This window comes from Triturus cristatus, chromosome 7 (genome assembly GCF_964204655.1).
Source record: "Triturus cristatus chromosome 7, aTriCri1.1, whole genome shotgun sequence".
NCBI classification, from domain to species: Eukaryota; Metazoa; Chordata; class Amphibia; order Caudata; family Salamandridae; genus Triturus; species Triturus cristatus.
In genome coordinates this window covers 976,370,798-976,514,976 of record NC_140590.1, presented here as the reverse complement: position 1 = coordinate 976,514,976, position 144,179 = coordinate 976,370,798, and the positions used below count along the sequence as shown (strand labels likewise).

At 45.3% G+C, this 144,179-nt stretch overlaps 1 long non-coding RNA gene across 1 annotated transcript; it reads right to left on the bottom strand.

Annotated features, from left to right (window-relative positions):
* Window positions 1-23,258: 23,258 nt before the first annotated feature.
* LOC146810942 (uncharacterized) lies at window positions 23,259-121,889 on the bottom strand. Its single transcript, XR_014965755.1, has 3 exons — window positions 121,535-121,889; window positions 102,286-102,337; window positions 23,259-23,520 (listed from the first exon to the last, which is right to left on the bottom strand). It is a non-coding gene; the product is annotated as an uncharacterized LOC146810942 (long non-coding RNA).
* Between the last annotated feature and the right edge of the window lie 22,290 nt (window positions 121,890-144,179).

Sequence of the window (144,179 nt, the reverse complement as noted above, 5' to 3'; positions counted from 1 at the left end):
GAAAGGCATGCCGTTTAATAGGCTGCGAGCACTAGGACGCTAACCGCCTGGCTCATCACCCAACAAGCCAGAAACTGAATCTCAGGATCGCTCACACCTTCCAGAGCAATCGGGAAGCCCATGGTGGACCGGAGTGCGAGTGAGAGACACCGCCATGAGAAGGAAAAGTGCAAAAGTAGCAGGTACAATAGTCAGCAACCAATTTTTAGAACAGTATGTTTTAAAATAATGCAATAAAATCAATGCAGGACTTCAATAGATTACCCAGACTTATTTAATTTCAGCGAGGTACTCGTGTCTGCGCGCATCCGCTGCGTGACGGGAAAGGCATGCCGTTTAAATAGGCTGCGAGCACTAGGATGCTAACTGCCCGGCTCCGCCCCCAACAAGCCAGAAACTGAGTCTCAGGATCGCTCGCACCCTCCACAGCATTCGGGAAACCCGTGGTGGACCGGGGCGCGAGCGAGAGACACCTCCAAGAGAAGTAAAAGTGAAAAAGTGCCAGGTACAATAGTCAGCAACCAATGTTTAAAAACAGTACGTTTTAAAATAATGCAATAAAATCAATGCAGAGCTTCAATAGATTACCCAGACTTATTTAATTTCAGCGAGGTACTCGTGTCTGCGCGTGTCCACTGATGTGGTGGGGCAGTTCATTTCAGTGTTGGCGGCGAGGAATGAGAAGGTGCGTCCTATTGTCTTGCTTCTGCGAATGTGGGGGATTCAAATGAGGGAGAGAGATTGAGCGTAGCTGTCTGGAAGTTTGGTAGAGTTGGAGTCAGTTGTTGAGGTACACTGGTCCTGTGTTGTGGAGGGCTTTGTAGGTGTCGTTGAGCAGCTTGAATTTACAACATTTCTGGATGGGTAGCAAGTGTAGCTCATTGAGATAGTGAGTGATGTGAGCACCTCTTGGGATGTCTGGGATGAGTCTGGTAGTGGTGTTTTGGATGGTCTGGAGTCTTTGCATGAGTTGGTTGAAGATGCTGGCATAGAGTGTGTTGATGTAGACTAGTTTGCTGGTGATGAAGGCCTGGGTAATCATGTATCTTGCATGCATTGGGAGCCATTCAAATATCTTGCAAAGCATCCTGAGGATGTGGCAGAAGGATGCGATCACTGCATTCCTTCAAATGCTGTGCTGACATGTAACAGATGGAGGGAGCAAAGGATTTTTTAAAATTACAAACCTAATCCAGAGAGATGGACGGCTAAGAAGCCCATTTAGAAGCAGAGAATTTAAGATCCAATGAGGAGCAGGGCAACAGATGCAATCTGCATCCAGTCTACAAATCAAAAACATTCCAAGAAAACCACGCCAATTCAGCAAAAGCATTTTGATTCCCTATTTGTGAAGTATGAAATGACAAAATAAAATAAAGGAAAACCCTGACTATGTATACAATTCATAGGCTATGTGTTGGAAAATGGCCGTGTCTGCAGGGTCCCCCCAGAACCTTTGCCTTCCTCCTCCTCCTTTTTTCTGAATTTGTTTTTTGGGACTTTAGGAATCTGTGCACTTTACCACTGTTAACCAGTACAAAAGTGCTTGTGCCAGTGGACCTGCAGCACTTATTGTGCTACCCACCTAAGTAACACTCTAAAACTTGTCTCAGGCCTGCCATTACAGTCTGAATGCAGTGTTACATTGCCAAGCCTTAACCTTCTCTTTTATTATATATACGTCACTCACAAGGTAGTCCATAAGTAGCCCATAGGGCAGGGTGCTATATAAATAAAAGGTAGAACATGTGCTTTTAAGATTTGCATGTCCTGATAGTGACAAACTCCCAAATCTGTTTTTCACTACTATGAGGCTTGCTCCTCTCCTAGATTAACATTGGGGATTCCTTATTACATTTAATAAGCTATAACTCCTAATTGAGAGGGAGTTGATCGGTCATGTTTGGTACCTATGGACTTGTAATGATAAATCCTCTTTAATGGCAAAGTGGGATTTATTATTACAATTCTGAAAATGCCACTTTTAGAAAGTTGGCATTTTCCTGCTCTTAGCCCTGTATGCCTGCAGCCAATATGATTGTGTGTCTGCGTTGGGTGGTTGCTGGGCTTTGTGTATTCCCGTTAGACAGCCACACACAAAGGGGCCTAAAGGTGACTTAATGGGCCATCCTGGGAGGATGGGAGGATGGGAGGAAGGAGCTGGGCACAGTCTTACAATTACACCAGAATAGTGTGTGTCCTGTCCACACGCAAAGGGTTGCATACCCCCCTGTAGTGACTCTGGAGCCACGGCAGCAAGGGAGGATGTCTGTGCCCTTTGAAGACCCTTCTTTGAAGTTTGCCCACTTCAAAGGCACCACTGGGTGTACAAATTGGACCTCAGACCCTACCACTTCAGTACCCTTTTGGACCTGTGGATACTCTGCCAGGAAAATGGACTGATGTACTGCCTGGAGCCTGCCTTGCACCTCAGAGGTCAGCCCTGCTGTTGAGCCCTGCTTCTACACCTGCACCCACAACTGCTAGAAGTGACTCCAAGGGCTAGTTTGCTGATCTTCTGTTCAGAGCCACAGGGACATAACAGGCTCTCACCATCTTGAACCTGTACCTAGACTCAGCCTGAGTGAGTCCTAAACCCACAAGAGGTCTCCACCCACTCATGAACCATTGGTTGGGGTACTAAAGGTGCCCAAATGGCCATTTTCCAAAACTGAGGACTTAAACAAACTATAGCCAAAAAGTACTTTGTGAACCAGGACGAGACTGGAAACAGCCTGCTTGCCTATCCGCCCGAGGTGCATCACCTGTCAGACTGACTTCAGGGCTTCTCCTGCTACGTTCTTCTCCGCAGCAACAAATCCATTTCAGCTGTCCTTCACCAAAGGGGTATCTAACCTCATAGACCTGCCTTTGGCTTTAGCTTCTTGCTTGGTTCCGCTGGAGGTTTTCGACATCCAGCTCGACGACTAGGTCCGAAGGTAAAATTAATCACCGTGGCTTTGCTCTAAGGCTATCTGTGAATGACGCTCCTTCATCAGACACTTCTGCAGCCTTCTCCCACTGAAATTCTACCTTCTCAGACACTTTTTCTTCAAAACGTTTTGTAATCAGAAGGTAAGTGATGACCGGGCCCAATCCACTTCTTGTATCTGACCCCCGCTCCATTGAGGTCGGCCTTAACTTTTGACTTTGACCAGGCCTTGTGCAACCAAATGTCAGCTATTGGCGCTTTTATCTCTTAGGTCTGATTTTACAGTATATTCTTTACAATTTAATAACTCCAGTTCTACTGATTGTTTTTTTTGTCATTTTGGAGTCAAATAATCTAATTAAAATGTTCTCTATTGTTCTAAATTGGTTTGGGATTTTTGTTGTGTTTTCAGCTTAATACTATTTGTGTGCTATGCAAATATTTTACACTTCACCTCTAAGATAAGCCTGGCTGCTTTTTGTGCCAAGCTACCTTAGATTAAGCACATATTAATTTAGGGACTTTTTGTAAATCACCCTGCAAGAACTTGTGGTTGTTGCTTGACCAGGGCTCACACTCCAGTCAATCAACACCCCAATTTCCCACACAATGTAAATACATGCAAAGGAGATTTTAACAGCAGAGAAAAATAGTTGCATTTTAAGCCAGCATTTTGGGCACATATGTCTAAAGACCTTGCACATATTCATCAGAAAACAATATCTGTAGTTACACCCAAGCTTGCATAAATGCAAAAAACATATAAGGAGAACAACTAGTGAGGAAGAAAAAGATGAAGTCTAAACGGGGAAGAGAGACAGTGAGAGAGAGGAAAAGGGAGGTAGAAATAGGGAGAGAAAAGGGGAGTGAATAAAGCAAAAGGAAAAGAGAGAGAAAAGGGAGGGAGGATGAAGAGAAAAAGAGGGGATAGAACTAGACAGAAGGGATGCAAGGGTGAGATTGAAGAAGAGGGAGAATGGCTAATTTATGGGGAAAACATTTTAAACACATGAAGTGATTGGAAACTCAGGGGCATATTCTCAAGAACGTGTGATAACTACTGCAAAATTAACTTAACGCAACTCTTCACATCGCAGTCTATCATGACAAATTAACACAGTGTTAACGTTGTATTCCCAACCCGGCGGCACCATGCGATAGTAGCAGGATAACGCGCCAAATGACCACCTAAAAATTAACGCCATGCAAATAAAATGCGAAACACGAATGAGAAATAACCCTCGATGCCCCAAATCACGATATAAAAATCAGCGACAACCAGCTACAGGCCTGCAATTCCCACGTGTCATGCGGGAAAATGCACTATAAAAGCAACCAAAAAAACCACCAAAACCAAATCAAACTGCGTAGCACCATGAATGCACCCAGACCGAGTGTAGAGGACAACCCAAATCCCACAAGTCCCACAGAGGACCAGCCAAGAACCTCGTGTTTGGTGAAGGGCAAGGAGAAGAGGAAGAGGAAGACGGGGTTCAGTCCACAGGAAGACCGGATCATCGTCACGGAGGTGATAGAAAACTACCAACAACTGTTCGTCACCTCCACTGCGTCATTGGCAACACAAACGGAAATATGGCAGTCTTTCATCAACAACGTGAATGCAGTGGGAGTGTCGAGGAGGTCAATGGAGGGGGTCAAGAGGTGTTGGCATGAAGTGCACAGCCAAACCAAACAGAAACTCGCTGCCAACAGGAAGGCAGCAAGGGCGACTGGAGGTGGAAGTCCTGCACCACAGGAGGAGCTGGATGAGCTGGAGGAAATGGTGGCCACAGTCATCAGTGTGGAGATGGTGGAAGGAGTTGGGGTTCTGGACACAGCTCGATATGACCTGACCCAACAGCCACATGCTGAGTCACAACCAGGGACTGGGGGGACGGGGGAAGATGGGCACAATGGGACACATGCACAATCATTTGCAGCACACTGCACACCTACAATGAGTGTGGAACATGTCCCTGATACCCTTGGCACACTGCAGCAACATAGAAACACCAAGTAGGCCCCCGTCCACAATGTGCACAAATGGGCCCCCCTCCATATCACCAATGCCACAACCTACCCATGCACATGTGCAGAATCCAGAAAAGCAGCGGCTCTGTGAGCCACACTGACAATGCAAGTGACACTGCAAGACAGATATCATGGCTGCAGTCACAATACATGAGATGGTGCATGAGACAAAATTGAGGTGGCTGAGTGTGGACCACATCCACGTGCACCTACAACCCATGACATCAAAAACACATCTGCAGACAAATGATGCACAAGAGTACAAAATTTGTCCAAGAGCACAAATGACCCAAGTCGCAAACATCCCAGCACCAGAAAAGCACACAAGTCAAAGGCACACCGACTCAAAGGGATAAGTGTCCACCAAATCTGAGCTGCAGGGGTACTTGCCAATAATGCAGCACACACACATAGCAATCACAGTACATCAACATTGACGACAATGTTGCACAAAGTGCAACCCTTACACCACAGGACAGAGCACACACTGGTGCTGCTTGTGCGTAGAAACTGGCCAATCATATCTGGCATTGCATGACACTGTGAGATGATAATGTACGAGTACAACCACACATACGTCATGTAGTCGAAATGTCCACTGTCTCCCATCAAATAGCCAGCTTCACCAAAACAGTCACAATGTACATTATCATGCAGTCTGAATGTAAACATCTACAATGCATCAACATACATGGAACACACTGTTAACCTGCATCTCCCCTTTGCATTACATGGGGACAATCAAAACCCCATGCAGAGCAGACCACACATCTCTTCAGTGACGATGAAGATGACACCCTGAACATTTGCCAGACACCCTCCAACATCTCGTGGACAGCCTCTGCACCACACCTTCAGGAGCAGGCAAACCCAGCTGCATCTCGGTGACCCCACACCCTGCACAGACCACACAGTAGGAAGCACACACCACCATGGCTGGCTCCCAGGACCCCCACGACCAACACATGGAATTCCAACGCCATGTGTTGGGTTGCCAGGAGCAGATGGCTGATCAGCTGCGGGTGGGATTCGACCTCATGGCAGCCAAACTAGATGCCATTCGTGGGGGACCACCTACAGTCCCTAACGGACACCCACTGTCCGCACCATGCTCACCAACAATCCTTGGCTGACATCGCTGGGGCCATTAAACAGATACAAGAACTGTCGAGTCATTCAGGCACCAGCGATTACAGGACAGAGTTGGCACAGATGCGGAGGACAATGGAGACCATGGAGGCGATGGAGCCTGGAAGTATGGCTGCAATGGTTGAATACCAGCGAGATGTAGCTGGGATCTTCGATGTCTTGCAGATCATCATCTTGCAATTGCTGCCACTGAGCCTGTACCAGATGACTGCTGAAGGAATCATGACACAGTTATCTCCACCCCCTGACATGTCAGTGGCACACAGTGATGCAGCCCTATCACCTTTGGACCCTGATGTGTCAGTGGTACACAGTGATGCAGCCCTATCACCTTCGCACCCTGATGTGTCAGTGGTACACAGTGATGCAGCCATAACATCACCACACACACCTGACACACCGAACACAGAAGACGTCTCAGAGGAGTAAGTTGTGGAGGGTAATGACTGTGTGAGGAAGGAGGTAGTAGCATCTGTCCCCGCCATCTGGCCTGTCCCTGCCTGGTTCAGCCCTCTGCATCATGCCCTGGAACAACCCCTCCCACTGTTCCCCGAAACACTCGACATTCACCTGGACCCCAAAATGGACTGCCATATCGGCTTTGGTACCAATGACACAGCAATCCGGCTGCAGACTGAACTCTTCCTCTTCAGATTAACTTTGCATTCCCCCAAGGACTCTGGTTGGACCACCACTGGGCAACCATGTTATGTGGGCTTGAAATGGCCATGTACTGCTCCAGCTCCAACACTCCCCAGAATGTGAATAAAACATTCCAAATCACACAGATGTGTCATGTCTATGTTCACTCACGTATAAAAGTTTGGATGAATGTAGGGACATTGATTGCACTAAAAGGTACACCCTGGTAAATGTCATCAATGCGCATGTTTGACTCTGACCCACATGGCCAATGAGATGACTGAAAACGTGTGAACTAGCTGTGGACTCATAGCACATGAGCAACAATCTCATTACCCCCCAACGTAGCCCCACGTCTATGTCTTAAATAGGGCTATGTGTAGAAATGTCAAAGTCGATAGCAGTCCTGAAGTGGTGTCCCCCATCACATGTGACAACAGAACGTCTCTTCGCATACCTACTCACACACATCGGTGTGGACACAGTCTGTTTTAATGGATAACCTTGATCTACAGGGCAAGAAGTTGGACACCATACTCACATTGCTGGAGACATGTAAGAGGCAGAGCACAGGTCTGCCAGCAACTATCCCAACCACAATGTCTGGTTCACAGAGGTGGAGCTGTCAATAGGGACTGACTCCCAATCTACAGGCATCAGTCAATCCCTCCCTGTGTACGGATAATGCACATGGAGGCACGCGATTTGGCATTGTAATCAACACTCATCGCAGTTGCACACTAGTGTAGTTGCGTAGACTTTATTGTCATGTGCGTGTCAGTACGGGCAAGGCAAGGGCCACATCATGCCGAACAATGTTTAAGACACTTACAGGCAGCTTAGAACATGTCGGGTGCAAGAAATGGGGTGGCAAAAATGAACACAAATCATGAGGATTGTCAATGCTCATTGCCCCATGTCAGGGGACACGACTCACAGCCCATGGAATCTGCATGGTGCTGTACCACCGGACTGTGCCGACTCTGTGCTCTGCTGACAGTGAGCAGGTGAAAGGGTCCTACAAGGTCACATGTCGTAGTACATTGCCATGTGTGTACTCTCCCCCAGCAGCTTCTCCGATTTTGGAACGTTGCTAAACGATGCTGGTCAGCTCCGCCCATGGGACTGCATCACCTTGCACAGGTGTGTGTACACATGCGTACGTCCACGCACATGCATTCTGAGTCCAGGCGAAGGCAGACATGTCTACTGTTGTGGTGGGATATGTGACCATTCCTTCAAGATGCTACAAGGTGTGGGGACCTGTGCTGTGGGTGACAATCAGTTGTGGCTGCAGGAACGTAGTCACTCATCCATGAATACGAGCGCAGCTTCATGGACAATCTGTTCCAAGAGTACATCATTGTCGAGTTTAAGGAACACAATTGGGAGCCAATCGATTGACTGGTCCGGGCAGCTGTGCTCCATCCACGCCATTTCACCAATGCGCAGCACAGCCTAATAGGGGAGTGCCTCGATGTGGTCATTGCACACGAGGAGTAGTGCAATCTCCCATGCCCAACTGCTTGCACATATGCCAAATATCAAGGCATCACATGCACAGGTGTCACGGTTACACTCCTGTTCTTGGGCCAACAGGGGGCGCACACATAAGTCATAATCCAGTTCAGCTACCATTATGTTGGATAGGCAGACATCCATGAGCTACTCAAATGTGCATGTTCGACAGTGGAACCAGGGCTGGACACAGGTGACGTATGCAAGACGGAAACTCAGACGGAAACTGATGCGAAACACTGCCGGTGGCAGTGATCCCAACAGATGCAGCATTTATGCATGGTACAGTTCCACGTAACAGGGGTTGTGCATGTGCCCGGGATTGCCAGCCATTGCCTTTGTTGGTCTCGTAGCACCGGCACTCTTCTGACAGGCGGCAGTAATGTGGATGATATGCCACTGCCCGGAGCAATGAGTCATATTTGTGTGCAACGTTTGGGCGTATGGGTTGTTTTTTACTTATGTGTCAAGGGCATCCCGTGCCGGTGTACCTCGAGCAGGGACAAGTGTGTGTGGGGTGTGGACACGTTGGTCTTTCATTCCTGCAGTTCGGGGTGTGGGAGTCATCAAGCTCTGGTATGGTATCTCTCGCAGGGAGTGCCAGCCACATTCAAGACCAAGGTTGGGGGTTCAGATCTCCTTCCACCTTGTGTATTGAGACAAAGGAGCTTTCATACCTAATGTTAGTCTGACTACTGCTTGCATTTTTGAAATGTGATGTGGCCTTCGCGTTGCAACTGATGCCAGGCCTTTGACTTAGTGTGCTCCAAAAGCGATGCACACACAACAGTTGTTGTGTATGAGCCAACAACCCGATTGCCCTTGTGCTCTTTGTACAATCTCTCTCTTCCTCTCTCTTCCTCTCTCTTTCTCTCTCGTTCTCTCTCTCTCCCTCTACCGCTCTGATGAGCGCATGACACACCTTCTTATCTGGATTTTTGTTTGGCAAGCTCTGACTTACAGATTGTCCTGAGAGGACCCGCCATGACTCTTCATAATGTTTGTTTTGTGTTTATTCTGAAAGAAACTAATTATTTGGAAAATCTGAGATGAATGTATGATTCACATTTTTCTGACCACACATGTATGTTAGGTGTTGTTATTGTGCGACATCAGGCACATTGTTTTGTTCATGATTTTGTAACGTTGATGTGACAAATCTTTGTCCGAGGGTGGGTTGGGAGTGCCCGGAGTGGGGCCCCGGGGGAGGGGGTTGGTGGGGTCCTGGGGCTGGTGGCGGTGGGTGTTGTTGCCGTCTTGGGGCTCCGGAATGCATGGTCAGTGGCTCCATGGCATCTATTGTTCTTCATGTGTGGCTCTGGGCTGGGCTCCCTTTGATGGTGCAGGTTGTTGTCCAACTTTACACCAGGTCAGTGCAGGTGTTAAAATCCTGCTGCTAACGTGCCTTATCGCATGTTTTGTGATCTTATCGCTGATGTGGCTGGTCGTTGGGAATGTTGTGGAGTGATGTTGTTGCGGCTTTTTGCATGGGAACGCTTACTCTGCATATCATTAGCGTTAATTGCCGGGGTCATCTGTGGCAATGTTTTTTGCAACTGCTATCGCATGTAAACTGGTGATATGGGCTGTTAGCACCAGCTTGTGAATGGGGCGATACATTTATCGCTACTTTGGCTGCGATAAAGTTCTGATAACTCGGTGATAGATCCTTGAGAATATGCCCCTGAGTAGTGTTGGCTACCTCGTTTTTATCTAATATTTGCCAATGGGAAGCTGAATAGACATTCACACACCTTTGTAGGGTCCCAGAAGATGGATTTCGTAGAGAGTAGATCACATTCGGTCATCATTAGACATGAAATCCCATGAGACTTAATGAGGAGCAAACATGCTTTAGTGGTATAATAGAGATCCATTGTTGCCAATAGCAGTGCGGGAAATATATTAGGATAATTGTATTTAATATTTAATTTCGAAAATGTCTCAGATAAGACAAGAAGGAGAATACACAGTCCTCAACCATTCAAATGTGTTGTGAAAGCGGCAAGCTCGGAATGCGCTCGGATCGCCCTCCATCTGGATTCAGCAATTCATTATAAACCTAGTCCTGGGCAATTTGCATATTTGCAAGGATGTACAAAAAGAACAATAATTGCTGCATTTTAGCGTCAATTTTGTCAGTCTCAAAAGTAACATCAAAAACAACAAGCGAAGCAGATGGTTTTACCATGTGACTGGCTTTCTCAGAACAACGGTGTCCTAATTTAGGTCTATAGCTGAGCGGGAATACATGCAGATTGGTGTCTTTAACTATTTTACATTAGGGACATGCCAGCAAGTGTTCCTTTCAGGCGTACAGTAGAGTCATTAAGGCAGAAAAAAATGTTCTTGGGTTCTATTAAATGTGATTAAAAAGGATTTTCATGCGTCCCCACTATACTGAATTCAATACGCTGACATCCTCATATAGAGAAGCCATTTACACGACATACCGAAAAGGCCAGCAGTACGAGAGTTGGAGGAATTTAGTAAATCCGATGTAGTGGGCATATGGCACATCGTGAGGCTTGAATTGCACAATGGGAAACTAGAAAACCTAGGACCAATCCCTGCTTCCCCACTTGACCAAATAGTGTGATAATTGACAATTGTTTTTTTTTCCACTTTGCCTCCTTTTTCTCTATTATCAAATATAAGTTATCCTCAAAATATAGGACTTCAGGATGTGTGCTTTACAAAACCTTCTCATTTTCCCATATTGCTACACGTTTTTTGCAAGATGTCTGTAAAAATGAAGATGTTTCTAAAGTTGAGTGGTGAAATACACCTTCTTTTCTTCTTACCCTTTACTTCAGTAAGTATAAATAAATGTTTTCCCATTATTTAGCATTTTTCTCGATGTTAGTGCTGAGTCAAGCAAGCAGCAGCCCAGTGCTTCTGCTGACCAGAGGGCTGCATGTAGAGGTCAGGAAGGCTGGCCATCTTTGAGTATAACTGAGTTAGAGGGAGGAAAGCCAGGCACTGAAGTAAGGAAGTGGAGATTGGGCTGCCTTTAGATATTCTATGAGGCTTTTGGTAAACAAGGAGCTCCTGGTTAGTCTACCTGAATACTGCCATTTGGTAGATAGTAGTAGTGAGTGGTAGAACTGCAGACCATTATGAAGTCGATAGGTGAGGTCTTACTCTTGCCTTTTCCAGATTAATCATCCAGTTGGGCTGATAATCACTAAGTGTATGCACTTCACATCTCTTTGTGTCTCTGTTGTAAGTTCTTCAGGATAGAGACAGCATGAGTGCTGCCTGCTGAAAGAAGCATCACCCTACACAAAGGCTGTGTCTGGACAACAGCCTAGGAAGAGGAACTAGAGGTGGGCAAGCAACTGAAAGCTCAGGTCAGATCAAGCATGAAGCCAGTCTGTCGGGCAGTCAAGGTCCTGTTGGAACCTCAAGCAATAATAAGTCAAGCTTTCAAATAGCCCAGGATGTGGTGTCATGGCCAGATCTGCAGAGTTTAGAACTGGGGAACTAGGTTTGAGCCTAGGCGTCGCCTCCCCATCCAGTGATTCAGCAAAAAACTGCAAAACAAATGTACTGAGGTAAAAGTAGAGCATTAACATAAAAATGGAAAAATTAATAGATACCTATTAAGTAGCTGATTTATAGAAACTGAAACCAGAAAACCTGAATAAGTCACAGTTTGCCCACCTGAATTGTGTGATAGTGGGCAAATATTTAATTTCACCGAAACTCCTTTTTCTTTATAATTGCGTATGAAAGTACATCAAAATATGTGAGTTAGAATCACCAGTTGTACAAAAACGTATCGTGTTTGATCAAATAGACTATAATGTTGCTCAATAACAATCCGGTTTGCATAACAACCATCTTGCCTCTTACTTCACTGATGGTTTATGTTTAAAAAATAAAACTTTTAATAAGTACTTCTCAGTGCAGTTCTTCCACGTGTTAAAGAAATACACTTTTTGAATCTGGAATATACTTTATTACATTTTACATGATGTTTAGTGTATAATTTACACAGCAAACATTTTTAGGGCTCGGCTTATGAATGGGCTCCAAGGGCCCGAGCCAGACCCTTCGCTTGGCACTTGGTCTGCTCTCCCTGTTAATTTGTTGACTCACCCACTTCTAAATATAACCACCCCAAACCAGTTCTCAAGTGTTAAACAGTGGATATGCATCCTCTGTCTAGAAGTTGTGTATAAAAGTGGAACCCAACGCCCCCCCCCCACTTTGCTCCAGTTTCAAGTCATCTATGACTAAGAAAGGGAGTGCTCAGAGGACAGCTGTTTAACCAGAGCTGAGGTCTGCCTTACAGCCAGTCTCTAGAGATGAGGGGACATCACCTGTTCTCTGGATAATCTGCAGGAGAAATTGTGTACCTGACCTAATGCAACTACACGACTTCCTGTCTATTGAAAGAGGTGAGGAGCCTGCCTGACACTGCAGGATTAGAGATTGTCCAGGAAGGAGTGGAGTCCAGTTCGTCCCCAGTGGCATGAAAAGAGAGACTGTACAAGAATGACCTGGAAGGGCCTCACTACTTGTGACCCCCAATACTCACTCCGAATTCGGTGTGTGAAAGGACTTGCGATATTAAATGCCCAATGGAGGCTACAAATGCTGATCTGCTAAGGCCCATCCACTGGAGGCACAGTCGGGGCATCAACTGAATAAATGCTGAATGCCCTCTTGGGATTATATGTGCCCAGATTCGGCTTGCATCTGGTGACTATGGAAGACTCCCAGGAGACTTCACCGACCTCCCTTTACAGCTGCCCATGTTTATTCTAAATAATATACATTGTTCAACATTACTGCTACACTTTATTAATGGATTGGTATTCGCTTATATAATGATTCAACAATAGTTGACAGTTTCTCTATGATCAACACAAGATGCATAGATTGATGTATGAAATTTTGCACATAACTTGGGTTAGTTTATGCAATTTTTTATATCATATTTGATAACAACTGCCAACAAACTCAAGGTGGTGACTGAATCCAACACAGCTCTCTAAGCAGCGGTGTAAAAGAATATATACTTTTATCGTGGCTCAAAACACCCAGTTCTGGGGCCAGATTGCATGCATTGGAAGGGTGAACTACACAAGTTTGCACCATGTTTTGCGCAGCATTACAAGTGCAAAACACCACTTTCATTTGGTTTAAACGTCAGTCTTGCACCTGTTAATCACATCAGATGCCATTTTGCACCGAACAACCTGTAGATGTTAGTAAAAAGCTGCCAATAAAGCAGATAAAAAATATACTTTGTATATGTAATGCATATAAACAGTATCTTATCCACAATGGTTGGATTTATGAAACCATCTTCCTAAATGCATATTCAATTCAGAGTACGTCTGAGAATAACCATTGTATTTACTAAAGGAGTGCATTATAAAATCCTCCTGATGTGTCTTAGCTCATGCTATCTTCACTGATCCTGTTACCAACTGTTTGAAATATGAATAAGAAAGACTTTAATTCCACAGATCGTTTATTTATGAATAACCATGTTATTTGTTCAAGGCATCCCAGTAGAAAGGTACCCAGATGAAGCCTGTATTCAATATCCCTTGGATCCAGCACGAATAACTGTTTAAATTGTGCAAGCTCCAAGTAAAATTGACATTGCAATGTAGCCTGCGGTAAACATAAGAGAGACCTTAATGTGTTACAATGTATGAGATCAATACAAGTCTTTTTACCTCTAAGGTTTAACGTACCGTACATCAACATTGGGCACAGTCTGGCACTTAATACTTTGAGAATGGGCTGCATTCATAGAGCAACTAAAGAAGTGCAGAATAACTTTAAGAAGTCCATAATCAGCAATGCTTTACCATTTGGCGAGTTGCTACGAGGATCTAGTCATATCATAGAAAGTTATAAGATAGTCATAAGACACAGCATTAGTTAATGATACACTTTCTAATTTCCATTGTAATTTCCATTTACTTCTATCAAACTAGGCCTGGGTGGTAAATTCTGTCCCGCTTGCGGAATTTGCGGAATTTGGGTAATTTTGCGTTCCGCGGAGAACGCGGAATTGCCCAAAATTCTGTGTCCCGCGGCTTTGCGGAACTTTTTGCTTGTTCGAGAGATATTTCCCCCAGATCAAGCAAACAGCGTTCATGAACAGGAAAATAGCATCGCAAACAAGCAATTCTGCGTGTTTGCGGAATTTCTGCGTGCTCGCAGAGATTTGTTATCGTTTTGCAGAGCTTTGCGTAGCAGGACTACGCTAATTCCACCCACCCCTATACCAAATACCAAAATCTTAGCCTTAGATAAATTAATTTCAAATTAGGAAGTCTCTTGTCATTTTCTAAAGACCTTAACACTCCTTGTAGAACAAGAGGGCTGTAAGACAGTAAAACTCTCTTATTAGTGTTTTGAAGCAGGGGTAAGTGAGGGCTCCACAGTGCCTGTTGGCTTAATATATTCAAGGGTATTATGTTGTTAATTGTCTCGGTCTGATATCACTTTTATGGAATGGAAGTAAATTATTGTCTTCCACCCATCTTCCAGATTGTTCAAGGACTGATTTTACTTATATTTTGGAATCACTGTTGAGGAGGGCAATAATTTCAAGGATTGCCACTCTTAAATAGTGGCTGTAGTATTGATCCTCTTCTACAGACTCGGTATAAACTCAAACTATAAACGAACCCTCAATACATACTGCATTTTTTCAGTGTACTATTTTTATTTACATTATTTAGTTGTGTATTTATTTATGCTATTTTTATACTTAAATATTTATTTATATTTATTTTTATTCAATGTCCTATTTTAAGATGTTTATTCTACACCATTAGATCCCTGAAGACCAGATGACTGACGGTGTTTATTGATTTCTGTAACTTTCTTTACTGGTGGTGCATCCAAAGAGAGAGAACAACAGAGATTTTGGAGCTCTGTCAATATATATAAATATATATGTGTGTGAATGTGTGTGTGTGTGTTTTAACTGAAAAAATTAAGATCTTAGCTAATGTTTGTAAAAAAAGGTTTTTTATTCACTGAAAAAACAAAGGTTGAAGTCAATGTAGGAAAAGGCTTTTTTTACATGATCCCCACTATTTTCTGGACTGATACAGCTGTTTTTTGACACTGTGCACTGGGATTCTGCTAACCAGGCTCCAAAACATGTGCACAGCCCCTAAAACATGCTGAAAATGGCTATACTCCCAATTGACATATTTAGCTTACCTGGAAGTCCCTAGTATATGGTACCTAGTGTACATAGGTACTGTAAGATAAATGTCACTAGTGGACTGCAACACCCATTGCACCACCCACTACAGTGACAATGCAAACTTATCTGAAGGCCTGCAACTGTAGTCAGTCTGGGAAGTTTTAAATTGTAAATTCAACATGTCAATTATAACCTCTGTTGACAGGCATACACCCTCCTTTTAAATATTAATAAGTCACCTCTAAGTAAGCCTTAACACCTGCATGGTAGGGTGCATGGTATTTAAAAGCATGACATGTAAAATGTTGTTATTAACCATGTCTTTAAAGTGACAAGGCCGCAAAAGCTTTCTTCACTGTAGCAGGGATAGCTGTACCATAATAAAGCATTAGCATACAATATTTCATTACAAATGTTATCTCCACCTGTAAGGGTTTGCTAGGTTATGTACCAGATTTGACTCTTCTGGTTCATAACCTAGCAAACTCTTACATTTAAAAAAGCACTAAAATACAAACGTTATTGATTGCTGAGCCAACTATAACTTGTGCCCCCACCATACATTGCTTATGACGTCACATATTACATTAGACATGACACATTAAATTACACTGCTAAACAGATGAACAATAAATTGCAAACCACACACTTTCTAAGTAAAATACTAACTTGCAGTCAAATGTATTGCAACTCTGTTTTTTTCAGTCTTTTGCAGATTTTTCAAATTGCCTCAAAGTTATTAGAGGAAAAATAAAAGCACTTCCTATTGAAACTTTCACCTGACTTGAACTACAAAGTAGTTACTTGTGGACAAGGTTCTGTGAGCCAAGAAGCATTGTGGGGTCCATGGAATAAAGGTTTTCTGAGTGATTGTGTCCCTCCATCTGAACGTCTGAGAGGTTTCCTAAATCTATGGTTAAAGTGAATGTATTGATAGGTGTTGGTATGTTACCCAAAACCATGGAAATATGCCAACTAAAGAGTTTATTGAATTAACTATAATTCCCCCCATCATGCACTGTTTTTGACCTCACATATTGACTTTATTCTCACAAGGCTGTGGAAGATAGTGTGAACTTATAGAAAATGTGCTCTCATTTTAGTTTCTGCAGCATCCATGAGAGAAAACAGTTTACTCTACTTTTCAATGGAGACCATGAACCTGAGTCCTGTAATGGCTGCCAAAACAGGAAGTCCTTGTTGTGGCTAGCTAATCAGGGGGGTCTCTTTGGGACTCTTCCTCACCCTTGCCAATTACGGTGTGCACAACCTGTCACCTTATATATTTTTTATTTCACTTTCAGGACACAAGAACCATAACCATGAGTCATCCAAGGGCAGCCACGAACATATTATTCATGTTGTGGCTAGCCAATCATGATTCACTAGTCCCCTTGCAGTGGCCAATCAGAGCATATCTACACACCAACACTACATATATACTGATGTTTTAAACCATTTCTGACCATGCTGAGAACCTCTTTATATGGAATTTCTAGCAAATGGATGAACAGTAAACAAAGCACAAAAAGAAAACTTTCTGGGTAAAGTTCTAACTTTTAATCAAAATTGGTGTAATCAAATTCAGATGTTTTTCTATATATGCGACAGGATGTTCCCAAGGAAATTAGCATGGGAAAACATTTTTGGGCCCCAGCTCTCTTTGTCTGGGGCTGTGCTTAATAATAAATCACACAAACTAAGTTTCCGGATAAGACTTTAGATGGAAGAACTTTCCTTCTGGATATATATATATATATATATATATATATATATATATATATATATGAGTGCAAAACGCCAGTGCTTCGCTCGAACACAGAAACGAGAAGCGGACCCAAACGATTAGTGCCAATCAAAAGTGCTTTATTGGTTGCCCAGCCTGTCCGCCATATATATATATGTATATATATATATATATATATATATATATATATATATATATATATATATATCGCACATCAGCCTCTATACTTTTAAGGAAGGACAACGCCATGTAGTGATTTAATTTGCTTTATTTGTCATTTACTCTACGCGTTTCGCCTGTGCCAGCAGTGTTGTTCACGAATAAAGTTTTCAACAAAATCCACCATTTTAAATCTTGTTCATGTGACGTAAATCACGTGAGAACTACAAATACATGGGAATAGAAGACAGACTTGTAGTTTTTAAGTCTCTCTATAACTAAACAGTGACTTTGAACATCGTTTTACTTCTCAAGTGATGTATTATTGATATATACATCGACTGGCATAGAAAAAAAGAATAGATAATTTCATTCTAAAATCTACTACTATTATAAATCACAGATCAAATTACAAATCAATGCCATTTCCTCGACTAATTTAATTCTAAGAAAATCATGCCCAAAGTGGGCTGAAGTGCCAAAGTTCATATTATATGTCACTTAAGTTATCGGTAGCCCAAGTGGGCAGTAGACAAATCTTCATGTGATATGTAGTATATAAACAAGTGCTCTTATATAGTGCTTAAAAACTTAGGAATTTGTAGATAGGGAACATTCAAAATTTCTACATTGAAAAATATTTTTACAATATATTATTTACACTTTTTATCATGACACTGCTTACGTAGCACAAGAAACAACTTATAAATGGGTGTACAAATCCTCTTCTATATTCAGACAAGCAGGGCTTCTTGTGTTCAATTCTACTATATAGCAAGATTTCAATTTTCGCAAGCTTTTTTGTCTATCACCTCCTCTTTTATTTGGAGGAATTGCATCAATGACAAAATAGACTAAACTTTGAACGTCCTTATTATAGAATCGTTCAAAGTGACGTGCCACTGGGTAAGATCTATCACCATTTTTAATCACTCTTAAATGTTGCAAAATGCATTTATGTACCGGTAAAATTGTACTTCCAACATATTGCAGATTGCATGCACATCTTAAAACATATACAGCATAGTCGGTTTCACAATTATACTGTCCTTTGATCTTTTTCACTCTCTTGGATAAACCAGGTTTATTCAACATCATATTTATCCCATGTGTGCATGCTTTACATTTTATGCATTTTACAAAACCATCTTTACGCTTTAGCCAAGAACCACTCGTGGAACTGCTTTTACTTGAAATCATATTGCTAACTAGCATTTTTTTTAAAGATCTAGCTCTGCGAAAAGTTATCAAAGGTCTTTTGGGTACTAATGGCCCAAGTACTGAATCATTTTTAATCACATGCCAATGTTTTGATACGATGTTCCTAATGGGGCCATGGAGTTTATTATAGTTCGTGATTAATCTACACTCATTGATATTTTTCTCTGTATCTTTCACTTTAAATAGTACATCCTCCCTTGTTTGTTTCTGTACCTTTTCTAGTGAAGTTTGAAGACAATACTCGGTATACCCCCTCTCTCTGAATCGATTTTTCAAATTCATCAACTCTTTCTCTTTCACTTCTGGTTCACTGCAATTTTGTACTACTCTCAGACATTCCCCATACGGGATACTGTTCACTAAGTTCGTCGGGTGAAAACTCGCTGCATGAAGCAGTGTATTCCCCGCTGTATCTTTCCTGTAAAGTTTCATCTGGAGTTTGAAATCCTTAATATAGATTGTTAAATCTAGAAAATTGATTGAAGTATCATTAATCGTACTAGTGAACTGCAAGTTCAAACTATTTTTTTTAAGCTTATTGATGAATTATTTCACAGATGATATTGTGCCCTTCCATACAATGAATAAATCGTCAATATAACGACTCCCGTGTAGGATATTGTTCTCCCACTTAATGTGGTACTGCTTCCGGACCACCTGCTCCTCCCACCAGCCCATATGCAAATTCGCATAGCTGGGGGCGAAGCAGGTGCCCATCGCAGTAACACAGATCTGATGGAACAATTCATCATCAAAGAAAAAATAGTTATTCTTTAAACAGGTTGATACTATGGCTAATAACATCTGGGTATGAGACCATAACTTGATTGGTCTATTGCCCAGGAAATATCTAACCGCATTCAATCCGTCTTCGTGTTTGATGCTCGTATACAACGTTGTCACATCAATGGTAACCAATAGAAGATCTTCTTCCCACGGTAGGTCATACACTGTTTTGAGAAAAGCCCCCGTATCTTGTATGTATGAGGGAAGTTGTTTAACTAGTGGATTTAAAAATGAACATACAAATTTTGAAGTATTTTCCAACCCACTGCCTATCGCTGATATGATCGGTCGACATGGAGGATTTTCGATATCTTTATGCACTTTTGGCAAAAGATAGAACACTGGTGTCACTGGGTTACTAATTTTTAAAATCTTAAATTCATCTTGTGAAAGCATACCATTATATTGATGATGACTTACTGACATAATTACTGCTGTTATTCTCACATAGCAGGATTTATTATTCAACTGTTTATAAGCCTCATTTAGATATTTCCTTCTGTCCCACAACACCACGTTCCCACCTTTGTCTGCATTACGTATTAAACAATTATAATTTTTTCTCAATTTAGAATTCAAAGCTGATTGTTGTTTCTCCTGCTTAGATAATTTTTTATTTTGAACACTCGTGCATTTCTCCAGATTTTTTAAATCGTTGATCACTAGTTCATTGAACACATCAATGGAGTCTCTAGCTGATGATGGAACAAATCGTGAGCTAGGTCTGAAAGGTGTCATATCACTCTCCCCGATCTCAATTCCTTCTTCTGCTGCTAACTTAATACCTTGATCATTTATTGTTGTTTCTCCTTGATTCTCACTGCTTTCTGTCTCTGTAGCAATTTGTGGCATTCCTACCATTAAATCCATATCATTGAGATGTAGTTCGCCCAAAATATTTTCATCCATTTTACTCTGCACTGGCCACCTTACAGAGTCATGTTGATGATTGATCGCAAAATGTTTTTTCAACTTAAGTAATCTTACATATTTTAAAATGTCTATTCTCGTTTGGACATAATTAAAGGCTGCTGTTGGACAATATGATAACCCCAAATTTAGGTCTTTTTCTTCTTCAGGCGATAGTTGGATATTTGTTAAATTAATGACTGATGTTTTATTGTCTCTTTCATCTTCCATGTCAGTATAATCTTGACTCTTGAGTTTTACTTCACGTTGTTTTGCCCCTTTCCGCCTTTGCTGCCTCTGCCTCTTCCTCTTGGTGGTTTGGCATAATTTGTTTGTACTCTTGGTCGGAGATTGAATCTCCGTTCCTCTTGTAAAAAACCAAATTCATCAATTAATGAGGGTATTCTGTCCATGGTTGAACTACTTTGTCCTTCATCAGCTGAGGTTTCTATTTCTGAACTTTGCAAGCTGCTCAAGCCAGATTGTATTTCATTTGGTGGTTTGGCACTGCACTGCAGTATGTTGCCGTAAGTGGTACTGGTATGCCCAGATATGGGTCTCATGCACAATGTGGGACTTGAACCAAGCTACACCTAGCTGATGAGCCCATAACAAGGGACAAAATTGGTCCTAGGTTACCTATATTCTGGCTCAGTAGACCAGGTTTGGCAATTCGGACTGGATTCCTCCCATTGCAGCAGGGCCAAGACTGTTTTGCATGTAGCTGAGTCCAAACTGAGGTGGCATGGTGTGCAAAATAACAATTGACTGAGATGCAGCCCAATTAATTGCCAGTAAATTAGATTAATTCAAACATTCCATCCATCACTTATTGTACTTGTTGATTAGTGTGGAGGAGTCCGGGCTGTTCACCAGCACCCCTTCCCCCCTTGCAGAAGAAGATGTGGTGCACAACTTGAACCTTGTTAAAATATGTGGTTTACATTACTGGTGCCGTCAAAATTGTTGAATTTTTAAAATTATATTAAAATAAATAAAAGCAACATCAAATTGTAAACATTTGTTTTAGAATTTCAAAATATTTTTTTTATTTATTTGAATATTTTGCCCCTTAGGTGTTATTGGTTTTCTCCATGAAGTTCTACAAGAGCATATACTAGAACTGGTGACTAGCTACATGTGATTCTTGGCTTATTGAAAGGCTTGGCAGGAGTAGATGTGAGCCTATGTTTTCATTAGTACACTAATATATTAGATTCAGTTTCATCTTATGTGAATAGCAATTGTGATTTTTTTTTTATTTGCCTTTACCTTCCTAAACACCTCTATAAAATGTTGCTAACCCCCACCCATTTTGAAATAAATAAACCCCATTTTACATCCACTCCCATTTTTCCCTCCCACATTTACTAGAAAAACAGAGAACTCCGCACTTAAGGTGGAGATCTCTGCACATAGAATAGGCAGAGATCAACAGCTTGAGATATGTGAATAGCATTTATGATTATGGAAATAATTAGTCTGGAGTGCTACTTCCCATTCTCACAAATTCCCTTGTGAATGGGTCCCTATGAGAGCTACAGCTTTCTGTTCAGCCAGCAATTGCAAAACTCTTTTGAATTATATGCATGAAGGCATTTTTACTTTTTTGGAAACAATGCACAATGTTCTAAGGCAGCTCACTCTAACTCTGCAATACCCTTTCATTCTGTCAGCAGAAAGCACTGCCTGGTCTCTTTGATTGAATACTAGTTTAGTAAACATGCCACTCCTGTGTTTATTCATATACTTTCCTGATCATTTTTCGAACCATACCCATTCCTGATCCTGGTCCAGATTTTGGCTCCCCTACTGTTGCATACTTTTACTTCTATGCCTTCCAAAAGGCAGCAAGCTGGTGAGGAGCTCTTCACTGAACTTGATTCTACTTTGAGGATATGTCAGCACCCTCATCATGCCACTTTATTCTAATGCATATTTTCCAGCCAAGACGTGAAACCAGATGTGTTCCATTCCAGAGTTTATTTCTATTGATGTTAGCTACTTCATATATGTATGTGGTTTTCAGGCAGCTGATCCAAGCTGCAGCTTTCTCACACCTTTTCCTTGTCACAACCAGTCCCACCCTTTATGTGTGTGAACTGGAAGGAGATACTTTATGTGCTTCCTACCAGCATTTTGAATGATATGACTTCTTCAGCTGTGCCTTGATTTGTTTGTTGTCTCAACCTTTTTCACCATTCTGCTGTCTGACAGTATTTTTTCTTGTACCTCTGCCTTCCATTCCAACTTGTTTCTGCATTGTTGACTTGTCCCTGTTAGTCATCTGTTTCTGCATATTTGCTCAGTTGACTGTTTGGCTTCCTTGAGACTGAGTTTTGTTTTAATGTCTGTATCCTTGTTCTGTGCTTGCTTCTATGTACTACAGGGTATTAATTGTCCCAGTGCTTGTTGTGTATATTGTCCAGTTGCCTATCTTCTTTTGTTGTGCCAATAGAGCATTAGTTGTCCTAGTGCTTGTTAGGTGCCAGCCAGTGATGGTTCCTCCTCTGGGGCGTAAGAGTGTCACCCCCCCTTAATCCCGAAGCCCCCCTTCAGTCATCAGTGAGGCACCATTGAATAATTAAAAAAAAATACCAAAGGCTTCCAGTGTTCAGCATTGTCAATGCTGTTCACTACCCAGAGTGGCCTGCTGGGGCGACGTTAACTTTAAGGCAGGGCATGGCTAATCCTAGTGATTGGCAATGCACCCTCGTCTGAAGTCCAGTACGCTTGTCGGGTTGGACAGGTCTCAGACTGCGGCCAACCTGACATGCACACTTTAGGCCTTGAACATATGCTCTGTTAAGGAGCCAGAGGGGAATATAAAAGTTTCTAGCATCTGCAACAAGAATTTTAGATTCCTTTAAGTACACGTAGGTGAGGATTATGCTTTCGCCATCTTTACTACTCCAAATAGCAGCCAATCAAAAAAACTGTAAATACACACATATAAACAACATTTCCCAAGTGGCTTTGATCTATTCCTGCTCCACAGTCTACCTACAGTGCATAAACATAACCTAGATAACAGAGAGGCAAAATCTTGACTGTCTCTTTCTTTGTGTGAATAGCAGTCCAACTTATTGTTGAAATAAAAACAGGATAAAATCACAGGACCTGGAACCCCTTCAAGGAACGGCTTCAATGAAGATTCACAGAAGTCCAGAGAAGCACTGATACACAAAGGGAACTGTAGCTCATCGACACTTCAGCCTTGTTTCTGGTTGGAGCCTGAAATTAAAAGAAAGATATGAACTCAGTACCACACCCCTGAAATAATCACAAGGATGCGCAAAAAAGGACAGTAACAGTCATGATATAGAACATAGACGTTAATTCAGTGACCTAACACAGCTTACCTATCCCAATGGGTGGAATAATGTCTGCCTCCGTGGCCTTAAAAGAACCTAAAATTCTTGTCCCAATTGCTAGAAAACTTTTTCTTCTATGGCAAGATCAGAGCCGCCGATTACACTGGCTCAAAGTTGACAAACCACAACAGAAGAAGCATGCACAATGGGCTTGTGATAAACGATCTTAAATACAGAGCCAGGTGACCAATCAGTGGTTCAAAGAATATCGTTCAACCTGGATCCTAATACAAACGCCTAGGATGCCATAGCCCCTGGAGCAGAATGAGCCCCATAAACAGACACATCAATACCAGCCTGTGCCATGTTGCAACGGACCCAACAGGCCAGGGAGTTTGCAGCAGATACTCGTCTAAAGGGTTTTTGAATTGCCAATAAAAGAGGGCCAAGGGGATCAGCACTATGTGTCAAAGTGCGTTCTTCATAAACTTTCAAACATTTCACTACACATAGTTTTGCATTGTGAGGAAATGCCAGGTAATCTATGGCCCGGGACATAGTCTTCGTCCTTTTTGAATAAGAAATGAAATACCATCAGGAGAAAACAACCTACCTGCTATGTCAAGGGCCTTGACATCCGACACCCTTTGACATGAAACTAAACATAGAAACAGTGTGGGGTAATTTAGCAGAAATCTGTTTCAAGGACAAATCAGAATTATCTGGTTAGGAATCAAGGAGGGATAGCACACTGTTCAGATTCCACAAATGTGAATATCTAGGGTTTGAGGGGGGGTTCACCACCCTGATACCTTTCAACAATTTACACACCAGAGGATGCATATCTCCCGGTTTGACATCAATGAGCTTGTGCCAGCAGATAAAGCTGAACTGAAATTATTTACTGATCTGTAACATAATCCAGACTCAGCACACTCATACAATTGAGATCATACTTCAGCTCAGAACCCACAGGAACCACCTACCACTGAAAACACCAACCGACCCATCTCTTCCATGCAGGAGAATATAGGTTGTGGGTAAAGGAGCCCAAGCCTTTTGTATAAAATTGGCAGCTGCTGTTGAAATGCCCTCGACATGTCCTTGTCTCCCGATATCATCCAAGTCATAAGAGCTAAGAGGGCTTGGAGGAAAAGAGGATGGGGAGAGCCCGCCAGATCTAAGAGAAGATGTGGAAATACAGGAAGGAGAATAGGAAGGGACACCGATATCTCTAGAAGGTCTGGGAGCCATGGTTACATTTTCCAGACAGGAGTAATCAGGATTAAGGATGTCAACTGTTGCCTGGCCTAATCTGTGACTCTCGAAATCATAGCAAAGGAACATGTAGTTCACCTGGCAGGTCCAATTCTGAAAAAACATCCATTGGATCCAGTATACTGTCAAATTCCTTCAGTTGAGCATTCAGATGGGATGTAAAAAGGTCCACTTGACACGGAGCCAGGAAGCATAAAACCTTCTGGAAAATGTGGGAGTGGAGCTTCTGTCAAGACTTCCAGAACCATAGCCAGCATTAGATCAGTGCCAGCAAAAGCTCAAAGGTCATTCAAGCAGGGCTCCAAGTATCCATGTGGGCGAAGGCAGCATAGAGTCACCACGTTGTTCCTGCGGCGCTGTGTATTGAACCTGAAGAAGCGAGTACCCCAACATGGCCGCCGAAGGGGATTACAAACAGCGAGGAGTGAGCGCTCTAGTCTTCGAGAGCGCGCGAGCAGCTGTGGAGATGAAGCGCACAGCTGCTCAGGAATCTGCGCACTTCAACTGACCTCTTCACCGGAGTCACTGCGCAGCTCTGAGTGAAGTTCTTGTTCTGAGGGAATTCCTGTCAGCGCTTCTGTTTTGGTTGTTCTTATCGCATGCGCAACGTGGGATTCTGGCAAGTGACTTATTTGAAGAATTCGTAGTATGTATTTAGTTGGTGCCACTTCACGAAATTCTAGTTAATTATCTCAGGTTCCAGAATTGGGGTTAGTACTCCTTCACAGTTCAGTCAGTTCAATAGGACAATATTAGTTACTCATAGCTAGGGGTTTAGTCATAGTGTCTACTTCAAAGTTCATCCCTTGAGTCGGAACTTCTCCACTACTAATCCTCAAGAGTGTTGCCTGTCCATTCCCCATTGTTCCTTCGATAGACTCTTGTGAGGATAAGCAGTACATCGCCTGTCATCAATCATCTCCAGGGGCTCGTACAGATCATATTGTGGGTAAGAGACTTCGCCTGTATTTTCCAATTATTCACAGCAATTGTCCAGAGTGTACATTGAGTTCTTTTTCAGAGGTAGTGGGCATAGGTATCTGTGTCGACTCCAGTGTTACTGAAGATCCTGACAGATTGAAGTGCCCAAAAAAAAAAAAAAAAAACTTTCACTCGAGTCGACATGGCTGAGGGATTTGATATGAACTCCTTGGCGGGAATCCTAGAAGGGTTACAGACCCAACTTACACGTTCCACAGAAGAGAATAGAGTCCTGAGGGATGAGGTAAATAGGTCCCAACAAGAAACTCGTCACGTTCAACAGAAATTAGAGGAACTCTTAGCGGGGACAACTCCTTTACCTAGCTTCAACTCCTCTCAGAACTCTAGTGCAGAAGTGGCCACGCAAGTAATTCATTCAGTGGCACCTATTGTCCCCTTAGCCAACCCAGAACGCTTTAGCGGGGACCCCCATAAGGCCCAGATTTTCCTGACCCAATGTTCCCTACATTTCTTGTGCAGATCAGTGGTGTTCAAAGAGGATCAAGCCAAGGTCGCATTCATGTTGTCTTACTTGAGCGGCGACGCCGCAGCTTGGTCTATGCCGTTGGTCTCTCGAGACGACGCAGCTTTGTACGATTTCAACCGTTTCAAGAAGGAATTTCTACGAATATTCGACAGAAGAACGGCCAATCAAGCCACCGACAACGAACTTCTAGACCTTAAGCAAGGCAATCGAGAATTGGTGACATATATAGCTCAGTTCAACAAACTAATCGTCGAGACAGATTGGCCCGACAGTAAACGTGCGGCGATATTCTATCGTGGTCTCAAAGATGAAATAAAAGATGCATTGGCGCAGATCCCGAAACGTCCTCAGGAAATCTCAGAACTTATTGATTTAGTTCTTCAAATAGAGCATCGATTGTTTGAAAGAAGGTCGGAAAAGAAGCGAGACTACAAGTCGTTTGTGCCACGCCTAGACCGTATGAGACCCGAACCCTCAAAACCTGATACGGGTACCGGGGAGGAACCAATGCAAATAGGTTCCATCAGGGGCCCTCTCTCTCAAGAAGAAAAAGATAAAAGGCGAGCAAATCAGTTGTGTTTGTATTGTGGTACCTCGGGACATTTTGTGAGGGAGTGTCCGAAGAGAAACAAGAGTAATCAGGGGTTAAAAGATCGATCCCACCAGTAACAGGAGTTGCCCTGGTGGGATGTTCCAAACAGTCAACTCATGAGCCTCAGCAACAGATTAACACATTGCAGTCAGCGGCCCCCCATCTTACAGTATTTTTTACAGTCAAATTCGGAACCCAGAATTTGGAAGAAGTCTCAGTCATGATTGATTCGGGGGCCACTGGGAACTTCTGTGACCTGAGATTTGCGCAAGAAATGGGCATAAGGGCGATCAAGAAGAAGAATCTCGAAGTCGTAAAGGCAGTCGACGGCTCCAATTTAACTTCAGGACCCATAGTAGAAGAAACAGAGACCTTAGAATTGGAAGGATTGCAGGGTCATCGAGAATTTATTAGATTTAACCTCATAGACGCACCCCAGTTCCAGCTGATTTTAGGGTTACCATGGTTGACCACGCATAACCCGGTTATCGATTGGGAGAGGAGAACAGTCAAGATGAACTCGGAATTTTGTCAGAGGAATTGTTTTACTAAGAAGTCAGAAGAGTGCGAGGGACCGCCGGCTACAGGGTTGGCCAAGTTGTCGCCCCACATCTGCACTGTTAGCGCAGTGGAAATACCAAAAGAATACCAAGATTTGGCGAGTGTGTTCGACAAAAGGAATGCAGAGAAATTACCACCACACAGAAGCTATGATTGCAAGATCGAATTGGAAGCCGGTGCCAACCTGCCCTGCAGTCGAGTTTACGCACTCACCGAAAAAGAGAACATCTACCTCAAGGAGTATTTGGAAGAGTTTACCAGGATGGGTTTCATAAGGCCATCACAGTCTCCAGTTTCATCTCCGCTTTTCTTCCGGCCGAAGAAGGATGGGACTCTCCGCACGTGTATCGATTACAGAGCCTTGAACCAAGTTACAGTGAAAAATCGGTACCCATTGCCACTAATCAATCAACTATTGGATCAAGTCAAAGGAGCAAGGATTTACACCAAGCTTGACCAGCGTGGAGCTTACCATTTGGTGAGAGTAGCCGAGGGTGATGAATGGAAAACAGCCTTTCGGACCAAGTATGGGTTGTTTGAGTATCAAGTGATGCCTTATGGGTTGAGCAATGCCCCAGCAGCATTTCAAAACTTCGTTAATGATGTTCTGAGAGAATTCTTGGATCGAGTGGCTGTCGTCTATATTGATGACATATTGATTTTTTCCGACAACTTGGAAGATCATGTCAAGCATGTGCGAGCTATACTCCAGAAGCTTTTGGATAACCACTTGTACGTGAAATTGGAGAAGTGTTCTTTCCATGCCGAGAAGGTGGAGTTCTTGGGATTCATGTTGTCCGCAGCAGGGGTCGAGATGGATAATTCAAAGGTCCGTGCCATTCAGGAGTGGTCATCGCCAGGAAGTGTGAAGGAAATCCAAAGTTTTATTGGTTTTGCCAATTTTTACCGGAGGTTCATCCCTAATTTCTCGTCTAAAGTCACTCCCATCACACACCTGCTAAAGAAGGGACAAAAATTTGTGTGGACTGCAACGGCAGAACAAGCCTTCCAAGACTTGAAGACGGCCTTCATTAGCGCCCCCATTCTAATGCACCCTGATCCAGAACAAGCCTTTTTCGTCGAAACTGATGCATCAGACTTCGCCACCGGAGGAATTTTGTCACAGAGGAACAAAACGACGGGACAACTGCATCCGGTGGCCTACCGGTCCAGGAAGCTGTCGGACACGGAGCGCAATTACTCCATTGCCGACAAGGAACTACTGGCTGTTCGAGAAGCATTCCAAGATTGGCGACACTACTTACTGGGGGCCAAGCATACTGTCACTGTGTTTACAGACCATCGCAACCTCCAATTCCTAAAGTCTGCCAAAACACTTTCGCCACGTCAATTGAGATGGTCCTTGTACTTCTCAGAATTTGACTTCGTGATCACATACAAACCAGGTGCGAAAAACGGGAAGGCCGATGCACTTTCGCGCATGAACCCAACAGCCGAAGAGAAACCTTCAGTCGAAGAACCCATAGTCCCATTGAAACAAATAATCGGAGCCCTGCAAATGAAAGAATTCGATGAACAAATTCAGCAAGTCTGCTCAGAAGAGGATCTTCGTAAGTGGGCCGAGGCCGATGCTAAAAGGAACCTTGTCGAAGGACTCCCATATCATGAAGGCAAGCTATATCTTCCAACCAGAACACTCCAAGAAGAGGCTTTGAGAGGTTGTCACGATGATCGGATGGCAGGCCACAAGGGGGTCAAGAAGACCGAAGAACTGGTCCGGCGACACTTTTGGTGGCCGGGTCTGGCAGCCCAAGTAAGACAATATGTTTCGACCTGTGAAGTCTGCATCAAAGGGAAGCCCAGTCGTCAGGCCCCACAAGGGTTATTGCAACCCTTACCTAACGCACCCTACCCCTGGCACACCGTGACATTAGATTTAATAGTGGATCTGCCCTCTAGTCTAGGTAACACAGTGATTTTGGTGGTGGTGGACTCATTTTCTAAAATGGGACATTTCATTCCTTTCAAGGCTGTACCCACAGCTTCGCAATTAGTACAGACATTCAACCAACACATCATTCGGGCACACGGAATTCCACAAGTAATCATCTCAGATAGGGGATCACAGTTCATGTCGAAGTTTTGGAAGGCCTTTATGCACAACTTAGGCGTTGACGCACGTTATTCAACTAGTTACCACCCCGAGACAGACGGTCAGACCGAGAGGTTGAACCAGGAGCTAGAACAATATTTACGCCTCTATCTGTTAGAGCAGGATGTGGAATGGTCCGAATTACTGTGGACTGCAGAATTCGCATACAATAACGCAACTCATGATTCCACAGGATTCACTCCATTTTACTTGAACACAGGCAGACATCCAGCTATCACACTGGGGAGACAGATTGGGGAGGTCCCTGCCGTGGCTAGAGTAATGGGGGAGCTGCAGCGCGCTTACAAAAGAGCTTTGAGCAATTTAATCAAGGCCAAACAATCCTATAAAAAGCAGGCAGACAAAAAGAGAAGACAAGGCCCACAGTTTAAAAAAGGTGACCAGGTGTGGCTATCCACGAGACATTTGAGATTAAAGGGTAATCGGAAGTTTCAGCCTAGATTCATAGGGCCATTTAAAATTCAGAAGATCATAAATCCTGTAGTGGCGAAGTTACAATTACCAAAGTCACTGAAAATTCATCCGACCTTCCATGTTTCCCTTCTGAAGAAAAGTCCAGACAAGGTCAGATTAAAAAACTCTCCACCCGCCATAGTGGCAGAATCGAGCGAAGAATACGAAGTCAGCAGAATCTTAGATTCCAAGGTGACAAGAAACAAACTGTATTACTTGATAGAGTGGAAGGGGTACGGACCTGAGGAAAGGTCGTGGGAACCAGCAGTCCATGTAAATGCCCCACGACTAGTTAAGGCCTTTCATCAGGCACACCCAAACAAGCCCGCTGTGGAAGGAACATTCTTGAAAGGGGGTACTGTCAAGACTTCCAGAACCATAGCCAGCATTAGATCAGTGCCAGCAAAAGCTCAAAGGTCATTCAAGCAGGGCTCCAAGTATCCATGTGGGCGAAGGCAGCATAGAGTCACCACGTTGTTCCTGCGGCGCTGTGTATTGAACCTGAAGAAGCGAGTACCCCAACATGGCCGCCGAAGGGGATTACAAACAGCGAGGAGTGAGCGCTCTAGTCTTCGAGAGCGCGCGAGCAGCTGTGGAGATGAAGCGCACAGCTGCTCAGGAATCTGCGCACTTCAACTGACCTCTTCACCGGAGTCACTGCGCAGCTCTGAGTGAAGTTCTTGTTCTGAGGGAATTCCTGTCAGCGCTTCTGTTTTGGTTGTTCTTATCGCATGCGCAACGTGGGATTCTGGCAAGTGACTTATTTGAAGAATTCGTAGTATGTATTTAGTTGGTGCCACTTCACGAAATTCTAGTTAATTATCTCAGGTTCCAGAATTGGGGTTAGTACTCCTTCACAGTTCAGTCAGTTCAATAGGACAATATTAGTTACTCATAGCTAGGGGTTTAGTCATAGTGTCTACTTCAAAGTTCATCCCTTGAGTCGGAACTTCTCCACTACTAATCCTCAAGAGTGTTGCCTGTCCATTCCCCATTGTTCCTTCGATAGACTCTTGTGAGGATAAGCAGTACATCGCCTGTCATCAATCATCTCCAGGGGCTCGTACAGATCATATTGTGGGTAAGAGACTTCGCCTGTATTTTCCAATTATTCACAGCAATTGTCCAGAGTGTACATTGAGTTCTTTTTCAGAGGTAGTGGGCATAGGTATCTGTGTCGACTCCAGTGTTACTGAAGATCCTGACAGCTTCCTGTCACTGTAGTCCATTAGAAACCTGGAGTTCCAATCCCCTACAAGGATGTCTTTGCTGGGAGGATATTTCACAAGCACCGTAATCATCTGAGAGAGGCAGAAGTGCCAAATTCCCTGGCGATGTTCCCTAGAATGCGATACCTGGTACCCCCAATCGATTGATGTAGCGAACCGCTGACACATCGTACGTCAGAAGAAGAATGCAGCAGTTGCTTCATTGGTGAGAGGGACTTCTTGGTGAATGAGCCTGCCAAAAGCTTTAAGCAATTTATATGAAGTCTTAGCTCTTGTGATGACCATTGACCACTGGTAGAATAGTCCCAGCACCTTGCTCCCCAGCCCCAGTGGCTGGCATCAGATTCAATGATGACTCTGCCATTCCAAGTAAAGAAGCCACCAATGTAGTTCTTCCTGAGCTTCGAGAGATAAGTGAACCTGGTAATCGTAGCTTAAAGCCTTCTTGAGGTAGTGGATTTTCAAGTTTTGAAGGGCTCTGCAGTGTAACAGAACACTGCTTGAATAGAAGAAGATAACATTCCCACAATCCGATCCAAGGATCTCAAAGGTACCATCTGTTTGGACAGTGTTGACTTCAACTCCTGTTTGGTGGATTTCACCTTTGGAGGTGAAAGAAGTACTTGGGCCTTGATCGAGTCCACCTGAAACCCCAAGAATTAAATCTGTTGTGAAGGAATCATCATGGATTTTTTTTTATTGATTACGAACTGCAAGTCCTGAAGCAGGCACACTGCCCAAGATAGGTGCATCAGGATTTGATCCTTGTTTTGTGCCATCAAATTCATGTTAACTAGATAGACAATCATGTGAACACCCGTCTCTCTCAGAAATTCCACAACTGGTTTCATGAGTTTTCATCAATGCCTAAGGGGCTAATGAGAGGCAGAAGGGAAGGGAGAGGTACTCGTACCACTGATCTGACAACTGGAATTGAACATAACATCTTTGCGGAGGGAAAATTGGAAGGGAGAGGTAGGGGTCTTTCAGATCTAGATGCACCATCCAATCCTTCTTTTGGAGCAGATCCCGCAGAAGGTGAATACACTCCATCTTGAAATGGTGGTAAACCACACAGGGGTTGAGCTCTCTGAGGTTGAAAACCTGCCTCTGACCACCACCTTTTTTCTGAACTAAAAGCACATTGCTGCAGAAAATGTTTGGGTGGACAAAGGTTGGTGCAATAGATTGTTTTGACAACAGTTCCTGAATTTCAGAGTCTATGAAATTCATGTCTTGTTGGGAAAAAACTTAAAAAGGAGGGGGGTGGAGACTTGAACAGGCATCTGAGAAAGTTCTATACGGTAACCCTGAACTGTGTCCAATACCCAACAATCTGTCGAAATCCTGGCCCAATTGTGGGCAAAGTGACACGATCTGCCTACCAGAGGAAGATTTAAAGAGAAGAGGAGTCTTTACATGCACATTTATTGTTGGAGGCGATTACCCCTGTTGACGCCTCTTTTCTAATGGCCTTTGGAAGCACCTGGACCTTGAGGGGTAGAAGCCCTGGGCAGGTTCTTGTCCCTAGCCTCTGCGCTGATAGACAAATCCTCGTTGAGATCCTTGAGGGTTGAAACGGCTGGCCGACCGTCCTCTGCTGCAACCGGCATGGCCAAAAATTAGGTTGAATACCTTCTTCAGAGAAGACTGAGCCTTAATTTAGAGAAGTGATAAAATTGGGAATGTCCTTGACAAATCGGTCCCCAAACAGTTACCCCTCAGCCAAGGCGCCTGGTTTGGCCAATTCGGCTAACTGGGGATCAATCCTCAACAGCACATATTTGCGAGGTTCAGAAGCCAGGGTACAATTGGTGTTGCCCAGCAGACAGACTGAACACTGGGCCCACCCTGCAGGAGCCTTTGGATGAATGGGGGAGCCTCTGTATCAAGGGCCAGCTCTAGAATTTTCACCAAGGAGCCTGAAATATCAAACAATATATCCTGACAAGCACTGAGGGCTCTGTTTATACCCTTCTTGGAATCTTTGTTGAACGTCTTAAGGAAGGTAATCATTGTGGAGTCAATATCCGGAGTAAGTGCTGTTTTAAAAAAATGTATTTATTTATTTTGTATTCATACCCAGATAACGTCGTATACAAGAATAAATATCAATAGATCATATGAAATGATAACATTCTGATAGGTTAGTGCAAAATACAAATAGATCACTTAAAAAGCAAACATCACAGATGAGCTAATCCAGAATAAGAACAATTACAAAATGTAGTATAGGCATGTTTGGAGCTAGAGATTTAAAACCAAACCAAACTAAAAAAAAACAAACATTACAATTCATACTTATTGAAAGAAGACCCTTACATCCATACTTTATCCAGCAAACCAAAAACATAGAGGTGGGGAAGGCTACCATTATCACCCTTTATGCCCCATTATTAATGGCCCCTAGCTTCTCTGCTCCACTTTGAGACAAGTGACCAAGTTTTCTCCCCACGGATTCTGGTCTGTCTGCCCCTACATGCATACAATGCCGTCTCTTGATTCTATATCGCAAGAAGCCGAGCTAGCCTCATCTGGAAGGTAGGTGGCTCTGCATCCTTCCATCTAGCGGCTAGCATTATCCGAAATACTGCTGTTCCCACAAATATTCAGTATTCCTGTGCAGTATCAAGCTTCAGAGAGCTATCATATCCCAGGAGCAGCAGGGTAGGGGTAAGATTAACCCTAAAGACACACAGACATTCCCAGAAGCTGAGCAGCCCTTTCTTCAAGGGAGATAGTTTATCACACATAAAACATGTGGGTCAGTGTGGCTGGTCCGACCCCACATCTAGGGCAGTTATCATCTGCTCTTTTTCCCCAATCAAATAATTTAGCAGGTGTAAAATATAAATTAAATACAGTTTTATACAGTTTTGCCTTTAAACAAGTAGATAAACTTACTTGTCCAGCGTATCTCGGTCTTTTCTAAATCATCTGGCAGTCCATCTAACAGCAGGCTATAAATATTCTTAATTTTGCCAGTCTTCCTAGTAAATACTTCTAGCATTGGTATCCTATCTAGTTTGGATGCCGGTCTACATGTAGCGAGGATGCTCCGGATCTGCACATATTTAAAATAATGGTTGTTTGTAATCCTAAACTCCTGCTGAAGCCTGGAAAAGTGGGAGGCTTGCTCTCCCATATAGAGTTCTCCAACTGTAACCACGCATAGCTCTTCCAACTGCTTTCCCATAGCGTCGTAAAGGAGGGGTGGGAAGATCAAGGATTGCCACAGGGGAGTATATCGGCAATGCATGAATTTTAACTCTCTATTCCATGTCCTTCACACACCATATACTACCTTGAAGCAGACCTTTTCATATATAAGCAGTCCCTATGGCAAGCTCATATATTGTTGGTATTCTAGCCACACTTTCAGCCTCCTTGTCCCTATCCACTACAAATTAGGTAGTCATCTGATGAAGGAGAGCCGCCCAGTAGTATAGCATAATATTAGGAATTGAAAGCCCTTCTCTGTCTTGTGGGAGAGTTAAATATTTAAGTGACCTTCTCACTTTCCCGTATTGCCAAATTAAGTTAGAAAAAAATAGAATCCAAGGTCTTCAAAATCTGTTCATCTACTGAGAGCGGAATTGAATGTAATAGATACAAGATAATTTTTTGTTCCGGTCCGTGTTTTCGCGTTGACAAACCACCAGTGTGAGAGAAGGAGGACGCTGCCTCGCTGCCTCTCCGAATTGCTGCCTGGGAACTGCTGTCTGCGGCCCTTCGCACCCACCCCCTTGTTCCCGGTTCCTGCGGCCTCGCTGAGACTTGCCGCTCCACCCCTGTACGTGGGCTCCACGGTGAGTTGCAGACAGGCTGGGCACCCGGTGTTGTTGGGCGCGGCCGGACTCCTGCAGTGCTTCTCTATTGTGCTCCACAGTGTTCCGCTCGGTGCGCTGATCAATCTGATACTGGAGCTGAGGGCCGCAGGTAGTGGAGGGCAGCAGAGAACGTAGTGCAGAGAGTGGTGTGCTGTAGGCACTGTAGGCGGACTGCAAGTGTGGCGAAGCGGGCAGTAGAGGAGATGGTGAACTGGCCCAGCAGAACATGATTGAAATGAGGTTGAAATAGCTGACCCCTTGCTTGACTGCTGCTTTTGGTCCCTGACTCCCTGTCTTTGTCGCCCCCTTGGACGCAGGTGGACGCGGTTGGAACTGCAACTGGCTCCAAGATTGTATTAGAGGACAGGCGTAGCCACAGAGCAGAGCAGAGCAGTAGCGGAGCACAGCAGCAGCAGCGGCAGTGGAGGCAATCGGCTTCCCTCACTTCCCACTCACTTCAAACACCATCGCCACATCACCGAGCCGTCGAGCCAACGCTAACACTGCCTCCCGTGGACCAACATCTCGATAGAGAGAAAGTAAGGCAGCGATTGTGGATGGTGAGCGTGAGAACTCAAGAGGTACTGACGGCATTGGTGTGACGCCTCTGAGTTCCCAAGTCTCTGAGGCAAGCGGCAAGCAGCCGTAGCGAGTGCGTGTTCTTGGTAGAGCACGGGGGGACAAAAATACACCCGGGAAAGCCCGCGTCCCTTCCCTGCCTTGAGTGTCCTGTTTATCCTCCAGCCACCGGCCTCCCCGACCTCACTCTCAGATAGCTCACTCCCAGATACAATGATACAACGATAGAGCGGCTGCAGCAGTTGCGTCTGAAGCAGAAGAGGGAGCAGGAGCGGGAGCGGGTGACAAAGCCGGAGCCGGAGCTCCGCCAGATGGAAAAACAGGCCAAACTGGGGGGCGATCTAGGGTGCAAATTAGGTTTCCTCTTATGCCTATCATCATGCCTATCAACACCATGCGGGCACCAAGAAGGAGTTGAATAAGGCACCTAGAGGGGGCGAACATTACAGAGTACTGCGAAGAACTGCAGAGAGTTTTACTCAGAAATTCATATAGGAAGACCTGGAAAACCAGCCAAACATCATCCCAAACCAACTAATTAAATAAAAAAAAAACAGCACCAAAGAAATTAACCATTCGAGCAGGCTAGCAGGCTAGCAGGCTAGCAAGCAAGCAAGCAGACAATCTAGAACTAATCACCTGGTGGGGGTAGTTAACTACAACTGTAACCCCTTGAGAGCGCGATGAGGTCAGGGAAAGTCAGGAAAGCGACAAACAACGTTCCGACAAGAAGGCGCGGCAACAGCAAGCCCAAGGCACCAGACGAATAAAAAAACTTATTGGTGCAGGAGATATCTCCACCAGAAAACCTGATCTGTGAAGAGGAAGACTCAGAAACCCTGAGTAGACCAGCAAATAAGGGCCATCAACCAAAAATTTACACAATCATCTGATTTTTGAAAGATCCTGGCTCGCTCCTAAGTACTTCAATTAGCAACCTCTAGGGAATCCCTTCCCCCATGGAACCTGAGGGGACCGCCCAAAACACTGCCCCTGTAGGCAAAAAAATTGAAAACACTGAAATAATAATACAAGATACATTGAGATATGAGAGAGGCATAAGGGCCGGACGGGGTAAAGGTCAAGATCAAGGAAGTAGGATGGATGGCAAGGCTGAGGGTGAATTGAGAACACACACCCCCAAGGAAAGCCCCACCCAAGCCAAAACGACTGGCACTGGCAACGGCGGCTGCAGGGAAAATTACAAAGTCAATAATAGCATCGCTAACAAAAGGTGCTACCCGCTTGAGCCAAGGATAGCAATCCTGCCAACTTTGCAGCCATCGATTACAGTAACAGAGGCCGAGCGAAATAATCAAGAGCTCACTAACAACAGAAAATTAGATCCATCAAGAAATTCAGAGCCACAAACCCTAAGACAGCCATCAACCAAGGACTCTAACACGCTGGACCAAGTAAGAGCAAATCCAGGACCCAATACCAGCAACCTAGTGACAGTTATTGCCACAGGCCAGGCCCAAGTCCAGTCGACACAATTAGATTATGACCCAGCGGGTGACGGGCAAGAGCTAGGAAAAAAGCTAAAAAGAGAGTATACAGAAGAAACAGAAAAGATAGAAGAGACAGAAAAAATAGAAATAGAGTACGACCAAACGGATATTTCCAAACTAGAAAATACCCCTCACCTTACAACAGAGGACTGGGAGAGGCTAGAAGCATCATTCTCCCCAGTTATCCCACAGGAGGAAGACAGCAAACGAAAACCCGGCATAATCCCAAACACAGAAGAGCTTTCAAAAGGACCGGAAATACTATGGTCATCCTTGTTAAACACATTACAGCTTTCAATAAAGGTCATGCAGTACCTTTCGGACAAAATGGATATGCAATTATCCCTCCTAAATTTCCTAGCAATACATGTAGCCAATATCGATAACAAGCTGGCAGACATGAACAACATGATCAAGAGGGTCCAAGCAGAAACAAAAATAACGCAGCCAAGTTGCGCCTGCTATACAATTGTGGACAAACTCTCAACGATCCCACTATTACTGGGGGGTATCCTGACTGACTTAAAAAAGACAGCTGACAATGCAAAAGATGAAGGAAACCCAGTCATGGCGAACGTATCAACAAAGCCACATTTCAGCCAGCCAAGAGATCAGCTCGGGAGCTTAAATCAGCAGAACATTACGCACGATCTCCCCAGTAGCCTTAGCAGCAATAAAAGAGACACAGACGGCAAGGACGAAAGTCGACTTCAACAACCAGTTGGAAAAGGGCAGGAAAAAAAAGAGACACAGAACCTACCCAATACATTAAAGTATGGGCAGAAGGCCCGAAATCCAAGCTGGGGCGAGCCAAATAGCCCAAACATCTTGGAGAAAAATAAAGACGACATGTATGCCGCAGTTGCAGGGAAAGCCACAAAGATGCCTGCAGAAATACAACGAAAGGATCGCTCCGAGCAATTGAACACACAGCCCAGCTATACGCAGGGGCAACAGGGGAAGGTTTCAGAAATCATCAATCACCACAGCCCTCATGACAAGAGCTTGGGGAATGAAAGCCCAGTAAAACTCAGGGAACAAAATAAATGAGGACGAAAACAAAAAAGGAAAGGGAGAAAAAAGACCAGTAACATAAAAGCATTCTTCAAAGTGGCAAACTCGACTCCAGAAGAAGAAGACGAAGCAGAAATAGACAGGCCAACAGCAACCACAACAACATCCCCGGCCAAGGAGACTGTACAATCTACACAAAGTCAGAACTCCAACCACACAGGCAAAGGCACAAACAGCAAGCGCAAAACAGAAACCATTATCCGAAAAATTAAGCCCAACAATGGGACAGAGAGGGCAGACAGTACTGGTTCACCAAAATCCCAAAGGCTGGGAACGTCGATATTAAGCATCAAGGGAGCCTCCATGACACAGGGCCCAATGTCGGTAGAAGACACAGAGGAATCAGAAGCGCGAGTAGAAGAGCCACTACTCAGAAAGAGAGCCGACTGGAAACTAGTCAAACCAGCCACGGAAGAACCCAGACAACGGGGCCACAGGCAAGAGGGAGCCGAAAGTGGCTTAATCTTACTCATTCCGGAGTACAAGTCAAGAGGCAGAGGGGATAGTCTCAACCGAGGCAACATTTTACGCTTATTATCCACCATCAGCAACCTGACGGATAAAAGAACAAACAACCTAGAATCTGTGGAGTTTGCACATTATAACTACCTGTCAGACCAAGAGGTCACTAAAACAACATGAGCCACGCAGGAAATAGCCGAAAGAATCATGGAAATGGAACCGCGCTTTCAAGCATGGGGGATACGCCTAAAAAGACAGAAAAAACAGGGTATCCAGAACCACTATGTCAGGCACAAAAATAGAGAGACAACTGCAGCATCCAAAATAAACAAAAAACAGAGAAAACGAAAATTGTCCTGAAGGGGGCTCGAAGTTCATCAATCTCACAGATGGACGCCTACTCATTGAGCCCAAGGCAAGCCCAAGGATCACCTGGACAAAATGACTGGAATTGGATAGCAAGGACCATTAACATAAGGGCCTTGGAGACATGACAAAATTCGCAACTAAATATCGCAATAAATCACCAACTATGAATATGTTCTAGGAACATAAACGGTCTAGGGAACAAAGCAGACGATACTCAGCTTCTACTTTACCTCCAAAAATTTGATGTAATTTCCCTTCAAGAGACCTGGTCAGAACAACCGTACCAAATACAGGGCTTCAAAGCATATTATCTACCAGATATAAGAAATGCCAAATACGGCCACTTAAAAGGAGGCCAAACAATATACACCTCAATAAAGAGCATTAATGAAATAAAGAACAAAGATGCCAAACAACAGCATAAAAACAATAGAGCTGGATCTAGGGGGAACAGAACAAAACCAAAAGCTAATACTGCTACTTGTATATTTACACCCTCGAGAGAAAAAAGCTGGGATGAAACTACTGACTGCAGAAGTGACAAAAACATTGTCAGAGGAGCTAACATCTAACCTCATAGTAATAGGGAACTTCAATATGTATCTTGGAGGGCCCCAGACAAGCGATGCACTTCTGGAAGAGAAGTTTTGTGCATGGGGTATCCCACAACAGGAGGCAAGCAAATGGGGCAAAGAAAACAGGCTGGCAAGAGACAGCTTAAAGGATTTAGAACACCTTAATCTTGTAGCTCTAAACGGCTGTTTCACAAACGACAGACCCTCGGCAGCCACTTTTCATAACGCGACCGCAAGTTCAACTATAGACTTCACATTCTCATCACTACAATTCTTCGGCAAGGTCTTGGATTTCCGAATAGGAACAATGGCAGCCAGTGACCACTTACCGAAAGAGATTACCCTCAACATGTACGGGGTAGTGGTAACCTTGCTAGCAGAAAACATGGGATCTTCACATTCGGTCACACAAATAAGAATAAAATGCAAAACGCATAACCTGGTAGACTTTGAAAAGGAAGCGAAAAAACTGTGGGGAAAAAAGCATTGCGACTCAGACAGATAATTTAAGTCGATGGGAGCTATTCACAAGCAGCCTTGGGACTGCACAAACAAGAAAAAAAGGCCCACACAACAATGGAAGACCAAAACCAAACAAGCTCCACAAATTTAATAAAACAAAACATCAACCTAAAGAATCTTAAGAGAAATATTAACAAATTACTGCGGCAACTACACCGAGACGGTCCGGACAATGATGTGCAAAAGGAACTGCAAAAACTAAAAACCATCAAAAACAAACTCATTTGGAACTTAAAAAGGGAAGCAGAGGAAGAGCTATGGGCTAAGTTGCTCCTTGACGCAAAATGAATTAACACCAGCGGAAGATTCTGGAAAACGGTGAACAACCTCCAGAACCCAAGAAGACCCAGCATTAATTCTCACATTACAGAAGTAGCTTGGTCCGTCTACTTTATGTTTCATTTTAACATAATACCAAAGTACTCCGTTACGAGGATATTAGAACCTGACAGTAAAATCTTAGATTGTGTACAACTAACGGAGCATTGGCCTTCACAGAAAAACAAATTATAAGCAGGATAGCCAAAGAAAAGACAGAGGAGGCGCTAGGCCCCAATGGAATTCCCCCCATTTTGTATAAACGTAACCCCGAATACTGGGCAGCAGCACTATCACAACTGTACAAACAGATTTCTGAAACTAAAATAATCCCTGACTCATGGAAAGGCTCAATAATAGCTCCAATCCACAAGAAAGGCAGCAAAAACGATCCAAAAAATTACAGACTTGTTGCGTTAATCGACAATGTTTCCAAATATTATGCCGGCCTCTTATTAGAGGAGCTTACGGAATGGGCGAACGAAAATGCTGTGATCCCCATCACCCAGACAGGCTTTCGGAACAAATTGGGAACAACAACAAATATTCTGGCTTTAACACTCCTAATAGATGCTGTCAAACTCGCAAACCTGCCTCTTTATGTATGTTTCATCGATTTTACTTCAGCTTTCGACAACATCAACAGAAATCTACTATGGGAGAAGCTGGCCAACAGAAAAATACCATCAACCCTACTATCACAATTGATGTTACTACATACGGACACGTGGGTACAAATTAAGTTGAGCTCAGGCGACTGTCTGTCAAGGAAAATACAGACAACCAAGGGTCTTAAACAAGGGTGTGTGCTAGCTCTGACCCTTTTTAACATCTTTATGTCGGATCTCTCTTTGATGCTAGACAAAAGTAACCCTCATGCCCCGAATCTAGGAGGACTAAATCTTTCAAACTTGATGTATGCAGACGATATTGTGCTTATTAGCCGCACGCCGTTAGGGTTACAACACCTAATTGACACAACATATAATTATTCGGCTACGAACGGCCTCAGCATAAACCTCTCAAAAACAAAAGCCATGAGAATAAACGCGAAGATGTCTACACCCAAGTTTTGCTGGCAAATGGGAGGACTAACACTGGAAACTGTGGATGAATACAAATATCTGGGAGTAATTGTTGATAGAAAAGGGACATTCCGACCACAGAAAGAAACAATAATATGGAGAGGAATCACAATATCGGTCACACTGAGGAATCTTAAAACGAAAGCAGCTGGCCGTAGTTTTACCCCACTACTACAAGTAATCCAAGCAAAATTAATACTGGCCATCACCTACGGAAGCAAATGCCTACGAGGGAGGGATGCGCAGATACTGGATAACACAGCAGCCAGGGCTATGTGAATGATATTCAATCTGCCTAAGTACACCTCGCAGGCACAAATAAGGCTTGAATTCGGCCGGAGAGGAATCAAAGAATAGAAAGAATGGGCACCAATGCCAAAAGTTGGCATAAAATACAGGGAGCCGATGTCTCCAGCTTGGATCACCATCTCTGGAAGGAGTTAGAAAGGAAAAATAAGAGTGCAGCTGCAAACTATTTAAAGCATTCAATAGACTCCTTGGAACTACAAGATGTCTGGAAGAGCACTGGATCTCATCATACATTCAAACAACTAGTAAATAAATCTGTAAGGATTATTTCGCTAATAAAGGACAAAGCAACACTAGCCAACAGGGCTCACGGTTAGACCGTCATCCAAAATTATACCAGCAGCTCCTGCCAAAGCAACCTAGGAGTCGGTTACACACGGACTACAAAGGAGAAGTTTATACGATTACGGTTGGGTATTCTTCCATCACAAAACCATCTTCCCCCGTGGAAATGGCCACAAACGATAACAAAATGCCGTTTATGTGGGGACCCAAAAGAGGACATCCTTCACCTAATATGCATTTGCAAAGGACTGGAAAAGGAGCGCAGTTATCATTTAAAACCAACCCTAAAGAAATTGGGAATAAGAACATGCCGGCAGGTGGTCAAAGCATGCTTTGATGGCAAAAACATGCAATTAGCAAGCCATCTTGTCAAATTTCTGGAAAAAGCTGAAAAAAAGCAGAATGCCAGAAGGGAGAGACCGGACGAAACAAACTTACACGGCATTTAAGTCCAACTGCCCCACTCGGCAATGACCAGGAACAACCACCTCAACGCTAAAACCTTGCATATGCAAAAAACTTCGGACTCTTCTAAACTTTTACGCTGACATGAAGGGGGCTCAAGAAAACGGCACTCGTCATAAAACAATATAAGCTGTGCACCTAGACATTCTGGCTGCACCCACCTCAATTACAAAATATCAAATTCTTCCTTTTTAAACAAGCAAGAATACTTCCGCCACTATGGATTGGTCACAACGGCACAAAACCGCAGAAGCCGCTTGCAACCAATGGTCCACCTTTTAACTGTCACGTCTACCGGACAGCGCTGCTCAAAATTGCTCTAAGAACCTGTAGTCGCATGGATCTGAACATAGACTCTTTTGGGCCACATAACAACTCATCTTTTAGATTATGGAAAGCGCTAATGGTGCCTAATTATAAGAATGCACTTTTTAGCCTCATGAAATGTTTCTAATGTTTTAAAGCAATTTTAATCAAATTTATTGACAAAAAGGCAGAATGCCAGAAGGGAGAGACCGGACGAAACAAACTTACACGGCATTTAAGTCCAACTGCCCCACTCGGCAATGACAAGGAACAACCACCTCAACGCTAAAACCTTGCATATGCAAAAAACTTTGGACTCTTCTAAACTTTTACGCTGACATGAAGGGGGCTCAAGAAAACAGCACTCGTCATAAAACAATATAAGCTGTGCGCCTAGACATTCTGGCTGCACCCACCTCAATTACAAAATATCAAATTCTTCCTTTTTAAACAAGCACGAATACTTCCGCCACTATGGATTGGTCACAACGGCACAAAACCGCAGAAGCCGCTTGCAACCAATGGTCCACCTTTTAACTGTCACGTCCACCGGACAGCGCTGCTCAAAATTGCTCTAAGAACCTGTAGTCGCATGGATCTGAATATAGACTCTTTTGGGCCACATAACAACTCATCTTTTAGTTTATGGAAAGCGCTAATGATGCCTAATTATAAGAATGCACTTTTTAGCCTCATGAAATGTTTCTAATGTTTTAAAGCAATTTTAATCAAATTTATTGACAAAAAGGTTGTTCTAGATGAAATTGTATTTTAAGTTTGTTTACATGTATATATGCTGATTGCAATGGTTTTAATTAACTGAGCAATAAAGAATTACTTACTTACTTAAAAGATTTTAGGCATCATAGTCATTTAAAACAAATTCCCTCTTTCAATTTTAGATAGATGCAACCCATTTATTCTTTTTAGATCTGCAGATATGGATCTTACCAGGAGGTCAAAATTAATTTTCCTGATTTCATCCAACTTCGAGCTAATGCGGACCCCGAGATAAACTGCTGATTCTGCTAGCTGAGAGTCAATAAAAACAATATTCTCTGTGCAAATAACAACTGTCTTCCCTTCATTCAATGCATACCCTGATACACCCTCGATCTCCCTACTTGCCTCTGACGGACCAGTAGTTAACACAGCAACATCATCGGCGTAAGCTAACACCTTTGTCTCATATCCCCTACTTACCACCGGTTTAATCTCCTGGCTCTGCAGCTGCTTTACCATCAAGGGGTTTCTATACAAAGCGAATAAAATGCGGGCACAGGGCCCCCCTTGTTTAGTTCCCCTTGATATTAATATTTTTTCTGATTCTCCCCCCATCAATTGCCATTGGGCTCCTGGGTCGGAGTACATGGCTTTTATCGCCTTTATAATTTGCGGTCCGAAGCGTTTTAACTCCAGTACCCCCCACAACATCCCCCAGGATACCCAGTCAAATGCCTTTTCGGCATCAAGGAGGATCAAAGCCATCTTCTCCCGAGTCCCGACCATGATGTTAAATAGCGATATAGCCCTCTGGATATGATCCATGCTGCCAGGGGGAGACCAGATGTCCTATAACCCTCACTAGCCGGTTAGCCAATATATTCGAGTACATTTTTATATCCGAGTTTATTAAGGATATTGGCCTATATGAGTCAGGATTGTCTGTTGGTTTTCCTTTCTTTGGAAAGATAATGATATCCGCCTCTTTGCAGGATTCTGGAGGGCACCCACTATATTGTATACCCTTAAAGAGATCAAGTAGAAGGGGGGGCTATCAGATTTTGCATTATCTTGTACAATTCCAGGGGCATTTTATCGGGCCGGCAACCTTCCCTGATGCCAAATCTTGCAGTGCTACCAGAACCTCCTCTAGTCAGATATCCTTTTCTAAGTCGTCCTTAGCTGAACTGTCCAACACCTACCCAAGGTCTACATTGGTTACTATTTGGGATATATCCTGTGATGTTCCTGCTGTTCCCGTGTCATCCTTGTACAGCTGTTGTTATTAATCCTGAAACACCCCTAATATAAAATTTGTGTCGGTATACATTTGGCCTTCTTAATTGAAGATATTATATTCCCAGCTATTTTCTGGCGGGTTCATAGGGCTAGTCTCCTCCCCACTAGTTCACCATTTTCATAAGAGTTATTTCGCTGGGACTATAACTCTTCTGTCAATTTCTGTGTGAGCCAACTATTTATTGCCGCCTTAAGGGCGATTATTTGATGTTGAGTTTAAGCCACCTCCCGATCCTGTGCTATTAAAAGTACATGTTCTTCTTCTGCTTCAGCTAGGTTATACATTAGTTGTTCATTCTTTGCCTCACGGTGCTTCCTTGCCCTGGCAACAAAGCTAATCATTTCCCCCCTAAGGCCTGCCTTAAAAGAATCTCACACGACCCCCCCGGCAAGCACTATATCTATTTATCCAAAAATTCTTGGGACCATTTCTTAATGTGCTCAATGTAGACATTATTTACAAGGAGTTTCCTATTGAAGGTCCATTTATTTCGAGTTCTTTTGAACCTTTTAACTTCAAGTTCCAAAATTAATGGATTGTGATCAGAGATCACCTAGGGCGTTTCCTAATACCAACTCCATTAAGTAAGTCCCTCGTATCTAGGAAATAATCAATCTTGACATATTTCCTATGGAGACAGGAATAAAATGTGTACCCCAGGTTATTTGGGTTCTTAATAGCCCAGATATCGACAAGGCCATGGCTGCTCATGAGAGCTGATAGAGTCCTGTGCACTCTGCTTACGAGCTTGGTACGTCCCTTGATTTAGTTGCCCTCGATGAAGGTTCAAGGAGATAGTTAAATCCCCACACATCATTAATGGACATGGCCATGCCGTCAGCTCCAGCTCAAGGTCTTCAAAAATGTTTGAATCGTCTTCGTTTGACCCATATACCGCACAAACTGTAAGCGCTGCGTCTAGCTCTACCATTGCCCACCTTCCCAGTGTGTCTGAAGACTTGCATTTAGCCTGTCCTAGTGCAGTCTTTGCAAAGATTGCCACAACTCAAATATTTGAGCTCTGAGACGTACAAACCACCATATTATAACCCACAATACCCATAAGGCCCTTCTTCCTCCATGGGATGTGTGTCTCCTGTAGACACACTATATCAAAGGCACTCGTCCTCACAAACTCTGCCAACCATGACCTTTTCCCTCTATCTTTCAGTCTTCCCACATTCAGTGAGCATATTGTTACCATCCCCATCTGAACTTAACTCTGTACCCACCTCTATTAGTTTTTATCCATTCATAAAGTGATTCTTCTGTAGACACATTTCCTTCATGTCTCTGGGTATGTCTTTTCTTTATATTTCCATCCCCATACCCCCCCTGCAACAGCCCCTCCCCCAGCCCCCTCTCCTCCCATCCTCTCCCTTCACACCACCACCCTTGAGAAGAACTAATACTGTGGTCTGTGTGCGATGGATGCGACACGCAAGACGGAGAGCCCTATAATTCTCACCCTTGTGTTAAAAAATATATGCTTCCATAAGAGAAAAGACTCACTGGTTCAAACCACTACTTTCCCACCTGATTTTATGCTTCTATAAACACTCCCTATCTACTCATTTCTTATGATTAGCTTAGTCTAACCATTTCTACACTGTAAGGCTATCCAAATATTCTGTAGCTTTGATTTCTGATATAAAAAATTGTGTTTGGCCCCCCCAGATCACTTTTAGCTGAGCTGGATTGTTCAAGAACGCTTGTGCGTTTTAGTCCTGGAAAGGTTTGATCAGTTGTCGTAGCCGCCAGCGCCTTTCGACGGTAGTGTGGCAAAAGTCCGGTTGAACAAAAAATGAGACACCACCCATGGTCCTCCTTGCTTCGGGTCTGGCCTTTTCGAAGATTGCTTGACACAGTAAAACATTCCCGAAGTATACTAGAATGGCTCATGGCATTGCTCCTTACCTTACTTGCTGCTTTTGTACAAAAGTGACCCAATGTGTGCGGTGCAGCTCTTGGTCCCAGTTCCAGTCCGTGAACTCTTGGAATGCGTCTCTTAGTAACTCCACAACATACGAACAGGCATCTGCTCCCTCCACCCCCTCGGGAACCCAAGCACCAGCAAGTTATTGCACCTCTGGCGGTTCTCGTGCTTGTCCAGCTTCAATTGTATATCGATTAGATGGGACTCATGGGACTTAGTTAACGCTTGGGTGGCTGTGAGATCGGACTCTGTGGTAACAATACTTGACTCGAAATCCGTCATCCGCTCCCCAATGGCACTACAGGTTTTGGTCAGCTTCCTGACCACCCCTGTACTTTTCACATAGCTGATTGGGCTTTATGGGCATCTTGTCATTTCTCATCCTGATGCATTGATATTGCCTGAAAGATGGCTTCCAACGTTGGAGGGGTTGGTCCATTTAAATCCGAGACAGATGGCCCTCTAGATCAGTGACTAACAAATTGGTTTGTAGGGGTATAGTTCCCAGTTATCTTCCTCTCTTCTTTACGGTCTTGGCCTGGACTCCCTCAACCTCATCTAGATCACTATCAACTTTGCTGATATCAGTGGAGGCATCAGAGCCATCATCTGACCACTCAGTCCCATCTGACAAGGAGAAGAAATAGTCACTTGACTCCTTATCCTGATCTGCCAGAGTTAAACATGCGGGATGTATTGAACCACCCTGTCTGAAATCTCCCAGAGGTTGGGGTGGGGGAATTGAAATGGCCCAGGGGGAAACACCCATCTCCACTCCCGTATTTGCCCCCAATAGGCTTACTGCCAAGTTGTCAGGACCTGGTAAGTCAGTGCTGCCTTGCCGCCGTTACTGTCAGTGGGAGAGGGGAGTTATCCACTTTTGGCCTACATTCCTTTCAGGTTGAATCAGACTACTGATTGCCCCTCCGTGTCTCTGGGGAGCCATCTGCCTCTAGCGCCATCTCCTCACCTTGCTCGGGGCTGGCGTTTCACGGGACTGAATCCCAGTCAGTCTGACCCATCTTCGCTGCGGGACCTCGCAGAGGCTCAACCACTGTAGGGCCAGCCGGATGCTGTTTCCCTGCGGCCCCACCTCTTCCTCTCTTCTCCAGGGTTTGCTCACATTGATCAGTTTGTTGACTTTGGCGCCCCTGTTGAGGTGTCTGTGTGGTTGGAACAGCTGCGGCATCGATGCTGGTTTCTCCCGCCACCGGATGACCCTTGAGCATGGGATGAGCAGTCTTCGCTTTAGCAGCTCCGCTGACTGGTTTTGGCCCCATGCCGTCCACTGATACAGTAGCTGATGTACCGGTAAGGTAAGAGTCACAGAGAGGACGCTCCGGCACCAATCTGATCAGTTAGTTAAAGTGTCTCAGAACCACCAGTCCGATTACCGCACCGATCATCTGCATATAGCTCCCCAATACTCTCGGGGGACCACGTATCACTTTCCCTTACACTTCGAGGCTCATCCCCTCATGTCTGCATGTAGGTACTGATGGGGGTCTCTAGCGGTCTGCGCGCTGCTTTAGTCTCAGTCGACCGCTATCTTGCTTCCAGGGATACTTTTCTGTGAAATTCCTCTCATAGTAACTTCACTAAGTGCTGTTTTTTATGGGAACCCCCCCTCAGGCTTACTGACCTGGGGCTGAGCGAGCGCGAGACCAGCTCCCCAGTGTTGCTCCACTAGTGGTCTTGTGGCCTGGCACGGTGTGATTGGTTGTCCCCGAGACAGAATGCAAAGCAGGGCCAGGAGAAGCGCCCCAGACTGATTTCCGAAGAAGAAGGTTGTCGAGGGAGAGAAGGGGGGAGGCACTTGGCTTTCTGTGGGAGCTGCCTGACTGCCTACAGAAGCTGAGCTATTGATAGGCCACCAAGACTGCGACTAGAGTCCCGGGCCTAGAGGGTCAAGAATAAGCGCAGAGGACTAAGAAGAACACCCCTCCTCTTTTGCAGACCAGGATTCAAGCAACTGGGCCGAGCTGAGAACAGCCCCCTCCTTGGGATCCGCAGCTGGGTTGCACCCACAACCGATCGGGCCAAACAGCCTATAAAGTCCGCTTGGGTGGGGGTAGCCACGAGACCAGAGTTTAACTACGACATGGTGTACGATCTAAAAGACGGAACATCTGCTGTACAGACCCCGGCTGTGTTGATGCCAGCCCTGGGGGAGTGGGTGGCGGAGACCGGGCGGCCCACTAGCGTTTGAAGTCAGGTACAAGAATTTGAGGGGCCGGGGATCCCAGGAATGGAGTGGGACGGAAAGCACTACACCCAAAACTGGTGGGCCCTGAGAGAGTACCCCCCAAGATACAGCTGCGCTTCCCCTAAATAATCGAAAGCCACAACTCAATTTGGAAATGGCCTCAAACAAAAATAAGAAGGAAAGCTCCATCAAGGATTTCCTCCTTAAGACCAGCACTAGCAGTACGGACGTGATCCCTTCCCTGTCTGGAGGCCCCGTAGGCCAAGAGGTGGGAAGGCAGAGGGGCCAGTGACACGCGCCTTTCTTGAGACTCTGTTTGCCTCCATGAAAGATGACCTCCACACCATGAAGAAGGAGCTGGCCCAGGAGATTCGGAGGGACCTAGACTCGGTGGGCTACAGGGTGGACACGCTGGAGACACAGGCATCCATGAGAGATGAAAAGATAAACCAGCTCAAACAGGAGGTCCTCCGTTTACAGGACCAGCATCTAGATCTCCAGGCACATGCAGAGTACCTCAAAAACCGTCCTCAATGGAACAACATTCGAATCCGTACGGTTCCTCAAGGAGCAGAGGGATCAGATATCAAAGCCTATGTGGAGGACCTTTTTCGCTTAATTCTGGGTGCCCCACCAGAACAGCGGATCAAACTGGACAGAACGCACAGAGGAGGCACAGGGAGAGTGGCACTGCCACCCCACCAGACATACTCATGTGTGTACATGACTTTCAACTTAAGGAAAGGATCCTCCATGAGGCCTGAGATAAGCAACCCATTGAGTTACAGACCTCCCCGCTCCTCTTGTTTCAAGACCTAGCAGCATCCACATTGCAAAAGAGGAGGGAGTTCAGACTGATTACTGCCCATCCGTGATCCAATTATATCCCATTACTCTTGGGACCATCCCTTACGACTAATTTTTAAACGGGACGGTAAGAGACACCATATCAGATCATTGCAGGAGGCCAAACAGCTGTTGAACTTATTGGGGGACTCCAAAAATAGCCCCCATTAGAGCAGAGAGGTGGCAGAGGGTGGGCCGGACCCCACTCCGCCTCCAGCCAGACCCAGACACTATTGCCAAAGAGAAAAAGGTGATCATTGCCTCCCTGGAAGAAGACACTCTTAACGCAGATTGATATCTGCCTGATCATGCCGTAGGGGAGGGGCCTGGGGACCGGAGGGCCTAAATTATGAAGCCTCCTGTTCCTTTAAAGTGCTGGGGCCCGGGTGGGGTGGAGGGGCGGGATGGGTCCTGCTGACATTGGGAAACATCGTTTACATCGCATGCCATACATCGCATGCCATTACAACGCTGTTGTTACAACGACCACGTTGTTACATTGCAAACCATTACAAGACAAGTCGTTACAATGACTTGCTGTAGGGGGCAGAAGGTGTTGGATTTAAAATCCAACACCTTCTCTACTGTTGCATTGACTGGAGTTTCAATATTAAATTATGCTATTCCAACATCCAGTGACCCCAACAGCAAGTCATTGTAACGGCTTGCGTTGTAATGGTATGCGATGTAACAATGCGGTCGTTGTAACAACTGCGTTGTAATGGCATGCGATGAATCGCATGCATTGCAACGTGGTCTATTCGCTGACATCTCACGCCTACCCATTGGGTATTCCACCCAGGACTAATGTACTGTTCGTCAGTTATGCTTGTTTTTGTTAAATGTTATGGGACTCTTTAGTCCTCCTCCCCCACATATACATCCTAAAGCTCAAAGAGGCCAAGAGGGATTCCTTCGTGAGGTGGTGCTGGATCTAAATCCCCCAACAGATCTTCGGTTTTAGGGGAAGATTTTAACCTAGCTTTTGATAATGAAGTGGACAGATCAAGCCAGCGACATGGGCAGAACAGGTCACTTATCAAGGAGGGATGGCAGCTTCTGACTGAGGCAGGGCTCACTGACATTTGGAGGTCACATCATCCAACGGACAGGGAGTACACATTCTATTCATATTACCACAAGACCTACCCTAGGATTGACTATCTCCTAACCACCAGCAAAATGACCCAGCAGGCACAACAGGTAGAGATACTCCCTTGCAGAATATCGGACCACTCAGCAGTGTGTTTGTCATTGGCCTTCACTGGTCCTCGGCCTGCGTGCCACCTTTGGAGGCTCGAAAAGACAATGCCCCAATGCCCCACCGTAGTACAGCGGATCACAAAGGCAATAGTGGATGACATAAATGAGAATGACACTCCTGATACCCCTATTGCAACACTTGAAACTCTGAAGGCAGTAGTCAGGGGAGAGTTAATCACTATTACCGCATTTGACAACAAAATTAGACAGGAAAAGAGGGAGCAACTCCCCAGCAAGGTAAAAGAGCTAGAACGTATACACCAGTGGACGGGCGATCCTAGGGTTTGGAGGCAGCTTAAGACGGCACGAGCCCAATTGGCAGACCTGGACATCGACAGGGCAGAATATGCCGTGCTACGGCTTAGACATTCCTTCTACATTGAGGGGATAGAGGTGGGAGACTCCTGGCTAATAGGCTAAGGGCACAGCGGCAGGCCTCTAACATACCCACAGTTATTGACCACTCGGGAAAGAGCAGACATCCGATCAGGACATTGCAGAAACATCCTGGCAATAATACGCGACCCTATATGGGGAAGAGCAACTCCCCGACGATAGCCCTGCCCAAAACTTACATGCCGTGAAAACTGCCAAATTAAGGCCTAATCAGGCTGAGGACCTTGACTCACTGATCAAGCTAGAGGAGGTAATTTCGGATATTTCTAAACAAAATCTGCTTAAGTCCCCAGGCCCGGATGGGTTTTCTTCCCTTTTTTAGAAAACCATCTGCACCACATTAACCCCGATATTGGTGAGGGTGTACAATGCAATTGGGCTCTTCTCCCCCATACCATCCACGATGCTGGAGGCACTAGTTACAGTCATACCCAAACCGGGTAAGAATCAGGGGTGGGCGGAATTTGCGAAAGTGACTATCGCAAATTATCGCGAAAATGTTAAAAATCTCCGCAAACACGCGGAAATATCGCGAAGATGCGGTAGTTTTTTTCCCGCCCGTTCGCGGTATTTTCTGCGTGGTCGCGGCTCGCCAACTTACCCATGCGGGTGCTCGCGGGCGCGGCCATCTTGTTTTCACTCTTCTCGCGGTGCATGATCGCGAGAAGAAAGACGTGATCGCGCGACCAATGACATTACTGCGGGCCAGACAGCGCAAATGGCTACCAACAATCCAACATCTCGTGGAAAACTTGTCGGCGAACGCGGGGATTCAGGTAAGGCGATCGCGCGCGCGCGAGAATGTATTATTTTACAGCGCGAGCAAGAAACAAATTATCGCTAAACTGCGGAATGCGGAAATTTTGACATTTTCGCGCTTTCCGCGGAACGCAAAAATGTCAAATTATCGCAATTTCCGCGAGCGGAACGGAAATTTAGCCCAGGCCTAGTAAGAATAAGCAGCACTGTGCATCCTATCATCCTATCTCCCTTCTTAATGTGGACCTTAAACTGTTCACAGGGATTCTAGCACGGCGGCTCTCCCCACGTCTTCTGGGGTTGATAGGCCCAGACCAGTCGGGCCAGGCCACCAGTGCTCAGATAATACTAAACGCCTCTTGCACATTATAGACAAGGCCGAGCATTTTGATACAGAATGCATGATCCTTTCCATTGATGCCAAAAAGGCATTCGATAGAGTGCACTGTCCCTACCTCACAGCAAGCATGCACCATTTTTGCCTGCCAGAGAGATTTATAAGCTGGGTCCGAAGTAGTTACACCAACCCTACCACCTCTGTCCGTGTGAACGGCCTTACCTCGGACCCCTTTCCTATTCAACAAGGAACGAGACAGGGCTGCTACCTCTCACTACTCTTATTTTCCCTTTACATGGAGCCTATAGCACAAAAGGTGCGGCATGACTGTGAAGGTATGGACCTTGCTGCTTGTGTACCATGTACGAGAATGTGCATACCCATGTTTGGCGTGCTTAAGAGGGCTCGAATTTTAAGTATGGATGAGGTCCATTGGGTGGGGGCCCCCTTCTTTCTCATGATCAACACCCAGGAGGGTCCTCAGTGTCTTTTGGTGTCCCTCTGTCCCTAGGTTCAGACCTGGAGGTGTTTCGGCTGCTGGGAATGTCCCACGTGTAAACAAAACAGGAAGTTCCTCTGGTACATAGAAGAGATCAAGGGGGAGCAGAAAGTGAGTGTGGGAGGGTTAATCCTCCACTCACTCCCGGGAGTGGCCGGGGGAAGGCCAGGGGAATTCCCTTGGTGGAACTAGAGCTCTCACACACCCAGCAAGCTAGGTGTCATGCTTCATCATATGAGCTTTGCCCCTCGTCAAGCGGCGTTATTTAACTAATTCCAAACTTTCTCCGCAGGTCACGGACCTGAGGACGTGGTATGTAGAATGCACCCTACCACGTAGTGTAGATAGTTTTTCTGATCCTGAAGAAGTGCCCAGATCCTCCTGACACGCAAGGCATGAAACATGTTGATCTTTAGAGTAGAGCTACATGACTAGATACCTTATCTCTAGTACACAGCCACTCTACACGATTTTTAATCGGGTAGTTTACCTTCTGAATAAATACCGACTAGGACTAACTGACCCATTTTAACCCACTCCTATTCACATCTACACACACTAGGCCTCTCACCCCCATGCACCAACCGGCAGGAACAAAAGATCCCTGATAAAGAGCCCCGGTTCAGGAGCCCGTCGAGTATTGCAGCGCCGACTTGACGAGGGGCAAAGCTCATATGATGAAGCATGACACCTAGCTTGCTGGGTGTGTGAGAGCTCTAGTTCCACCAAGGGAATCCCCCTGGCCTTCACCCGCCACTCCAGGGAGTGAGTGGAGGATTAACCTTCCCACACTCACTTTCTGCTCCCCCTTGATCGCTTCTATGTACCAGAGGAACTTTGTACCCTGTTTTGTTTACAGTCTTTTGGGGCCTGTACACTGGACCTCATAAAACCAGCCCCCCCTTTTTTGTCCCCCCTTTTGTAATACAATGTCCCACGTGGCCATGCCAGCATCCGTTGTCCTAGCAGAGGCCGCCCCCAACGGGAACATTGAGGGCTGGCGCCATGACCAACACCGAGCCCCTGAACAGAACCAGTTTGTGGTGCCTAGAAGTGCACCCTGAGCGGAGAAAAACACACGCACCCCCCTCCCCCGCCGTGGACAACAGAGAGGCAACGGCCCCACCGGCCAATGGGGACCCAGGTGCCATACAAATCTCCCAATGAGGGAGCACTGTGAGCTAGGCGGGAAAGCACGGGGGGATATAAGGGCTCCTCCCCCAGGTATGCTCCTATATTCTGGAGTGGGGGAGCAGCGTCAGAGAGGAAATTCTTGTTGGAAGAAGTGAGCCATCCAGCGGAGAGGAACATCGCAGGAGCGGCCCCCTTCAAGCCGAGGGCTGAACGACACCCCCGATGACCAGGTGCCTCATGAAGGTGGAGCAGAGTCGTGACCCCAGCGGCAGGAGAAAGAGACGACCGGGTGCCTACCCTGGCCTCCAGCATAGTGCAGAGTGGAAGAAGATAGGAGGAAGGATGACCGGGTGCCCACCCTGGCCTCGAGCGTAGTCCAGGGTGGAAAAAGGACGACCCGGTTCCTACCCTGGCCTCCAGTGTCACCTGACCAGCCTGTGACTAAAGTGCCGGCAAGCCCAGAGAGAAAGGACAACCGGGTGCCTACCCCGGCCTCCAGCACCACCGGACCAGACTGCGAACATTTCCGGCGGGCAAGACCGGTAGCCGGCCCCCGCACTGCCCGAGAGTCACGGTTGGCGAGCCCAATCCCGCCAGACAGCAAAGCGCAGGAAGAGCAGGCAGGCGAGGAGCTTCAGGCGGCAGTCGGCCTCATCCCCGGTCTCAAAGAGCACGCGCAAGCACGCTTAAAGGGACAGGCGCCGGGAAATTGGAATCACAGGCGCACACATGGGGCCAGCTGTCGAGGCAACCATAAAGCACATGATCAAAGTCACCTCATGCCTCATTTTGTTTTTTTTTAACCACATCTAATAAAACCCAAAGAAAAGGAGAAAAATCCAAATAAGAGATATCAATTGTTTGAAAATACATGCAGCTAGTATGTAGAGTATCATTGGAGTGTGATCTTGACTAGGCCTGCGCATGGGTGGCGGGTGTGGGCTGCTGTTCCTGCTTTATATTCTGCTGTAGGGATACTAGAATATCGCATGGTAAGAGCCATGTCTATGTATTGTTCTGTAAGGAATGCGAGGTCTGAGGCTTAACCGACCTCCAGTATTGAGGTATCATGGGGTTGTGGCATATCTTCTACTCCTGGGTGACATGTCAGGTACTAGTTCCCATTCGTTGCATAGATGCTGTCTGCAATGCAGTATCAGAGCGTGTAAGGGTTTTGAGCATATCATCCCAGGTATGCACAATGGGATATTTTCGCAGCCCTGCCATTTCTTCCCTGTGTAGGGTGGTGCTCTCTGCCTGAGCCCAGACTTCTAAGGATTTCACCCAATGTGATGCTTCCGGTGGGTCCTTGCACTTCCACCTCTTAGTTATCAGCCGTTTTGCTGTTATGAGGCCTAGGTCACGGAATCTGGAACTTACTTTGTTGACTTTGGTGCATTTGTAAAATCCCAGGATACAAACCTCCCATGTGGCAGGCACTTCAACCTTAGTGCAATTCGTAAGTGTATCTAATATTATGCGCCAGTAGGGTAAGAGCAGGCAACAAGACCATAGCATGTGTAAGAAGCCAGCACCTAGAAGACAGCATCTCGGGCATTCGGATGTGTTGACGTTAAAATACCTATTAATCTTATCTGGTGAGAGATACGCCCTATGTAGTGTATAGGTCTGGATAAGTTTAAATCACAAATTGCGTGGTATGTGTGTGGCACTTGCTTGGACGCGTTCCCACTCCTTATCAGTCCAGGGACAGCCCCTATCCTCAGTCCAACACAAGCGAAGTCTCTGTAATGGTCGTAATATGTGGGTGCGCATGGCCTGCACTAACCAGTATATCACATGTGATCCCTCCCCCATTACATGTAAATATTGCAACAACTGATGTGTCGGTGGCTCATTAGTTAAGTCTCCCCATGCTAGTGTCAACGTCTGTGTGATAGTTGCATGCAGAAGGAACTGGCCCGCCGGTAAACCATTATCTGCCGTTAGTGCCGCAAAAGGTAATAGGGTACTATCTGCATATAAGTCTCCTAGCGTCTCCACTCCCGCTTCGGACCAGGGCATCAGTACTGTATCACTTATAGAGTCTCTGCCTCTGGGTGTCCCGACAATCAGCAGTATTGGGGCATAGGGGATCGTGTCTTTTGTGAGTTGAAGGCTTCTCTTATAGCATCTGTGAGCCAACTCAATATGCAGCTGCGTCGGGCGGTGGACTTTCGCCAGTGGATGAAACAATCCATAAATTTGGTTTTGCATCCATAGTGATGACTCGGTCGCCGTGTCTGCCAAGTTCTTTCCGCTTAACCACTTTGTGACCCATTGTAGCTGCGCAGCTAAGTGATATAGCTCCAGGTGAGGAACTGCTAAGCCTCCATTCTCTGGTGGCGCATACAGTTTCTGTAGTGCTATCCTGGGCCTCCCTGTATTCCAAATTAGACCTCAGGTTAATCCCTCCAGTTCCCTAAATAGTCGTACTGGGACATATACCGGAAGGTTTGCAAAATAATACAATAGACTTGGCAGTACTATCATCTTAGTTAAAGTGATACGGCTCATTACATTAAGCGGTAGAGTCTTCCAGAATTGCATCTGTGCCCTAATTGAGGAAATGGCACGCACCAAGTTACCCTCTAGTATGTCTGCTGGGGACCTATAGATATATATGCCCAGGTATCGGAACGTGGTCGATACCAAGCAAGCGCAGTTTCGTTTAAAATTATATCCATCATAGCCACGTCCCCGTTGAAGGAGTAGGCACCTGATTTAGCCCAATTCACCCTAAGGCCTGATACTTCCTCAAAGCTACGGAACAATGCAGATATCGCCGGCGGTATTGCATGCAAGTCTCTTATGTACAACAGCAGGTCGTCCGCGTATAGGGACACTGCATGAAGTCCGTCACTCAAGGGGATGCCCCAATCCACGCCACCCTCTTGGAGGAGAGCAGCTAAAGGCTCCATGGCAAGAGAGAAAAGCAACGGGGACAGAGGGCACCCTTGCCTGGTTCCGCGCCTAACCCTGATTGTATCAGAGAGGAGCTTACCCGTTCGAACCCGCATTGTAGGGCGTTGATACAGTAGCTGCACCAGTTGCAAATATCCATCACCTAACCCGTACTTACGCAGGACCGCCGCCAGATAGGGCCATTCCAGTGAATCAAAGGCCTTTTCCAGATCCAGTACTAAACAGCCAGACCAAGGCCAGTTCTCCGTTGCGTACTAATGAATTCAAAATAGCCTGCGGATATTTAGGGAAGTGCTCCTGGTCGGAACAAACCCGTTTTGGTCAGCGTGTATCAGAGTCAGCACAAACGGGGCTATTCGCTTGGCTAGGGTGGAAGCAAGGAATTTATAGTCCGTATTTAACAGAGCCAGCAGGCGATAAGAGCCCAGGAGTTCAGGACTTCTGCCCGGCTTTAAAAGAGAGATCAGCGTTGCCTCATTTTGCGTAGGTGTAAGCGTAGAGCGCTCTAGAGCCGCTTCATATACCCGTAGCAGCTCTGGTATTAATATATCTGAGTAGGCCTCGCAAAATTCAGCCGGCAGCCCATCTGGACCCGGCATTTTACCATTCGAGAGGGAATAGACGCTATCCCTTATTTCCTCCGACAACAGAGGAGCACCCAGTTCCTCTTGTTGGTGTTCTGTCAGTTGTGGCAGTGTTATGGCAGAAAGAAATCGCAATCTGCATCTGTAGCCGTCAGACAAGAGCTGTACATCGTGGAATAGTGTTCCACAAAAGTGCAATGTATTTCACTCTGGGTGTGTACCATGACTCCCTGTGTATTGTGTATTAATGTCACCTGTGCAATGGCGGCTTCCTGTCGTATCAGCCAGAACAACAACCTACCAGGTTTATCCCCCATATGATGGGTGCGTGCGGTGTGTGCTGCATTATTTATATTACGGAGTCGGTCCAGCAATCTGGAGGGTTCTTCTCTAACGTGCTCCAGAGGCCCAGCACTGCCCTCTAACGCTTCCCCTTCTCTTTGGAGCAGGTCAGTTTCAATGCGTGTTAGGTCTGTTTCCAACTGTTTCCGCATACCCGCCTGTGCGCCCAGGCAATCTCCCCTAATTACTACTTTAAACGCATCCAATTCCTCCTGAGGCATCGTGGCTGTATCAGTATTATCTTCAAAATATTGGGCAATGTTGGCAGCGAGTAAGTTGCGAAATGGTGCGTCAAATAGCAAATCTGGTTGCAATTGCCAGGTTGGAATTGGCGGGCGAGGGTGTTCCCATAACATCTCTAAGATATGTGGGTTGTGGTCAGAGTGCGTCCTGCCCAAATAGTAAATTGCTGATATATTGGGAAGCAGCATTTCCGATAGCATATATCGGTCTAGTCGCACATGCAAATCATGAGTGCCAGAATAATAGGAATATACCCTGTCATTGGGATTTCGGTGTCTCCAGGCATCTCTCAAATGCCACTGTGTTGCCCAGCTAGTCAGTGCCTTCATGGCATGATATGTGTTTGTACCTGGAAGTGGTGGGAAGGAACGGTCCAGTGATACGTCAAGTACACTATTGTAGTCTCCCCCCAGTAACATGGGAACATCGTGCCACGGCGCCAGGGTGTGTGACATAGTGTCGAGGAAGGTAGCCTGCTCTGTGTTGGGAGCATAGAGAGATGCAATCACGATATGTTGGCCATCCAGCGTGCCCTTAACTACAACATACCTGCCCTCCGCATCTATCAATGACTGTGTAATGGTATGCGGTACCCCTGGCCTTACGCATATCAGCGCTCCTCGTGCAAAAGCCGAATATCCTGTGGCATATAATTGACCATGCCAGCGGCGATGCCATCGTGGAATTTCTGCTTTGGCCGGGTGAGTCTCTTGCAGGAGAGCTATTTGTATATGATGCCGTTTGAGGTAGGACTATATCTGATACCTGCGTATCGGTGAATGCATGCCTCTCACATTCTACGTACCAATTTTAAAGGAAGACATAGGATCTACAGTGTGCCAAACATTTATGTATCTGTATCAACCCAGCAGTCATCTGCATTGTATATAACCTAACTTCACACAGCCTACCCAGCATGCTGACCTGTGGGGTGTTACATTGCATACATCGACACACAACAAATTATATCTCATAATAAAACCAAAATAAAAACTTAATCGTGAATGATTCCAAAAGGGCGAGGATGCAATTAGCAATCGCCCAAACTCTCAATGGAGATAACAGTCTAGACAATCTGGGGGGATGTGCTGTGTGTTACGCTTTGTTAGCCTGCAGTTCGTGTACCTAGCATCCTAGAGGCTCCCCGTCGGCAGGCAAAATACCATATAAATAAAGCAGTCTGTGTACATCTGCTCAGGAGCATTTATCTAGCAAGCGGTATATAAATGGGACCGTGTGTTAGCAGCAGAGTGTATGAGCAGGGCCCGCCTCCCCTTCACATGGTAGGATACTATCTTCGACCCCACTTGTGCAATTAGAGTCACAGTAACAGCTACTACAGATGGCTATATTGCTAGTGGCTACGCGCTCCCACACATACATCCCAATACCTCAAACCTTGGGTTATACAGAGATAGGATGTTGTAGTGTTCATATTATTGCGCCTGCAGTCTGTGGGGTGACATCTGGCTGTTCTGTTAAATCTTGCGAGTCCTGAAGGCCATATATTTGCTTATCATCACTAGATAGGCCTCTTTGACTGGAGTTGGATGCGTTTTCAGTCACCAGAGAGCCGCTTATCTCTGCTACCGCTTGTAGGGCTTCTCGTTGTCCGCTGATAATCAATTCTGAGTGTGGGCCTACAGTGGGTGAAGGTGGTGTCCGCATTCCCGCCGCTTTACGCTCTCTTCGGCGGAGGCGAAAGGGGCCTCTTAATTTCAGTAGTGTTGCCGTCGCTGCAGTGTCTCGAGGTCTCGCAACAAAGATGGTATCCAGCCAATCCTCTGCCTCTTCCGGTGTGTTAAAGAAGTGCATTTTGTCACTTGCAACCACCCGTAGATGTGCCGGGAATAACAGGGAATATTTTTGTTTTGACGGAGGCGTTTCTTTACTGCCATTAACGAGAACCTCTGATGCTGTACTTGGATAGTGTAGTCCGGAAAAAACATTATTCTATGATTGTCTATGTGGATATCTTGGAGTTTTCTGGTTTCCTGCAGAATGGCATCTCGGTCTCGATAGTTAAGGAGCCGGAGGAGCAAGGGCCTCGGGTTCGATCCAGTAGGAGGGGGTCTCGATGGGACTCTATGCGCATGCTCTATGACAAAGTGCGGTGAGAGGGATCCCTCAGGCAAGAGATCTCTAAGCCAGTTCTCCATATGCGTGGTGGGCTCCCTACCTTCCCATCGTTCCGGCACACCTACTATGCGTATATTGTTGCGTTGTGCTTGCCCTTCAGTATCCTCTGCTCTATCTTCCAGAAACTCTACACAGTGCAATAAATCTTGTACATGCTTATCTGTCCGAGTCACTTGCGGCTTGATGTCGTTAAGCGTGGCTTCCAGGACAGTAGTGCGGTCTGTTAATTTCCAGTGATCTGCATGCAGATGAGTAAGGTCAATGGCCACTTTATCAAATTTAGATTCTAGGGAGGTGCGAGTCTGATTGATAGTTGCTTCCAGCCGTTCCAATGCAGCAAGCACCGCATCTAGCTTGTGTGCAGCTTGATCTGTTAATCCCTGTTTCACCATCTTGTCCGACTTTGGCTTGGACAGCGGCGGTAGGGTCTGCGCTCCTCCAGCCAGGGTGGCACCCGACATTAGTCGCAGAGTCTGTATACCTGTGCCGCTCCACGTCGAACAAGTCCTCCACACAACGTCCCTGGGGCGCAGATATCAAAGTAAGTCCCCCTTCCACACCAACAAGCCGCGTTCAGCAGCCACCTCACAGCTTACAGCCCCAACAGTGGAGCCGCTTCACCACGTCCAGCGTCTCCTCCGCAGCGCAGTCACTAGCCAGGTCGCGCAGCCACTCAGATCATGTTGGGTAGGGGTGCATCAAGTCGTCCCTACAAGAGATCACGCTTTGGTGGTGTGAGCCTCCACGTATACCACCCGATCAACCCATAGACGAACCCGTGGCGGCTGTGCAGTGATCGCCAAAACAGTAGCCAGCGCCTCTTCGCCGCCCCAGGCTGTGATGGGCTGGACACCAAAATGCCTTAGTGTTTGTATGGCAATAGTTCTGGAGGAGCACCACCTTCATAAGCTTCAGGCAGCTAGTGGGACAAGCGTAGGTGTCGTCTGAGCGCTGTCTTGCAGCCCCCTATGAATGTGTCAACAGTCTGTTTCCCATCATTAGGCCTTTGGGAAATTTCAATACGTCACCACCGCCCATACATAGGAGAATATCATTTGCCGAAACCAGCTTTTGGTGGTGAACAGGTAGTTCCGCAGGGTTAGTGCTCTTCATGCAGCGTTTCATCGTGGGTTCAGGGGTAACGGCGTTTGCCCAAGCGGTACCGGCACAGTCGGTTTCTTCCTCTTCGTCACGAAAGCCAGCAACCAGGTCGGCGAAGCTTCACTCCGCCGCAGCCCGCCGGAAGCGCAACAGGGGCTCCAGCCGCATCTCGTCCCATATTAGCAGTCGCGTGCATGGGCGGCAGGGGTTAAACAATCGCAGATTACGTGATGGCCAGGGGGCCCCCCCACTGCAATTTCGCCGCGTGAGCAGCGGCAGCACAGATGGCCCAAGTCGCGTACTTCTTCATCGCACCTCCCCGGGTGGCAGCAGGGCCGAAGGAAAGTATACTCCAGCTCCTCGCGGTCAGTTACATAAGGGCTCCCACCGCCTCTCACCTCAGAGCAGTCGGCAGTTGCACCGCATCAGAGCCAACATCCGTAGCCCTCTTCCGTCGATGGCGAGAGCCCTCTGCTGTGATCGCGTCGCAACGGCTCAGTGGGCGGTTCGGGCGATGTCTTCGTTCACGGCCCACCGCTCACGTCGCAGCAGTTCATGGGCAGTGTAGGGCCTCACAATTGGGAGCGGGTGGATAACATAGCAAGGATCCCGACCACATCCCATCGCGGATTATCAATTATTTATTCAAATGAAGTCTCAATCTCATCCCGCTCCCATCAGTTCAGCATATCAGTGCCATCTTCTGCGGCCTTGTGGGTGGAGCCAAGCCCCAGGCTCGCGTAGCTGGAGGTGCACTCGCTAGGAGCATACGCACATTGCTCCCCTCGGTCGGAAGCCTTGCAGCAGGGTCCAGGCAAGCCACAACCAGCAGCGGTGCATCAGTATAGGGTCCCGCTTAAGCTGCACACAGCAAAAGCCTTCATATGCGCTGCATTCGGAGAACCGGGCCTGTTCGGGGGAGCCTCCGGCGGAGCTCTACCCAGACACGTCTGCCTCCATTGCGGCCGTAGCCACGCCCCGTCACCTCTTGCCGCATGCTCGGCAGAACAGTTGAGCGGGCTCGCGCCCATAAGAGCCTGGGTGTGTCTGGGTGTGTCTGAACGGCCATAGCAGCTGAACAAAGCATAGCAAACCATTTCTAGGCAAATAATAGTAATAGGGGTTTTTGGTGCATAAAAACGGTGGCAGCACCCCACCTCCAGCTTTCAGAATGTGGTATTGGTGCGTTAGTGGACGGCAGCACCCCGCTTCAGTGACATCAGCTCCACTTGGTGCATATATCGGGCGGCAGCACCCCGCTTTGGGCACTTCGGTGGCAACGCAAAGAATGGCGAAAAGAGGGAATGCACAGCAGCAGGAGGATCTCCGTGATCTGCTGAGAAGGATCTGGGCAGCATCGGAGGTCCATGGCAGCGACTGGTTGCAGCCCCACTTGTTGTGCAATGCCGACGAGGGGACAAGCAACCAACAGCAGAACCACACCAATGCGCTGGTGGCCGAGAGAAAAAGGCGGGCTCAAGCAAAATTGGCGGAAGCAGCAGCTCCCAAGAAGGCTCCCCAGAAGAGGGCCCAGCCACCTGTAGCCAACACGGCGGCAGCGGCGGCGGGACCAAGCAGGGGGAACATGGACTCAACAGCGAGTGGTGAGCATATCAGTGCGATAGTGCAAGAATGTTTTAAAACCATGGCGCCACTGTTACTGAAAGGTTTAGGCATGCAGAGTACGGTAGCGGTGGGGGCCCAAGCAGAAGTGAGACAGGGGCACGCAGGGAGCAGTAGCAACAGGGGCAGAGGAAGAGGTTTCCAGGCTGCCTGGCACCTTATAGACTCGGGGCAGGCAGGGCACAACCCATTAAGGGGCCTGGGTGCGCAAGAGGCCGGGGGAGTAACAGGGTCACTATTAGTGGCCTGGGGGACGTAGCCACACCAGGCAATGTGCCCGCCTTACCTCAGACACAGGGGGACCCCTACACGCAGCCATCAACCGGTCCAGCATCGCTGACCACCAGGGCTACAGGTCTGGCGAGCCTCATACCATTAGCGGTCAAGGTGAGAATTTGGAGAAAAGAGTTCATTGACATTTTCTCCCTGCTAAAAATACAATTTGAGGGGCTGGACCTGACAAAATGCGATAAGAAGGATGAGGATAAGAGGGAACGGCGAAGAGAGCGCAAGGAAAGGAGCTTTGACAACTGGAGAAATTCCCGCGCGGCGCAACCAACCTATGACTGTAAGAAGCCAACATTCATAACGCCCAGAGGCAATTCCCAGGCGACGCCTGGTTAGAATACGATAAGGGCTTCTGGCTAAAAATGCAGACACACCCAGAGGTGGAGTGGAACGAGGAAGACGCCTCTGGTTTTATTCATAAGATGATGGTAGCTAAGGAGGCCAGGTCTTGGGAGGGGAGGAGAGAGCAGTCCTTTCGAGGGTCCTTCTACAAGGGGAAAGGGAGGCCTTTCCAAATGTCCAAGCAGTCCGGTGCGTGGAAATCACTACATCATAATGGGGCACCAGCAATCTGCTGGAATTTTGAGGCAAACTAATGTACCCACGGGGCTTCATGTAAGTTCCAACATATCTGCTCCTCCTGTGGGGGGGCACCCGGCAGCAGGGTGCAAGCGCAGGAAGGAACACAAGGGAGACTAAAAAGAGGAAAAGAAGCAATGAGGGGCACGCAGATGCCACGAGGGGGCCAACAGGGTGTGGGAACTACAGGCTAGCATGGTCCCCTATCAACACTCACCAGTTGCGCAAGCTGGCCAAATGATACTATAATAAGATGGATGCTGAGATTCTAGTTCACGGTTTCGAGAAAGCTTTCCCCATCCCATTTTCAGGCCCCCTCCCCCTGGCCTGTACCAGTAACCTAAAATCAGCATTACAGCACCCAGGTGTAGTGGCAAAGAAAATAGAGGAGAGGGCTTTGGGTAGAGTAGAGGGACCCCTCCCCTCCCACATGAGCACAGACTTGGGGTTCTCCCCACTAGGTGTGGTCCCTAAGAAAGAGCAGGGACGTTACCAGCTAATCCACCAGCTGATTGTCATTCCCCAACAGCACCTCAGGGAACGACGGGATCAGTACGGAGATGTGCTCTGTGAGTTACGCCACAATAGACAATGCCATTGACCTAGTTAGAGCAACGGGCCGAGGGGCTCTCATGGCAAAAGCGGATATCGAGTCCGCCTTCCACCTGCTACCAGTCCATCCCTCGAGTTTTCACCTGTTAGGACGTACAGGCTTCCTCCAGAAAAGCTGGAGGATTTCAGGGCGGAAATTAAGAGCTTCTGTGGTCACGAGAAGGTGACACTAAGGGACCTCCAGCGGCTCATAGGCAAGCTGAACTTTGCAGCCAGGGTAATCCCAGCAGGCAGGGCATTCGCCAGACGCTTGATGCAGTTAAGGTGTGACCCCACCCATAGACATCATCACGTAAGGCTCGGGCAGAAATCAAAAAAGACCTACTAATCACAGATGCTTCAGGCAGCAATGGTTTCGCGGCAATCCTGGGAAATAAGTGGTGCACAGGGCAGTTACCTAGCAGCTGGCACAGGGTGGGCATAGCCAACAATATTACCTTTTTGGAGCTATTCCCCATCATAGTCGCACTCACAGTGTGGAGGCAGGAGTTACACAGCATGAAGCTGACACTTTGGTCTGACAACAAGGGGGTAGTGCAGGCGATCAATAGAGGAACAGCCAGGTGCCCAGATACATTACGATTAATGTGCCGGCTGGTTAAATTGCCACGTACCAGGGGTGGACAACAAAGTTGCAGATGCCCTGTCCAGAGGAAGGATGGAAAGGTTCAGGGAGCTGGCGCCCCGCGCAGAGTAGAACATGACCCCTTTGCTGGGTCAGCTTTGGGACCTGGTGGGGTAGACCTGTCAGAGCTTATCGGCCAGGCACTCGCCCCAGCAAAGCCTAGGAGATATAAGACATATGTGGGCACTGTAATGCAGGTAGGGGCATCCAGTCCCTGGGTAATGTGGGGGCCACGCGCAGGGCAACCGCACAATTCATACAGTGGGCTTTTAACTCCAAGAAATCCAGGTCATGGGCGCAGGCCCACCTGTCCGCTGTGGCATATTACACGAAGCTGGAGCCGGGTCAGGATCCCGCGGCCTCTTACTACATCAGAGCGGCAATGAAGGGGTGGAAAAATGCAGAGGGCACAAGGAGAGATAACAGGCGCCTGATTGACTACACAAGGCTAGGCGTACTGTTGAAAGCACTGTGGGTCACTATGAAGGACAGCTTTGAGCACCTCTTGCTAAAAGCTGTATTTTCCATCGCCTTTTTTGAGGCGTTCCGCCTTAGCGAATTAGTGGCACCGGAAATGACAGGACCAGCGAAAGGTTGCTTGCAAGCGAGTGATGTGGCACCCAAACCGGGGGGGAGTGGAGATCCTACTGAGGCGGTCAAAGACAGATCAAACCGGTAAAGGGGCGATAGTGATGCTGCGGTGCATCAAGGATCAAAACTGCTGCGCGGTATGCTACTTACTCGCCTTCATGGCAGTGCGACCAGCCGGCGGAGGGCCCCTGTTCAAGCAGAGAGACGGCGTACACACAAGTTTCAGTTCACTGCAATCAAGCGCCTCATAATCAGCAAAGCAGGACTGCCACCAACAAGTTTTGGGTCCCATCCATTTAGGATAGGGGCTGCAACAACGGCAGAGCGACACGGGATGAAGGAGGCCGGAATACAATCAGTAGGTAGATGGTGGTCACGGGCATACCTGTCCTACCTAAGGCCCCAGTTGCTATGACCCACAGCGGTGGTGGGGGAGTACTGGGGGCAGTTACCTCGCGGTCAAGCAGCGAAGGGACAATTTATCATTGCCTCTGCAGGAAGGAGAGCATGCTTGGTGTGAGTGGTGGTCCACTCGTTCATTACGCGGATGCAATCATCGTGGCGGCAGGGGGGCCACAAGCGGTAAGGAGGGCTAGTGGACACCTGCATACGGTGGTTCGGCCGATCAGGAATGAAGTGGGAACAGCTGTCGGCGACCCTCGTGGACCTACAGGAGGAAGTGGCTTGGCACCCGGATATTCTGATTATCCACCTGGGGGGGAACGATTTTCCAGGCGAGGGAGGAAAGCACTCCTCCACGACATACAGAGGGATCTCACAGAGGCAGCCGGGGCCTTCGGGAGCACCGCCATCATTTGGTCTGAGCTGATTAGCAGAAATGAATGGCGCGGGACCAATTCGCAGAAAGCGGTAGAGACCTCTCGGAAGAGACTGAACCTCACCGTAAGCGAATTCTGTAGAACCAATGGCTTGGAAACTGTTAGGCATGGGCTCATACACACGAGCCGCCCCGAGTTCTATGCAAAAGATGTGGCGCACCTATCTGAGGAAGGTATGAGAGTGCTTTGGAACAACCTGTGGGGCGCCATGGCTTTGGCAGGTTGCAGATGACAGGTCTTGAGGAGAAGGGGGAGCCGCGGTGAGACGGAAGCCTCCCTGACGGCGTGGCGAAGAACGACAGGGATAATGGTTGGTACGGAGGCACACCGGAGGGCGATGTGCCGAAATAGGACCACTCACCTTGGGATGCCTCACGGCTGGGTGACTGGGCCTAAGGGGGGTAGGAAGGACCACTCACTTTGGGATGCCTCACGGCTGGGTGAGTTGGCCTACCAAAGGGGGGTAGCAAACGGAGATGGCGCTCGCAGCCCAGCCCCCGCCGGTTGGCAGGGCACAACAAGAGTTGGACAAGGTAGCGAGTTGTGGCCTAACTCCGGGACAGAAGCTACACCCCCCTGTGCAAAGAGAGGGCAAACCCAACCGAACAAAGGAACAACCCAGAAGGACCAAGAGACAATACAAGCCTACAAATAAGCTATACAACGAACTGTCAGTATAATTTACAGGGACAAATTATTTATGGCAAATGTGATGTATAACGATACGCATATGAGGATGGCGCAAATATGACAGTTCACCAATGATGACTTATGGCATGTGATACCAAGTACGCAAAATATATGCATGTATTCCTAATAAAACTGCGGCCAACAAATGACCACCACAAGATGTGTGCACGTTGGCTTACTTATAATAAGGAATACAATGTGGGAGGATTGTGTGTATGTGGGAGTGGGCAGAGTGCGGGGGTTATATCCCAGGCAAAGTGCAAGTGAGACAGAGACACTTGGAAGTTTACATACCCCAGCGTGACCCCGCGAGACATCTGGCTGTCGCTCTGGCTGTCCATGGTAATATACAATGTGACACCCCCCAATCCACCCACTCAAACCTCAAGGGCAACATATCTCACTCAAGGGCTCTCCGATGAAGGATCGTATCTCATGGGAAGGGGTGCTGCTTTTCTGGGACTTTTTTTTCTATTTTCTATTTTTTTTTAACAGCTCCGACTTTATACCTTTCTTATTTATGCTTTTATGCTTTACAAAAATTGATGAAAATAATTTGTATATTATTAGATAATATGTTCCTGTACTGATAGAAAAGATTAATATGCTGCCGATCAGGACCAAGTGGCCTTGTGAGAGTTTTCTGGATCCAGGCAGAGCTTTAAGAGGGCCGGGTGTGAGCACCCGCAGTTTTTTAAAGTGGGCCTCTGAACGGGTCTCTGTCGGCTCTGTTTTGTCCCCTGGAACAGGCGGTCCATTTTTTTCTGAACTGCAGTGAGAGCAGGCTCATCGATGTGCGCATGCTCACACTGCTTACTTCTCACTAGTGGAGAATTTACGGCATGACGTCATGCCAGGTGAGCCTTGTAGGGGAAGGGAAATCCTTTAAAGAGAGTCATTTTCTCTCTGGAGTTTCCTTCTCTTTTGGAAACTCAGGAGCAGCAACATTGTCGTGGTGACTCCAGGGCTTTAAGTGGAAGCTTTTTAAATATTATATACAAGCCATAGTTGCTGCTTATTTGTCTTATGCCACTAACAACCATTGACAAAGCCAATAGTTCTGACTTGTTGTAGGTATGATGTTACTTGTTGTATCATATACCTGGATACAATGACAGAAACAGCAAAATAGAAGTCGGGCAGCACACTATGCTAAGCACAGATTTTTAGCTTATGTGTTTTTAAGCCATGCCCTTAATTACATTGGCCACGCCCCTTTGAGAGACCCTCCAGTCTTTTCATCCCACCTAAAGCCCTGGATCCAGGTATCAACACATTGAAACCAACCCTCAGGTGCCCTGGCAGAGCTGTGCCCAAAAGTCTGTACTGGAACAGGGGATGCTGAGGTCACTCTTGGATGTGCATGGCAGAGCTGTGAATGATGACCAATACAGGAGCAGTAGCTCTGAGGCACATCGGCAGAGCTCTTTGTAGATACCATCACAGTTACACCAGGGATTCTTCCAGTTCTGTATCGGGGAACTTTGGCAAACCTGTGTGTACAGCACAGCTATAACACTCTGCATTGAGGGGCATCAGCTGAGCCACATGTGGGTATCAGTCATGCAGGAATAGAAAGTGACGATGCTGCTCAGCATTGTGGTGCTCTGGCAGAGCTGTCAGTGGACTGTCAGTACAAGTGCAGCAGGGGCTGTTGCAGCGTAGCATTGATGTGCTACAGAGCTCTGTGTTCACCCTCCTGGAACAGAATATCGGAGGCTCTTGCATCTTGCATTAAGGTTTCTTGGCAGAGCTGAGGCCTGCACTGAAAGAGAAGCGATGCTGCGAGTCTGGAATTGCTGGTTACATAACACCCACTGAAATGGACTCTTCCATAGGCTCAGTAGGGCTAGTCTCTGCTCTAATATTTAAGAAATAACTTGCATCACTAGAGGCTGAGCAATAATCTATCTAGAGGGAAATAGGGATGTTTACAACAGGCAGGACAGTGGGCTCCATTCTACAGCTGCCGCAAGAATTTACACTACATGCATGATACAGACAGTGGTCTCAAGCCACCATGGAGCGGGCATAGTGCCAATATCGGCAACAGTTGTCACAAAACACATAAGTACATAAATAAACCACACAACACTATTGTAAGTGGAGAAATATTGCTGCAGGTTATATTAGCATAAACAATATGCAAACATGGTGGGTTATCTTACGGGCGATCCCAGGGCAGGCCAGCCCCTATGCCGCCTGCCCGTCTGATAAGCCTAGAGTCACCATGGCAACGCCAGATGGTGTATACCAACTATTGGGAGGGGCCACCCCTCCCATCCGTGGACCCCCAGTCCACGTGCTTCACACGCCCCTGCCCCGTGAGGGGTGGGCGGAGCATACATGGCAGCCCCCGGTTGCTCAGACCCACAACCGCCTGTCGGCTAACGGGGCGCCGTCGTTCTTCCAGGGGACAACGCTAAAACATCCCTGGGTATCCTGGCTTAGCACCCCGCGGTGCTGCTGCATGATGTACCCCTTGGTATGTGCAGACCCTGGATCGCCCTGTAACTCCTCCTGCAACACAAAGTAACATTGTTAGAGGACCTAACCCCCCCTTTGTACCTCGGGACGCTGGGTAAGCGGAGGGGCGGGCAAGGCGAACGAGAGGACAAGAGGGCGAGGAGGGGGCGGAGACAGTATAAATACCCCTGTCTCCTCCCCGCCCCCGGCGGAAGCAGCCATCTGCTGGGGTCTCCCCTGGTGTAACCCAGGGACTAGACCTCCCACCCCTGTGCCTTCCTGTGGCACTAAGGTGGCCGCCCTCTTAGGGGGGGGCCGCTGCGCAACCCCCCCCTGGGCAGCCTTACATAGTGCCAATATCGGCAACAGTTGTCTCAAAACACATAAGTACATAAATAAACCACACAACACTATTGTAAGTGGAGATATATTGCTGCAGGTTTATTAGCATAAACAATATGCAAACATGGTGGGTTATCTTACGGGCGATCCCAGGGCAGGCCAGCCCCTATGCCGCCTGCCCGTCTGATAAGCCTAGAGTCACCATGGCAACGCCAGATGGTGTATACCAACTATTGGGAGGGGCCACCCCTCCCATCCGTGGACCCCCAGTCCACGTGCTTCACACACCCCCGCCCCGTTAGGGGTGGGCAGAGGATACATGGCAGCCCCAGTTGCTCAGACCCACAACCGCCTGTCGGCTAATGGGGCGCGTCGTTCTTCCAGGGGACAACGCTAAAACATCCCTGGGTATCCTGGCTTAGCACCCCGCGGTGCTGCTGCATGATGTACCCCTTGGTATGTGCAGACCCTGGATCGCCCTGTAACTCCTCCACAGCCTTGGGAGTGGCCACCGTCACTACCAGGGCCCCCCACCAAGGTACACCTATTTACTTACAACCTGCTGCAGCCAAAGCTTCCCCTAGGTCCAGTAGGAAAAGATCCATGCCTAAACTAGAGAGGTGCACCCCATCTCCCTCCAGGCACCCTGTGGACTTGACGTGTAAAAGACCATGCATGATGAAGCCAAGACCTCTTTGCTCTGTGCAACTGCGCATGGCTCCCGGTAGGCCTTTTTGACTACAGCATGCTGATACCAGGCTTTTCCCAGGTCCAACCAAAACAAGTCTACGCCTAACCGGACCAGCGGCCAGCATGCACCATCAGGACAGGTTCCCCCATCCTTTCTAAACTCCCCGGGATTTTTGACTGAAATGACCTTAAACCTAAACTGGCGATGGTCCAAAGTTGCCTTTGCATGGCTGAAGAACAATCCCTTTGACAGGACACTCCTGCCTGGCCGTGCCAATGCGGGAGGGGGTAAGAGTTGACAAGCCCGCCTTACTTCCTCTTTCACTCCGTTGGAGTGCGTCCATCGCATTCCATCAGTCACCACCAAATGTGAAGCCTTGCCCTCCCAAAATTCTGCTAGTATACCAGGGAGGGACAGGACAGAGTGACCACAGAGGAGAACCAGCGTGTAAAATTCTTCTCTATTTTGAATACTGGGGAAGCCAATTGTTCTTCAGCTAGTTTCTAGCACAAAGTGTCACCCCAGGGAATCCCTTAATCATATGGACCATCTCGCCCCCGTTGGAAGGCCACTTCCACCACCTGCCTAGCTGCCAGCCAGTGCTGGAGGGTGAGAGAAGTTACCCGGTACCGGTACTCGCATCAATGGTGCCTGTTTCGTCGAACTCAAGGACGGGCTACTGAGTGACCAACCAGGCTCCGCCCTTGATCCAGGGTCAAAACCAAGCCCCTCCAAGTTCTGCTGCTTCACCTGCCTGTTAACACGAATCCCAGGGCAGACCACCGGCCTATGACCCATGTTTGGCCATGCCTGAGCTAAAACACCTCTGAACAGCATGACAACAGGCTAACCACCAGCATTGCATTCTGAATGTTCCTGACACAGCCAAGAAACATGCGCATAACTAAAGCAACTGGCACCATGCCATAAAAGTATCAATTCAGCCTTCTATGAATGCAAAATGTGCTCTGTGGCGATCCGTATTAGTGTTCCCTCCAAACCAGCCGCCCTAACCAGGCAACCCGCATCCTCTTGGCACTGGCACACTCCCGCCCCAGCTGCCCTAGAGTGCCTGGTCGTGTGTGGCCACAACCTACGTTTTATCACTGACGTTATATCGGGGTATGATGACACTCAACTAACTCTACTGCTGAGTGCCCCTTGCACCATCACAAGTATGTCTTTGCCTACTTAGTGGCTGGATGTAAAGTTAGATGACATTGGCAGCCCAGTCCCGGGTGAACATAGCAGCTTTACAGTTTCTGGTGCTGTAGACCGTACCTGTAGCTTGCGAACCGAATGCAATTCCCTTGCTCCTGTTGAGCACGAAACCCACAACAATTTCTCACCATGGTTCAATACCTTAATGCTGCTCATCATTTCCTAGCAGAATGTTGACAAATCTATGTTCTGCAATGGCACTACTTCGCAGCCTGCACCATTCTGCCAGTGCCGAAAAGACCTTTGTTCTGCTGCCTGGCCTAAGCAATCTTGCCCTGTTCTAGAAGCGCCCGCTTCAGCCCTGGAGCAAACAATTCGCCAGTAACCCCAAACTGGCCCTGATGTGAAACAAACCATGCCAAGGCACACAGGTGTGTGTAATAACTAATAGCAGGTCTAACAGCGTCAACAAGCATCCTCAGCTTACAATAGGCGTGAAGGAGTAGGGGTTTCCAGTGAGAATAAGATGACAGCAAATACAGCGGGAGGAGCGGCCAATGACCTGCCCAAAGACTCTTCGAAATCCTCCTACCAAATGATGTGGGAGCTCGCCACCAACCTCTGTCCAAGCCTGCCAACCCCACAAGTATTTGGACCCCTATTGCTCCAAGGATTGGAGGGGGGGAGGAGGGGCAGTCCGGTCTGAAGATGTGTGTAATGGAGGACATGCGTCCTAGAGTACCTATAGTTGGGTTCAAACGAGTACCTGATGTGTTAATACTAATAACAGTAGTAGCAACTCAATCAGCACAGGGCTAGTTGCCCCCCTGTCTTACAACCGTGTGAGACACACAGGGAGATTAACGGAAGGCTAACCCCAGTCCGACACAGAAAAACCCACCACGTGGCTGTGCCCAAAGAAAACACCATCCCACATCAAACCGACCCGATGAAAAGACAACAAGCGCCTAACGCTCTACACCCGCGGATGACCCCGGAAATAACCAATCGTATAACAATCGAGAAAATAACAACGGACATCCTTTCAGCATCTGAAGGCCTAGCCCTTCAGAAGTAACCTAGGAACCCAACACCAGGCATCAGAACCGGCCTCGGCACCTGTGGCGTGTGTGATCTTTGCCCACTACTGTGTGAGCCAGGGCCCCCGTTGCATACTTTTATTTTTGATTGCTGAAGCACACGTAAACCACCCTAGCTGTTCCTTGCCGCTAGGTCATCCTACCCTCAGAAGCCCCAAAAAACGACCAGGTAACATTAACACTCACGCAACCTAGGCGTAACTCTTTGCTTAGCCTAGGTGCTGGATGCAAAGTGACACCTCCCCCTGCTCCCGACCATAGTGATGAAGTGTCCCAGGATTGCTCAGCTAATAAAAAAGACCTCGACAGAACCGAGGGAGCCCTGCGCAGCTGCAAGTGTTTTCCAGAGTAAAACTGGTCTGCAGGGCTACCCAGCATGCTCCGGCACTGGCTATGGCATACAGACCGGCCACCAACACACCGCGCATTTAATAGGTATTCCAAGTCCACTCGGCCTAATTTGCCAATGAAACAAAGCATTGCAACCAAGCCCCCCAAAACCAGGCCCAGTCCCCCGCTGCGGCAGGAATACTATCAATCAACCTCCCATCTCTCATCATCAGTACTGGCTTGACTATGCCTCTTTGGTGCATAAGATAAATGAGTCATCATCGTGGCTAACAGGCATATCGTCTTGGAAAATGCCTCCGTTCAGGCATGGTAAGGCCGGGTCACCAACACTACTAGCCAAACTTACTAAAGTTTTACACTCCCAAGCCCTTGCAGTGTAAATATTATTTGAATCAGAAGGCACATGGGATACCTACGGGCCCCGAGCCCATCCCGAGAAGGATGTGCATTACCAACAGTGAGAGCCGTAGTCATTACTGGTGACCCAGGCAAAGTCAGGCAGATCATTGCTTCCCCAGGTCTATTTACAACATTCACTGCGATACCAAATACTTTAAGGGCATCTGCAATGCATAACCACCAGAATACGATGTTGGGCCGGTGGCGATGAACGACTTACACAAAAGGCTGGTAAAGCAGAACTCGCACAGTAGGTCAACCTGCCTGGCCCAACGCCGGCAATAACCGGGAAATCACACCTCCTTCCTGGACAAGGGACGTTGACGGACACAACAAAACGGGCCCCTCACCCTATGCCATTGACCGACTCGGGCCCACGAGGTAATCTACTGTGGCGGAGGACACCTACCCCCTGAAGGATGCTGTTAACACATTACCCCTTCAGGACATTGCCTCCAAGGTGGCCGACTCACCACGTGCACTCCTAAAGTTTTCAGCCTGGTAGAACTCAAGCAACGTCACCCAATCTCTAAGACAGGCAAGTGCCATGACATGACAATGCACGGGAGGAAGGCAAATCAACCACCACAAACCCAAACCGCAACCAGGGACATATGACCTGTCTATGAATGCACAGCACATGTGATAAAACAAGTTTTAAAGGCATATTTATTGTCCATTCACCACCAGCACAATAAATTAGAAGAGAGGCACCGTAGACTTAAACAGTTCCTTAATTAAAGGAAAGTGTTGAGACAAAGTCGACGTATAACCCCAAGAGCATCTGGCCATCTTCCACATGCAAGTAGAAGAAGCTGCGCATCAAGTTTGCCAAGCGGTCAGGTGCTTCACTAAAGGTCCCAAAAGAGAAGAGCGAGGCCATGTTTTGTATTTAATTAAGTTCAACTTATGGCTCTTAGCAGCTCTTGCAGCATATAGACAAAGTTCTTCCCCTACTCCTTTCTTCAATCGCCCAGTATTAAGGAATTTATGGAAGTTTGTACAAGGTTTCCTCTCCAAATATGTTGGATTCTCCCAGGGATCTTAACAATGAGCTATTTACACGAATGCCCGCCATATATCACATTTCACAAAAAAACAAGGTGCGCTGGTACAGGTGGGTCTTGCTACCCAACTCACTTGTACTCGATATATCAACCTCCCAGAGCTGGGGGCTGAGTTTACCCCCGGGATTGAAGCATGGGACCCAGAAGTCAGACACTGCTTCCCGATCGTCGGTGATAGTCCCCCACCACCAGACGTGCCAACCTAGTGCCGCCCCCCACAGTAGCAGGCCTCCAATGAATAACAATCAGCCGCCTCTGCTCTAACCAATGTGATGAATACAGACAAAATGGAGCAAACCCGCCCTGCAGATGTTGGAGCGCAATACGTGCGGACCAGATACCTTACCACAGGAAACGGACAATGAGGTGGCCACGGGGAGGATGCAGGATATGCCCAGAATTACAGGATTGTCTAGAGCGCATTCATGAGCACCGTATTTTCATAACACATTCAGGCACAGGAGCGTAAGGGATTTGCCCAAAATAATCGGAATTGAATGTGACCCCGAGGCTCGAACCCTGGACCGGCACCGAAGTCAGCAGTGCGAACTTGACAACAAAACAGGGATCGATTTCAGTCAAAGCCTACACATTGCCCAGCGGGTTCCGGGCTATCCCTCAAATCCCCACCTGTGTGCATGGCAGAGGCCGGTGGCGGTTCACTGTGCGGGGCATCGCAAACCCCCCAAATATCCACAGAAACTAACGGCTCGCTACAACGCCCGGGGACCGCGTCATCACGCCCCCCTCCTTCATTCCAAGGCCACCCCAGCATGCAAAAGCTGGAGCAGCGGACCGTATGTGCCAACGCACCCGTGCGTTTCTACCTCCACTCCGGGAGGCCTGGGGACCATGGGAAAACGAGTTAGGCGCCGCCTGCAGCCCACCGCAAAGCGGACCTCGCAGCGCCCGGCATTCCTACTGTGAAGAAACTTTTAAATGACTCCACAGTCGCAGGGAGCGGGCAACGTGGCGCAATCTAGCGCAAACTCGACCCGAAGGATAGGGGCGCTGTGCATGAGCACTGTATTCACATTACATATTCAGTCATGCCAGGCGCTCCACACACCCCCCTACCGCCGTGCACCGGGAGGCCCGGCGACCATGGAAAGCCGAAGTAGGCGCCGCCCAATACAACGTGGAGCTCTCGGCGCCCGGCATCCCCACTGTAAACACGCCCCCAAGTTCACTCAACATAGCCTGGAGCGGGCCACGCGGCGTACCCAGCGCAAACTGACCCGGGGACAGGAGCGCCGTGCATGGGAACAGCACAAACACTACACAATCAGTGATAGCGACAACAAGTGACTTGCCCAGAATATCGGGAAATGCAAACGCGACCTCGAGGCTCAATCCCCCGCCTCCCGCAACAAAGTCAGCAGCCCTACCTCAGAGCACGCGCAAGCCAGCTGCTCCACCCCCTCAGCTTCCGTGCAATGCCCAGCCATGGCATGGCAACCACGAAGCCGAGGTAAGCGCCGCCCCGCCGTCCACAGCACTGCGGACCGTTCGGCGCCCGGCATCCTCACAGAAATGACCAAACCTGGACGGCTCCACGGTCGAAGGGAGCGGCAACGTGGCGACCAATGCGCGAAACTAGGCCCGAAGTAAAGGAGCGCTGTACGTGAGCCCGCATCCACATTAAAATTCAGTCACGGGGATACTAGGCGACTTGCCCAAGGCTCACTGGGCGGACGCCAACACGAGGCTCGTTCTCCATCACCTGCCCCGAAGCCAGCCGAACGCGCACCTCCCCCACCCCGGATGCCCAGCGACCAAGGGAGGCCGAGGCAAGCGCCGAGTATACAGCGCCACTCCTACCAGTGTGGGGAGTCCGGACACTCCGCATCGCACACAACTTACGCAGAGCCCATCAATCATATGCGTGTGAATCAGTGTATAGGAAATGCTACCACAGCCCAAAGGACGCAAGGTGTAGGAGTCTCATGTCATCCCCACTGGTAGGCAGTATAGTTTAAGGTTGCTTGGTGTGAAGAATCACAAGCTCAGAGTCGATTTCTAGCCCATTAACCCTTTAGCAACATTAATCAATGTTCTAATAATGTATGCTTAGCGGTGTGCATGCAGTTCTAGATGAACGTTTGTAGCTCACTGTAGAATATCAGGACTCCAAGTTATAAATTGCAAGTAACAAAAGGATGCCTCTTTTGAAAACAGCAACTCGCTGACCCACTTACATCACACGCACTCTGTAATCTACTCTGCACACACTCATTGCAGCAGGCACATTAACCCTCTGCACGAACTCCACCGAAGTCAAAAGCTCAAATATACAAATCCCGCTCGCTCTCCAGGAAGACAATGAATTGCACTCACAAGCTCAGAGTCGAATTCTAGCCACATTAACCCTTTTTGCAACATTAATCAATGTTCTAATAATGTATGCTTTGCGGTGTGCATGCAGTTCTAGATGAACGTTTGTAGCTCACTGTAGAATATCAGGACTCCAAGTTATAAATTGCAAGTAACAAAAGGATGCCTCTTTTGAAAACAGCAACCCGCTGACCCACTTACATCACACACACTCTGTAATCTACTCGGCACACGCTCTTTGCAGCAGGCACATTAACCCTCTGCACGAACTCCACCGAAGTCAAAACCTCAAATATACAAATCCCGCTCGCTCTCCAGGAAGATAATGAATCACACGAGTTATCTTGACATTTATGTGAGGCCTGGTAGTTGCCGCGGAAACAATTCTCTCCCGCAGCACAAGCCGCATCACACAATATGCCCGAAATCGGACTCGACCAGCGGCACAACGCGATCCAGCCCCGGAGCCGACCAACACCCGTCACACCCGGGGACAGCGCGACAGAAAATTAAAGAAGAGGCTCCGTGCCTCGCAATACGGAACAAACCACGCCGCAACACACTGCCCCCCCACCCCCCTCCAAAGGCAGAGGCAGGACATGTCCAGAACCACATGACGAGCCGACAACGAGACCCGCTCTCGAACCCCACGACCAACACGGAAACACCCGGATCGCCACGCCGGGCCTGGCCAAAGTGGGAGAACCAAGAGTGAGGAAGGCAGAACTCGGCAATGGCCCGCACTCACCGCAAATAAAGCCGGACCCGACGACGACACACCGCAAGGCGAACGAGAGGACAAGAGGGCGAGGAGGGGCGGAGAAAGTATAAATACCCCTGTCTCCTCCCCGCCCCCGCCGGAAGCAGCCATCTGCTGGGGTCTCCCCTGGTGTAACCCAGGGACTAGACCTCCCACCCCTGTGCCTTCCTGTGGCACTAAGGCGGCTGCCCTCTTAGGGGGGGGCCGCTGCGCAACCCCCCCTTACACATGCTTGGCATGGCCCTCCTTCTCAAAATGACCCAAACTAACATTACATAACTCCATCTGCCAAGATGAAAAGGCTGGAGCCCATTGTAGATAGCAGTCTGAAATACACAGTTTTCAAATACATTTGGCGTCACAAATGACTTTACAGAGGCATTTAAACAAGATGTGGATGTTGCTGGAATTAAAGATGTATGCTTTTAACAAAGAACAGCTCTTTACAATTGCCTAAAATTGCCAGTATCTACTTAAACACGAGGAACGTGGCAGCTGAAGTGTGCAGTTCGTTAACACTGGCTTTGTATTTTCTGTTGCAGTTTTTTACAACACAAGGTATTGGAACGCTTCACATGTGTACCGGTTTCTGCTGTCTGTACTGTATTTGCCAGTGTGCGCGTGTGCACCAGAAAAGCGTACAACGCTGTTTGTGCTGTATCCTCCCACTGTCTTGGATGTAACTAAATAAAAAAATGCATGGCAGACAATAATAAGGTATTTAAAGTTTTACATTTTACGATGCGTGCACTGTGAAGGAACTTGAAGGAGGGGTGGTGGGTCCCTGCACCTCATGTGACGTATTGCATCGCTATATTGCTTTAACTATACTCACCCACCTCTACATTACACGTATACTTACCTCCCGGCCTAATAATAAATAGTGTCGAGAATAGTAATTATAGCATCTCTTGCAGTGTAGTCGCAGGTCGATGTAGGAGATGAGATAACATTTTAGGTTATGAACAACCTAAATATAGTGTGATACACCGAATGAGGCAGAATAAAAAAGTAACCCTACTAAACTAATAATGCACACATGTTTAGACCAATTTCGAGTGTATATTTTCCCAACTATTGCATGAGGAAATGCCTTGCTTTTATTAACAACATGGAGGCAAGGATAGTCATGGAACAATGAACTTGGATGCTCTGGAGTAATAGGATTCATGATAGATAAAGTCATAACGTACCCAAATCCACAAAAACTACCACCTTGGATCCTACTTAAGATGTCCCTGCATATATCAGGTCCCATTGCCTAATGATGAACATCAAGAAAGAAAATTAAGATGACTGCGATCAACACAAGGATCGATGAACCTCCAAAGGCAGATTAACATAGCTATCTGAACAGGCACTGGGGAATCTATAACCTGATAACACACAAAAAAGGGAATGGGGGGTCCAAGGGAATAGGTTTAATGACCTGCAAGAAGTTTTACCCCAATGAGTAATCACAAAACACACAAATACCCTCTTGGGTCTGAGCGACCTTAAAACATGAGCAAGGGAAAAAGAGAAGAGAATACTGTAATTAATCTGTGTCTAAAATGACAGTGCCCTAAACAAGGAAAGGAATCCCTTTAAAGTATGAATGCCCTCACTCACCAAAAGGTGACATGCTTCATCATTTGGGCTTTCTCCTCTCAGTGGGAAAACCTAGTCCCACTGAGGGCTACGACCACCGCACTAAGAGGTGGGAGCTCAGGGATGTTTTCAATAATGTGGAGAACTAGAATGCTAAAATCCCAAAGAAGAGCACTTATGTGATGTGAGGGTGCAGCGCAAAAATATAGAAGAAAGGTGAATGTGATCTAAAACTGGCTAGTGCTAGTGAAAAATGATTTTTATTGGCTCATTAGCCCTGCCAGAGATAAAAAACAGTGCAAGGCAGTAACTATTGTAAAACTGCTTGGTGACAAAGGTCGACATGTTTTAGCCAATAACCATCTCTAGAGTATGTGTGGCTTTCATCAGGACCAAAACAAAGCTGCTGCTAAGAAGTGTAACACATGTGCAAATAAAGTTTGAAAAAGACCAAACCAGTTAATGCTCTTGCAGATACAATCTCGCTGGAACTTGTCTAAAAGCAAAAACACAGAAACACAGAAAGAAATAGTGTAAGTATTCAAAACCCTTTTGTAATTACTGGTAATGTTTAAGGCAATAGTATATATGTCTCAAACATAGTTCATTGATGAGTCCTCTTAGAAGCTCAAAGAATAAAGACTCACCCCATTTGTAGGACAAGTAGGCCCACCTCAACCTGGTTACAATTCAGGAAAGGGAGCCCTGCTCTGAAAAGATAAGCAAACGTAGGCTAATCAGTTCATTTTGCTGTTTCATGGTGCAAGGAAATGTGAGTTATGTGAATATTCACCAACAGAACTGATCCAGAAAAGAGGCACAAAATCTGGCACAAATAACATAAATTGACCCCAAAAGATCATGGTTGAGAATTCACAATTGAGCAAACCACGATGTAAACTAATGGCGTAATGGTCAAAAGGAAAAACTGATAGTAATGAGCTGAACACTTCATAATTGTCCTCAACTGAGGTTTACCAATGTCAGTGCAAACAACTGAAGATTAAGGATGAAATTCATAAGGAATGTACACCCAGAGAGAAGCGTATTCTGAAACATACATCTCTTCAAACCGGGAAAAAGTGCCCACAGATGTGTATTGTAGAGCGCACACGACAGGCAGTCTTTAAAAGCAGTGTTGCATCGCGTTAGTACTCCTAAACTCACCTCTCTGTCGGTACTCCGTCGTAGTACAGAAGTTGCAACCGGAGGTGCCGACGGAGTGGTGGAAATGGTGTTAAATACCCAACTGTCATCGGCTCCGTGAGAGTGAATCAGGACCCCATGGGTATCAACCCGTAGTGCCTGTCTCGATTCTGACGCTAACTCGTGGGGGTAGTGTTCCGAGACAGCGCATGCGTATTCCAAAGGCATGTAGTTGTCAGGATGTAAAAACTGACAACCAATACCAAGCGGCAATAATGATAGGCCTGCATGAACGAATAATCATTGGATAAGACCAAAATACTCAGATGAAAGTGTCATTTTTTTAAGAAAAAGTCGGAACGCAAACTTTATTGATGTAGAGCTTTGACAGAGTCCCAAGGTGACAACAAGGGACTAATAACCTCTAGTGTTTAAGAAATGGAAAAGTTTGCAATGTTGACAGAAGTCAACATCAAATTAGAGAATCATTCAGAATACAGTGAACTCAATTGATGAGCAAAAGGAGGTCTCATATTATAAAAAAAAATATAATGTGTATGGAAATCAAGACCCTCTAATGTCATTTAGGATAAATTCCCAATTTGAGAGCAGAGGAATAGTTAACCCTCAGTTCTTTTGAATTATCAGATGATAAACTATCTGAAATGAAGGGCACACAACCTTATAGGGACAACCAGGGAATATCCTCATTTAACCCTAATGTGTCACTTTTTAAACGGAACACCCACCGCTGTTCTTTTCTAAACAAGAATTTGGAGATGTCTTTGATGTGTTGAGAAATAGGAGGTTGCTCCAAAATTGTCCAACGGAGGTCATCTGCTTGATGGTTAAAATCACAAAAATGATTTGTCATTTTAGTTGCTCTCCTTTTGCACCGAATGGTGCTCTTGTGTTCGAGGATTCTTGTTTTCACCTTTCGTGTAGTCATGCCCACATATCGCATGGGATAGGGGCACGTAATAAGATAAATAACATTGTCACTGTTACAGTTAGTGTGTTTTTTTAAAAACCATGGTTTAGCAGTACCAATGTCGACTTCTGTCATATGTGAGGTCTGTGGGCAGGCTGCACAGGAACCACAAGGGTAATGTCCTATCACAGGCGGCAACCCCCATAATGACTGTTGTTCTCTAACGCTGTGCGTAATTCTAGGTCTGGTGTGTACAATATGATCTTTAATATTCGCAGATCTTTTGAAAGCAAAGAGTGGAGGAGCTATGACCTCTGTGCCAATATTAATAATCTTCCAGTGTTTGAGAATACTACTCTTGATCTTATTAGAATGAGTATTGTAAGTGTTCACACAAGTAAGTCTATCTGAAGGTTCTTTAGGACTGGGTAAGTCAATCAAGGCTTCCCGATTGTTGTTGGCAGCTCTTTTTCGGGACATGCGGATAACTTTGTTAGGGTAATTCCGCTCTTTGAGTTGAATGCTCAAAAGTTTAGCATGTTCATTGTACTTGTCAATAGACGAACAATTCCTCCTTATTCTTAAAAATTGACCGAAGGGAAGATTCTCCCTAAGGGATTTGGGATGAAAACTTTCGAAAGACAATAACGAGTTCAGGGCTGTTGGTTTACGATAAAGTTCTGTACCGAGCCCTCCGTTCTCAGGAAAAATTCGAATATCCAAAAATGGTAAGGTGATATTTGAGTATTCAACTGTGAATCTCAAGAAATGGTTCTGTGTGTTCATCCAGGTATGAAAAGCCACGATGGTGTCTGGGGATCCCCTCCAAACAACAAACACATCGTCGATGTAACGTTTCCAGGTGCGTATATGGCTTCTGAAGGGATTGTCTTCTTTCAGCACACAAGACTGTACAAAGGCGTGTACATATAGATTTGCCAGAATCGGCGCGAAAATGCTGCCCATAGATGTTCCAGATGTTTGCAAGAACAGGTCCTTTTCAAATCTAAAGAAATTCTCCTTCATTGCCATTCGTGCACACATCATAATGAAGTGGACTGGGGTGATGCTATCTCTGGGTTTTGATTGTAACAGCTTCTCCACTGTTGCTAGCGTTTCATCTTGTGGTATAGAAGTATACAGAGCCTCTACATCGAAGGAGACCAAAAATTCTTGCTCAGGGTCAAAAGTAATCTCATTCAGGAGGCGCAATAGATGTTTGGTATCCTGAAGATACGTCGGCATCTCCAATACCAACGGTTGTAAAAAGAAGTCGACAAAGGTTGATAAGGGTTCTAACAAGGAACCTATCCCAGAGATGATGGGTCTCCCTGGAGGCGGTGATTGTCCTTTATGCACTTTGGGAAGCACATAAAAATAAGGTACAACCGGATGGGACACTGCTAAGAATGCTGCCTCATGATCTGTAATCCAGCCGTTGTTTTTGGCTTCATTTATCATCGCTTTGATTTCACTTGTTAGGCGTTTGGTGGGATCCAGTTTGAGAGGTCTATAGGCATCTCTGTTGTCGAGTTGTCGCATACACTCTGCTCTGTATGTGGTGCTATCCAAAATCACAATGGCACCCCCCTTATCCGCAGCTTTAATCACGATGGTTTCATCCTTAGCCAGCTCTTGTAATGCGTGTTGTTCAAGTTTAGGAAGATTATGATAATGCCTCATGTCATCTTGGAACAATTCCTCAACATCTTTAAGGACCGCCTTTTCAAACGTCGTGACCTGCACAGGTATCAGATGTGATGGAGGATTGAAAGTTGAACGTGGTCTCAGACCAGTGTTTGTTGCTGCTTCGGGTAAATCGATGATATCTTTTTTAGAGAAAAAGTGACGTAATCGTATCTTACGGAAGAAGCCAGCCAGCTCCTATCTAATCAGAAAGGCATCTCCGGTATTCGTGGGGACAAACCCCAAGCCTTTCTTCAATACAGACATTTCCGTGCGATTGAGATGACGCTTACTTAGATTCATAATCAAGTCGTTTCCTGCTGGTCCCTGGTTGTCGACTTCTTTTTACATTGCATTGGTATTGGAGATGCCGACGTATCTTCAGGATACCAAACATATATTGCGCCTCCTGAATGAGCTTACTTTTGACCCTGAGCAAGAATTTTTGGTCTCCTTCGGTGTAGAGGCTCTGTATACTTCTATACCACAAGATGAAACGCTAGCAACAGTGGAGAAGCTGTTACAATCAAAACCCAGAGATAGCATCACCCCAGTCCACTTCATTATGATGTGTGCACGAATGGCAATGAAGGAGAATTTCTTTAGATTTGAAAAGGACCTGTTCTTGCAAACATCTGGAACATCTATGGGCATCATTTTCGCGCCGATTCTGGCAAATCTATATGTACACGCCTTTGAACAGTCTTGTGTGCTGAAAGAAGACAATCCCTTCAGAAGCCATATACGCACCTGGAAACATTACATCGACGATGTGTTTGTTGTTTGGAGGGGATCCCCAGACACCATCGTGGCTTTTCATACCTGGATGAACACACAGAACCATTTCTTGAGATTCACAGTTGAATGCTCAAATATCACCTTACCGTCTATTGACAAGTACAATGAACATGCTAAACTTTTGAGTACTCAACTCAAAGAGCGGAATTACCCTAACAAAGTTATCCGCATGTCCCGAAAAAGAGCTGCCACACTAACTGTAACAGTGGCAATGTTATTTATCTTATTACGTGCCCCTATCCCATGCGATATGTGGGCATGACTACACGAAAGGTGAAAACAAGAATCCTCGAACACAAGAGCACCATTCGGTGCAAAAGGAGAGCAACTAAAATGACAAATCGTTTTTTGGATTTTAACCATCAAGCAGATGACCTCCGTTGGACAATTTTGGAGCAACCTCCTATTTCTCAACACATCACAGACATCTCCAAATTCTTGTTTAGAAAAGAACAGCGGTGGGTGTTCCGTTTAAAAAGAGACACATTAGGGTTAAATGAGGATATTCCCTGGTTGTCCCTATAAGGTTGTGTGCCTTTCATTTCAGATAGTTTATCATCTGATGAATCAAAAGAACTGAGGGTTAACTATTCCTCTGCTCTCAAATTGGGAATTTATCCTAAATGACATTAGAGGGTCTTGATTTCCATACACATTATATATTTTTTTATAATATGGGACCTCCTTTTGCTCATCAATTGAGTTCGCTGAATTCTGAATGATTCTCTAATTTGATGTTGACTTCTGTCAACATTGCAAACTTTTCCATTTCTTAAACACTAGAGGTTATTAGTCCCTTGTTGTCACCTTGGGACTCTGTCAAAGATCTACATTAATAAAGTTTGCGTTCCGACTTTTTCTTAAAAGAATGACACTTTCATCTGAGTATTTTGGTCTTATCCAATGATTATTCGTTCATGCAGGCCTATCATTATTGCCGCTTGGACTTGGTTGTCAGTTTTTACATCCTGACAACTACATGCCTTTGGAATACGCATGCGCTATCTCGGAACACTACCCCCACGAGTTAGCGTCAGAATCGAGACAGGCACTACGGGTTGATACCCATGGGGTCCTGATTCACTCTCATGGAGCCGATGACAGTTGTGTATTTAACACCATTTCCACCACTCCGTCGGCACCTCCGGTTGCAACTTCTGTACTACGACGGAGTACCGACGGAGAGGTGAGTTTAGGAGTACTAACGCGATGCAACACTGCTTTTAAAGACTGCCTGTCGTGTGCGCTCTACAATACACATCAGTGGGCACTTTTTCCCGGTTTGAAGAGATGTATGTTTCAGAATACGCTTCTCTCTGGGTGTACATTCCTTATGAATTTCATCCTTAATCTTCAGTTGTTTGCACTGACATTGGTAAACCTCAGTTGAGGACAATTATGAAGTGTTCAGCTCATTACTATCAGTTTTTCCTTTTGACCATTACACCATTAGTTTACATCATGGTTTGCTCAATTGTGAATTCTCAACCATGATCTTTTGGGGTCAATTTATGTTATTTGTGCCAGATTTTGTGCCTCTTTTCTGGATCAGTTCTGTTGGTGAATATTCACATAACTCACCTTTCCTTGCACCATGAAACAGCAAAACGTACTGATTAGCCTATGTTTGCTTATCTTTTCAGAGCGGGGCTCCCTTTCCTGAGTTGTAACCAGGTTAAGGTGGGCCTACTTGTCCTACAAATGGGGTGAGTCTTTATTCTTTGAGCTTCTAAGAGGACTCGTCAATTAACCATGTTTGAGACATCTATACTATTGCCTTAAACATTACCAGTAATTACAAAAGGGATTTGAAAACTTACACTATTTCTTTCTGTGTTTCTGTGTTTTTGCTTTTAGACAAGTTCCAGCGAGATTGTATCCGCTAGAGCATTAACTGGTTTGGTCTTTTTCAAACTTTATTTGCACATGTGTTACACTTCTTAGCAGCAGCTTTGTTTTGGTCCTGATGAAAGCCACACATACTCCAGAGATGGTTATTGGCTGAAACATGTCGACCTTTGTCACCAAGTAGTTTTCAATAGTTACTGCCTTGCACTGTTTTTTATCTCTGGCAGGGCTAATGAGCCAATAAAAATCATTTTTCACTAGCACTAGCCAGTTTTAGATCACATTCACCTTTCTTCTATATTTTTGCGCTGCACCCTCACATCACATAAGTGCTCTTCTTTGGGATTTTAGCATCCTAGTTCTCCACATTATTGAAAACATCCCTGAGCTCCCACCTCTTAGTGCGGTTGTCGTAGCCCTCAGTGGGACTAGGTTTTCCCACTGAGAGGAGAAAGCCCAAATGATGAAGCATGTCACCTTTTGGTGAGTGAGGGCATTCATCCTTTAAAGGGATTCCTTTCCTTGTTTAGGGCACTGTCATTTTACACACAGATTAATTACAGTATTCTCTTCTCTTTTTCCCTTGCTCATGTTTTAAGGTCGCTCAGACCCAAGAGGTTATTTGTGTGTTTTGGAATCGATAACCTGGCCAGGGATGAGACGGTAAGTCAGAGGAACAGAGGGTTAATACTCACCTTTAAGACTTTAATACAACTGAAAGTTCTGCCACCTCATAGTTTAAAAAATGTACATTTTATAGAAATATAGAAGGCTCATAGCATGCATGTGAAACTGAATTATAATGTTTTTTGATTCGTAGTCAACAATTTTTTCAAAAAAGCCCGCAATTTCTTCACTCACACCTAGCAGGAAATCACAAAAGGGGTCCTGACAGGCGTGTATGGGTTTTGTAGAAAGATGGGTTATTAGTTGGTGCAGGTAGGTGCCCATAGCTTGTAATAATACCACAATCACGAATAAGGTCCAGTGAACTCGCAATAGAGTAATCTTTGCTCAAACTTTGGTAGCTTGGCAGACGAGCAGTCAGGCTTAATTTAGGAGATAGGTATGTAAAGTAAACCACTTAATATTACCAAACCAGTAAATAAGTTTAAAGTGCCAACGTGGCTATCTAGTCATGCTTGACTGTTCAAAATGTAGGTCTGACTGCGATGGAGTGTAGGTCGGATACAATGAGCGGTTGGGCCCTGTAAAGTTTTTACCCTCTGACGTCACTTTTTTTGGAGCTTTTTCTCTTGATGTCGAACTATCAGGCCTTCGGATCTGGATTGTGAGTCGATGATGGCCTGTTGCAGCGTGATGCCTCAGTGAGCCCTGGAAGACTTTGTCTTCAACAGCGAGGGGCTCAGGAGTTTTCAGTGGGACAAACAAGTGCGGTAAGGCCATGTCGGAGTTTGACGTTCCCGGCTTGACTTTCGTAGTTGATGCTGGTCTTTTTCTGGAGCTTTATCAAAAAAGTTGCCAAAAAGTTCCCAAGTTTCAAGATCTTCTAGATCTTGTTCTACAAGGTACCTTGGTGATCAGGAAGGGTCCAACACCACAAGCCAAGGGTTCAGAAGCTCTGGTTTGCCTTTTGGGGTCTGGGACTCCAACTCCCCCAATGCACCTAGTCAGTCCAGGAAAATCAAGGTGAAACTTGTCAGCTAGAGTTGTCCTTGTAGTGGATGTAGCAGGTGGCTTCTTCCAACACTTTTCCACCTGTTCCTGCTCAGGGAGTCCACTCCTTATCCTTAAAGACAGGCAAAGTCCTTCTTCTGTGGAGCCTTTAGAGTGCAGCAGGTGCCGTCCTTCTGAGTGCACTCCTCTGTTGTGCAGCTGAGGGTCCAGCAGGGCAGTCCTTCTTCTCCAGATGTTTCAGGCAGATATCTGAGGGGCTCCTGCAGATTACCCATATTTATCCTCCATTCTGGGTTGGCAAGAGGGAGTACACCACAACCAATAGGGTTCAAGTTGCCATCCTCCGTTATGACTGCTTCCTGGGACATGTGGCATATATTTAATCCAGAATGCACAGTTCTCCACAAATCAAAATGGAGAAATTCTCTCTTTGGAGTGTAAGTCTGGCTAACCCAAACCAGCTAACTTTTCCCTACACTCTCCTAATCTAATTAAGGAAGTTGCACTCTGGCTGGGGATCAAGGAGGTGGATGCTGGCAATGTCAGTACTCAATCCTGGTTGACTTTATTGACAAATCTGTGAAGGCATTAGAGGGCTGATTGCAGTTTAGCAAGATAAGTACATATGAGGGGCATTCCAAATTGCTCATGAAGGAGCACATATTGACTAATTGTCTCTCAGAGATGTTACACCAGTATCTAATTGGCTCTAAACTGTCTAGTCCTAGGCAACTGGTTGAGACAGCAGTTGAGTGTGCTCACACCAGATTGGTGAAGAAGAACCAGGGAGGTGATCAGAAAAAAGGACAACAGATCGCCTCCCAAGGGAAAGCGCTGGGTAACTCAGATAAAAATTAAAAGGAGTGTTCTAAAGGTCTCCAAACAACTGCGCAAGGAGAGGGAGTCGCCGAGCCATTCCTCTTTCAAGTGGGAGGGGTTTCCCGGGAAGTTCTTTGAACTTCCAAGGCAGGGAAGTGTTTTGACTGCTTGCAGCCAAAACACAAAAACTGAGATTCAGTCTGCTTAAGAAAGCCCCCCACTGGTGGGCAGTCCCATGGGTTTTCTATTGTAGGAATGGGGTGTGGAAGATGGATCAGAGATTGGTAAGGGGTATATAGAGATTACCGTAGCATTCGTGCGTGGGGTGGAAGTTGAAGCCCTGTCAGCCTTACCTCCAACCATGGAGAAATATAGGTAAAGGCCTAAAATCAACGGGTCTGAGGTTGAGGCCCTGAGGGATAAAGGAGCCAGTGTTACCATTGTGTGGACAAACTGGTTTCCCCAGAGCAGATCCTACCTGGTGTATTTCACCAGGCTACCTATGCAGACAGCAGAGCTAAGCTCCATCCCATGGCAATGATAAGCTTGGAATGGGGAGGTGTGACTGGCACTAAGAAGGTAGTTGTGTCTCCTGCCCTCCTAGTAGAGTGTCTACTGGAAAATGATCTTGAAATTTGAAGCTTCTGAATGGTCAGGGGTGGAAATGAATGTCCATGCACAAATGCTGGACCTCTCTGAGTGGGTATGTGCTGTGACTAGGTCACAGAGAGCACATCAGGAGTGCTGGACACTTAGACCCTAGAACAATAGGCCGATCCTTCAGAACAAGAGAGAGGGCAAAGGCTTGGGGCCGCCAGCCCAAACAGCTCAAGAGGACCAGGAGGAATCCAATACTGAGGGTAAGGATCTGACCTCTGGGGTACGGACTCCACCCCTGCAAGATCTGCCCAACTTTGCAGAATTGCAAGGAGCTGGTTTACCAACCTGAGTGGAGCTGTGCCAAGGGCAAAGAGATTGTTCCTCTCTTGAGGGCCTGAGTCAGACTGACTTCAGTCAAGAGAAGGCTGATGTCAGTGGATTCCACAGAGTCTAATGGGAGGATGGAGACCTCTATACTGAGGCCAGGGACCCCAAACCAGGGGCAACCAGGAGAGCGGTGGTCCCCAAGACGTATAGAGAGATTCTCCTCACCTTGGGCCATGAAATCCCCTTAGCAGGGCATTTGGGTCAGACCAAGAACTGGGATAGGCTAGTCAACCATTTCTATTGACCCAACATGTCGGCAAAGTGAAGGAGTTCTGCAGCTCCTGTGTCACCTGTCAGGCCAGTGGCAAGACAGGGGGCAAGCCAAAGGCTCCCTTGATACCACTGCCAGTGGTTGGGATTCCCTTTGAATGGGAGGGGATTGCCATCGTTGGTCCCCCAGACCCACCTACTGATATATCTTGGTGGTAGTGGACCATGTCACCAGATATCCAGAGGCAATACCCCTCAGAATGGTCACTGCTCCCACAGTCGACAGAGCCATACTTGGTATCTTACCCAGAGTGACTTTCCAAAGGAGGTGGTCTGAGACAGGAGTACTGACTTTATGTCTGCCTAACTGAAGGTGATGTGGGATTAATGTGGTGTTACCTATAAGTTCACTACCTCATTGCATCCCCTGACCAATGAAGGGCCTGATTATGTGCTTACCTATTAGCTAAGGAGGAGATCGCCTCCCAAGACTGCTGTTTGCTTACAGAGAGGTGCCATAGACCGGGGTTGGTCTTAGCCCCTTTGAGTTACCGTTTGGCCACCCTGTAAGAGGGTCACTGTGTTTGGTGTGAGAAGCTTGGAAGAAGCCTATCACGGAACTCAGAGAGAATATGCTGGACTATGTGTTAGGCCTTTAGTCCCGCATGGCAGAGTACACGAGTAAAGCGAGCGGCACACTGAAGGCCAGCTAAGAGGTCATGAAGCTGTGGTATGACCAGAAGGCTACCCTATTCAATTCTGGAAAAAAAAAGTGTGGGGTCACCTACTTGGTGGACCTTGGCACCCCTAGAGAGACTGAAATCCCACCAAGACAGGGCAGACGTGACCATGCTGATGGTCAAAGAGGAAGGAGGGAAGGAGGAGAGTGAGCCTCTGCCAGACCTCGTCTCCACAAATCTCCAAAATGGGTCAGCGGAGGGAGTAGTACTTTCTCTCAAGTTGACAGACCAGCAGCAAAAAGAAGGCAGACAAGTGTTGAAGCAATTGGATGGGCTGTTCTTCCTGACCCCTGGAATCACCACTTGGTGGGTCCATGATGTTGACACTGGTGACAGCCAACCTGTTAAAAGCAAGCTGTACAGGTGGTGGAGTTGGGGGTAATTGAACCCTCTGACAGTCCCTGGGCCAGTCCAGTGGTACTTGTACCCAAAGCTAATCCCCAAGAGGGCAAAAAAGAATTGATGTTTTGTGTGGACCACAGAGGTTTAAATGCAGTAACCAAGACTGACACTTACCTCATACCCAGTGCTGATGAGCTCATTGACAAGTTGGGGGTTGCAAAGTACCTGAGTATATTTGATCTGACCTCAGGTTACTTTCAGATTGTCACAAGTCCAGGAGCAAAGGAGAGGTCAGCATTTTCCACTCCAGAGGGCTATGTCCTTTGGCTTGAAGAATGCCCCTGCCACCTTCCATATATTGGTGAACAGAGTCCTCTCTTGGATGGAAACTATCAGTGCAGCTAATCTTGATTATTTAGCTGTATTCAGTTCCACTAGCAGGAGCACCTGGTCCACCTGAAGGAAGTGTACATGCCCTGCAGCAGGCGGACATGAATATCAAAGCAAGCAAATGCTAGATAGGTCAGAGTTCAGTGGTGTAACTGGGCTATCTTGTTGGTGGAGACTAAATAACCTCTCCATCCCAAGATCTAGACCTTCCTGGATTGGGAAGACACAGGTCAGGGCCTTTCTTGGCCTGACGGGAACTATAGGAGGATTGTCAAGAACTATGGGACCATTGTGGATCCCCTGTCAGAACTCACCTCTAAAAAGTAGAGGTAGGCAAAGAATCCCACAATTCGTAATCTCCGTAATCTGAACAGAGGTCTGCAAAACTCCCCGAAGTGGAGTTTTTTTCTCATGAGCAGCTTGCTAACGTTCAGTTGGCGGCACTCATGAGACAAAATTACGTGCTCAACTTCCTCCGGGTGATATTTCTCAATGCGGGGGGTCGTGGAAGGTTGCGACCACTCGAGTCGAGAAATCTGCTGCTCAGGTTGAGGAAGCTGCCACTCGGGTAGGTTGTCTACAGGAGAAGCAGAAAACAGCCTAGTGCCATTCCCATTGATTTTAAAGTGTGGGACAATGTTCTGGCACTAAAAATGAGTGTGAGCAGCACAACTTAAAAGACTCCACTGCTGGATGTACACACTTAATGCATTAAATCCACTGGGGTCTCCAAACATACATGCCCTACCATATACTAGGGCTTACAGGTAGGTTGATTACACCAATTACCATATACCTTTTGAGGAGAGAGCAGTTTCCCTGGCCTGGTTAGCAGAGTCCAGGGCACCTTTGGGGAATTTAACCACCAGTATCAGTGAAATAATGGAGGTGATCATGGCAAAAAGGATGACTTTCCTGTAAGTTTGCTTCTGCATATTTCTATGCTAACTTGGCAGGGTATGCCAGATGTGGGTCCCTTGCTCACTTTGCTACTGGATTCAAGATAGCCTTGCTGATGGCGGGTGTAACCCAGAAACAGGTCCCAGGAAAGCCTGGCTTAGCAGTTTGGGCTGAACTATTCCCACGAGGAACAGGGTCAAGACTGATTCGCATATGGCTGGGTCTGAATGGGGGTGGCGAAGTGAGCTAAAGAACGAAGATGGATTCAACCCAGATCTGTGACTGGGGGTGAGTGTCTGAAAAGTTCCGTCCCTCATGTTTTTTTTATTTTTATGCCAGCACAAAGAAAAGCAGAATAGTAACACTCAGGAAAGGGGTGGGAAGAGGTTGCATCAAGGCTTTGCTAGCTTTATATTTATCTGAATCCCCTACAAACTTGTACATTTGAGGTTATTTTTTAAGGCTCCACCTCAAACATTTCGTACGGTGAAAATGGTTGGATATATTTCATATTCTAAAATGGAAAGGGAAAAGAGGCTCCTCCAAGCTTGGAGGAGGCAAAGGCAAAGGTGTTTCTCTAGAGATCACAAAATAGAAACGAACATGCATTTGCACATACGGCACCCCTTTCCTGTGTACCTAAGTCTATTGTTGATACAATTATTCACTGGGGAAATGGGAGCTGGACAATATGTCACATGGCATTCTCAACAGTACACTTGGAAACCTCCATCTGGCACAGCTTTCCATGTGTACTACTTGGGAGATGGGAGAATTATAAAAGTAGCAAATCTTTACTCATTTGTAGAAGTACTTTTGTGACAGCAGTTTTACTGTCTTTAGAATTGCTCTCATTGACTTAGCAAATCGCCTTTTTCTTCCCATCTCCTCATACCGTTAAAAATTGTACTTTTATTGCCTGTTTTTTTTCTAGCAACTTTAAATAGCACCCCAATTGGAAGTGCTGATGTGCTAGGAAGCAACATGTCCAAGTCCAAAGCCAGGAATTGATGCTCTTTTTGCACATGAAAATCCCAAATGGGGGCTCGAGTGACCGAACCTATGAAGCCTATTAAGCCAGAAGTCTATTCCCAGATAAGGGAGAGCAGTGCTCACTTCTTTCCATAGAGGTGGACCTGGTGGAGGACACAGAGGTTCAGATAAGGGATCAAAAGAGAAAGGCCTAAAAAAAGATGTTGGGTTTTGGTGTGCATTTGGTCAGGATTTCACGAATCACTTGATAGTGCAGAAGATGAAAATGCACCTCACTACCACCTCAACAGAGCATTTCTGGACCTGGATGAAGACCCAGAGAAGGAAGACTTTAGCATGAGTCCAGTGGAAAGAAACCTGAAGAATTCCTGACCTCCTTTGGCACACAGGGCTTGGAACTGCTGTCCAGGGGTCAACATGCTGGCCTCCTGTTCAGTGAGACTGGAACCCAAAATATTAGAATGGCTCCAGCTTGTGAAGAAGATCCATCTAGCCAGTTGTGAGTGAACCGCACTAGACTTTATGAGAGCTTTGGTTAGAGAGAGACCAGCCTCCCCTCAGCCAGCCATGAGGCCCTTGGGGCTCAAAGAGACGACAGGAATGACTAAAGCATTAACAAATTTGGGACTTCAATCAATCAATCAGTAGATTTTTGGAGCTCTACCTGTCACCTGTGAGGGTATACAGGTGCTGGCAGGGCCCAGTTGATTAGCCAAATAGCCAGGTCTTCAGGGACTTTTGGAACTCTGGAAGAGATGGGGTAGTCCCTAGATGAAATGGTACTTGGAGAAGGAGAGACCTCTGCATCTGCTACATTGAATGCAGGGGGGAGGGTTAGAGAAAGGACGAGGAGCGGAGGTGTCTGGTGGTGGTTCAAGTAGGCAGGTCTACAGACTTTGTCAACCATGGCCCCTACTGGAACTGGGACAAGGCATAAAACCTCTCAGGAAAGGTGCACCTTTTGCTGGCTAAGGGTTGGCAGTTTGGCCCACTCTGGACTTTTTCAAGAGAAAGTTGAGGCTACCATGGAGACACTGCAAAGAACCCAAGAAAGCATTTTCAACTTAAGCCTCCTACTTTTTTTATTAGTTTGTTTAGAGTTTGGCAGATGTGGTTTATTTCCCAAAATGAAGTGTCTATCCTATAAGCTCTATTTGGACTTCATAGAGCCCTATAGGGAACAGGGTGAGACACAAACAATACCTAAGTGGTGAAGCAACCTTAGCAGCTACATATATCAGCTTTGTCCTGCTTGGAGCTTTTTGTGCCAAAGCAGAGGGCTGCTGTTTGTGCCATAAGTGTGAGGGGTTGGGCAGTGTTTTCATAGTGAAAAAATATTGAGGCATATCAATGTTGTTTTTCCCTAAATTGGATACGTTGGTAGGACTAACACCTCCAGAATTATTAAACCACTCCCTTTCTCATGATGATGATGATCATCATCATCATCATGCTGTTGTTAGTAATTGATGATGGTGATGATGAAGATAGTGATGATGGCTTTTTGTTACTATATTGTAGGCTGATGTATTGAACATATATATTGTTTTCTAAATAGCATTTACAAAAATATTATTCTATTTGATTTAGACTTTCCATTATTAGCTCCAATGTGGCAGTATATTGTACATTATAATTAGGGCACAATGTTACTCAGATCACATTCCTGTAACCATATTCTAGTATCAAAATAGTTTAAGAAACAGAAATATGGAACTTTAGTTTGTTATACAGAAATACTAAACAATTAGCATTTATTATAGAAGGACTCAACTGATGATAAAAACTCAAACTATAGTAAACCAACTAATACAATTAAACTATAAACAACTGTAACCAATAAAATGAAACAAACAGATAAACAACACTATAAAGAAGCACACTAATCAGACCAACTAAGGGGCATGTTATCAAGAACCGGAGTTAAAATTATCGCCGCTTTAGTGGCAGAAAACTGCCGCTAAAGCGGCAATAATGGGCTTGATAATATGCCCTTGAGAATTCCCATAGAAGCCCATGTTCTGGTGTCAACATGGGCTTCTATTGGAATTCTCTGTGGCGTATTATCAAGCCCATTAACGCCGCTTTAGCGGCAGTTTCGCCGTGCTTGATAATATGCCCCTAAATACTTGAAACATTACAAACTCTGCATTTGTATGCTTAGCAAGCCTGAAAGCAGCATAGCTAGCAATGTAGCTGTTGGCTGGGTTCAATCAATCAATCAATCAATCAATCATAACATTTGTAAAGCGCTACTCACTCGGAGGGTGCCATTGGTTGCCCCTTAGCTACAGAGTTGGCGTGAGGGTTGGCACCACCGGATTATTTGGCTTCTGCTTTAATCGGAGGGGGCACTCCAGTATCGAAACTCAAGTGTACATCCTGTGATGGCATATGTCACAGTACTGGGGCGCTGCTCCCCAAGGGTGGGGCATCCCATCACACTTGGCTGATCTATTGGAGGTGGTGCAAGTATTATCTGCTGTTGAATTAGTGGGCCTGTGGTGTCTTCCTGCATACTCGAGATGTAGAATCTGTTCAGAAGTAATCAGCAAAGTCATTCTTTCTATTTCTGCCTTTCATTCTTTGCTTGTGACAGAATTGGGCATTGTTCCTCTGTTCTGTTCTGAAGGCAGCCCTTTTCAAATTTGGTACAGAGTTACTTTTTGATTCTGCCTGTTTGACTAAAAAAGAAGAGGACTATGAAATATTAGGAGAATGAATTAACTCAGTTATGCCCCTGTTCTCCATCCCTTGAGTCTCTGATTGACTTAATTGAGAGTGTTGAAGAGCTGGCTGGATAGCTTTTCCAGGCTTAGTGGTTTGTTTTAAGTCTGTTAATAGATCCCAGCGTAGTTGGTAGAGTAAACAGTTTTTCCAGAGTTGCGGTGTAGGTGCAGCCTATTTGTGGCAGTTGGGTGTGGGGTTGGGCTCGCTTGATTAAACCATTCAGTTTGGTGAGCTTCCTATCTATTCCAGAAATAAATACTGCTAAGGAATTGAGGAGTGATAGCTGAATGTCCATTTTATCAGACTGGTACTGTGTGGCATTCACTGAAAGCTACATGGTGTTTAAGAGAGATGACCAAATAGTATCTGTCTGTTATTCCTTCTCCTGCCTGAGGTGAGTTTTGGGAACTGCCTGACTGTCTTCCTAGGATGGAACTCTGTGAGTACGAGGCTACTAATTTCTCCCATTCCTGGGTTGCTATGAATGAGATGTCACAGTTAGAACCCTGAGGCTCTTATAATTGTGGTTATAGATTTTGAGAGTAGGGTAAGCCTCTGTAGACTTGGTATGACTAACAGAGTGGTTAATGGCACTTACCATTGGGATGGGCGATTCCGCTCTCCTTTGTTTGATCACAATAAAATGCTAGGTAGTAATGGTTTCAGTTATCGCACTTCTTGTATAAACATAGAGGATCAAAAATATTCTGGTGGTGCTATAGTTATTAAGAACACCATACTACCAAAGGTGCATAAACACACTGGGAGAAATCCAGAATGTTTAAATCATATCATATGAAAAACAAAGGCACTCAAAATTGTATTGGAACAGTAAGTACAATGTCCAAACAGTAAGAACTTGTTATTAAAGAGCACAGCTCTTTTTTATTGCAAAATGTATACAGTCAAATGATCTTCAGATACAGATGATTGACAAATGTATATTCTTCAGAGATGAACAGTCAACACGTGTTTTGTCACTACGTGACTTTTTCAGGGCTTGGAGAATATATATGTGGTTATTCACTCTATTGTGAGCAGCACAATCCAACAGTGACACATTGAGTAACTAGAACGTTCTACAGGGGGTAGCACCTCCATGGATTAAAGTGAGAAACTAGACCTGATCAGAAGCAGTAAAATATGTTTTCCAATAATGTAGATGAAATTGTATAATAGGATAAGTGCCACTGGTACTGGGTGACCCAAAAAGATTGCCAAGTAGGTATGAAAACACTAATAAGTTACAAGGTCCCAGTAAGAGAACTGTCAAGCAACCTACGCATTGTTCCAGACAAATAAAGTGTGAAGACTGGTCTGGTGTCAAAGTACAAGGTATTCTTATGGGCCAAGTAATACATAATAAGCTCCAATCTGTGAAGCGTCATGCGCCATGTGTCCTTACTGCCCAGCTCTTCTTCGGAACAGAAAACCTTTTTGTTTGATGGCTTGCTCTAGATGGCGTTCCCCCAGACTAGTCGTTTGGAGCTCTCAAAATTACTTGCTGGGGAGGCGCTGTGTCAGAAGGTTATTGCAGCTCGTCTCTTCCTGGATGCTCTGTGTGGTGGAAGAATGCAGATTTGGGGAACCCTCACTGTCCAGGACAGCTGCCACCCCTATGTCTCCTACAGTTGTGCCCTTGCTATAGGTTATGATGCCTTCCATTACTCCTCCTCTCTTTTGAAGTGCAATCCCCAAATTCCCCTCCATGGGGATACCGATGACTTCGGACAGAAGAGGTGATGGGAGTCCTGCAATCCCATTATTACTGGTAAGAGAACTCAGCCAGCATCCTTTAAAAAGGTCAATTTTGTATATATTTTTGGCTGGTAGTTGTGTGTCATTGCCCTTGAAGTGATCCCCTCAGCACTGGCTGAGGCTCCACTGTTTTGTACCCCTGGCTCCTGCGTGGCTATAATCAGGGGTTCTTCACCCTTGTGGGGACTTTTTGAGTTGGCAGTGATAATGTTTTGTCTATTTCTTTTCCTTTTATTAGATGCAGTGGAAATCTTTGCCCGACCTCCTTTTAGACAAGCTGTGCCTAAGTTCAGGACATTTCCCATCCCCTGCTTGACTTAGGGGGGAAGCACTAAGTAACTCTTTTAGCAGGGCTGAGAGACACACTGAGATTTTGCTGATGTTGATTTGCGTTTTAAGTTCGCGTTAGGGGTGCAATATGAAGTCCTTTGGTTTTTAACAGCATATGGTATTTGCTGGTGCAGCAATAGACCCTGCTTGCACCAGAACACATTCCACCCTCATCTTGAGTTAATCTCTGGTATAGAGATTGCTATTTAACAGCTTCAATCAGCCAAGGAGGTGCAGGAGTGCAAGCTGGATCACACCCTAGCTCAGCTCAACCTCCGCTAATGTCAGGGGCACTAATGGTCTCTGTGCCCCTCTACCAAGCTGAGAACCTGTGTTGCCTGTTGCACGATGGCCCAGTAACTGGATAACCTGGCTAAGTTCTGCTATGAAACTGTGTAAATACTGTGATACTACAGTGAAACTACTGTGGTAGGGATGTCCTTGCTCCCCTTTACTATTCGCTTTATATATAAACCCGTTTGTTGATATGTTATACAAGAGTCATTTGATTAGGCCTTTTGTTGTACATGAGGTCCCTTATTTAGTTTTTGCATATGCAGATGGCATAGCTGTGGTTTCTGAGGACTGCACTTCAAGCGATTGAGCGGTTAGCATTTGAATTTGGCCAGGTGTCTGGCTATAAGCTGAATGTTACCAAAACACAATTTGTATGTACTGATAACATTGTATTACAAGATCTTAGAGTGGTTAGTGAAGCTACATACTTGGGCATAGAAATTAGGACATCGATGACAGAATTAGTAGATGCTAACTGGGGAGCATTACTACGCAATATTAGTGACTCTTTGGAGAGATGGGGGCGATTATATTCTACCCTAATAGGTAGAGGGAATATTATAAAGATGAATGTCCTTCCCAGGGTAATATATTTATTTAGATCCATCCCACTTGAAATATCGGCAACTAAACTGCAAAATTTACAATCACTCTGGTTTAAATTCTTCTGGGCCCCCAGAAAACCCTGGCGTGCCAGTAGATTTATGACTCTTCCAATTGCAAGGGGAGGCCTGGCAATACCTGATTTTCTTTTTTATTACTATGTTTGTTTTTTGCAAAAAATGCTTGTACTACTGACTGGTGAGGATGCGGGCAATACATCAGAGGCCCCTTCGATTTTTCAGCTAACATTAGGATCAGAAGCCAAACAATGTTTATTTAAAGAAATTGACGGTAGTTATTATAAAAGTACCAGGTTAAAAGTTTTGGAAGCTGCTTTTAAAGTCTGGAGGAAAATACGCAAGCTAGTTGATCTAGAAGGACTAACATACTATACACCAACGAATGCGTCAAAGATCCTCCCAACAATATTTTGGGACAGGGTGGCCCTAGGGTGGAGAAATAAGGGTATTTTCCAGATTGGAGAATTGTATGTGGATGGGGGCCTTATAAAGTTGTATGAAGATCTTGCAAGGCAATATAGTCTGCCTAACTCTCAATTTTTTAAATTTCTTCAAATGCGGGATTTCTTCAATCGAAGAAACTTGAAATTGAATCCAAACCCACTTATGAAAGCTGTAAGGTCCCAGGGGAAAATGGGGGTGTTATATAAAATATTATTGTAATTTAGAACGGACGATTAGGGGAAATATATCGCGCAATGGGCCGCGACTTTGGGAAAAACTGATATATCTATAGACGATGCAATTGCTAGATCTAACAATGTCTATTTATCAGCAAATTTAAAAGTACAATTCTTCTAAACGGTATTTAATTTGTATTATACTCCTGTGCGTATGTATAAGTGGGGAGCTCGCTATGATGGTAAATGTTTTCGATGTGGGGGAGACAATGCAGACAGTATCCATATATTTTTTTAACTGTGTAAAACTGAGCAAATATTTCAAGGATATTTAAAAATTAATATCAAATATTCTTGGATATTATCTTAATATTACACCGGCCTTAATGCTTTTGGGGATTGGTCAGGCTTTAAAAAAGGGTAATTTTTCAATAACATCGGAATTTTTTATTTGTGGCAATGACTGTTGCACGACCATGTATAGCTTTCGACTGGCTACGACCTGACCCTCCCAGTTTTGAGGGTTTGCGGATCAAAATGTCCAATTTAGCTAACATAGAATTAGGTCTGTATTCCATAGAGGGAACAAAGAAATGAAAATTAGGATTGTATATATGGGGAGCCTTCTCTGATCATATGAATGCATGATTCAATGTGTATTTACTTTATTCTTTGGTCGTTTATGTATTTCATTTTTTGGCTATGTGGCCTATCTTGGTTGTTTCTCCTTGTGTTGACACTGTGGAATCTGAAATAAATAAAAAAAAATTGTATTTGTTGTTGCGGTGAAGGGAGAGCTAGGGTAAGCAGGTACCAAGATCCTGTAGGTCCTTTAGGCTCTCCCCCTCTGGCCTTCCAGTAAGATGTGCTGATCTATCAGCTACTTGGGTTCCGCCTCACCCCTCCCATAGAGATTTGGCTTTGATGCAGAAGGATGAGGGCACGAGCATGGGCATCATGAGGATAGAATGTTTCCCAGCCAGCGAGAGTGGGAGTGGCGGTTGAAAGTCCAGGGAGTGCAGGGGCTGCAGGCTGCTCCAAGTCCCAACTTCACCATCTCCACTGCTTCCTTACATACACCCCTAGAAGTGCCCCTCACCAAGTGATCCTTGCCATACAGACCAGCCTCCCACTTTGCATTTCTCTCTCACCTTGTGTTTCCTTGCGTTCTGCTACCCGCAGCCAGATCATCACATTGGCTGTTAGCAGGCAGATGTGGTGGCAGATAAGGCAGATAAGACAAACTGATGTGCTGGTTGGTAGCGATTCCTCAGGGGCTTGGGGCACAAAGCATGCCACCTGTGCCACACCCACTCCTCTGCAGGTACTCTCCGCTGGCAGGGAAGCAGGGATGTATCGAGCACCAGCACGGGCAGGGCAGGCCCCTACCGCAATGGCGGCTTGGAGGATCCCAATTCCTGGCCCTTTGGAGACAACTTTCACCTCTGCCTGGGCTCCCATTTTCCACCACACCCCGTGCAATCCACAACACTTCAGGCTCTGATTGGTTCATCGCCTCCTTCCACCAAGGTTAGAGTCTTACCGGAAAGCAATGAAAAAATAAATAAATCCAAAAATCCCTACAAAATTTTAAAACTATAACTATTCCAATCGAAATCCCTTGAAGTAATCCAAAGTATAAAGGTCCCATTAAAAAATCCGAAAACTATTTTTTAAAAAGAACCGCTCCATAAAAACCCAAAAAAAGGAAATCAAAATAAAAACAATTGGTTTATTATAAAATTGACCGATTTAAAAACAACTCCAAATGCCCATAGAATGCGTTAGTTGACAAAAACCTGTAAAAGAAATTGACAAAACCCACCCTCAAAACATATTACATTCCCAAAAGTACATATACATAACAGGTAAACATCAAAATATAACTAACACCACACAATTTGACATAACACAGTAATACATTATTAAAACTGTGTAAACAACTCAAATGGCAAATTAGTGTAAAACAGCAACAGCACTAGACCTAAGGGGCAGATTTATGATTCCTGGCGCATCCCTGCAAATCAGCAGGGATGCGCCAGGAAAGATGTGTCACACAAGTTTACCCTTGCGCCACCACAGATGCGCTGCATTTACAATGCAGTGCATCATGGCACAAGGATAAACAGATGTGTGACGCATCTGATGGCGTACGGGCGGCGCATTGCTGGAGCCGTGTCGCAAGCACGACGTAACTCCAGCAATGATCAGGGGCTGCCCATACCGAACATGCTGCGTCATGCCTTACGCCTGCTTCAAGCAGGCGCAGGGTTTTGACGCAGCAGCGTCGTAAAAGTGACTCAGTGAAATCTTGTAGATTTCACTGCGTCACTTTTCCCCGGCTTTTTCCGACGGAACGCCCACCCTGCATACATTAAAACTGATGCAGGTTTAATGTAGCGCAGGGCTTTACAACGTGACGCATCTCCCTAGATGCGTCACGTTGTAAATAAGGCGCAACATGGCGCATGGTTTACGCCACCGCTGCGTCACAGAAGTGACACAACGCCGGCGTAAATGTCTCGCAAGGGGCTTGTAAATCTGCCCATAAGTATACAAAATAAACAACAAACAGCACTATAACTAACTTTTAAACTTGACTCCTAAATCCCCCTCCCCTCAAAACCTTAAAAAAACTTTAAAAAGCAATTACCTGTTTCGACCAACAGCAGAACCTTTCTGCGACCTGGTTCCAGGAAAGGAGACTGAAAATAACACAAACAAACTATAAAATAGAAGGTAGTGGTAAAAAAGAATGCCTGCCAAATGGAAACTAAATCACCCCATAGAAATGATTGAGAAATATTGTAAAGAAAAGTTGAATAAATGTTAATAGTTGCTACACATAAAAAAGATATCAAACAATGTTATAAAGAATTATGAAAAAATTGTAAAGTATAAGTTAAATAATAGCATATAATATATACAATTATTTAAGATATACTAATCAACATGTGAAAGTAATGTTGAAAATATATATGTAAAAACGTTAATATGTAAAATGTTAAACAATTGTTAACAATAAAAAAGAGTTGAAAATGTATAACATACAAATGCATATAAAGATGCTTTCCCTGATTTTCTATTACTAGAAATACTGAATTTATTTTTTATTTGCGTACTTTTATTTACATTTTATTTTACTAGAAGTTTACATGATACAAATTGTATAACTATACAGTAATGAAAAATTGTAAGCACATAAAACAAAATATTCTGTGACATGTTTTTATTATACAAAAGTTGGGAAAGGCGTTGGACACTAAGGGGTAACATTTACTATTCCCACTCCAATCTAAACCAATTTGGGGATGGTGTTACACATTAAAGAGGGGAAATATACTATTCCCATTCCAATATCCACCAATTTTGGGGAATGTTTTGGACACTGAAGGGATGTCATTTACTATTTCCACTCCAATCTAAACCATATTGGGTAAGGTGCTGGACACTAAAGGGGGGATGCTTACTATTCTCACTACAATCTAAAACAATTTTGTGAAGGTATTGGATACTAAAGGGGTGACATTCACTATTCCACTTCCAATCTGACCATATTGGCAGTAGGTGTTTGACACTACATAGTTTAAAATTACAATATCCACTTCAAAATAAAACATTTTATATAACATATTACAAAATATAAATATCACAAGGACAATCAAAACTGAATATTCTCATATTTTTTGTGTAGTATACTATTTCGATTTTATACACTTTATTTTGGTATATTACCGTAAAAGAAATACATAAAACAGTATATAATGAGATTAAGAACAAAGATTTAAACAAAGATTAAACAAAGATTTAGATTTAAACATTAAAAACATTTCTGAAAGAAGAAAGTGAGTAGTCTACGAGCCTGGGGCCATGCTACTTCTAGGGCCTTAAGTAGGTAGCTCTACCGGATAAATAATTTAAAATGTGTCAAATATTAATAAAAGCTCAACTGTCAATGTCCTTTAAAACTGCTACATTGGTCTATCTTTTCCTTATCAGCCAAGCATGCAATACAAATCTGGAAACAGCAAAAACATATGGGGACTAAATCTGTTTGAAGAATTCTATACGCCTGTTCGTTTTTTCTGATGCCAAAGTTCCTACAGATAGGGATCAACCACTTTATTTTTGTCCTGCTATATGCTGGGCAAAAGAATAACAGATGGGGTACATTTTCTTTCTTATGAACACACATAGGGCATCCCTGATTCGCATTTGATAATCCTGTCCATCTTGACGTAAGTCATGCAACGGTAGTGTCCCATATCTGAAATGAACGCACAGTTTCTTGGCAAGGTTAGGCTCAATTTCATCAAGAAAAGTTTATAAAAAATAAGTCTCCTTAACATCTAAAAAGGTATTTGTTAAATAACCTTGTGCATGTATTAAATGATTATTAAACCTACGTATTTTAAATTGATTCTTTGATTCTTTTGCACTTATAAAAGAGCAATAGCCCTCAGGGTAAGCCAAAGATTGGCAAGACTCATCTTTTCAAATGAGTCTTTAACATATTTGATCCAGGGGGTTTTGGCAGCAAGGGGATTTTTAAGTATTTTCCCCAAACCACTACGATACTGCGATATTTCAGGAATAACCCATAAATGCCTCCAAAAGGCCAGCAGTTGACATACGATCTTTTCTGAGATCGGGCTGAGCGCTAAGTCCCATCATAACAGAATCAAGGGAGTGCTAGCTGGTAGACAAAGAAGACACCTCATGAACTTAATTTGACCATTACCAAAGATTTTGGATCTTTATGTCCCCAAATCTCGGCACCATAAAGGGCTACAACAAGGGCCTGATAGGCATACAAGTGGAGGACAGGGGAGACAGATCTACGTAGGGACACCTTATGTAACTTCTGCAACACCCCTATATGCTGTTCTAATTTAAGTTTCCGCTTTGCTATGTAGTATGCCCAATTCATCTTTTCATCTAGCGTAATGCCCAAGTAGTCAAAAACACAAACCTGTTCAAATGATATACCCTCGAAAATGTGGATGGGCCATGTGGTGTGACAGGGATTTCAAACCATATATTTTGTTTTATTTATATTTATTTCTTGTCCCCTCGACACTCAAAATTTGCTAAAGAGATCAAGTATTTTCTGTAGCCCCATCAGTGATTTTGCTAAAAGGAGAGTATCATCAGCAAACAGGAGGGTTGGAACCCCCATGCCTGGTAATATGGGAGCATCATTGTCACAACTATTGAGGAAAGCAACTAAGTCATTTAAAAACAAGATAAATAAGGTAGGGGCCAGCACACAACCCTGTATTATGCACCTTTTTACTGGGGAAGGTCTTGTTACTACACCCAGTTTTCCACACTGAACGTAGGCGTAGTTGTTTAGGTGTAATCTCTTAATTATTTCACACATGTAGGTTGAAACTTCCAACTCAGCTAACTTTTTCCACAGCAGATTTCTCTGAGGTCCACAAAAACAGCATATAGCCTTACCTTTTTTTAAGTTCACGTTTTTACAATAGATAATCTGTAACCGTAACACCTGATCAACAGTAGAAGTATTGGCGTGGAAACCCACTTGTAAGGGGCAAAGTATGCCATTCTCTTCTAACCATTGCTGTAGCCTGGTGAGAATGATCCTGCCAAAATTTTTGGGTGGTGTCAATCAAACTAATGGGCAACCCTTTTTATATATTGGAAACAAATAAGCCCCTGCCCATGATGTGGGAATGTTTAGCCCATTTAAGATGGCATTAAACACCACTGTGAGATGGGGGGTCCAGCTATCAATTTGCAGACAAGAACATGTCCCTGGGTACCTTATTGAGGCCTGGGTCTCTGAGGGGTGCAATCTTTCTAATTGCCTGTCCCACCTCTCTGTATGTTATCAGAGGAAAGCCCACTGAATGTGCAACCACATTATCACAAGAAGACATTTCTAGAACTTCAGATGGCATTCTCGCAATGAACATTAATTGATATAAATTAGAAAAAAAGTACAATCCAGGCCTCCTCAGTGATATTATTGTATTTCTTGATATTCCCTCCCTGTTTCCTGTGGGTCTTGATAGAATTAATTAAAGCGATCAACATCCAAAAAGGGGTTTGATTGTTGTACCTTCCAGCAGCTACTAAAAGGCCCCAAATTTGTCCCAGTCATTTTTTGCCTTAGCACGCATTGTTTTATATGCAGCTCTCCTAGCTTAAATCTCTCCCCTGCTCAAGGTCTTGATAGAATTATTAAAGGGGCCAGTCTATATTGTCGATTGAATCAGGATGGTACACTACTCCTTGGTTCATAGTTTCTCGCTTCTTTAAGAAATTAATTTTTTAAGCTTTCAAAGAGGAAATTATGTACATCTCCAACCTTTGCTAAATTGGTCTCCTGTGAGGAGGCCAGGTTAAGGCTGCAAAGCTCCCCCAGTGACTGTTCAACCTCATTATATGTAGATCACAAGGTTTTCTCAGATTCGGCCACTGCATGTCAGTGAATTCTGCTTTTGTTGTGGCTGGGTTTACACCTATCACCCAATGGTTGGACCAGGTCAATGAGACTAGGCATCATAGCCAGTTCTAAGTTTATCTCAAGAGGAATATATGGCGTTAAAATGCAAACAATTACAACGCATGGTTTTACAACACGGTTTTTACATCGCAACTACCATTACATCGCAAGACTTTACAACAAATGGCATTACAACACATTTTCAAAAACTACCATTACAACACATTTCATTACAATGCATACCGTTACAATGCATAATACTTTTGGGGCAACAGTAGGGTAAGTGTTGGATAGTGTAGGAGTAAAAATGCCTTTGATCCACTCCAGTGAGTGCAACAGTAGGGAAAGTGTTGGATAGTGTAGTGGTAAAAATTATTATTCCCATCAACCCCAAAACCCATACCCACCCCAAAACTAAAAAATCTCCATTACTTACCTTATAATACATTGTAATGGCATGCGTTGTAGTGACATGCGTTGTAATGGCATGCGTTGTAATGGCATGCGATGTAGAGGCAGTTGTGTTGTAACCGTTGTGTTGTCAAAGCAGTGCGATGTAATGAGTGTGTTATAATGGATGTTTCCCTCTCAAGAGCATTATGGTCACTATCATGCCTAAGCACTAAGGCTATGTCCATTAGGAATGGCCATAATTTGACATCTACTAAAATGTAATCAATTAGGCTAGTGCTGGCTATCCTACTAAAGGTATGCTTACCATCCCTATCCGATTTATTGCTCCCATTGCCCGCACAAATACTGTAGTTCAGAGTTATAGCTTTTAATTGGACAGCAAGAGGGGACCACTTTTTAATCTGGCGTATATTAAGGGCAGGAATTAATCCTGGCCGGTGTTTGCGTAGTAGCGCTACGCCTAGCTACGCGAAGTGCACTTCGCACTACACAAGCTACGCGTAGCTTCGCACTAATTGCACAGTGCCGAATGCTTGTCCGCACTGTGCAATCATTGCAAACGGCATCTTGCACAGTGCAAGCAGTCGTTCTCTGCCACTTGAGTAGATTAGTACTCGAGCAGCAATTTTCTCAACGTGGACTGGTAGTTTCTCATCGCGAGCGGTCGCGAGCATACGCAACCACTCGCAATGAGAAACCTGACCTCCCTGCGTTGAGAATCTCGCCAGGAGGTTTATTTTCCACGCTCGCGATTGGCAACTTGATGTTGCTGATCGCGAACGAGGAAAAAGTCTCGCTGGGATGTCATTTTGCTTGCTCGCAGTTGCCAACTTGACGTTGAGGGCCATGAGTAAGCAAAAAATGCCCGATACGCTCCGCGTTTTTGCACTGTGCTACGTGCAATTCACGTACCGTGTAGTTGCGCAAACTATGCGAGCGTAGCGTAGTCCTACTGTGGAAATATGGATTTTTATGATCAGTTATGTCCCCTATCTTGGACCCCAACGGTTTCATGTATAAATCACAAGTACATGTATGTTCCCTCCAGTTCCAGTTATGAAGACGCAAACACATGTGCGTCCACCGTCAACATGTCCTCTTTCAGATCCGCCATGAATGGGCCGGATATTCTATTCCTAAGTATGAAAGGCCACCGGCTTTATATGGTTCATTTATCCCATTTTACAGTCCAGGCGAGTAGGCCCTGATTCTGCCATTAAGCCTTTTCCTGCCTTCTGCCTCTGAAAGCTCCAGTCTGAGCCTGCATCTGTGACCATGAACTTTGTCCTACTCCCTGCGCGGCTAACGGTGCCTGACTCGGCCTGTCGGCCTATCTGCCTGCCAAAAACTGTATTTCACCTTCAAGATTATCTGCTCTGCTCCGCTCCTCATCCGATGCATTCCTGTCTAGTAGTTTAGGTAAACATTCTTCCAGCTTCCGTGCAAAGGGCCAGGCCTCGCTGCCCTCATGCAAGTAATTCATAGCCTGTTACCATGGAATATTCCTACCCCCTCGCATCTAGTGTAGACACTTAGACGCTTGTACACGCACTAACAGTCAGTATAGTCAGTATAGAATAAGATTCTATCATAAGAGACCTCTCCTTTTGGATAACATAGTTCTTTAAACATAGGATGTTAGATATGATTCGGGATTAGGTTGACATAACCCCAGACTTCTGTCTCCACATGTAGAGCTAAATGTCAAGTCCCCTTCACCCTCTAGTTACACGTCAATCACACGTCATGCTGCTGCGCGCGCATCTCTGCCAAGTATTTTTGCTGACATTGCGAAATTCTTTCATGGAACCACCCATTTATGACATCATACCTAATGACGTTCTTTAGTTACGCCTAGTTACACCCATTTTAGTTACGCATGTATGATTTTATCTCTGTTATCAACTGTTACGCCTCCTGCATCTGTTTCACTATAATGCCTCTTCTATAAATATGATTATCTGTCAATAAAGTATTGTCCTTCACTTCCTGAACCTTCGTGGTGACGGAATATGGAGTCCTCAATTCGAATTGATTTTGGAATAAAGCCCGTTCCGAACCTCTAATACCACGGATTCTGCCTCTTATTTTACTGAGCTATTATTATAGATTTTCCGCATCAAATTAAGTACCGGTAATTAAATTATTTACCACATGAATGGCGCCCGAATAGGGACACTTTCTCATCTCACGCGCCGGAGGTGCGTTGCAGGCCCGGTCTCCTGCCACAGCTGGACGGACAACAACGCGTACCCACAGGATTTCCTGTATCTCCCTCCTGCCGAGCGGGGGTAACTGAGGCTGCGATCAACACCCAGACGAGGCGGTGAGAAGTGCGAAGTATCCCGACCAGAGCCTAGCTGAGAGAGCAAGATCCGAGGTATACAGAGGCCCACCAGGTTCCGAAGTTCCGAAGTTTCGAGTCGAGTCCAGTCCGGTCTGAGTTCAGTTCAGTTCATTTCCGAGGCCTTCCGTTCCGAGCTACCCGGTGAGTACCATTGTCGGGGAGGCGTTCTGACGTGCACATAGGTTGTGCCGGTCAAGACGGGTTTGGGTACACAAATCCGGTCTGCACTGTTTCAGCAGTGTATCTGTACTGTTCAGCAGTATATCGAGTATGTCTAGTATATAATTCAGAATTACCTAGTTAGTGCCGAGTATTATGCTTAGTGACTAGTTCCCTAAATGGCCATCATTGTTGTTCATTAAATGTTAAATGTTAAAATGTTTTAAATACGTTCTGCATATTGTGGTGTGAATGACTGTTCATTATTGTGTTTTGTTGTATTAAAACGTGTTCAGAATTAGGTATCAGATCAGTTCTCAATATGCCGCTCTTTTCGAAATTAAGACAGATCAAAACTAGAAAAGGGGTACTCGAAGAAGCTGTTCCCATTCCTCCTAGGGACACTCCAGGGTACTTCATGTATCATAAACATGGCCTAGACGCCATATTATTTCTTGATTTATGGGTAGACTACACCAAGGAATTACCAGAAAGTCAGAGGTGGCCCGCAGCTGGGACCTGGGATGCAGATTGCATCATGAAAGTAGAGGAAGAATTATGGAAAAAGAAAGCTAGACAATCACAGAAAGATGCCATTGAATTATGGCGTAAAGAATCATATAGACGTACAGAAAAAGCACTCAGACAGGAAGAGAAAAGTAAGGAGAATTCAAATAAAGTCCGAGAAAATCTATTAATTGAAGAAGGTACTCGAGTAAAATCTGAACAAGTAGACAGACAAAGAAATGCCCTTATGAATGGTATGTATCCTCTTCTGGCCGAAGGGTTACCTAAGGCTACTCCGGAGATACCAAAAGACTTGCCACCCCCATTGTTTCCGATAAAAGCACATCCCAAAGGGCATCCCAGAACCGCAGAAGATGTTTTTCTTTCTTCTTATTTAGACGACGCAGCTCCCGAGTATGCTAATACCGCGCCACATAGACCGCCTGCCGAGGGGGTTCAACGCCAAGACCCTCCTCCGTCTGTACCTCCGCAACAACAAACTCCGACACAAGTTCCGGCAAGCACATCTGTTTCTACAGCTGTACCCACACCTATGGTTGCTATATCACGTTCAACGAATCCTTTCACACCCAGCACCCCAGGCGGTGCTACAGGAGGTACAACAAACATTTTTTCCACGCCACCCAGAGTAAATAAACTTTCCTTTCAAGAATTAGCCCACCAACGTACGCCCAAACTAGTAACTCCCGACACGCTTAAGGAACTTCTAGTAGATTGTAGATATGATCCTGTGCCCGGCAAAAAGGATGAAATGCTGCTGGCATCATTACGTATCCGACGAGCTGCAATATATTTAGGGAGGCTACCAGGAATGACTACACATTTAGAAAATATATATCACTTTGTCCAGTCAGGGCGAGATTCTGAGAGTATTAATAGAGCCATGGAGTACCAGAAAGTGGAAATACAGGGGGAACTGTTACGTTTCCTCATAAATTGTGTGGTCAGAAATCAAGACCGACCAGGAGTAAATCCGGAAGAAATGCAAATTCTTACCACATGGAGTCGGAATATATCAGAAGGGAGACATGATAAACGATTAAGTATAATAGCTATGTGCCGAAAAATACGCAAAGAAATAGAACGAATACACGAAGAAAGATTAGCAGTAGACCAGCCTGAACAAACCGAAGAGGAGGAAGAATTAGAACTGCCCACAGGACAGTTAGAAACAATGGCCTATGTAGGTAGAGGAAGATCTTGCAATAATACTAGATGCTTTACTGATCCGATACGTCCAATACGTCCAGAAAATAACAGAAATTTCCAAACCCCTATAATAAATATAAGGTCCCCCGAACAGTCGTTCCAAGCCGCTGACAAATTACTCCGAGAACGAAGGGGTTATCATATACTCGATTCTATGGACGAACAAGAATTAGCCAGGTCAGCCGTTCACTGGGTTGACAGTCCCGGAAAATATAGTGATGATACATTAGCGCACACGTTTTTGAACCTCACCCCAGATGAACAGCGTTTAGCTGGTATCTATATGATTCAACAACTCCTTATATTATATAAAAGCCAACACTCCGATCCTGGTCCCTTACCTGATATATTGACTGAACTACTCACGAATAAATGGAGAGGTTCAGGTACTGAGTTAATTAGAGAAATACTAGAATCCAGAAAGCAGTACATTCTTTTTGTATGCCCCGAACATGTCTCACTGCCCATCAAGGAAAGAACGACGTATTATATGGATAGACAGAATCCCTTACGCGAAGTGCATCCGATAAAAGGTGATGACAATCAGTTTAAACGTGTGTTTGTATACACACCCATATCTAAAATGGAACTATTAGAAATGAAGAAAGTGGTACCCAGTCATGACAAAGACCCAGCGGGTTTCCACCGTGAAATTAAAGACATGTTGCTCATGGGAGAGTATACCTATCCCGACATTATGAAAATATTAAAGGTATTAATGCCTGCGGGCATTTACGAAAAACTCAAAGAAAAGGATTGGGAGGTGGGAGACCAAAAGATAGATTGGACAGCATTAGAAAACGAAGAAACAGCTCGAGGTCCAGGTTTAGGGCTTGGGGAAAAGACCAAAATACTACCAGGTTTATTAGTACAGGTACTGCCACGTTTATTAACTACGAAAAAGGAAGACTGGGGTGCAATCTCAGCCTGTAAACAAAAGCAAGATGAAGACACTAGTGATTTTTATGCCCGATTCGAAAAATGTTTTGGTATAAATAGTGGAATAAAAGCAAGTAGCGAATCGTATCCACATCTGTTTGTGACAAAATTAGTTGAAAATTCCTTGCCCCAAGTTAAGAATAGAGTATTGAAATTCGAGAGTACCTGGCAAGGTAACACTCCGTCACAAATGTTACAAATGTTACAGTACCATCACAATAGAATTAGAGAAGAACAAGAACATGAACAAAGACGCATGAAAGACACAAAAATGAAAATGCTAGTTTCCCAGACAGTTCCAGCAGACGGTCATAAAAAGGGTATGACACAGTCCAGTGTTTCACCAGGTCCTGTAAAAGGGACATGCAACTATTGTAAACAGCCAGGTCATTACGTACACGATTGTCCAGTTTTAAAACATAATATCGCCATAGGTAATACAAAAGAAAGACCACGGCCACTTAGACAGGATCAGAACCAACAAGGAGCCCCGCAGCATGCACAGTCCATGCCAGCTCCGCAACAGTCTATGCCAGCTCCACCACCGCAGCCTATTGCTGCCACACAGACAACGACACAACAGATGTACCAGACCGCACAGTATGACTATCCTGATTATCAACGATACTCATGAAACAGCCTAGAGAGGGAAGTTGGCTTACCCCTTATTGAGGTCCCTGTAGATCAAGAAGGACCTTATGTACACAGTGAACTATTAGGCCAGGATAAAAATGTTTTACTTGATACAGGGGCAAGCTGAACAACCATAAAACGTAGTGAAGTTCCAGGGGCACCCCTCTCAGGCTCACAGAATATTTCCCTTGGTTTTTCAGGAAAACCTATCATTAATGAGGTATCACAGCCTCTTCCACTTACGATTGGTCCCTTGACACGAACTACAGATTTATTGCTTACTAAATCATGTCCAGAAAACCTGTTAGGTATAAAAACATTGAAAGCTCTAGGAGCTATAATATGTTGTTCTCCGGAAGGAGTAAGATTGTTTTTACGTGATTTCAAAGGGCACTATGTGTCCCGAGACATGGATCACCGACTGCAGACTTTACCCGCACATTTATGGGCACAAGGCCCTACAGATGTTGGTTGCATGAACATTACACCGTATCGAGTCACACTAAAGACAGGAGTGGTACTACCACGAATGCGACAATACAAGTTACCCCCAGATGCTGTAGTGGCTTTACTGCAAATCATTGACGAGCTTATTACCCAAGGAGTGGTTGTGGAAACTGACTCCAATGTATGTAATTCCCCGATAATTCCGATTCTTAAACGAACTGATCCAAAAGTCCCGCCAGTATATCGATTGGTTATTGATCTGCGCGAATTAAATAAATGTATTGTACCACAATACCCCGTAGTCCCAGACATTTCTTCATTACTGACAGCCATTGATTCCGAAGCAACATTCTTTACTGTAATTGATCTCAAGAATGCTTTTTTTAGCGTCCCAATAGATCCGGAAAGCCAATACTTGTTTGGATTTAGTTTAAATGGACGAAGCTTTAAATTCACACGCGCACCTCAAGGATTCACAGAAAGCCCCAGCATCTATAGCCAAGCACTGAAACGAGAACTTGACAGTATCCACATGCCAGTCAACACTGCCCTGCTTCAATATGTCGACGATCTGCTGATCACCGCTAGAAGCGAACCTGAATGTGAAAAAGCCTCACTGACGGTTTTAAAATTTTTGGCTGACAAGGGGCACAAGGTGTCCCCTTCTAAGCTGCAATTCTGTGTCCAGCGAGTTGTTTACCTTGGTCACTCGCTGTCCAAGGAGGGAAGGCAGCTTACACCAGATCGCATCCAGTTAATTGCTAACATGCCACCACCCAAGACACAAAAGGAGGTACGGGCTTTTATAGGCCTCACTTCATATTGTAGGCAGTGGATCCCTCAGTATGCATTTCTAGCAAAACCACTCATTCAGTTGACAACACAGGAGGCAGCCACATCGACTGTCCTCCCTTGGACTCAGGAACATACACAAGCTTTTGAAAGCCTAAAGAAAGCTTTATGTCAAGCACCTGTTTTAGCAACACCATGTTACAATAAACAGTTTACACTCTTTATTACAGAACGCGAAGGTACTGCCTTGTCAGTACTCACACAGGAACAAGCAGGATCACACAAACCATGTGCTTATTTTTCTAGTACATTAGATCCCGTAGCTCAGGCTCTGCCTGCGTGCCTAAAATCAGTGGCAGCGACAGCTTTAGCAATCAGACAAAGCGATGCCATAGTGTTAGGACATCCATTGACAGTACAAGTACCACACGCAGTAGAGGTTCTCTTGAACCGAACACAAACACAACACTTGACTATAGCAAGACTCACCGGTTACGAATTAACATTGTTCCAGCCACACATAGAAATCAGACGTTGTAGTACATTGAATCCTGCCACACTTTTGCCAGTAAATGGAACAGACCCACTAGCACATGATTGTATTGAAGTTATTACTATCACGACGAAACCCAGACAAGACTTGACAGACGTCCCATTGTCAGATCCAGACCTGACGTTGTATGTAGATGGTTCATGTATGAGAACAAGTACAGGAGAGCTAGTGGCCGCGTATGCAGTCACAACAGACACTGAAGTCATTGAAACAAATTGCATAAATACCCTGTCAGCTCAAGAAGCAGAGCTCATCGCTCTGACACAAGCCTGTATTCAAGCCACAAATAAGAAAGTCAACATATACACTGATTCACGTTATGCATTCGGAGTTGTACATGACTTCGGCGTGCTGTGGCGAGAGAGAGGTTATTTAACTTCTCACGGTGCCCACATTCAGCACGGACCCCTCATTCATGCCTTATTAGATGCAATACATCTACCCGCTGCAATATCAATTATGAAATGTAAAGCTCATACGAAAGTTACTGATATCATTTCCCAAGGCAATGATCTAGCTGACAGAACAGCTAAACAGACTGCTCAAACTCACACATCTAACATGACAAAGACAATAGTTCCGACACCAACACATTGCATGATGGTTAAGGATCCCGCTCTTAACGTAATTGACATACAGACACATGCTACCCCAGAAGAAATAAAGAAATGGACTGAATTAGGAGGGATCCAAACCGATCAGGGATGGATGACGAAGGAAAAATCTATATGGTTTCTTCCCGACTCAATGGTCCAAGTTATCATTAATACAATACATAGTCCAGCCCACCTAGGAGAAAAAGCTATGCTAGACAGCATTCAACACATTTGGTTCAACAAACATTTACGAGCAGCAGCTAAACAAAAAGTTCGTACCTGTATGATCTGTTGTCAGTTTAACCCAGGTAAAAGCATTCCCGTAGAACAGGGTGGATTTCAGCCTCCTGATCACCCTTTTGAAGTCCTCCAGATGGATTATATCCAGATGGAACGATGTCGAGGATTCAAATATGTTCTTGTAGTTGTTTGTGCTCTTTCCCGTTGGACAGAAGCATACCCGGTCTCAGATTACACTGCCCCGACTACTGCCAAACAGTTAGTTCGAGAATTCTTCCCACGGTACGGTTTACCACGTGTTGTCTACTCAGATAACGGCCAGCCGTTCTCATCCGAACTAATGAAACACGTTTCACTTCTGTTAGGCTATCAATGGAGATTTCACTGTGTCCGACACCCCGAGGCAGCAGGTCTCGTGGAACGACATAATCAAACTCTGAAAATTAGATTGTCCAAAATATGTAGAGAGAAAGGTGTCGACTGGGTAGTAGCCTTACCAGTTGCACTCTTTTACATGAGAATGGTAGCACACTCTCGAACAGGGCTATCCCCGTATGAGGTGATCTTCGGTAGACCACCAAATATGTGGGGGACGCCTATACCACGCAAAATCACTGACGTTGACTGTAATATGCTGACAGATTACCTGGCTTCCTTGATGTCTGCACTACAATCTTGTCGTTCACAGGTAGCTGCAGCCTTTCCCGACAACACCGAGGTGAAACCCCATGACGTAGTTCCCGGGGACTTGGTGTTAGTGCGGAATTTTGACCGGAAGACTCAGCTGGATCCTAGGTGGAAATCGCCTCAACTTGTACTGCTCACCACGAGGACAGCCGTGAAGATCGAAGGTCGCAAGGGTTGGATACACTCGAGTCATATCAAGAAATTTCATGGACTACCATCCGATATAGAGACTAAACCCTGTATTTCCTCAAAGACAGACTCAAAGCTCCCCTTGGTTGAGCAAACGAACTCAGAATTATATAGACTAAAATTGAGGTCCAATCAGTCAGACAATTTGATTGTTTAAGTCCTCTCCAAGGTGAATCGGTTGAATTTGTCTCTGACATGTATCCTCTGGACCGGAATAGAGAAAGAAATAATCAAATGCAGTTGAAAAAACATGCGTACTGTAAATCACTGCGTAGTCATTGCACAGTGACGTTATTAATTTTGTTTTTCTTATGTCTTTTAATAATAGCTGCAAGTATATTGTTGCACATATATTATCCTATTTCTAAACATGTTTACAATGTTACTGCTGAACATTCTTTTAGTGAATTACCCCCGCATGAGTTGTCCTATAGATTTGCGCTGCGCAATAACACTTTTATTAGTATGTTACATCATTCCCATCAGGCTAGCAATGCTACAAATTGTTGGATATGTGGCCGACTCCCTCCCTATCAGAACTATAAGGGAATTCTGCCTCTCTTTCCATATCCGTTCACACACAATGGCTCCTGTGGAGCATGGTTTAGTTTAATTAATTCCTTAGATTCAAAATCAGCAGTTTATCAAGACAACTGGGTATGGGGAAACCTGAACTTAGTTTTGCTTAAAGTCTGCTACCGTAACAAGGAGGGACTTCCCAAAAGAACAGGAACTGATCTAGAAAATGAAGTATATGGATTAGGTAATTTTACACTTAACCTCATGATCCTGAACGTTGAATCTGAAGCTACACCAATATTATCCACCATGTCGGTATTCCCAGTAAAAGGGGAACTATGTATAAGAAAGAATGGCTCCATACACATGGGCCATAGTAAATGCACCACTGTGATAAAATTCAGTGATCAAGGCAAGTCTACATTTAGAGCTTCTCGTCATTCCTACTTTATATGTGGCCAGACCGCATATATACGCCTACCTTTAGATTGGGATGGTACCTGTTACATAGCATTCCTTCTACCACCTGTTTTCTTAGCTCCTCCTGATTATCATAGAAATACTCATTTAGTACACAATAGACAGCAGAGAGATCTCCCAATCGTCGATTACACTGAAACAGCATGGGAAAAATACACAGATTTCAATAAAGGTTTCTTTCCTTATATAGGTACAGTCACTAATAGTAAGCTGATACGTAGATTAACCAGAACCCTTGAAGCAGTAGTGAACGAAACTATTTCCGCCTTAGGCAATTTAACAGAAGAGCAGTCTGCTATGCGGATTGTTGTGCTTCAAAATCGTCTTGTCCTTGACGTCATCCTGGCCGATAGGGGCGGAGCTTGTAGGGTCATCGGATCAAGTTGTTGCATTTTCATACCAGAAAATTCACCGTCAGTATATAAAGCCATAACCCGCCTTCATAAGATTGTAAGCCAGATACACCAGAGTCCAGGCACCTGGACTTGGTCCGGTTGGTTCTGGGGCGTGTTGTCAGCCTGGGGATGGAGAATGCTCTCCTTCCTAGGTATTGGCTTTCTCATACTATTCAGTTGCTGCTTATGTCTACAATGTGGGCCAGCGATTTGTGGTCTATGTGCCACCTCGTGTATCCCACATCTAAGTTTTCATTCAAGATCCCGGAAGAAGAAAGAAGAACAAATGATGTTATATGAACAGATCAACGGATTGATGAAGATTGATATCTCTTAAGGGCAAGTAGGGGACAAGGAGGGAATGTGGAAATATGGATTTTTATGAACAGTTATGTCCCCTATCTTGGACCCCAACGGTTTCATGTATAAATCACAAGTACATGTATGTTCCCTCCAGTTCCAGTTATGAAGACGCAAACACATGTGCGTCCACCGTCAACATGTCCTCTTTCAGATCCGCCATGAATGGGCCGGATATTCTATTCCTAAGTATGAAAGGCCACCGGCTTTATATGGTTCATTTATCCCATTTTACAGTCCAGGCGAGTAGGCCCTGATTCTGCCATTAAGCCTTTTCCTGCCTTCTGCCTCTGAAAGCTCCAGTCTGAGCCTGCATCTGTGACCATGAACTTTGTCCTACTCCCTGCGCGGCTAACGGTGCCTGACTCGGCCTGTCGGCCTATCTGCCTGCCAAAAACTGTATTTCACCTTCAAGATTATCTGCTCTGCTCCGCTCCTCATCCGATGCATTCCTGTCTAGTAGTTTAGGTAAACATTCTTCCAGCTTCCGTGCAAAGGGCCAGGCCTCGCTGCCCTCATGCAAGTAATTCATAGCCTGTTACCATGGAATATTCCTACCCCCTCGCATCTAGTGTAGACACTTAGACGCTTGTACACGCACTAACAGTCAGTATAGTCAGTATAGAATAAGATTCTATCATAAGAGACCTCTCCTTTTGGATAACATAGTTCTTTAAACATAGGATGTTAGATATGATTCGGGATTAGGTTGACATAACCCCAGACTTCTGTCTCCACATGTAGAGCTAAATGTCAAGTCCCCTTCACCCTCTAGTTACACGTCAATCACACGTCATGCTGCTGCGCGCGCATCTCTGCCAAGTATTTTTGCTGACATTGCGAAATTCTTTCATGGAACCACCCATTTATGACATCATACCTAATGACGTTCTTTAGTTACGCCTAGTTACACCCATTTTAGTTACGCATGTATGATTTTATCTCTGTTATCAACTGTTACGCCTCCTGCATCTGTTTCACTATAATGCCTCTTCTATAAATATGATTATCTGTCAATAAAGTATTGTCCTTCACTTCCTGAACCTTCGTGGTGACGGAATATGGAGTCCTCAATTCGAATTGATTTTGGAATAAAGCACGTTCCGAACCTCTAATACCACGGATTCTGCCTCTTATTTTACTGAGCTATTATTATAGATTTTCCGCATCAAATTAAGTACCGGTAATTAAATTATTTACCACACTACACCCAGGGTTATTAACCAGATCCTGTCCTCCTCTGATCACGGGATGTGACTAGCAAGGTCTAGAGGTTCAAATTGGCAATTGAAATCGCCTCCTACAATTTTCAAGATATCTGGAAGGAGCTCAGCCATAAGTGAAGCTAACAGGTCAACCAATGTAGATTCCAGGCGATATGCAGACAGCCTTAAATAAATATTATAGATGTTAATTGTACACCAAGTCGGAAATGTAATGGTTACACATAAAATCTCATTATTGGTCGATTCAGACCCTACCACTTCACAGCCTCCATGCAACCCAATCCACATCATCAATCTCCCAGAGGGTCTTCCCCTGCCATGAGTCCTCGCCACATCACTGAAGGAGGCAAAGCCAATATGATTAAGTTTTTGTCTTTGCCAAGTTTCTTGGAATAGGCAAATATCAAATGAACTGATGTAAGTTTCCCAATTCTGATAATTCAGTTTACCCCCTAACCTAGCAAAATTCCACAAAACTATGTTGAATTTTTTTCTTGTTCCCTTAATCGGGAACACCCATGTGTGTCACCACTCCATCATTTATAACTAGGCTGAACCTCTCATTATGCCTGTTCCCATGACTGCTGTTGGCAGGTCATCCCAATTCGGGCTTCAAGGTTTAACACAGGGAAGTGGCTATGGGTCTGGTGGCTTAGCGGACTAATGCGCCCGATGTAGGGGTCTGTGTTCGACCTCATGGTTACAAGTCACTCAGCCTTTCATCCATCTGAAGTCAATAAAATGAGTACCATTGAGTTGGGTAACAATAAATATCTATGATTCATCACCTTGATATCCTTGGGTGATACGTGTGCTTTACAAATACACATGTTATGTTATGTTATCTTATGTCACGGAAAGTGGATCAATGTTCTCATTAGCCCCAATAGCTTTAACTATGGGAGGTTACATTTGGCCAGTATTGCCAGCATAAGGGGAGGATGCCAAGGGACCTAAAGTTGTTGCCCTGTTGCAGCTGAGGTTGGACATGCTAGCACAATACATGTTTGGGCTATTATTGCATTCAATGCTTTCTATACAATTATCCAACCAGCTAGATCCCATTGTGTGTCTATCAAAGCATGCCATAGTTCCTGGCCCACTAAGTCACTCAACAAGATCCAAAGGCCGAAATCTATTGCATACCAGAACATTATACATACCACTTAACTGGGGCTTGTTTGCACTGAGACGCAGGGGTGTGATTTATTAAATATTCCTTGGGATTGGTAATGTCCAAATCCTAGGGGAGGTTTATGAAAATACCGTAATGGTAAGAGTGTCAGCCCTGAACCCCTCATATGATCTGGGCCATCATCAAACAGAAGTTTGCATACCACCGTCAGCTCTCTAAAATGAATAATTACACAATCTCCAGGACAGTTCATTTGCCCCTACACTATCCACCCTACCCTTCAAGTAAACAGGATATTGCTTGCCATTGAGATCGGAAAGTTCTTGTTCTTGCCCAGCCAATTTAGTCACATATTACCTAATTCCACATATGACTTAATATAGCCAGGTCTTAGTCCTGGAACTCCCATCAAGACTGCCTTTGGAGGTAGATTAATTACCGGAATGTTCCCTGATCCGGGGGAAAGTAAACCTGCTTCTGCCTTTCTCACTTGGAGACCCCTAGAATCAATGACATCCTGGCTGCCCTTACGCCTCAAATCTGTTTTCTTTTTCTTCTCTATCCCAGTAGGTCTGGTTGGGACACTGTTAAGGGACCCTGCACTCGAGGATTTATGCGTCCCTGTGCTTGTGGAAGGCTCTGAGAGGACTGGCTCAGCACTTAAAAACAGTCACTCAAGAGGAAGTCCAGCTTTCAAGAGATGGCTCACACAAGCCTCTACCTTGGATAGTTTCTCAAGAATTGCAATGTACTTTGACGGTGGTTTATCAAAATTCCCATAAAGCCATCAAACCAACTGGGTTTGAGTGTCTCAGGTAGGGGTGGGCGGAATTTGCGTAATCGCGTTACGCAAATCTCCGCGAAACGGTAAAAATCTCCGCGAACACGCAAAAATTCCGCGAACACGCAGAATTGCTTGTTCGCAATGCTTTTTTCCTGTTCACAATCGCTGTTTGCGTGCTCGAGGAGAAATATCTCGCGAACACGCATTTTGAGAACGCGAACAAGCAAAAAATTTCGTGAAGATGCGGAAAGCAGAATTTTGGGCAATTACCCAAATTCCGCAAATTCCACGAGCGTAACGGAATTTACTGCCCAGGCCTAGTCTCAGGTTCTTCCACCAGATTAATGGGGTTAGATTTAATTTTGCAGTGTTTTAGGGTAGACAGAGGCCTTTTCAGGCTGCCACAGAAGTTAGTGTTTTTCTTAGTAGACTTCATATCTTTTTTCCCTTCTAGATTCGATTCTCCTAGAATGTCCTCTTAAAATGGAATGGCTGTAGCTATAGCCTCTAATGAGTTATGAATGGCATCAGGCTGCACTGCAGAAGTAACTCAGCAGCTTATATGCTGAGCTTATATATATATATATATATATATATATATATATATATATATATATATATATATATAGCATAAGTATAAATAGCATGCAGGGGACGAGACAGTGCACAAGATTGGATTTTGCTCACGCAGGCCTCTGACGAAGGGGAAAGAATTCCCAGAAACGCGTAAGGCCAAAGGACTAAAAAACGGAATGAGAAGCTGCTTGTTTTCAATAAATTAAGGTTGTTACCTACCTGCCTGGGAGTGCGGACTCATCTCTGAAGCAAATTCTGGAAATAATTTAATCACGGCGGCTTCGGCCGTGGAGTCGACGCACCGCCCCATAGAACAGGAGGGGTCTGCATGGAGGAAAGGTTCCTCCATGATCTGCGTGGCAGGTAATTTCACTTAGCAAGCAGAGTCTCACTCGGAGGCTCAATGGAGGGCTGCTTGCACCTGTCCTAAAATGACGTGAGCAAATCAACCCACTGGAGGGATTTGAAAGTGCAGAATTGACTGCAAGTCCCAGCGTGCATTTGGAAAGCTGATAAAATGAACTGGCACACCGGAGGCTAATTGAAGTATAAATAGCATGCAGGGGACGAGACAGTGCACAGGATTGGATTTTGCTCACGCAGGCCTCTGACGAAGGGGAAAGAATTCCCAGAAACGCGTAAGGCCAAAGGACTAAAAAACGGAATGAGAAGCTGCTTGTTTTCAATAAATTAAGGTTGTTACCTACCTGCCTGGGAGTGCGGACTCATCTCTGAAGCAAATTCTGGAAATAATTTAATCACGGCGGCTTCGGCCGTGGAGTCGACGCACTGCCCCATAGAACAGGAGGGGTCTGCATGGAGGAAAGGTTCCTCCATGATCTGCGTGGCAGGTAATTTCACTTAGCAAGCAGAGTCTCACTCGGAGGCTCAATGGAGGGCTGCTTGCACCTGTCCTAAAATGACGTGAGCAAATCAACCCACTGGAGGGATTTGAAAGTGCAGAATTGACTGCAAGTCCCAGCGTGCATTTGGAAAGCTGATAAAATGAACTGGCACACCGGAGGCTAATTGAAGTATAAATAGCATGCAGGGGACGAGACAGTGCACAGGATTGGATTTTGCTCACGCAGGCCTCTGACGAAGGGGAAAGAATTCCCAGAAACGCGTAAGGCCAAAGGACTAAAAAACGGAATGAGAAGCTGCTTGTTTTCAATAAATTAAGGTTGTTACCTACCTGCCTGGGAGTGCGGACTCATCTCTGAAGCAAATTCTGGAAATAATATATATATATATATATAGATATTATCTACTGGCGGTCGCCAGTAGATAGTTATAGTTAGGACCGTGTTTCCATAGGAAATCCGCAACATTCTATTCTGAATAACTTTGGCGCCGATTGACGAATCCTCGCGAAATTGTCAAAATAGGTGGGGCGCTCCGCTCCGCTCCTTCCCTGAAAGTCTCGGGGGGATTCGTCAAGCGGGGGCTGAGAAAAAGGGGGGGGGCCCAAAACACGTTTTCCCCATGCATTTTTCCATAGGACCTTTAGTCCAAGCTGCAGCCCGAACAGCTGAACAGAATTACTTGAAATTTGGCAGAGAGGTAGTCCTCAGGTCAGGGATGTGCCTTTTGCAGGTCTGGTGTAAATTTGTTCAGTATTTCCTGAGTCCTGAGAAAATAGCATTTAAATCAATATATATATCTATAGGCGCGCTCCGAGCGCGTACCATAAGCTTACCGTACGCGCACGCTGCCGTGCGCGAGCGCGATTCTGATTGGTTGTTAGATCTTAGTAAACATTCGAATAGGTCAAAACCAGGAAGTGTCGGCCACCATTTTGTCTCTCGCAGTCTGAGGGGGTGAAAAACAAAGGTGGATAACGTGAAAAGGGGGCAGGCTGGACAGTTCCTGACCCCCTAGCCTTGGTCAGGGGGTCCCAGAAGGACCCCCAAGGGCAAAAATGTATTTTAATTTTTTTACAAAAAATCGCGGAGTGCGCGTAGCGTACGCGCACAGTAGAAACGGAAAAATTACGCGAACTACGTAACCTGCGCCCACAGTGCGCGCACGGAGCGCGAAGCGCACCGTGCGCGCACGGTACGCGCACGGTGAAAAAACTTTAAATAAATAAGTAAATAAATAAATACATAACTTAGCATTTAAAAAACCGTACAAATTCACTGAAAAAACCATAGGTTTAACACACGGTATAGTTAGGAATTAGCATTTAAAAAACCTTGCAAATTCACTTAAAAAACCATAGGTTTCACACATGTTATAGTTAGCTGAGCATTTCACCGGTGAAAAACCATTGAAATTTCCACGTTATAGTTAGTGCAGGCAACTATAACTCACGCGACCGCAATCCTCTGTTGATGCTAAGACTGTATTTAGACACTTATTTACCCATGTCTTCTTCCATTAATTTTTAGCTATACATATATTACAAATATTTTTTTTTCAGAAAAACACATATGTCATCAGTGATGTAATATCTGACGTCATCAGCAGAGGATTGCGGTCGCGTGAGTTATAGTTGCCTGCACTAACTATAACGTGGAAATTTCAATGGTTTTTCACGAGTGAAATGCCCAGCTAACTATAACATGTGTGAAACCTATGGTTTTTTAAGTGAATATATATATATATATATATATATATATATATATATATATATATATATATATATATACATATATTCACTGAAAAAAACATAGGTTTCATCATAGCTTTAGAGATAAATTATAGATAGAAATTAGCATTTAAAAAAACCTTTGAAATTCACTGAAAAAACCATAGGTTTCATGCACGTTATAGTTAGGAATTGGCATTTAAAAAACCTTAGAAATTCACTGAAAAAAACATAGGTTTCAGGGGTGTTATAGTTAGCTGGACATTTCCCTCGTACAAAACCCTAGGAATTCCCCCGTTATAGTTAGTTCAGCTAACTATAACTCACGCGCCCCCGCAATGCACTGCTGATGACGTCACATATTACATCACTCATGACATGGTCAGTGACATCACTGATGACATCACTGATGACATCTCAATTTACATCACTGATGACGTCATCCAGTGAGTCTGTGTTTCTGTAGAGTTTTAATATGTTTAATATATATAAGGAAAGACCTATGGAAGAATGAGTGGGTTTATAAGTGTGTGAAGGGACGATTTTCTAGGTGTGTGACTGACTCTATAAGTGAGTCATTAAATGTATATTACTGCAGACTAGTGACTAAACTGTGTGAATGTCTGTATCTGTCTGTCTGTTGGTATATAAGTGGCTGCATGGTTTTGTGAATAGCTAAATGAGTGTCTATATGGGTTATTGATTGGTTGTTGTGAGTATCTGTATGGGTGCCTGAGTGTTTGTGTGGGTAGGGTGTGTGTGACTCTGTGCATAGATGTGTGAGTGGTTTTTTCAGTGAATTTCAAAGGTTTTTTAAATGCTAATTTCTATCTATAATTTATCTCTAAAGCTATGATGTTTAATGATTTTCATTGAATTTCTACATTTTTCAATTTCAGTGTGTCAATTCCTAAAATTATGTTTTTTTAAAATACTTTTTTATCACCTTTTTTGTAACTTATTTTTTCAATTAATTCTTTTAAAAATTAAAAAATATTTGTTTATATTGTTTTTAAAAAAAATATTTGTTAATATTTTAAAATATAGTTTTATATTTTAAAAATATTTTTTAAACCATATTTTCAAAACGGTATTTTTTTTTCTCCATTTCGTCTTAAAAAAAAAAAAAGGCCTCCACTGAGTCCTTCTGGGACCCCCTAAGCAACACTAGAGGGTCAGAGTATTTCTACCCTGCCCTCTTTACATCTTTCACACACTTATTTACCTTACTTAATCAGCCTCGCTTCTACCGAGGCACAAAATGGCGGCCAACAGTTCCTAGTTTCGAAAGTAGACAGACACTTGACAGCCAATTAGCATTCAGCACGAGATCGGGAGGATGCGCGAGGGGTTTGGGGAGGGTGCGCTTAGGGTGATATATCTATCTTTTTTACTCTAATTTTCTCAGGAACTACTGAACGGATTTACACCATTTATGCAAAAGGCACGAGTCTGATCTCAGGACTACCTCTTTGCCAAACTTGGTGTAATTCCATTCAGCAGTTCGGGCTGTAGCTGCGTCAACAGGTCCTATGGGAAATTGCATGGGGAAAATGTGTTTTGGGACCCCCTTATTTTCTCAGCCCCGCTTGACGAATCACTGTGAAATTTTCAGGATAGGAGCGGACCTGAAAGTCATAGAAAGTATGATTAGTGCTGCAGAAAGAAACATTAGGGCACATTTTGAGTGACTTCTCAAATCCTCTTCGATTTCATTAAAAAATTCTGACATGCAGACTGAAACATGTACTTTCAATACCAGCAGCAGACTTCCCTGGTGAGCAGTAGCTTTACTACAGTGATCTAATAAGCAACTAGAGTGCTAACATTCTGAATTTATGGCAAATGTGTGACACATCTGAATGCCTTCTTGATGGAATCAAAGTAAAAAACTGAAAGTATTTCCTACTGGGGAGACTGTAGTAAATGAGGAAATTAGGAAACTTCATAACAAATAAGTCTCCCAAAATGGCCGCCAGAGACAAAAGAGCTCAAACGTAGCCCAAATATCACCCAGATGTAGCACAAGTATAGCCCAATGACAAAATGTCCCAGAGTGTTCTAACGAACAACTAGAGCGCTAACAGTCTTACTTATGACAAAAGTAAGGCACACCTGAAGCCATCTTGATTGGAATAAAGTGGTAACACTTAAAACATTTAATTTACAATGGAACAAAATGAGGGGGATCATTTTGCCATAGAAATTATGATTAGTGCTGCAGAAAGAAAAATTAGGGCACATTTGGACTTATCAAATCCTCTTCTATTTCATAAAAAAAATCTGACATGGAGACTGAAACATGCACTTTGAATACCAGCAGCAGACTTCCCTGGTGAGCAGTAGCTTTTCTACAGTAATCTAATGAGCAACTAGAGTGCTAACATTCAGAATGTATGTCAAATGTGTGACACATCTGAATGCCTTCTTGATGGAACCAAAGTAAAAAACTGAAAGTATTTCCTACTGAGGAGACTGCAGTAAATGAGGAAATTAGGAAACATCATAACAAATAAATCTCCCAAGATGGCCACCAGAGACAAAAGAGCCCAAATATAGCCCAAATATCACTTAGATGTAGCCCAAGTATAGCCCAATGACAGAATGTCCCAGAGTGTTCTAACGAACAACTAGCGCGCTAGCAGTCTTACTTAAGACAAAAGTATGGCACACCTGAAGCCATCTTGATTGGAATAAAGTGGTAACACTTAAAACATTTACTTTACAAAGGAACAAAATGAGGGGGTTCATTTTGCCATAGAAATTATGATTAGTGCTGCATAAAGAAAAATTAGGGCACATTTTGACTTCTCAAATCCTCTTCTATTACATAAAAAAATTCTGACATGCAGACTGAAACATGCACTTTGAATACCAGCAGCAGACTTCCCTGGTGAGCAGTAGCTTTACTACAGTGATCTAATGAGCAAATAGTGTGCTAACATTCAGAATTTATGGCAAATGTGTGACATATCTGAATTCTTTCTTGGTGGAATCAAAGTAAAAAACTGAAAGCATTTCCTACTGAGGAGACTGCAGTAAATGGGGAAATTAGGAAACTTCATAACAAATAAATCTCCCAAGATGGCCACTAGAGATAAAAGAGCCCAAATGCAGCACAAATATCACCCAGATCTAGCCCACATGTAGCCCAATGACAGAAGTGTACAAAACACTTATTTTTTGTGTATTTGCAGTTTTATATAGTGCAGACTTGTCAGGTATTAGAGTGATTTACATGAGCATTGGTTACATCACACAAGATCACATTTTGGTTGTAGACATGGGGAGATTAAGTGATTTGACCAGAATCACAGAATGTTGAGCTGAAGCAGAAACTCCAACCTGGTTCCCCAGTTGCAAAGTCTGCAGCTCTGGAAGTAACACCACATCCTCTCCCCTAGGTGCAACATTTAATCAAGTGGTCAACTGGATAAAAAAACATAAAGATTACAAATAATTTAAAAGTTCTTTGTCGCTATTTGAAAACTCAGAAAATATATCCTCATTTTAGTTTTTTAGTGCACTAACCATAATTGTGATGCAAATAAGACCCTCTCATATATGTAATTTCTAAAGGAAATGCTCTAGGTATTACAGTTTTGATTACATCAAGATGACGTCAGGCGTTCCACACTTTTGTAATAAATATAGAATGTTAGCAATCTAGTGGTTCATTGGGATACTGTTGAGAGGCAGAGGCCAGGGGCACGGACTCTGAAAATTGAAGGCAGGTAGGAGAGTGCAGAGGCAACAATTTGACCACACTGGGCAGGCAGGAAGGGCAGTGGCAGCACAACAGACTATGGAGGGCAATGGAAAGGGGGCAGGGGCAACAAACCAACAATACAGGACTGGCAAGAGAGGCTGTGGCAATATAATAGACCATTGTGGGCAGAAGGGAGAGGCAGTGGTAGTACAACCATACATGCCAACAGTCCTGTTTCAGCCAGGAAACGTCCAATGTTTTTAAGCTCAAATGGGCTTTATTTGATCTGTCTCCTGTCTACAATCTCCTCTTTTTCAATGTAACTCAAAGGGGAAAATCAATAACCCACTTTTTTTTCAAAATCTCCCTCTTACCAAGTTCAAAATGTTCGCAAGTATGGTACATTGGATCATGGTAGGCAGGAGGAATTGGGGTAGGGGCATGGACTCGGATAACAGAGGACAGGAGGGACATGGAGAGGTGCACCAAACTGACCCTACAGGGCAGGCATCAGGGTTTGCAGCAGCACAATACACCACACAGGGCATGCGGGACGGGAGTGCCGCTCAACAATCCATAGAAAGCCATAGGGAGGGGACAGGACCATGCACATGGACAACAGAGAACAGAGGGGAAAGAGGCAATGGTAGCTAGCTGACCATAATGGACAGACAGGAGAGAAAGCTGCAGCATAACAGACCATAAAGGGCAGGAGGGACGGATCAGGGGCATTACAATGGAACAGACAAGCCAGGAGGGAGGGAATAGGGGTCTGCACATGGAAACAGAGGGCTGGGGGCAAGGGGGCAGGGCAGGAGCAGCAAGATGACCATGGAAGTCAGGCAGGATGGGCACTAGAAACAAGACACACCATGGAGAGCAACAATTAGACTATGATGGCATACATACAGACCATGGAGGGAAGGTGGGAGGGGGTCAGGGGCAGCTCGCTGACCACACAGGGAAGGTAGGAGGGGCCATGGCAGCACAGAAGACCATGCATGGCAAGCAGGAGGGTTAGTGGCAGCACAATGGCTATGATGGGCAAGAAGGAGGGTGCAGGGGCCTGCACAAAGGACCATGGAGGATAGAAGGGAGGGTCAGGACCGGGGCACAGACAAGAGAGGTCAGGGGAAGGGGACTTACAACAGACCGCGTGGGGCAGGCAGGAGGAGCAGTTGCAGCACAACAGACCATGGAGGGCAGAAGGGTGTGGCAGTAAGATAGACCATGGAGGACATAAGGAAGGGGATAGGGGCATGGCATGTGGACAGGCAGGGTGGAGGTTGCAGGGACAGGTTACAGTCATCTGACAATGCTAGGCAGGTGGGAGGGGAGTGGCAGCTCAACAGAACACTCAGAGTAGATAGGAGTCGCAGGTCCATGGAACATGGTGGGCAAAAAAGATGGAGCAGGATCATGCACAAAGACATCGGATGGCAGGGGGAAGGAGAATAGGGGCAGCAAGCTAAGCACAGAGGCTAAGCAGGAGGTCAATGATGGGCCATAGAATTGGGCAATGGAGGTCAGGAGGAGTAGACTGGTACGTCATGCTTGTCATACGAACACACCCACCTTGATAGGATGCGAGTGTCTGATCCACAGGAGCGACGAGAATGTCTCCACACTTCCAAAACCTATGCACAGAAGAGGGAAGGCACAACACCCTTACTGTATAAAGACAAAGGAAGATGTGGGGACCCAAAACGGGGAAGGAGAAGCTTCAGGTCCCCCAGCTGATTTCCCTCATGGGTGGGAGTAAGGAAGAACCTAGGGGAGACAAAAGGATATTATTATTATTATCCTAGCTTCTGCCTCCAGGAACTACTCTCTCACTGTCCTATGTGTATGATATTGTAATTTTCTTATTTCTTACCAGCTGGACATCTTATGAGGCTTTCCCATGAATAACTGGAATACATTTTCCATACAAGAGGGGCTTATGCCTGGCACAACTCAAGGGGCTTCTTTGAGGAGTAGGAGGCGAATTAAGACCTAACTGGTGAAGGCACTTCTAAAGGGGGAGAGGAAAGAAAGAGGAGAACCCTTCTAAGCAGAGGACCAACCACAATCAACTATGTATCTCCAATGTCTATTGAATAGACAATATTCTTGGCACCAGGACCCAAGAGTTGACGCTTGCACAATAGTCCCAGGGGAAGAAGGTGATAGAATCAGCTACTGCAGCGCACACCACGCGTGTAAAAATGCAAGAAGCCTAAACATTCGACAATACATGAAATGTCGCTATCCCCAACGCGCACAGCGCGTGTCAACTGCAATATCAAAAGGAAATGAAAGGACGTTACTCAAAAGAACCATACGCGCACCGCGCGTCACCTAGCAGTTCTTGGTCCAATAAACAAACACACGTACTCGTGTCTATTTTCTGTACAGCAACCAAAAGTCTGGGGATTCTGTATGATGAAAGGGAGGGAGTATCAAGTCTGCAGCATATATCTACGAATTCCCCAGGGCATAAAATGAGGGAGAGGAAACCCGAGAAAGGAGCGAGCACAGGGGAAAGGCTAGCCGTTACAACCACGGCTACAAACACAGCAGTAACGCTTACCACGCGGTTGGGGGAGGAACCAGGAGAGAGTTATAAAGCGGAGCAATCCTGTCACTAAACAACTCGAATTAACACCGACCGTGCCCTTCTTCACAGCGAAACACCAATGCGGAACATTCAATGATAATCAGGAACAAGGAGAGATGCGACCGACCAGGCAACAGGATACAAGGAACTGAAAGCCAAGCACTGGCTTCTTGGCAACGCCCCGTATTTAAAGAAGGGAGCGTATACAAAGTCCGCCTCTCTAGTCCTCAATCAGGGAGCGTCTGCAAAGTGCCTGTCATCGTGTATTAAACTTTATTGTTCCCAAACATCCAAGAGGTCAGACAAGGAGCTCGATGTGTAACAATGCTAAATGGAGGGCAGTGGCGGCACATCAGACCCTGCATGGCAGGAGGGAGGAGGCTAGTCCATGGATTCAGACAACAGAGGATAGGGAGGAGGTGGATGGGGCAGCAAGCTAACTGGTCAGAGAAGGTGGGTATTAGGAACTTTATTGTTTTTAAAATGTGTGTCTGTGCGAACTACTTAAAATATGAACAAGTATGCAGCATAATCTCACTTTTATTCAGGGAGAAGAGGAAGTTTGTGACTGTGACTATTGGCTCACTTGGCAGAAACCGCCCCTGACCCTCCACCCCCCATCGCAAAATGTAATGCCCGTGAAAAGGGTAGGTGGACGCAGTGTTATATAGAACATAGTCCTGAGAGCACGATTTAAAATGAAAACTAGATATAGTATATGGTATAAACTATGCACCAAAAAGTGTGATATAAGATGAACCGGGGCGTGAAATATAATATGCAATACATTGTGCGCAATGACAGATTCATTGGAGAGCGCGAGATAGCACAGGCATTAGCGCGTGCTATGCGATATGCGCCTTGGAGTGTAATATGCACAGGGCAGTGTAGTGTAACCTAACTAGTCTCTAAAGTTGTATAATAAAATATGTGCTGGGGAGAGTAACGTTGCATATGCACTGTGACAAAGATATGGATCCCAGATTGTAATATGTATGGCATAGCGCTGTGCGTTATAACATAGGCCTCGAGGAAGGCACGTTAGATGGGGCAATATACCCCGTGCGAAGGCAAGTGTGGCATGACATATTCACGGGGTGGTGTTACAGTGCACATGGGCTAGAGAGGGTCATAGCATATGCACTAGCTGGTGGAATACAACACAGAGGTGTGTGGCACTCGGCGGGCACTGGTGAGTGTAACACAGCATTGGGCTCAGCCAGGAGCATGCTGTGACTCTCAAGTGAGGTTCGTCTCCTTTCCAGAGAGTAAAATAAAAAGTATTACACTTCCAGCGGTGGATGTGTGTTTTATTAACCGTGAGGTGGGTTTCTTGCATAATTTGGTCGAATTTTTGTTGAATCCCCTTTGAATGGCTTGGTGTGCGTGTGTATTAAATGTGCCCGTCAATAACTACCCATGTTTGTATAAATAAACGACAAGGGTATCTACTTGGAGAGTACCCACCTGTCGGGGGCTCCGGGATTAGGCACGGTAGGGTGTCAGACATGTCAGAGCTTCACTAGCGGTGTAAATACATTCCACGTGGATTCATTGCATGCATAGTCACCTTTTAATGGATATCATGCAAATTGTCATGGTGATAGGTACATACGGTTTGTGCAGCATGTCCTAGGTGTTTCTATAAATATAATTTTTTTTAAATATTAAAAAACACAGGCCGGCCCCGGGGATGGGGTCCCCGGGGCCATAAGTGGCCTGAGGAGGGGGGCAATGCAGCCCTCCTCCTAAAGAATAATGATTTTAAAAAAAGGCCATGACCTGGGGGTTGGGGTCCCCGGGGCCGATTAAGGCCTTGGGAGGGCCAAATTAATTTTTTTCAACAAAAAAAATTAGGGTGCAGGCCCTGGGGATGGTGTCCCCAGGGCCAATAAATTAGAAAAAGAAGGGGGGCCACACAGCCCTCCTTCTTAAAAAAATAAAATAAATAAAAGACCGGCATCGCACCGGAGGCCATGCCCCCTCCTTGCAGCACTCTGCAAACACGCCCCCTGGCCAGTTGTAAGTTGGGGAATTAATTCCCCTTCAATACTGAGGGTCCCTGAGGGCCAACTAGCCCAACAGGTATCTCCAGTATGTGCCAGGGAGCTGCGTTGCAGACAAGTGTTCTGAGGCCACGCCTCTTTTTACACCTCAATGCAAGGCAGCTCTGTGGTGCTTACTGGAGGGACCTAGTGGGCTACTTTGACCCTAGGGACCCTTAGGATTCAAGGGGATTTAATCTCTCAACTGCCACAGGGCTCGTTTACACAGTGGTGAAGGGAGGGGACGGGGCCTGAGGTGACGTGTGCAAACACGCCCTGTGGCGCGTTTTAAGTTGGGGAAATAATTCCCTTTCAATCCTGAGGGACCCTGGGGGCCAACTAGCCCACCAGGTGCTTCCAGTAAGCGCCACTGCTCTGCGTTGCAGAGAGATGGTGCAGGCCGTGTCCCTTTTTACACCTGTCTGCAATGGCGCTTACTGGACGTACCTACTGGGCAATTTTGCCCCTAGGGACCCTCAGGACTCAAGGGGACTTAATCTCCCAACTTGAAAAATGGCCACAGGGTGTGTTTACACAGTGGGGAAGGGATGGGACGGGGCCTGAGGTGACGTGTGCAAACACGCCCTATGGCACGTTATAAGTTGGGGAAATAATTCCCCTTCAATCCTGAGGGCCCCTGGGGGCTAACTAGCCCACCAGGTGCTTCCAGTAAGCGCCACTGAGCTGCAGAAAGGTGGTCCAGGCCGTGCCACTTTTTACACCTCTCTGCAACGCAGCTCTGTGGCACTTACTGGAGGTACCTAGTGGGCTAGTTGGACCCTAGGGACCCTCAGGATTCAAATGAACTTAATCTCCCAACTAAAAATGGCTACAGGGCGTGTTTACACAGTGATGAAGTTAGGGGACGGGGCCTGAGTTAACGTGTGCAAACAAGCACTGTGGCGCTTTTTAAGTTGGGGAAATAATTCCCCTTCAATCCTGAGGGACCCTGGGGGCCAACTAGTCCACCAGGTGCTTCCAGTAAGCGCCACTGCGCTGCATTGTAGAGAGGTGGTCTAGGCCGTGCCCCTTTTTACATCTCTCTGCAACGCAGCTCTGTGGCGCTTACTGGAGGTACCTAGTGGTCTAGTTGGACCCTAGGGACACTCAGGATTCAAGGGGACTTAATCTCCCAACTTAAAACGGCCACAGGGCGTGTTTACACAGTGGGGAAGGGAGGGGACGGGGCCTGAGGTGACGTGTGCAAACACGCCCTGTGGCGCGTTTTAAGAGGTAGTTTTAATCCCCTGCCCTATTATATACCAGGGGCTTACAGAGGAGGTCATGCTAATCACAGGGGGACCCCAACGCATAGTGTTTCCTAGTGTATGTAGGTGTTTTCACTGTATTCTGAGTGTCTTTTAACATAGCACTGGCTCTAGGACTGGTTAGTCAGACTCAGTTACCACCAGTATCTGTCTGAAAAAGTTGAGGGTACAGGATGATTTTGCAACAAGGCTTCTTTCCGCTCTTCTGTTTGTTCTTTCTGCACGTTATCCTTCTTCCTGCACTTTTCTTCGTCTTTGAGGACTTCTGTTGCTTCTTTCTGCATTTCTATTTTTTCTTTCTGTGCGTTTTTCCTTCTTTCTTCACATGTCCTATCTCTGTAGGAATAGTTAGAAATTAGCATTTAAAAAACCTTTGAATTTCACTGAAAAAAACATAGGTTTCAGGCACTTTATAGTTAGGAATTAGCATTTAAAAAACCTTAGAAATTCACTGAAAAAACCATAGGTTTCAGGGGCGTTATAGTTAGCTGGACTTTTCACTCGTACAAAACCATTGATATTTCCCCGTTATAGTTAGTTCAGCTAACTATAACTTGCGCGCCCGCAATGCACTGTTGATGACGTCACATATTACATCACTCATGACATGGTCAGTGACATCACTCATGACATCACTGATGACATCTCAAATGACATCACTGATGACATCACTGATGACATCATCCTTGTGATAGAGTGCTAGACCTCCTCTCCCCCAATATAACCTTTGATACACACATTCAAAAATAGAAACTAAAATTTTCAAAACAATGGACATACCAATACCAGTTACAACAACCTACTCAGTAATTCTAAGATCCACATACACATCCACTCATTCACCAACAGTCCTATACAGTCACTCATATATGTACTCACTCATCATATGTACTCATACACCTATACATCCTGTTACACAACGCTACTCATCCATAGAGTTACTCACACACATAGTCACTCATGCTAATAAAGAATCAAACATCCATTTACTTGCATATACAGTTATACACACACCACCACACTTACTTCTACAGAAACCTACACATACTTAGTCTTTTAAACAATCACTTATAGAAACACATACTTATTCATACAGGAGCTCTTTCAATCTCTCACTCTCACATATACTCACTTATATACAACAATAGTCACATATACTAGTTTAAAACATATGTAGTTACTCATAAAGACACTATTGAGACAGTCATTCACTCACTAACACACCCATGCACACACTCATCCACCCATACAGTCCTACACACATGCTGTCTTCAACACATACAAACAGTGAGTCACTCATTCATGCACCTATGCACTACGTAATACCCCCCACTGAACCATACAGACACTCAGACACTCATACTGATACTCAAAAAACCAACTAATAACCTATATAGACACTCATGTAGCTACTCACCAACCCATGCAGCCACTTATACACAAAGTGAGAGACTGATACAGATATTTACATATTTAAACATTACTCACTAAGCCATGTATTCACTAAGATACACTTAATCAGTCAGTTATACAATCAATTTTTCAAAAACAAATCATCCATTTAGACACTTATATACCCATTTATTCTTCCATCTACCTTGAGATATACATATATAAAACATATGTAATTTTCAGAAAAACACACATTCACTGGATGATGTCATCAATGATGTCATGAGTGATGTCACTGACCATGTCATGAGTGATGTAATATGTGACGTCATCAGCAGTGCATTGCGGGCGCGCGAGTTATAGTTAGCTGAACTAACTATAACGGGGGAATATCAATGGTTTTGTACGAATGAAAAGTCCAGCTAACTATATCGCCCCTGAAACCTATGGTTTTTTCAGTGAATATCTTAGGTTTTTTGAATGCTAATTCCTAACTATAACGTGCCTGAAACCTATGTTTTTTTCAGTGAATATATATATAAATACACCTATAATATAGATATAAAAATAAATGATATATAATAATTTTAAAACATTAAAATAAATATATTTAAAAAAAATAATATTTTACACTACATTAAGGGGCCGATTCCGATCCTGTATTTACCTTTTCCGTACGACTCGTGTCCGTATTTTTTTCCGTACCAATCGTACAAGTCACGTCCGACCCGTGAAGTACGATTCGAACGGGAAAAAGTACATACGGATCGGCCCGATTCATACGAATCGTAGCGGGAAAAGTTGTACGAGACGTACCCGGACACTTTTCCGTACGATTCGTGAAAATACAGTCCGAGCGTACAAGTACGATCCGGACCGGCTATCCGATTTACGAATCGTACAGAAAAGGTCCCGTACACGGGGAATGACTCTACCCGCTACGAAGCGAACTTTGTACGACTCGTAGCCTGGGAAAAGTTGTTCCCGGGGTACAAGTCGTACAGGCCCCCCACCCGCGTATGTACGCACCGTACCCCCCACCCCGCGTATGTACGCATCGTACCCCCACCCTGCGTATGTACGCACCGTAACCCCCAGCCCATGTATGTACGCACCGTACCCCCAGTGCGTACGCGCTGGGGGTGCGGTGCGTACATAAACGGGTGGGGGGTACGGTGGGTACATACGCGGGTGGGGGTATGGTGCGTACATACGCGGGGGGCCTGTATGACTCGTACCCCTGGGGACTCAACTTTTACGGCTGTTAGTGGCTCCCGTAAATAAAGAGCCGTACGGAGTGCCGTAGGGACGAATCGTACTTGCTGGGCCGTAAAACGCTGCTTACATACATATGGACGTCGCGTACAGGCTGTTGCGGATCAGATCAGTCTTTTGTACGATTCGTACGGAAATAGGCTTTCTGTACGAATCGTACTTGCTAGGTTGTACGGACAGTTTACCGGGTACGAGTCGTACGGAGAAAACGCTCTGTACGACGATTCGTAGGGCTTTTTACAGGATCGGAATCGGCCACAAAATATAACAATACTGAAAATGTTGCACAGCGTAGGGGATAAAATAACTATTTGCACTCCAATTGGTACAGTGGGGAAAGTGTTGGCTAGCGGGTGGATAAAAATTACTATTCTCAGTCCAGCGTGTGGAACAGTAGATAAAGTGATGGATATCGGGTGGGTAAAAATTACTATTCCCACTCCAGTGAGTGCAACAGTAGGGAAAGTGTTGGATAGCGGGAAGGTAAAAATTACTATTCTCAACCGAAGGAGTGCAACAGTATGTAAAGTGTTGGATAGCGATTGGGTAAAAATTACTATTCCCACTCCAGCAAATGCAAAAGTAGGGAAAGTGTTGGATAGCGGGTGGATAAAAATTATTATTCCCACTCCAGTGAGTGCAACAGTAGGGAAAGAGTTGGATAGCGGGAGGGTAAAAATGACTATTCCCACTCCAGTGAGTGCAACAAAGGGAAAGTGTTGGATAGCATGGAGGGTAAAAATTAGTATTCCCACTCCAGTGAATGCAACAGTAGGGAAAGTGTTTGATAGCAGGTGGGAATAATTTAATATTCCCACTCCACCAAGTGTAACAGTAGGGAAAGTGTTAATTTACCTCCCACCATTTCCCCCTATAAACGTCACCTAAAATATTGTGAAATATTAATAAATTAACATAATTAATTAACAATTAATTAATTAACTAATTACAATTAACAATAACATTAATAACCATCAAATCTAAATTAATTCACAAAATTGACACTATAAAATAACTTTTAATAAATATAATATAAAAAATAATAAAAATTACATTCAAACTAAAGTACTTCCTACCCTACTCCCCTATCAAGTCTCAACCCACTCCTAAAAAAAGTACACAATTAACATATTTACAAATTAATTATTAATAATGCATATCTAATTAATTACTCATTAATACAAAAATTACACAATTAACATAATTACCAATTAATTTTTAATTGTTATTAATCAATTTATAATGACTTAATACTGAATTAATTAACTTAATTAACGATATGAATTTTGAAATACTAAATTATTAATTAATAAAGTAATTAATTAATTAATTTCAATTAAATTGCTTCCCACCCTTTTCCCCTATAAACCCACAACCCGCCTCAGAATGAACTTACGCAAAACTAATTAACATATAATTAATTCTAAATAATTAAATATATATATAATTAAATTACTTCCCACCCTATTTCCCTATAAACCCACAACCCGCTATGAAATAAATCGCGCAAAAATTAATTAACATAAAAGTCATTACTAAAAAACATCCAAACATACATTTAAAACATAATACATACTTTTAACACATATACTAACACTTAACACACAAAAATAAATCGATATTTTTAACTATATTATGACTGTCGAAATTACTAACTTTGATATTATTAAAAATGATATTCGTACCTGCATTTCGATATTCTGCACCACTATATTTTTGTAAGTCGATATTTTGGCAACTCGATATTTAAAATTTGATATTTTGGCAACTCGATATTTAAAATTCGATATTTAGACTGTTCACCAGAACTGATGTCACCAAAACACCGGGGCAGTATAGGGCTTGCAGTCCTGCCCCGCTCCTCCACTTCCTGGCTGCGCGTCCCCATTCAGTTGCCTTCACTCCAAATGGCACCTGCCACCAGCACTGTCCCACTCTGTGGTGGGAGGACATACCCATAGGTTTGGCTGAATGTCACTACTCCCGGCTCAACGGTTCACCAGGCTGGAGCCCCAACTGTGCTCTTCTGGCTCCTTGGACCCCAATGCATCTGTGACTCATGTGGCCCACAGTGATCCACCTACTAGGAGAGAGGTAAAGGGCAGCCCCCCAGTGCCCACCAAAGTCCTCTAGCTCAGGGCATGGGCCACGTGTCTCCCCAGGCTCACACAGCCAAGGCCCCTCCCCTCGCACCTTTACTCAGCTAACTGCTTCGTGACGATGGCCCAGCCCCATGGCCACACAATGTATGGTTTGCTTCAAGGCCTCGAGCGTCACCAGCAAACTCTTTTCAAGGGGGCGTGCCTGCTTTATTTCTCACCAGTTGCAGCGGACCCCTAACCCCGGCCTCACTGATCCTTTGCTTTGTTCCTGGCCCCAGCACAAATGTGTGACAAATTATTTCACACCGAGCACGATATCTTTGGGCCACTCCTGCTCCAGCACTGTCTTCTCATGGACCTATCCTCACTTCCCAGTTTCAGGTCCATCACCCCAGGAGCCAAACTGCTGTTGGCACTAGCATCACAGGGCCACTCAGGAGGGGCTGAGTTATTGACGAGGTCCAGCAAGCCCCATCTGGGCAGGATCTCAGCAGGATCGTAGCATGCATTGCAGGAGCCTCACACCAGTGCAACTGTACTCAGTCCCATCTTGACAGAAAGTCTCCTAATTTGTTAATTATGGACCAGTTGGGTTTTTGGCTTATATTTGATTTTGAATTTTCTTATATTGTCTCTATACTACTTAGCAGTAGCAGCAGTCTAAGATGTATACAATTTAGTAAAATATTAGGTAAAAACACACAAGTTTAACTACAGACCTTTACATACATAGTTATGTTTGAAATGCTAAAATTAATATACCAATAACTATTAACAAATAAAAAAAATTAGAAATTCTTTTTTATTCATAAATGTTATTTTTTTAAAAGACATGCAATTAACAATAATACATTTTAAATAAAATGTGTATACCTTTCTTATTTTTTTCTTTTATTAAAAACGAACTCAAATGTAGAGAAAATACGTATTAAAAACATTACACAATTTAATTTAGAGTAATTATTTTTTGTAATAATACATTTGTAAATATTCTATTTATATAAAAATAAATGTTTAATAACAAATATATATTTTTAAATGTATTATATTGTTAACATATATCTTAATTAACATCACATTAAATATTTCAACATAGTAATACGATAACATAAATGTAAAGATTATAAATGATTAATTTGCATATCATTAACATATTTACCTCATATATTAACATTTAAATAAACATTCTTTAAAAATCTCCCCACCCTTGTCCGATAAAAACCCAATATCAAACTATTAAAAATTACTTTATTACACCTAAAAATATAAACGTCAACATTTTCCTAAACAAAATAATACATTACTAAAAGAAAAATAAAAAAACAATTAAAGACATGCAATCAAACACATTACAATACATTACAGACTAACTAACACTTACTAGCTATATTACATAAAACTATATTTTCAAAATGTATTATTTTCTAGATCGATATTAGAAACATCACTAAAAACTGTATTTTTACCTTCGATATTCCTGTCATTGATATTTTTGATGGCCCAATATTCTTGACACAATATTTTTGTCTCACAATTATTTTTCCCTTTCCTATTCCACTAACCCAGGAACCTACTGTTTCCCATAATCTTCTAAAGCATGAATTCATGAGAAATGAAGTTATACTGTGGACACTGTGAAGTATTAATAACCCTACTGTTATCTACGATAAAGGTACAACCCTTTCTTATCTTTAAAGTCCTGCAAACACTGCCTTGCTTTGCAAGAAGGATATCTAAAGCTGAGAGATTTTGCATAATCATCACACCCATAGCAATTAATTTGTGTTACTACACTGGCAGTATTGGAAGCAAGCCAATCAGCAAGGGTAGTTAATCTTTTAATTTTCACATCATTCATAGTCACTCCTATAGATGAAATCATAGCTCCTAAGACATCTAATATTACTTACACAAACCCAAGCTTTACTCTCTTCATAAAAATAGTATAATTCATCTCACAAACATAAAAGACCCTAGAAAATACTAGAGCCCGATTGCAAGAATGCAAGAGTTTGAAATAAGCAGCCTTACCACAATTATATAATAAATTCCTTTCCACACTGGTTCTTCACCATCAGAAAATCACCATCAACAACATAACTTCTTCCAAACTCACTCTTACCCACAAACTCTATTGACTTAACTAGTTTAGGTTTATTATGCACCATACAAAATTCTCTCATTCTCTCATGCTCAAGCCTTGGATGCAAATTCAAGAACCAAATTGCCTTTTCAACCATAATCTGTTCTCTGATTTTCTTTTCAACCTTCCAATCTCTCAAACTTTTCACTCTCCTCTCATTAAACTCCTTGCAAATTCATGCTCTTCTTTACTCAAACTACAAACGTACTCACTTTTAGTCTATTTAGGGGTCGATTCCGATCCTGTATTTTTTTTTTTCGTACGACTTGTATCCGTAATTTTTTCCGTACGAATCGTACAAGTCCCGTCCGACCCGTGAAGTACGATACGTATGGGAAAAATACATACAGATCGGCCCGATCCATACGAATCGGATCAGGAAAAGTTGTACGAGACGGTCCTGGACACTTTTCCGTACGAATCGTAAAAATACAGTCCGACCGTACAAGTACGATCCGGACCGGCTTTCCGATTTACGAATCGTACGGAAAACGTCCCGTACACGGTGAATGACTTTACCCGCTACGAAGCAAACTTTGTACGACTCGTATCCTGGGAAAAGTTGTTCCCGGGTTGCCCGGGTCCCCCATGCATATGTACGCACCTTACAACAACATCACGTATGTACGCACGTACATACGCAATGTTGGGGTACGCACCGTACATACGCAATGTTGGGGTACGCACCGTACATACGCAATGTTGGGGTACGCACCATACATACGCAATGTTGGGGTACGCACCGTACATACACAACGCATGGGGGTGTATGCCTGTACGACTCGTACCCCTGGGGACTCTGCTTTTACGGCTGTTTTTGGCTCCCGTAAGAAAAGAGCCGTACGGAGTGCCGTAGGGACGAATCGTACCTGCTGGTCCGGAAACCGCTGCTTAAATACGTCTGGACGTTGCGTACAGGCTGTTCCGGATCCGAATCGTTGTTTTTTTTTACCCGTACAGTCTTTTGTACGATTTGTACGGAAAGAGACTTTGGTGCCGATCACAATCCGGTAAAAACCGGGTACGAACCGTCGGACGGAGCATATTCTCCGTCCGACGCGTACCCGGTCGTCAAAATATACAAACATGGAATTACGATTCGCACGGGTACACCATTACCGTACGAATCGTAAAAAAGACCGACCGAACAAAAAACACCTACCAATGCGATCCGGGAAAGCGCCGACCTGACGTCGGGACGCACGCAGCCAGCCATTCACGACCCAGGAATCACGATTCGCACCGACGTCACCCCGCACGGTGAATATTTTGCGGCAGCCAAAAACTGCCGGGAAATCAGGACGACGCGAACAAGGACCACCAGTACGCGACGGACAGACGGCGACGCGAACAAGGAGGACCAGTACGTGACGGACACACAGGACGACGCCACCAAGGAGGACCCGTACGCGACAGGACGACGCGATCAAGGAGGACCCGTACGCGACAGGACGACGCGAGCAAGGAGTATCAGTACGCGACGGACAGACATGGACCCGAACCTACGAGTCATCCCTGCCCTCATAGCAGTACACCTCCTCTACAGGTTACGACGCAGACGCCGCAGAAGGTCAGAATAACTAAGGGAGGGGGGAAAGTGGGGTGGGGTGGGGGTGGCACGACCAGGGCAGGCCACAAAACAACCACATGAGTGACACACTACACATGGCCTGGACATACCTGACTCCCATGCCCTGGTCACCACGAGGGGGTGGGGGCGAGTCCTGATAATCCAGCGACCGCCACAACGGAAGTCCGTCACCACGCGAACCGGCAACACAACCAGACAGGTACGTCCCGTACCCACGCCTGAAGAGCGTGGGTACGAGTCGGACCACGCCCACACACGTCACCCCAACAATGGCGGGACGGATCGCACCCACGTGGCAAAGGCCTGGGTACGGGCCGCACAAACATCACATAGCGTGGGGACGGATATGTACGGACCCTACCCCCACCCCGTATGCAAGGAGCGTACCCCCCAGCCCAACAGTGCAAGTACGACCCGTACCCCCACCCGCGGACGTACGGAGCGTACCCCCAGCCCAACAGTGTAAGTACGACCCGTACCCCCACCCGCGGACGTACGGAGCGTACCCCCAGCCCAACAGTGTAAGTACGACCCGTACCCCCACCCGCGGACGTACGGAGCGTACCCCCAGCCCAACAGTGTAAGTACGACCCGTACCCCCACCCGCGGACGTACGGAGCGTACCCCCAGCCCAACAGTGTAAGTACGACCCGTACCCCCACCCGCGGACGTACGGAGCGTACCCCCAGCCCAACAGTGTAAGTACGACCCGTACCCCCACCCGCGGACGCACGGAGCGTACCCCCAGCCCAACAGTGTAAGTACGACCCGTACCCCCACCCGCGTATGCATGGAGCGTACCCCCCATGCCAACAGTGTAAGTACGACTCGAACCCCCACCCACGAATGCAAGGAGCGTACCCCCCTGCCCAACAGTGTAAGTACGACCCGTACCCACACCCGCGGACGTACGGAGCGTACCCCCACCACACCAGTGTCAGTAGACTCGTACCCTCACCTCTAATGCAGTGTGCGTAACCCCACCGTGTATGTGCCAAGCGCACATATCCAGAAATCGGAGGTGTGTGTGCAGAGTCCACCCAGCAGTGCCCTGAGACAGGAGTGGTGGGTGTGGAGTCCTCCCAGCAGTGCCCTGAGACAGGAGGGGTGGGTGCCCATCACTCCCAGCAGTGCCCAGAGACAGGAGGGGTGTGTGCAGAGTCCTCCCAGCAGTGCCCTGAGACAGGAGGGGTGGGTGCAGAGTCCTCCCAGCAGTGCCCTGAGACAGGAGGGGTGGGTGTGGAGTCCTCCCAGCAGTGCCCTGACACAGGAGGGGTGGGTGCAGAGTCCTCCCAGCAGTGCCCTGACACAGGAGGGGTGGGTGCAGAGTCCTCCCAGCAGTGCCCTGACACAGGAGGGGTGGGTGCAGAGTCCTCCCAGCAGTGCCCAGACACAGGAGGGGTGGGTGTGGAGTCCTCCCAGCAGTGCCCTGAGACAGGAGGGGTGGGTGCAGAGTCCTCCCAGCAGTGCCCTGACACAGGAGGGGTGGGTGCAGAGTCCTCCCAGCAGTGCCCTGACACAGGAGGGGTGGGTGCAGAGTCCTCCCAGCAGTGCCCAGACACAGGAGGGGTGGGTGTGGAGTCCTCCCAGCAGTGCCCTGAGACAGGAGGGGTGGGTGCAGAGTCCTCCCAGCAGTGCCCTGACACAGGAGGGGTGGGTGCAGAGTCCTCCCAGCAGTGCCCTGACACAGGAGGGGTGGGTGCAGAGTCCTCCCAGCAGTGCCCTGACACAGGAGGGGTGGGTGCAGAGTCCTCCCAGCAGTGCCCAGACACAGGAGGGGTGGGTGTGGAGTCCTCCCAGCAGTGCCCTGAGACAGGAGGGGTGGGTGTGGAGTCCTCCCAGCAGTGCCCTGACACAGGAGGGGTGGGTGCAGAGTCCTCCCAGCAGTGCCCTGACACAGGAGGGGTGGGTGCAGAGTCCTCCCAGCAGTGCCCAGACACAGGAGGGGTGGGTGTGGAGTCCTCCCAGCAGTGCCCTGAGACAGGAGGGGTGGGTGCAGAGTCCTCCCAGCAGTGCCCTGAGACTGGAGGGGTGTAACACATGTGTGTGAGGCCAGAATTATCCACATGCATACTGGCTACAAGGGAACATGTCCCCATGAACTCATGTCAACAGACTCCACACACAAGTACAGTGATCACCAAGGA